General features: G+C 51.7%; 4 protein-coding genes and 1 long non-coding RNA gene across 17 annotated transcripts; 4 read left to right on the top strand and 1 right to left on the bottom strand.

The window, feature by feature from the left end:
- The first annotated feature begins 1,696 nt into the window (after positions 1–1,696).
- Positions 1,697–5,484, top strand: LOC122378704. Of its 2 annotated transcripts, none has more exons than XR_006256069.1 (3): positions 1,697–1,747; positions 3,522–3,662; positions 4,239–5,484. It is a non-coding gene; the product is annotated as an uncharacterized LOC122378704 (long non-coding RNA). The 2 variants fall into 2 exon arrangements; XR_006256068.1 differs by lacking the exon at positions 1,697–1,747 and adding an exon at positions 1,996–2,469.
- Positions 5,485–6,351: 867 nt separating this feature from the next.
- On the top strand, positions 6,352–30,553 carry LOC122378702 (protein-cysteine N-palmitoyltransferase Rasp-like). 5 transcript variants are annotated; one of them, XM_043360130.1, is made up of 3 exons: positions 6,352–6,408; positions 25,510–25,513; positions 27,839–30,553. In XM_043360130.1, exon 3 carries the CDS (start codon positions 28,071–28,073, stop codon positions 29,718–29,720), a length of 1,650 nt encoding a protein of 549 aa, XP_043216065.1. In that variant the 5' UTR covers positions 6,352–6,408; positions 25,510–25,513; positions 27,839–28,070; the 3' UTR covers positions 29,721–30,553. The 5 variants fall into 5 exon arrangements, with proteins under 5 accessions (XP_043216065.1, XP_043216064.1, XP_043216066.1 ...); XM_043360129.1 differs by lacking the exons at positions 6,352–6,408; positions 25,510–25,513 and adding an exon at positions 6,428–6,456; XM_043360131.1 differs by lacking the exons at positions 6,352–6,408; positions 25,510–25,513 and adding an exon at positions 18,683–18,844.
- On the top strand, positions 12,302–18,444 carry LOC122378716 (uncharacterized protein K02A2.6-like). Its single transcript, XM_043360153.1, has 3 exons — positions 12,302–12,619; positions 12,869–15,222; positions 18,315–18,444. Exons 1-3 carry the CDS (start codon positions 12,302–12,304, stop codon positions 18,442–18,444), a joined length of 2,802 nt encoding a protein of 933 aa, XP_043216088.1.
- A 6,491-nt stretch (positions 30,554–37,044) lies between the features above and the next one.
- On the bottom strand, positions 37,045–87,725 carry LOC122378701 (voltage-dependent calcium channel subunit alpha-2/delta-3-like). 6 transcript variants are annotated; one of them, XM_043360120.1, is made up of 29 exons: positions 87,390–87,698; positions 79,755–79,836; positions 75,478–75,585; positions 73,172–73,403; positions 72,872–73,003; positions 64,908–65,024; positions 61,211–61,362; positions 60,805–60,915; positions 59,830–60,022; positions 59,114–59,286; positions 58,094–58,318; positions 55,372–55,566; positions 53,668–53,757; positions 53,183–53,239; positions 50,864–50,944; positions 50,555–50,629; positions 48,607–48,729; positions 48,200–48,271; positions 47,868–48,024; positions 47,229–47,438; positions 46,403–46,432; positions 44,515–44,596; positions 42,919–43,038; positions 42,382–42,625; positions 41,806–42,057; positions 41,446–41,581; positions 40,976–41,213; positions 40,157–40,349; positions 37,045–39,524 (listed from the first exon to the last, which is right to left on the bottom strand). In XM_043360120.1, exons 1-29 carry the CDS (start codon positions 87,470–87,472, stop codon positions 39,405–39,407), a joined length of 4,083 nt encoding a protein of 1,360 aa, XP_043216055.1. In that variant the 5' UTR covers positions 87,473–87,698; the 3' UTR covers positions 37,045–39,404. The 6 variants fall into 6 exon arrangements, with proteins under 6 accessions (XP_043216055.1, XP_043216058.1, XP_043216060.1 ...); XM_043360123.1 differs by lacking the exon at positions 55,372–55,566 and adding an exon at positions 56,248–56,295 and having other exon boundaries at positions 87,390–87,682; XM_043360125.1 differs by lacking the exons at positions 53,183–53,239; positions 55,372–55,566 and adding an exon at positions 56,248–56,295 and having other exon boundaries at positions 87,390–87,682.
- Positions 87,726–88,951: 1,226 nt separating this feature from the next.
- On the top strand, positions 88,952–109,227 carry LOC122378700 (septin-4-like). 3 transcript variants are annotated; one of them, XM_043360119.1, is made up of 9 exons: positions 88,952–89,038; positions 91,723–91,730; positions 99,267–99,447; positions 104,496–104,588; positions 104,916–105,081; positions 105,834–105,984; positions 106,257–106,496; positions 106,929–107,087; positions 107,789–109,227. In XM_043360119.1, the coding sequence occupies exons 1-9, from the start codon at positions 89,035–89,037 to the stop codon at positions 107,882–107,884; spliced, it is 1,098 nt and encodes a 365-aa protein (XP_043216054.1). In that variant the 5' UTR covers positions 88,952–89,034; the 3' UTR covers positions 107,885–109,227. The 3 variants fall into 3 exon arrangements, with proteins under 3 accessions (XP_043216054.1, XP_043216052.1, XP_043216053.1); XM_043360117.1 differs by lacking the exon at positions 88,952–89,038 and having other exon boundaries at positions 91,490–91,730; XM_043360118.1 differs by lacking the exons at positions 88,952–89,038; positions 91,723–91,730 and adding an exon at positions 96,732–97,818.
- Positions 109,228–109,444: the final 217 nt, after the last annotated feature.

The raw sequence follows: 109,444 nt of genomic DNA, 5'->3' as shown, positions 1-109,444 counted from the left end.
AACATTTCGTCGCGAGGGTACTGAAGTTTCGTCGCGATCAGCCGCTTTTTGCGCGAGACGCGAGTTAGGTTGCTTTTCTTAGTTTTTGCCCTCTGGAGGCTAAACCGTGGAACTGAGGTCCATATTCAGAAAGGGCCTTAAAAGAGCCATCGAATGCGCTTTTCTGCGGCCTTGTAGCTCTATTGGTTCTCGAGTTAGCCGTCGGGTGTTTTGAAAATTGTTGAAATGGGCAAAATTTGACCTTTGATGACCTATGGTGACCTGACCTTTGACCTGACCTGAAGTGAAAATGACCGAGGTTTTCCTTCTGCGATTGCCGCTTACCGCGTGTCGCTACTTGGCCCAGGAACCTAGTTAGCACGCTGCGGGTTAATTAAGACGGCCACTTACGTCGCGAACACAGCAATTCATAAGCTTTGTATGCGCTGGAGTTGGGGTGCACCATGTGAATACCATATCTTTACTGTGCCATCTTTATCTCGTACGACCATTTTCCTTGACGATCTTTTGCTAATACGATCTTTTGTCCATACGAGCATTATACTGTACGATCTTTATCCCATACGATATTTTGGCATACGATCTTTTTCGCTGACGATCTTTTGCGCATACGATCTTTTGTCCATACGATCGACTGCTTTACGATCTTTTGTCCGGTTACCCATCGCACACGGTTAAAATTGGGAATATATAATACTGAACGAGGCCGGTGTAAATAAATTTTCAAGACCGAGGTCCTTACTGAATTTTTGAACGAGGCCGAAGGCCGAGTTCAAAAATCAGTAAGGACTGAGGTCTTGAAAATTTATCACCGGCCGATTTTGGTATATATAATACTGAACGAGGCCGGTGTAAATAAATTTTCAAGACCGAGGTCCTTACTGGATTTTTGAACGAGGCCGAAGGCCGAGTTCAAAAATCAGTAAGGACTGAGGTCTTGAAAATTTATCACCGGCCGAGTTTGGTATGTATTTTACTGTATGCCAACGAAAAATTTATTTTCTGGACTGAAGCTCTTAGCCGACTTAGGAACGAGACCATCCCAAAATGTTGGCTTAAGTGCATTCTGGTAATACATTTTTGACCGTGGTCAATTTGCTTACACCAGTTATTACCACACCCCTCTGGCTAATGTATTTGAATAGGCCAGGCATACAGTAATGTATTTTACTGTATGCCAACGATAAAATAATTGTCTAGACCGAAGCTCTTAGCCGTTTTTTGAACGAGGACATCCCAAAATGTTGACTTGGTAATTCGTTTTTGACCGTGGTCACTTTGCTTACACCAGTTATTACCACACCCCTCAGGCTAATGTATTTGAATAGGCCAGGCATACAGTAAAAGCGACATCTATAAATGGAGCACTGACTCGCACCTTCATCAAAGAGGACGCCACAAACAGGAAAACCTCCAAAAACAGCGACTCTGCATTTGGAAGAAAATATGCGCTTTATGCGCTATTTTCTATTTTATTTTTTATTTATTATGCGCTATTTTCTATACCAAACATTTTGTGCTCTTACATTGATCACTGCCCAAAAGGGCAATTACTGCCAGTGTCTTGGCCAAAAGAAACAGTGATAATTTAATGTAACGGAAGTTAGCAGGGATGTTAGGGATGTTAGGGATGTTACATGATAATTTAACAGCCTCATAGATATAAAAGACTAGATGGGACATTGGCAGTGTTTTAGTGCGTGCGACTGGCCGCCATGTTTGTGAGGGCGGGAATCTGCGGCGCTGTGTAAACACTACGGGAGGAGGGTGGTATTTGAGACTGATTTTGTGGTATTTTTCGACCGAAAAGTGCTAATCTTTTTTGCTCACGGCATTCTTTGGAATGTGTAGATTGTGGAACAAGTGCTGAAATATGCTTATCTATTGTAATTTGGCTACGTTAGCCTTAGACATGTTGCACTGTTGCGCTGATGAAGAATAGGCGGCACCAAAGGTAGATTTACTTGGCATGCCTGTTTTAGGTTTAATTCAGTTCCCATGTTTTTTTTGTGCACACCACAATCCATTAATTATTCTTGCATGGATAGAGCATCAGTCATATGATTTTTCACAAAGAAAGCTTACCTAGATAGGTACCAGAACATTGGCAGCGGAAAGCAGACTCATTACCTACACTTGCTTTGCCTGCTCACTTTCTACTGTTGCCTTCAATGGACAATATTTATGAAGTAAGAAGGTTTTATGATTATAGGTTTTAAATAAGTACTTTACTTAATGTCATCAGTTAGTATTAAATAGTAGTTCAGTGCCAAACGAAAAATCCATGCACTATGCCAGATGCCTCGGGGGCTCTTATCCGCTCTGGGTTCAGAGTGCAGTGGCATACCACGCTCACCCTCAACCAGAGCTGATAGATAGTGAAAATGCCAGACGTTGTGATATCTGCACCAGTGAACCGTGTCGCACATTTGATCCCAATAATGAACAGCACAGGGGTGACGTAAAAATGTGCGTTAGTTGGAGCACCTAAACTCAGATTGTCATTACCTAATTAGTTTTCACATTGTAAAGCTTAAAGGGACCCTCCCACCTTCAAAAAAGTTTATGAATTGGCATGAAAGTGATGTCGCTCGGTTCAGAAAGAGCGAAAACGAATATCTACCAAATTTCACCGAAAAATATTCACCGGTTTTCAAGATATTAGACTTTTACTTTTGTTTACTTTTTTGGGATCTCCGCTGTTTCTAGCGACTTTATTTTAGAAGTGCGGCGTTTGCGGCAGATGTTGCGCGCAAATAGCATATACCACCGCGTGCTACAAAACGTTTTAGTCAAACATTTAAAAATCGTTAGATATCTGCGCTGACGTCACACATTCAGAGGGGTATACCTAAGCATTAGCCCCTCTGAATCAAAATGCTGCAATTTTGAAATTCAATATTTCCGATTTAAGGCATTTCTCGATGTTGTGAGTGCCGAAACCGGTAATTGTGAGCCAGGGACCCCATTTTGGCTATCTCAACTCAAATCTAATGTTAAGGTGGGAGGGTCCCTTTAAACTACACTTCATGCTCTTTTGGCTCACCTGTTATCAGTATCAGTAAATAGGGTATTAGTAAATCTGGCGTTACCATCAATGCTAAGTGCTAACAAGTAAATATGAAGTCCAAGGAAGATAAAAATCATAATCTTACTTGACCTAACCTTACCTACTAACCTAACTAACCTACAACCTACAAACCTCAACCTACATAACCTCCATACCTACAACCTACCCACCTACAACCTACCAACCTTATGTGCCGACGGTGGCACCAGATTTATGGATACCCTTATTTGTTAGGTACTTCACTCCACTTCTCATTTTATTTGAAGCTCATTTAAATTCTTGTATTTAAGTCTGTGTAAACTATTATTTTAAAAACCTGATGCTTTTCCATGACTGTAATCTCACTGTTTGCTATGTGTATTTTGTAGTGTGTACTTTGTGCAAATCCAGTATCCTACACTTGTATGCTACAGGCCTTGTTTTGATCTGACTAACTGTTAATATGTTTCAGCTTTAAAGACTAGTATCTTTTGAAATTGAAATTTGCCTCTCAGTCTCTCAAGAATCAAGATGCCAAATAGATGTGCAGGATTTGATTGCTGACAAACCAGGGATGAGGCTCAAGAGTCAAGAGATCACCCTGCATTGGCAAGTAAAAGCTACAGACTCTTGATTTTTTATATTGTTACAGGTTATCTGTCACCGAGAGCGATTACTGTAGTTCAATTTCTTGCATCAAAATTGGCAGAATATGACTTCACTGATCACTCTGACGTCATTTACGGCCGACCTATGGTAGCTACACAATTTTTATTTCTATAAAATGTTTCAGATTGATGCAGCCGAAGGTACTGCAAGTTTCGTATGGACACGTCTAGTGGTTTAGAAATATTGCAACAAATATATATTTTAATTTTTTCAATATATAAATGTAAATATTTTATTGCAGAAAACGGGAGAGGGGCTCTGTAGAGCCCCACCGTCCAGTCATGCGTGGGTAAAGGCCCATCAGTCACTAAAACCAGAATAAGTGCAAAAAATTATTACCAAATGCCCGGAGACTGCTTTACCATTGCCAACATGTGTGTGTGTGTGTGTGTGTGTGTGTGTGTGCGTGTGCGTGTGTGTCAACAATGTGTTAACAACAAATACAACACAATTGTGCCTGGCGTATGTTAACACTAAACACTATTAGCCATATTTTATTGATACTAATCGAACCTTCCAGGTGGCTGGAACAACCCCAGTGCCGCACAGTTCTGCGGGATATTCCGGCACCTGCTCCACCGCTGCGGCGTCCGGCCCGGCAGCACAGGGAAAGTGGCAGCCCTCGACCCGACCAGCATCCTGGCAGTCGGTCACACGACCAGCGGACGGGGAGCCAGCCTTACTACCTCGGCCTCCACCACCTCAGACAACGGTGCCACGGCACTCCACATCATCACGGAGCACGACTTCCAGCCTGGGCTGTCGTCTGGTGGGCAACATCGTCACCTACATCGCAGGGTTCGTGGTGAAGAAGGCGCTCGACTCTGTCAGCTGTAGCACCTGTCAGGAGGCCCTGGTGAGCGACATCCAGCCGGACGACATGACACAGCTTTACCACCTCTTCATCATCTCTGCCAGATGAGCTAAGGTGGGGACGGGTTACATGCCTGGGATCTGACTGAGACCCGCTCATACCCTGCCGAAGTGTTGGTGATTTCAGCGGTCAGCTGTCTCTAGCCGGTGTCAGTGAGTCGCGGCCAGCTGCCGCTGGAGTGGGTATCTACCGTCGATAGCTGCTGTGTGGCGGATAGCGTGGATTTGGATGGACACTTCATATTAATGAACAGATCAATGTCTGGCCGATAAAAGACGTATTTTGTCGATGATTGCTTAGTGACTGAGTGGGTCCACTGGCGACCAATGCAGTGGGCGCTGGGTTAACGCCTCGCCTCTTGTGACCGTGTCGATATGTAGCACTGTTAATTGCCGATTCGTTGCCGGCCGTCTCTGCTCCGTGGCTGGCTGATCCGGCACAAACTGGTGTTCGTGGCTGAAGGCGCGGCTACAGTTACACTAGCTCGCCACGTGCCTGTGCGACTATCGTCGGTGCTGTCTGCAAGGGCGATGTCGGTGCCTGTAGGGGGCGCGGATTGATTCAAAGTGAGGAATGGGTCATCGGAGCTCGGGTCAGGTCATGTTCGTCTAAAATAAGCGGATTTTGCGATTTGCCGCATCCGGGTGAATTTCCTTGCCTTCTAGTGCATGTTTATGCATTTTACATGCGTTTTTTTTAGTGTTGATGTCTAGATAACGTGCATTTGCCTCGAGGTCAAGGCTGCGCTTCATATGGGCAGTTTTCGGAGCATCTTGCTCATTTCATTCGTAATTCTTAATTATGTTTGCGGATTTGTGCCCGCAAATCATTTTTTAAAGTAAGATTGACACGGGATTCGAGATCGGCGCCCATAAATACACTTCACATGACCCGCCATGTGTCAAGGCCATCCGAGGTCATCTAAGGTCGCTGACCTTGTATGACCTTATGTGACCCGGTTCGCTAGATTTCGAGATGAGGTTGATTGGGAATGATGTAACCCATTTCGCCGACAGTTCACGCGTTTTGGTCGATTTATAGCGAAAGATCTCAAACTCCAGTGACTTTACTGGTTCGATTTCCAGTGTTTGACCTGACCTCTGAGTTCACCCGTTGACCTAGTACCCTGAAATTTGGTATCACTGGTTTACTCACATCGCGGACAGCATACCTATTTTTTCCGTTCTTGCTCCGTCGAGGGGCGAACGGCTGGAGCACTCCGTTCGGCGTTCACCCTGGCTTCCCCTACTCGTAAGACGCTGACAAACTACGAACGGGTGAGGGCTAAAATTGCACTTATTGTCGATCATTGTCCATTGCATACTGCATACATAGATATAAAGTATGGTAGCCATAATGGGAAACGAATTTAATCTTAAATTAGCATGCCAATTGCATCTACCTTCGGTGCCGCATATCCTTTATCAGCGTCTTCAGGGCTATATGTCTAGGGCTGATGTAATTACATTACTATAAATACACATGTTTCTGCCGTTGTTTCACAATCTACTCATTCCAAAGAATGCCATAGGTAAAAAAGATTAACACTTTTCGGTCGAAAAATACCACAAAATCTGTCCCAAACACCCCCGTCTTCCCATAGTGTTTACACAGCGCCGCAGATTCTCGCCCTCACCAACATGGCGGCCGCTGCTACGTATTCGCGAGTCGCTCCCGACATGGGGGTGCCCTATCTAGTCTTTATATCTATGAACAGCCTCATTTCTACGGATCTTGATACATTTGATGCGCATCCGCTACTAAAAAAAAAGCCTCGGTTTTGATGTGTGATGACGGCGGCCGGCCTTGGTGTGATGTGTGAGTTTTTTTGTATAAATTGTCATTTTTGAATTTTATCAGCGCTGTGGGTCTTTATCCGTCTTTATCCAGCATTGCAGTATAATAACACTACCCCCGAGACCTAATCCTTCACTATAGATGGCCTATAGATTTTTTTTTTCGAACTACTCCGCCACCCATGATCAGGTGACCAGGAGTGCCCCCGCCCTCAAACCCAGCGACTAGCAGAACCTTACGTTAACACCAGATAAAATAAACTGATAAGTCGCGGCACTCCCTGCTAAGAAAGGAAATAAAACTAAAAAAAGCAAATGAGAGAAGGGGTAGCGGGTTTAGGCGGAGACAAGAACAGAATGCGAAAGTAGCCACTGCTAAAACCAGACAGATGACTGTTCTCTACTACGATACCGAAAGCAACATTCACTCAGAAGGGCATGCATTCATCTAGCGCCAGTAGTAGACACCCGAGCTTCAGCGAGACACTCTATTGCAGCCGGACGAGCAGACGGATGCGCACAGCACGGCGCCAACACACACAATGCCGGCCCAGCCGGCGGACACTCGAGGCGCTCACGCTCTCGGCAGGTCACCCTAACACTAGTGACTCATGTTACCACCAGGTGGCTAGACCAGCGCACAGCGGGCGCGGGCTGGCGTGACCACTTTTTTTCTTAGTAAATAAAAGAAACCCTTCTCAAAATACAGGTGCAACATTGCACAAGAACATACTGCAAAATGCAAACGCAGACAACGCTAACTAGACACAGGCGCAAATAAGTAACAAAGAAATGCGTGATTGAGTAAATAACAGAATAAACGCAAAACAAGGCATCGGTTCATAGCATTGCAGGGAACTAACGGAGGGACACTACATAATCTTTCAAATGACCCGGTAATCTAGTTTGACGTCGCGGGCGGCCGGCGGCCAGGGACGGCGGAGCAGGGGGAGGGGGTAGCGGAGCAGGTAGAGAGGACGTCGGCACCCCAGAGACAGGCTGACGAGGTGTGGGAACGATGGCGATCTCAGCAGGAATAGGGGACGATGAATCAGCTGCAGGAGGGGTAGTATCGTCATCTGATGACTCGTCACCAGAAACGGGCTCCAGCTCCTCCACAGCACAGGGCACGAGCAGGCACTCACTCAGACGGAACTGGTACTCTTTGGAACGGAGTTGCGAGCAAGCGAACTTACGAACAGAGCACCATTCACCATCAACAGCCGTGACCAGATATCGAGGACGAGCTCTAGTTTTGTCGCGGTCTCCGGCATGGTAAATCAGATCGCCGGGGGCAGGCTGCACAGGGGGCACACGGCGATGAGTACGAGACTTTGACTTGTAATCATATGGATGATTTTGGACTCTAGACGCATAGCGCTGAGCGATAAGCTCACGGTCAGAGATGCTGAGAGCGGAAAGCGTGTACTGATCACGCGCATAGAACATTTCGAATGAGGACATACCACCGAGACGAAGGCGGGAGTTCAGACGCGAAGTGGCGATAGCCAGGGTCGCCAGTGAGATCGCGCCGCCATCAGGATTGATGCGCCTTAACTCACTGCGCAGCTCGCCGATGGCATGTTCAGCGGACGGGTTCTTGTTCTTGTTATGCACACGACCGACCTCCAAGCGGATGCCAACCTTCTTGAGGGCGTCACTGGAGGACAGAGAGACGAAACATGGAGCTGGATCAACGCGCACCGTGACAGGAGGCCCGTCAACAGCTCGCAGACACAAGCAGAGAGAGATTAAAGCTGCTTCAATGGTAGCAGCACGCTCATCACTGACAAAACAAGTGAGTGTGTGCGATGTGACGGTTTCACGAACTACTAAAATCAACTGACGCTCATGGTGCATGATGTCTGCGGCATATGATACTCCCACGGCTGGGGGAGGGGATGTGGAGCTCTCCACGAGCGGCAAAGTGAGCTTTTTCAGCGCGGCACAAGAATGACAGCTGGCATATAACCTTGCCAGATGTGCAACCAAATCGAGCACATAAAAGTAGCGTGAGAACACCTGTTTCAGTTGATGCTGAGTAGGATGTTGGAGTTTTATGTGCAACGCACACAGGAGACCAGCAGCCACCTGACGGGAGACAACTATGAGCTCTCTGGACGGAGAGAAAGGTTCGTCACGTTTGACAACCAGCAGACCATCTCTAGCGATGGAGACGGTCTGCAGATACCGTTTGACGTCACGGATTTTAGTCTGTTTCCGTGAAGGCCGCGTGCCCTGAGATAGGTGAGCCTTGGTGCGACGCAAATCTGCACAATCCTGTTGGATCGTGAGCCATGACTGGCGCCCTGTGAAGGGCAGACGGCACGATCCAGACATGACGTCACTGACAGAAATATGGCGGACTGTGGCCTCCTCCATGCGAGACACAAATGAACAAATCTGGCACGCTGCATCGAGACATGGAGGGGCATTTCTGCTCGAGAAGTCACTGGGAAGGTTCGCAGAGCCTGCGAGGTGGCGCACAGATATGCAATAGCGACTGATGGTCGAAAGGAATGTAGATACACGAGGACTCGCAGAAAATTCCCCGCGGCCCAGCTTATCGAATGCCTGCACGCAAGGCTTGCTGTCGGTTAGCACACAGACGTGAGACGAGGCCTGGCTAATAAAAGGTGCAAAGTGCTTTACCGCCGTGGCGATAGCGAGAGCCTCGATTTCACATGGAAGCCAGTTGATCTGGTGTTTGCGTAGCTGTGCGCTGAAAAAGCCAGCTAGCATGGTACGCCCCTGCCGCGTCACATACAGCGTCGCACCGATACCGTGAAGTTTGCTGGACCCGTCAGTGACAATCCAGAGATCGTCCGAAGGGCGCGGTATAACGACGGCACGGTGATGCTGCAGGGCCGACTGAGCCCGCTGGAAGGTGGATAACAGCTCGTCTGTCCACACGATCACCTCAGATGACTCGCGGCCGGCACAAACTGCGTCCAGCGGAGACATGTAGTGTGCCGTCCCCTTCACGACTCTGCTGAGAACCTTGTAAGCACCGATAAAGCTACGAAGGTTCTTTACCGTGCGAGGGGGTTCCGCGGAGGTCAGTGTCGAAACACGGTGCGGACTGGCAGAAAGCTGACCGTCAGACCAGACCCAGCCGAGAATGGTGACGGAGCGAGGGCAGATGACCGTCTTTGAGGGAGAAAGACGGAGGTCACAGTGGTCGAGTGCCTGTAGAACCAGGCGCCACATCTCGAGCGCCTTCCCAGGTGTGGCACCGCCACAAAAGAGGTCGTCAGCGATTTTGGCGACCTTGCTATCCTGGATGAGGTCACCGAGAACACGGCTCATGAGTTCCTCCAGAGCCGATTCCGAACCAGGCAATCCCATGGCACAGCGGGTGTATACACGAACACCTTTGAATGGTGTAACCACCCCGCAGTACTTCAGACTCGAGCGTGCCAAGGGCACCTGGAAGTATGCCTTCGTCAAGTCGGTCACGATGATGTACTTCCAGCTACCAATAATGCGTAAGGTGGACTCAACGTCCGGGAGCAGCGAGGGCTGAGGCTTACAAAAGCGACCTACAGTGGTGAAATCTGTGACGAGGCGACTTCCGCCGCTAGGCTTTTTTACCAGAAAGGAGGGGTGGACATATTCCACCGCCACGCCAACATCCTCAGGCTTTCTGACGACACCGAGGGCCTCCAGTTCGTCGAACTTCGACTGAAGTTCAGACAGCCGCTGACGGTTATACTGAGGCAAATGGCCTCTGCGCTGAGGAGGTTGGACCGCGCCGATGTTCACAGTTCCGTGAATGTCTCCAACAGCGCCGTTGTAGCCAGGGAAAACAGGCTCAAACACCGAGTCATACTGCGCGATAGTAGCAGCAAACTCGGCCCTTACAGAGTCCGAAAGCAGTCCATGAGGATCAATGGACACCAGAGTGGCTGAGGAGCCCGGCGGAGACTGTGGAGGTGCCGGAGAGCAGGCTGGCGCCGGAGAGATCACGGGTGGTGACGATACGGAAAATATTTTGCAGAAATGAGAGTTTTTCTGCAGCCTAAGAGGTGAGCCGGTGTTGTTTGGCACACGAATTTTGCCGTCAACCACAGCGGTAACAGCTGGACTAGGCCATGGACCGGACCCAGGATCCTGGACGGGAGAGGAGGCCCACGGCTCGACGGACACGGCGACGTCACGGTCTATGTCAGCAACCTCCAGCTCGATGAAGTCACCGGGCCACAGAGTTACTGACCGAGATGGAGAGCGGATCAAACAGCTCGCAGGACGTGGAGAGGGCTGGTTGGAGACATGAGAACGGGCACGGTAGAGGAAGATGACGTCACCTCCGATGGATACCGAGCCATCCGCGGGCCGCACAGACACATCGTTTCGGGACATAAAGGGAGTGCCGGCAAGGACCTCGACGTCAAGGTCCTGAACCACCAGAGCCTGAAGGGTCATCTCAAGGGAGCCACGATGCAATATCAGAGTTGTTTCTCCAATTACGTTGAGCTTAGAGTGACCATCAGCCTGAAAGGCATTCTGAGTCGTCTTTGAGATAGGGGCTCCGACTAAAACGGCTACTGTGGTGTCGCGAGCTGCTCCCCCCCTACCCCGGGGCCTGGCGACGCCAGTTGCTCCCCCCTGCCCGGGGGCCTGGCGACGCCATTGGCGGCGCCGGCGCGCAGACGCGGGGTTCGAGAGCAGTCGGCCGCCGGCCCGCGCGGAGCGCGGTTGTGGTAGTAGCGATCGGTGTTTGGCGCTCTAGGAAGTTTAACGCAATGCGGCTTTGGTTGTGAATAAAGAGCTCACGTTATAACATCCTGGCGACGAGGATGAGATCAAGGTGAAGCCTTGGAGCTGTGATTGCGAGTGATGGCGAAACGGGCCAGTGATCAGTGCGCGGTGGTCAGCGAGGGCGGACAGGCCACGGACGGTGAGGGCGCAAACGTTGCTTAGTACGAATGCTTAGTGCTTAGTATTGCTTAGTATTTTTATTTTCGCGCTGCTGCTGGTAGTGTGCCTGTCGCGCGGCGGCCGTTGTCCTGGCAGGGTTTCCCATGTGATCGCCGAAATTCGTGGCGGCCATGATGCCTCGGCAGTGTGGTGTGCGTGGCGCATGCGTCGGCGTCCTGCACGCTGATTGGTCGGCCGGGGGTGACGCGCAGCTGTGGTAGCGCGTGTGATTGGCCGATCGGTGCGGCGGAGAGGGCCTCAATGCGGTTTGAGGCGCCTGGTCCCCGAAGCGGGTAATTTCGGCGGGAAGCTGGCGCGCGGCCGGGCGGTGTGGGGCGAGTGCGCATGCGCGCGCGGTGACGTGCGTGTGACGTCACTACCACGTGACGCCCCCGTCGAGAAAAGCGCGGGAAACCGCAGCTGCAGCGCCAAGTACAGGCGCAGGGCGGCGCGGTGAGCGGTGACCGGTCGGCGTGAGCGGTGGCCGACCGGCGTGTGCGGTGACCGACCGGCGTGTGCGGTGACCGGCCGGTGTGAGCGGTGACCGGCCGGTGTGAGCGGTGACGCCCGGCTGCGGGCCGACCGGTGGAGCGGCCGCGGGCCGACGGTGGAGCGGCTGCGGGCCGACGGTGGAGCGGCGGCGAGCCGACCGGAGAAACGACGTGCTGGTGAGAGGGCGGCGGCACGATGGATCCAACGGGGATGCAGATAGTGTCTGCGGTGCCGTACCGTCCAGGCACGGACTTTGAAAAGTGGCTCCGGGCATTGGAGCGGTATATGATCGCTGTTGACATTCAAGGGCCTGCGAGACGGTGTGCAGTCCTGTTGCACCTGGTGGGCCCGGACCTCGCCGATGTCAGCGATTCACTGCCTGAGGAGGACGCCGAGAGACAGGGAGAAGACGAGTTTGCTCGCCTGAAAAGGAAGCTAACACGGTATCTGGTGCCGAAGAATAATGTGGTGGCGGAAAGAGGAAAGTTTCAAGGGATGAAAATGGAGCAGGAAGAGAGTCTGGAGGAGTTCCTGGGCAGACTACGGACGCAAATCCTGCGCTGCGGCTACGAGCCGGCGCAGGTGGACCGTGAGTTGAGAGACCGATGCGTCCTGGGCAGCCGAGGTGAGCTACAGAGGAAGCTGGTCCGGGAGGCGGCGCTAAAGGGTGACGACCTCTCTCTGGAGGACGTCCGGCGGACGGCACGGGCGCACAGGGACGTGATGGATCTGACGACGCGGCTGTCAGGGGCGCCGGCGCCGGCCGAGACGGACGGGGAGGCAGTTCACCTGGTGCGACGCCCGCAGCGGACGGAGAGGGTCAGGCCGACCGAGCCCCCGGGGCCAGGCACGTGCTTCCGCTGTGGCGGCCGGGGCCACTGGCGGCGCCACTGTCCCAGCGCGCAGTCGCGGCAGGCCGGCGCGCGGCCCCGGCAGGACGGTGCGCAGCCGCGGCAGGACAGCGGGCAGCCACGGCAGGACAGCGGGCAGCCGCGGCAGGCCGGCGCGCGGCCATGGCGGGCCGGCGCGCCGCGCTGCTATCGGTGCGGAGAGCGTGGGCATCTGCAGCGTGACTGCGGCAAACAGCGAACTGGCGTGAAGCTGGTTCAGGACGGCGACCAGGCTGACTGGCAAGTCAGCGCCGTGCAGCCTGCCGCAGCTGAGTGGGCGACGGTCAGGGTGAACGGCCAGGAGTTCACCATGCTGATCGACACTGGCTCACCGGTGACTATAATCAGCGCGGAGACTCACGTCCCCGGTCTGACGCTGCGGCCGAGTGAGCTGCACCTCACGTCATTCACCGGCCAGCAAATCCGTCTGCGAGGCGAGGCCGACGTCAACGTGGAGACGGACGGCCGAGCGACACGGCTGCGACTCGTCGTGTCCGACATGGGCTCTCACCGACCTCTCATGGGACGAGAGTGGATCAAGGCGCTGAGGACGGCGTCGGGTCTGGAGACGCTGAACGTGTGCCCGGTGGCGACTCAGCCGACGCTGAAGGAGGTGATGGACAAACACCGTGAGGTGTTCAAAGAAGAACTGGGCAGAATCCCGGTGAAGGTGGCGCTCAGACTGAAGGAAGGCGCCAAACCGGTCTATCGACGCGCCAGACCGGTGCCGTTTGCGCTACAGCAAGATATCGAGCGGGAGCTCGACAAGTGGCTGGATCAAGGGATCGCCGAGAAGGTGCCTCCTGGACACTTCTCCGGATGGGGTACGCCGCTCGTACCCATCCCCAAGAAGGACGGCGTGCGGCTGTGCGCGGACTATCGGATCACGGTGAACCCGCAGCTGCAGCCTCTGAAGTATCCGATGCGCACGCCGGAGGAGCTATTCGCCAGCATACGAGGGAAAAAGTTCTGCAAGCTGGACTGCAGGAACGCCTATCTCCAGTGTGAGCTGGACGAAGAGAGCCGAGAGATGACCACCGTGACCACACACCGTGGTGCGATGCGGATGAACCGTCTCCCGTACGGGATCAGCACCTGTGGAGCGCAGTTCCAGGCGATCATGGACCAGGTGCTGGATGGTCTTCCAGGAGTCGTCTGTTACCTGGACGACGTGCTGATCGGCGCCGACAGTGACCGTGAGCTGATGGACAGGCTGGACCGGGTGCTGGAGCGGCTGAAGGACAACGGCGTCCGCCTCAAGAAAGAGAAGTGCCAGTTCGGAGTCCGAGAAGTGGTGTATCTCGGTTGGCGACTGTCTGAGGCGGGTCTGCGCCCGGTGCAAGAGAAGACGGCGGCCGTCACAGCAGCACCTGACCCTCGGAACGTGCAGGAGCTGCGATCTCTGATCGGGTCAGTCAGCTATTATCAGCGGCTGCTGCCCAACCTGTCTACCGTGCTAGCGCCGCTCTACGCGCTACTGAAGACGGGCGTCAAATGGGCATGGACGGCGGAGTGCGCCGCGGCAGTGCGCCGTGTGAAGGACATGCTGTCCACGGCGCCGGTCCTGATGCGGTACGACCCCGTGCTGCCGCTGCGGCTCGTCACGGACGCCAGTGCGACAGGAGTCGGAGCGGCTCTGATGCAAGTGACGCCCGAGGGGCTCGAGAGGCCGGTACAGTACGCCTCCCGAACGCTCACTCCGACGGAGAGGAAGTACGCCCAAGTGGAGAGGGAAGCCGCAGCCGTCTCGTTCGGAGTGCGGCGGTTCCACCAGTTCCTGTTTGGTCGGCCGTTCACCCTGGTGGTCGACAACAGGACGCTCTCCAGGATCCTAAACCCGGACCGTGAGCTGCCATCTCTGGCGGCGGCTCGCATGCAAAGGTATGCGCTGCAGCTCGCGGCGTATCAGTACAAGATCGAGCTGCGCCGGACGGAGGACATGAGGCTGGCGGACACGATGTCCCGTCTGTCGGTGCCGGACGAGGCGGAGAACCGGCTGTCGGCAGAAGAGGAGGCGGCGTACGGCGGAGGCGGCGTAATGTTCATCGCCGAGCAGGGGCCGTGTCTGACCGCGCAGCAGATAGCAGTGGCCACGCGCCGAGACCCGGCGCTCGCCCGCGCTCTGGCGGCGGTGCGATCGGGCTGGCCGGCGGTGGTGGACCCGGACCTGGCTCCCTTCAAGAATCGCCGAGAGGAGCTGACGACTGAGGCCGACTGTCTGCTCTGGGGCGGCCGAGTCGTCATCCCGAGCAACCTGCGCGACACCGTCAAGCGGGAGCTGCATGAGGGTCACTTCGGCTGCACTCGCATGAAGCAGCTGGCGAGGCGCTTTGTGTGGTGGCCGGGACTCGATGCTGAGCTGGAGGCGCTGGCTCGCGGGTGTCAGGCGTGCGTCTCAAAGCGAGCTGAGCCGCCGCAGGCGACACGGCACCCGTGGGAGCCGACGGACGGCCCGTGGCAGCGGGTGCATGCCGATTTTGCCGGACCTCTGAAGGGCACCTGGTTCCTGGTGATGGTGGATAGTTTCTCCAAGTGGGCTGAAATGATCCCAATGAAGACGACCACGTCCGAGCGGACCGTAGCGGTGATGAGGACGGTTTTTGCTCGTCTCGGACTACCACGGGTGCTGGTAACGGACAATGGCCCACAGTTCACGAGCCAGGAATTCGCCCAGTTCGCCAGCTCTAACGGGATCCGACATGTCAGAGTGGCGCCCCATCACCCATCGTCTAATGGGATGGCGGAGCGAGCGGTCGGCTCGCTAAAAAACTCACTGAAGGCGACTCTGGCAGCAGACGACAGCGGCGGCATGGAACTGGCGCTCGCCCGAGTTCTGATGGCGTACAGAGTGACGCCCCACGCCGCGACCGCACGGACTCCCGCTGAGATGCTGTTCGGGCGGAACCTCCGCACTCGTATGAACCTCATGGTTCCGAGCGCCGAGACAGCTCTGCAGGCGGCTCGGGACCGGCAGCGTGAGACGGCCGGCGGACGGAGCAGGGAATTCGCCGTGGGAGCTACAGTGTGGGCCCGCTCGTATGACGGTCGTCAGAAGTGGGTCCGCGGCACGGTGGTCGCCCGCCCCGGTCCCGTGTCGTATGAAGTGGACGTGGGACACGTGATCTGGTCGCGCCACGTTGACCAGCTGTTGGCGGCGGCGGCGGACCCAGGGAACAGCGCCGGCGGTGACGTCAGAGCGGCCACCGGCGGTAGTGTCCGAGCGGCGACCAGTGGTGACGTCAGAGCGACGACCGGCGGTGACGTCAGAGCGACGACCGGCGGTGACGTCAGAGCGACGACCGGCGGTGACGTCAGAGCGACGACCGGCGGTGACGTCAGAGCGACGACCGGCGGTGACGTCAGAGCGACGACCGGCGGTGACGTCAGAGCGACGACCGGCGGTGACCGGGCTGGTGGCGCCGGCGGCAGCGCCGGGCGCCCTGTCGGAGACGATCGCGCCAATGGCCTCGGTGACGGCAGCCGCGCCGGCGTCGCCGGTCAGGCCTGTGACCGGGGAGCAGTCGGCCTCGGCCGTGCCGGTGATCTCGGCGGCGGCGGGGATGCCGGTGACCCCGGTGGCTACGGCCGTGCTGGTGACCCCGGCGGCGGCGGTAGTGCCGGTGACCTCAGCGGCGGCGGTGATGCCGTCAGCAGCGGCGGTAGTGCCGGTGACCTCGGCGGCGGCGGTGATACCGGTGACCTCAGCGGCTACAGTCACACCGGCGGTGGCGGTGACGGCGGCGGCAGGGGCGGCGGGGACACTGAGGGCCCCTCGCAACGCCGTTCCGCTCGGCGCCGGAGGTGCCCGAGGCGACTGATCGCCGAGGTTTAAAATGTGTTTGTTTCCACGTTCCGACGCGTAATGTGTTTGTTTCCACGTTCCGACGCGTAATGTGTTTGTTTCCACGTTCCGACGCGTAATGTGTTTGTTTCCACGTTCCGGTTTAAAATGTGTTCCGTTTTAAGGGCGGCAGGTTAAAGTGAATGTGTTCCGTTTTAAGGGCGGCAGGGTGTGGTGTCGCGAGCTGCTCCCCCCCTACCCCGGGGCCTGGCGACGCCAGTTGCTCCCCCCTGCCCGGGGGCCTGGCGACGCCATTGGCGGCGCCGGCGCGCAGACGCGGGGTTCGAGAGCAGTCGGCCGCCGGCCCGCGCGGAGCGCGGTTGTGGTAGTAGCGATCGGTGTTTGGCGCTCTAGGAAGTTTAACGCAATGCGGCTTTGGTTGTGAATAAAGAGCTCACGTTATAACAGCTACTGTGTCACGAATCAAGTTAATTTCCGCGCCCGAGTCGAGAGTCAGGCGGAGAGGGACCGACCCACAGTGCACGGGTAAAAACGGCGAAGGCTCGGGCTGGATGCGACGCGCGGGAACATCGGACGAATCATTGATATTGTCACGAACACACTCATTGACCTCATTGACAGCTGAATCATGACCATAGTCAATCACACCAGTAGATGAAGACTCGGGTTTAGTGCAACTGCCCATCTCAAGCTCTGAATACGTATCTACCTCATCACTAGAGGCAACACATACCTGGTTGTCAGAGTCCGTCTGTGGGAGGCGAGATGCACCCTCAGAGTCCAAGTCCTCACAGAGGTCGTCGCATCCGGCGATGAGACGTACGCCAGCCATGAAGCGACGATCCTCGATGGGCAAGAAGCGGCAGCGACTCAAAAAGTGCGAGTCGGCACCTGGACGACCGGCCGCCACGCAGAGTGCACATGTACGCGAACGCTGACCGCGGCCGCCGCGCCGCTCACTCCCAGACAGGTCAGCCGAACCGGACCGGCCGCCGCCGAGCGCAGGGGCGGAGCGGCCGGCAGCCGGCGCGGGCCGACCGCCGGCGGGCACGGCCGCTGGCCGGCCCGCAGAGGCGGATCCAGCCAGCTGATTGCGGGGGCGAACTTGCTGGAAACTGGCGATTGCAGAACGCAAAACTTGCGCGTGTTCTCCAGACTGCAGCTCAGCGAGAAGAGAGTCGATAGACTGACTGATTTCCGGCTTCAGAGATGCCAGGGTACGGGTTCGCAACTCCGGGCCGTAACGCTGCTTGACGAGGGCCGGAAGGCGCGGATGCAGTAGCGAGAGCCAGTGTAGGACGATGAAGTTCTCCAGAGATGGCGACATGTCCTCATCCGACGACGGCAGGAGGCCGTGATGAGTGACGTCATGGTCGGACTTCAGCAAATTGTCCTCGGCGAACGCCATAAGCCGCTGGAACAGATCCTCCGGTCGTTCGTCAGATTGCAGCTGAATTGCAGCGAAATCAAGCAAATGAGAGCCTGATGACTGGAATCCAAAGTGAAGCCGGATTGACTGCCAGATCTGCTGCAGCGACGTGGAGTTTTTCACAATGGAGTTGCGAGCGATGATCGGGCAGAAATTGGCAATCTGCCCTAACATGAGCTCGAGCTGGACTGTCTTCTGAGCGGCGGTGAGACGACTGGAGGCGGGGACGTTCGAGCTGTCGTCGGAGAAGCCACGTGTCGGACAGTCAGCCGTCTTCTTTTGCCACACGACTCCCTGCTCGAGAAACTTTGCGAAAATACTATCGAGCGACAGGGTATAGAGCAGGTTTTGGCGCCAACTCTCGAATGACGTAATTGTCTCGTCTTTCGTCAGTGACCACTGCTTCGGGGCACGAACGCCCGCCATCTTGGCTCCAAGTCCGGTGCGTAGAGCGCTGGCGATGCAGATTGAGCAAAGCTCGCTGATCCTTGCAGAGGAGAAGCAATGTCTTGCGTGGCACTAGGAGAGGTGGGCAAAGGCGCTGCCACCACGCCAGTAGTAGACACCCGAGCTTCAGCGAGACACTCTATTGCAGCCGGACGAGCAGACGGATGCGCACAGCACGGCGCCAACACACACAATGCCGGCCCAGCCGGCGGACACTCGAGGCGCTCACGCTCTCGGCAGGTCACCCTAACACTAGTGACTCATGTTACCACCAGGTGGCTAGACCAGCGCACAGCGGGCGCGGGCTGGCGTAGAGTAGAAAAAACAATCGCTCATTCACACGTCATGCAAACATACGTGGGGATTCGCTCTGGTCAAAAATTCGGCCGGTCAATGCTGAGGGCAGAAAAGCCTTTCCAGCTAAGCGAAGCTTGTTGCTGGTCAGGCTCCTTGCTCCAGCGCCAGAGTTATTCATGGTGACGATGATGAAAATAATTTCGATGAAACGTGATTTACTTGCAATTAGTGCAGTTTTGAGGCAAGTACATTTGAAATTAAGTTGCAATGAAAGGATAGCGAGAATTCAAGAGGAAATTCTCGAGAAAGCTTACATATTTTGTATGAAGTATGCTTTGACGTGTCTTTTTAGCTGAGATTTAGACATCTGATTAATGGTTGTTATAGAGAATTGGGATGCAACGACATTATTCCAGACACGCGGTCCTATCCATGATGCTATTTGTGCACGATAACGTTTTGCCGAGAAGGGTTCGTGAAAATGTTGTCTATTTCTTGTTCTTATATTATCCTGATCTACTGTAGCAAACAATTGGTTAAGTTGTGATGGTAAATGTGAAGCGAATTTTCGATACATGAACATGATAAGTTGTTGTCTAGCTAGTGCGTTTACTTTAAGAACATTGAGCTTACGAAATATGGGCATAGTATGTGCAAGACGATGTTCATTTACTATAATTCGAACTGCTCGTTTTTGTAATACTTCGATTTTGTGGAGATAAGTTGGATATGTGAAACCCCAGATTAGGCAGCAATAGTTTAAGTAAGGAAGAATCAGTGAGTTGTAGAGCAAGAGTAATGATTTTTCAGGAAGAAAGTACTTCGCTCTACTCAAGATTCCAATATTTCTACTGATAATGATTGCTATGTTATCGATGTGGTATTTCCACTTCAAGGCAGGGTCAATAGTGATGCCTAGATATTTTACTTTTTCTGCTATTTCAATTTTTTTACCATGTATCATAATGTTCAAATTAATGATATTACCCATTTGGTTGTATACTTGGTAAATGGTTTTTTGTACGTTGAGTGTGAGTTTGTTTGCTTGAAGCCAAATGGATACAGCTTCAAGTTCTTTATTCATATTTTCTTGTAGTTCCTGTGTATTTTCACCTTCAAAAAGTAAGGCTGTGTCATCAGCATATAGAAGGCATTCTGATTTTTTGCATACATTTTTTAAGTCATTTATGTATATAAGGAAGAGTAAGGGGCCTAGGATAGAGCCTTGGGGCACTCCTAGCTTAATACTTTGAAAAGAGGATCTAGTACTTTTAAATTCTACACATTGTTGTCTGTTTGTGAGATATGACTTGATAAAGTGAAGAGCACGACCAGTAAATCCGTATTTACGACATTTGCTGATGAGTATGTTGTGGTTCACTGTATCAAATGCTTTTTTAAGGTCAATGAATACCGCTGAGGACATTTTCCCATTTTCCATGCTTTTTGTTATTCGTTCTTGCAGGAGTACTATAGGCATGTATGTTGATAAGGATTTTTGAAAGCCAAATTGATCCTTACATAATATGTCATTCTGTATGAGGTATGCATTGATTCTCTGGTGTACAATCTTTTCTAGAAGTTTGGAAAGATAGGGAAGGATACTAATGGGTCTATAGTTGCTAAATATATTTTTACTTCCAGATTTGTATAATGGCTTCACCACAGCCATCTTCATACTTTCAGGAAATGTTCCAGTACTCAACGATATGTTTATTAAATGAACCAATTGACTGAGTATTGCTGAATATGTATTTTTGAATATTTTTGAATTGATGTTGTCAATACCAGCACCAACATTTTTCATATTTCTTATCATGGAGTCTAATTCTGCAGAATTTGTTGGGTGAAAATGATCAAATGTGTTTTCACTGGAAGTGACACTATCCAGGGGATCAGTTCTGGTATTTGGGATTTCTTTTTCAAGCTTCTCACCAATTGATATGAAAAAATTGTTAAATAAGTGAGCTACTTGCTTGGTGTCTTCAATGGGATTTCCATGCGCATCACTGAAAGCAGTAGATACTTCAGATTTTCTAGGATTCTTATTTATACAACTGTTGAGTAGTTCCCACATTTTCTTTGAATTTGTCTTATGAAGCAATAATTGTTCCTGAAAGTACTTTTTCTTCGCTTCCCTTATCAAGCCATTGAGGCAGTTTCTATGTCTTTGATAGGCAAGTTTGTTTCTATTTGTAGGATTCTTTGTTTTTTCTCTATATAGAGTGCTACGGGTATTTATTGAGGTGAGAATTGCTGAAGATATCCAAGGTTTTATGGCTGTTGTTTTCCTAGTACACTTCCTCTTAATGCTAAACAATGCTATGCCTGAAGAGTATGCATTGATAAGTGTATCAGCTGCAGTATTTGCATCAGGGATGGTATGGAATGTTGAGAGCTGTTGGGATAGGTATTCTTGTAGTTCAGTGACTTTGTTATAATTGAAGGTGGTAATCCAATTGTCTTCAGGTGGGTTGATTTTTTTAGTACAGCATGTGAATATAGGGAAGTGGTCAGAAAAGTCATCATATATGATGCCAGAATAGGACAAGAGCTCAAGGTTATTGCAAAAAATATTATCAATCAGTGACCATCTGTCCTCCGAGACTCTTGTTGATTTTGAAATTGTTGGCCAGTAGCTGTGAGAAGTCATGATGTTGAAGAATTCTAGACATGCACTGTCCTGTTCAATATTGTGTAAGTCAAAATTGAAGTCACCAGCAATAAATGTTGATTTATTCTTTTTCTCAATCTGTTCAAGAGAGGCTGTGAGTTCATCTAGAAACAAGTTGTTTACCAAATCAGGAGGTTTGTATATAATGCCAACAATCACTCCAGTTATGCTTGTTATTTGACATTCAATAAAAAGGGATTGGGTGCATGACATTGTGCTTAATTTTATATCACATGAGGATTTAACATATTTATCATTGACATAAATTGCAACTCCTCCTCCACTCCTTCCGACCCTGTTGTTGAAGTATCCTGTGAAACCAGGAAGCTGATGACTATTTACTGATTCATTTGATAACCATGTTTCCGAGACACATATGAAATGCCATGTACATTGTGTTCTTTGTAGGAAAAGCTGGAATTCATCAAATCTGTCATTAGATGAAATAGATCTGGCATTAACATGCAGGATACTGAGTTGGTTGAGGTCAGGAGTAGTTTTCAAATTTTGTGTTTGGGGAAGGGAGAAATATAGATCTATAGATGGCCTTGACCTAATCAACTTTGTGGCTTGTGTTGCCTAATTGTAATGCTTTAGATCTTTGCCTACTGATACCCTTTGCCTTAGGTTAGGTCTCTAAACGGCCTTGCCTTGGGTTTTTCAGACACTTCAAAAATTATCAGAAAAGAAGATAATGAATGTTAGCCAAAAAATTAAAATAGGTACTCTGAAAATATTCAGGAAGAACTTCTGCTATTAGTAGAGCAGACGTCACATGAGAAGGTTTTCCAACCAAGGAGAGGCACTATTCCCAGAGGCCAGAGGTGCTTCTTTCTAACAAAACCTAAACAAACCTAACCTGACCTCACCGAACTTAACCTAACCTACAACCTACAAACCTACAACCTCCAAACCTGCAGCGTCTCTCCTCGGTTGGAAAACCTTCGTATGACATTGGGATTCAGATTTACCCCAATTTGTGTTGCGGTCTCTAGATATGGGCCTTCTATTTACCTCCTCTGAATGTCCACCCTTCTTTCCAACGACTTTGGCACTTGGCAGAGCCAATCATATTAGGTACCTGGTAGTTCAAATCAATTGCATGCTGAGATTGGCTGAGATAATTGGCCTCTGCCAGCTACTGCAGAATCAGAATAAGAATAATAATGTACTAAAAGCTCATCCAGATAAGATAATTACTCATCACTGGGTTCACAACCTTCATGTGCTTGCATCATTAATATGGGCAAACAACACTGTTGTTTGCCCATATTGTTGTTTGTTGTTTGTTGCTGTTGTTACAACAGTAAACCAGTAAGAGACACAATATGGGTAATAGACACTTGGTCACTTGGACCATGTAAAACAATTAATGGATGTACTATGATCAAGTTACTTGTAAAGGGGGAAAAGAGGGAATTCCCCCCTTCAAAAATTCTGCTCCCCCTTTCAAATTTGAAATTTGAATTGTGTCAGAATGTCTAGGGAGGAAAGGGGGAATTTCCCCCTTCAGAGTTATTTTGAGCCCATTTTCAATTAATTCGCAATTCAGATGTTATATTCATCGTAATTCAGATTCTACTCAACTTAAAATATCTGGAACTCCAGATTTGACCTGATACCGATCAGATGGTAGTGGGACTGTCTCTTGTCTTGTCTTTTCGCACTCACTCAGGGGCGGATCCAGGAAAACTCCAAGGAGAGGGTCATGAATCGAAGTGGTGCCCCTCGCTATACCCAAAATTGAAAACTCAGCGGATTTCGGCCACTTAATTTTTGTGTTGCCCTAAATTCAGTTTTTGGGGGGCTCTGGTGTCCCTGCTAGGTCTCAGGTCAGGTGCCACTGACAGGTTCGTGTTGCCACTGGAAGGAACATGATGCCCCTGACAAGCCCATGGTGCCCCTGACAGGCCCAAGGTGCCCATACGAGGCCGGTGGTGCCCCTGCGAGGCCGATAGTGCCCCTGCGGGGCCAGTGGTGCCCCTGGCAGACCTGTCGGGCTCTTGTTAGGACGATGGTGCTTCTGACAGGACTGTGGTGCCCCTGACAAGCCTAAACTACCCCTGGCTGGCCCGTGGTTCCCCTGACAGGCCCGAAATGCCCCTGCGAGGCTGTTGGTGCCCCTGGCAGGCCTCTGGTGCCCCTGGCATGTCTGTGGTGGCCCTGGCAGACATGTGGTGCTCTTGCTAGGCCGATGGTGCTCCTGACAGGCCTGTGGTGCCCCTGCCTGACAAGCCTTTGGGGCCCTGACAGGCCCAACGTGCCTCTGCTAGGCCTGTAGTGCCCCTGACAGGCCCGTGGTGCCCCTGGCAGACCTTTGGTGCCCCAGGGCCCCAGGAGGGGGGGGGATCATGAGCATGACCCATGTGACCCCCTTCCCCCTTGGATCCGCCACTGCACTCACTGGCATATCGGTACAGGCGTCGGCGCAGAAACCGGCGGGGGACGCCGGGCGGGGGTCATGGACTCATGACCTCCCCGAATTGTATTCCCCCTCTCAACTTTTCCTGTAAAAGTAACCCTGACTACGATGCATATGTGCGTTCATCGCCGCACCATGCTTAAGTAGGTACCACTTGAAGGTCCTTCTGAACGCTGATATGCAGTCTCCCTAATGGCAAAGCTTTGAATGTGCTGGTGGCTCAGTAGGTAGACTTTCGCTTGCCTGACTCAGTTTTGACAAGTGGCAAAACAAGCAGGTCATCCTATCTGGTCAATCTTGATCTTACATTCAGCACAGTACAAAACTGGCTAGCAGTGCTGACTGCTGCTCGCCTGTCCATGGGTCAGGACGGCTGTGATCAGACACAATGTGCGGTACATTACGAGGTCCTGGGCAGGTAGCAAGCTCAACTCAGCCAGTACATCGCTTACGTGCTCACGTCTCCGCCGCCCCGAGACCACTCGCACAAAAGTTGAGTAGTTAATGCACACACAGCAATGAGTGAGCGGTGGAGTTCCCGTATACAAAGATTCAATGGCGAAGCAGAGAAAACTCACTAGTCCACCCACAAGCTCTGGTAGTACATTATGGTGGATATGATGCCTCGCATGACTGAGGCCGACCAATAAACCCAGTGCACTTCGCTAACAACTGGTAGCACTTCGCTAACAAGTGGTATTGAAGTGCAAAAAAAAAAAACTAGAAACGCGCGATACACGTAATGTGAGCTGACATACGCCGAATCGCAATGCCGGCCAAACATGGTCTCGAGAAAGAGATAACAGGTCAAAGGTCATTTGGTTCAGGGTCATGAAATTTTCGGGTTAGGTGTGACATTGATCAATCATCAATTTCTAGGGTACTGAAAGTTTAGTCGCGTTCGGCCGCTTTTTTGCGCGAGTTATTCGCGAAAAGCGCAGGGGGGAAGGGGGGGGTCCATCCGACCCCTCTGCAATTGCGAGGGTTAAAGTTGAAATTTTCAGGTCAACTTGTGATTCATTTAATGTGCCTCATCTCAGCAAGAGGCAAACGATGGTGCCTAGTTAACTGTCGCTGCGGAGTCGGAGTTGGAGTCAGAGTTGGAGTCGGTTTGAGTCGACAGTTCTGCCCGGAGTCGGAGTCGGAGTCGGAGTCGCCAAAATTATGCCGACTCCGACTCCGGAGTCGGAGTTAACCCGCGCCGGGCCGGGGGGGGGGGTGTTTGAACACCCCCCCCCCCACCCTGCGGTTTTTCGTAGATGCCGTTTTTGGCACACCTGTTTGTGCATCTTTTCCGCACATGTTGTGAAAATGTCAGACCCAGGTCGCCTTAGGTCAGGTCACCAGGTCATGCCAAGTGACCTCACCTCAGAAAAAAATAAGAATGCTCGTCATAGCTACACCGATTGATCGATTGCCTTGAAAGTTTCAGCGATTGATTAGAGCAACATTATCTATAAAATGTTTATCTCGGAATTTTGATATCGGTGACCTAAGGTCAGATCAATTTTGCGGCCTCTCCATTATAAGTCAATGGGAGAAAATTGAAAAGCGTCTGTTTTGCACGAACGCTATTATAGACACTCTCAAACATCGAGATGTAGGTACAATTGACACACTGAACCGGAAAATGGCAACTGTGACCCCTCGTTATGTCTCCGAGGTCATCTCAGGTCACGAACAGAATCTAACAGTTTTTCGCTAATAACGTCTGATAGAGGCCTGCTAGATCGCTGAAAACGCCTTAGATGTGTTCGGCTCGACGTTGCCGATCGACTGATATGCAACATGACCTTTTCCGGTCAGGTCATGACCTTGACCTGAGGTCAAATTTTCAAATTGACCTTTCAAGGTCAAATTATAGTTCATTCGACGCGTCTCGACGAGAGGAACACGATGCTGGCAAAAGTAATGTCATGTCTCTTTTGAGTCAAAAGTTATTGCCGAAAAACCGTTTTTCGTAAAAACGGCTATTTTTGGAGTTTTTGCCCTCTGGAGGCTAAACCGTTGACCTGAGGTCAAATCTGAAAGCATTACTCAGAAAGGTCTGTAAAAGGGCTATCGAATGCGCTTTTCCGCGGCGCTGTAGCTCTATCGGTTCCCGAGATAGCCGTTGGCAGTTTCCAAAATGTTGAAATAGTGAACGTTTTACCTTTGGTGACCTCTGGTGACCTGACCTTTGACCTGACCCAAAAAATGATCGAAGTGTTTTTTTCTTTTTTTGACGTTCTTTCGATTGCCGCTTACCGCGTGTCGCTACGTGGCCCAGGAGCCGAGTTAGAAGGGAGGGGGGGGGGGGTTGTTCAGACAACTCCCTGGTCCGGCGCGGAATCTCAGAGCACCGGCCCGGCGCGGGCTACCGCCGCATGGGTCGACGTCATGTACTGCACCTATTTGGTTGACGATACAGCTCTCGAAATTAGATTTTGTCGAAAAAGGCAATTTTGCTGTATTGGACGAACGTTTTCAGCGAAAGAAGTAGAAGAGGGTGAATACCCCAGAACCTGCTTGGAACGCACAAGGGATCGTTTCAGGCAAGATAAAAGCATCCCCATTATGAACTTCAATACCATGATATGGATAGATATAGATAGAACCGTCCGGAGTCGAAGTCGGAGTCGGAGTCACCGTAAAATCCATCGACTCCGCAGCCTTGGGTCACTCATACAACTACTGAAATTCGCCTCACCAAAATAAATCTATTTTGGTGTTTTTTCCTTTCTGTGGGTCAAGCCTGCGGCCAAATCTGAAGACATGTGAGCGAAGCAGCTTTGAAAGTCAGCTACCTATCAAATGCGTTTTCCGTGGCTCTTTTGGTTCATGAATTATATGCCGTTTTGTGAAAATATTAAGATTATGATTTTTTCATGAAATCTTTGGTGGTATCTTTGGTGACGTCCTGTGACCTCATCGCTGACCTGATCGAAAAATGACCATTATAGGTATTGCTAAAAGATACGAAAGATACGAAGATACGATACTTTTTTATAAATTTAGTCCGAACCTTTTGATGGGAAGGATTCACAAGGACAGAGCCACCGCTAAGCAAAGCTTGTTGCGATGACCCTGCCCTCTACCCTCCGATCGCACAATTCCAGTTCTATGGCAGAATTTAGCATCCAAAGTTTAACGTGCGCACAAAGCCGCGCACGGCCGGTCCCCTCGCTGACTTCGCCTGGCTACGGCCTGCCACCAACCGCAACCATACCTGTCAGGAGGCCCATTAATGTCGAGCGCCCGTCGCGCTTCGAACCCGGACTGTCATAACCGGGAACGCGTGCTCTCACCACGCGGAGTCCAACGCTCTAACCAACTGAGCTACGGGACCGGCGATACGAAGATAAAGATAGTATAGCGGGCTAACTATCGCTTTTTCACGCCTTTCCAGCTTTCTGACTTGCCGAGATAATCGGGTGTTCCCAAGTACGCCGGACTCCCCCCAGCATGGCGACGTTAGCTGAGACCTCATCAGGGTGCAGTAAGCTGTTTAAAATGCACTAGGTACCTAACAAGTCAGTTGTATGGCTTGAAATTGGATGCAAATTAGGGAAGACGGCCTCTTATTACCAAAACTAATATACTATATGAATGATTTAGCCAATTTGACTTGTGCTGGCGACAACAGTCAAAGTCCAATTTCGTAATAGTGATAACGTTTCGAGCGTCCGTGACTGGCTGAGTTTGGGCAATCAAGCTGGGCCAGCTGAACTTGGCCACCGATTGGCTGTCAGTGGTGGGGTCTCGCCGGCCGGGGTCGAGCGAGACCGTCACGACCAGTGCAGTCTGTGGCACGCCGCCGCGCCGGTGGGACGCGGAGACGGGTGACTACCGATCCCCCGGTAGGACGACAGACGGTGCAGGTGTACGTGCCGCATTTTGGCGACATCTTACGCACTTCAGTACCTACTGTGCAGAGTGATCAGAATTGTCCGCAGGCTTTTCCATACCGAAGTTCGAACAATTATCACATGTGTCATTAGCTCGCTCGCCTCTTTTTTTATGTGCATTCGTTACATTCAATTATTAATAATAGCATACGTACCAACTACCAAACATCGCTGACGGATTTTTTTTCAGATTGCTTAATTTGAAGAAAGCTGTTTGATTTAAATCCCATGGCCGCGTAGAGACAAAGAAGCTGGCTGTGCTGCCATCCACTCGGAGTGGGCCGGAACTACTGGTACGTGAACAGCCTCCAATGGTTTCAGTGTGCGCTGTGCTCCGTCCTGTGACTCTGCCGGCTGTCCTGGACGGATGACCTGTGTGTGATACGAGTCGCTGTGCTGCTCCGCCCCCGACCGGTGCTGTGATGTCGGAGCCGGCCCGGCTGCAGTGCCCGGCGGCTGGCGAGCTGCCGTCGGCCGCGCCGGGTGATGAGCGGCAGCCGGCCGGCCGGCGCACGGCCAGCCCGCCGCTGGCCGGCCCGTCGCCGATCGGGCGCGTCTCGCTGCCGGAGACGGTGCTGCACTGGTTCGGCTGGACGTTCGGCTGCTTCTACTCCACCTACCGGCTGTATGACGTCATCCGGCGTCACCCGGACGCGCTGGACGCGCACAGCAGCCCCGGCTGGGTGGCCGGCCTCTCGGTCGACCACTGCGACGACGAGTTCGAGGTGCTCATCAAGGGCCAGCTGGCCACCTACGCCGTCTTTATGACCATCCACCTGGTGGTGGGCCAGTTCCTGCACGGCATGGCGCTGAACAAGGTGGTGCCGCTGTTCCACGCGCTACTGGCCGCCGCCTACCTGTGCTTCACGGTGGGTGTGCGGCGCTACGCGCTGCTGCTGGCCGTGGCGCTGGCCATGTTCGGCTCGTCGCGGCTGCGCAGCCGGCCGCTGAGCTGGCTGCTGGTGGCCGTGCTGCTGCTCGGGCACCAGCAGCTCATGCTGGCCGTGGTCGGCCCGGACCTGACGCACGACGCTGAGAACCGCACCTACCTGGCGACCGTGGTGCAGATGTGGAACCTGTGCCGCGCCGTCATGTTCTGCTGCGACCAGGCCGACCGACCGCCGGCGCTGGTCACGCACGACAACGTGGTCACCTTCCTGGGGTTCGTGTTCTACGGCCCGACGCTGCAGGGCCCTCTTCTGGCGCACACCGACTACCTGTCATCGCTGACGGCCGGTGGCGTGGCGGCCGGGCCCGGCTGGCCCCGCCTGCGCCGCCTGCTACTCTCACTGGCCCGTCTCGGTGGCTGGCTGCTCTTTCTGGAGGTGTCCAACCACGTGCTCCACTACCACGCGCTCATCTACTCTCCCGAGGACATGCACCGGCTGTTCGGCCGCTGGGAGATCGCCGGACTCAACTACTGGGCCGGACAGTACTTCCACGTCAAGTACGTGGTCTGCTACGGCATACCGTGCGCGCTGGCCAGCTTTGAGGGCGTGCCGACACCGCTGCCGCCGCGCTGCGTCAGCTGGATCGCCTCCTACTCGGATATGTGGAAGTATTTCGACCACGGCTTGTACAGATTCATGCAGAGGCACATCTACCGGCCGCTGTGCGGCGCGCAGCCCTCTGCTGGACGCCGCATGGCCGCCTCGGCCGCCGTGTTCGCGTTCGTGTTCGCCTGGCACGGCCTGCTGCCGCACATTCTGGTCTGGTCGGTGGCCAACTTTGTGTGTGTGACTGTGGAGCGCGCCGGCGGTCGGGTGGCCAGCAGTCGACGCGGCCGTGAGTGGCGCCGCGTGCTGGGCGCCAGTCTGCGCCGCCGCTGCCAGGCGCTGCTGCTAGCGCCGCTCTTCCTGGTCTCGCTCGTCTCGCAGGCCGGCTTTCTGACCAACAGCATCGCGGTCAGCTGGCTGGCAATGGGCGAGGGCCTTGCGCCGGCCAGCGCGCGCGATATGCTGGTCACGCTCGGCTTTATGTACTGTGGCTGCCAGGTGTCGTACGACGTCAAACGCTGGCGTCAGCAGCGCGCGCGCCTGCAGAGGGCCGACAGCAAGCTGAAGCAGCCGTGATGGGCGTCCGAGTGACTCGCAGAGGGGAAGGGTGATAGGCAGGCGGCCACCGTCCTGTGACCGGCCGCGGGCGCCGCTGTCCGCGCACGGACGGCAGTGTTGTGACATGATACTGCGGTCTGGTATCTCCCCCGCTGTTCGCCGCTTCCCCTCCAGATCCGGACGGTTGTGAGATAAACGAACTGCCTTGTGTGTCTGCGCTGTAATAACAGGCTGTTATCGGAACTGAGCTTTCCAATGTCGCCACAGGATGCCCCGTGTGTGCGCGTCGGGGTCGTCTGCCGAACATCTTATGCCGAGGTTTGTCCGCTGGGCTCCCTCCGTTTGCCGGGCTGACTTGGAATGTCGAGCTGTGACCGGTGTGTTCATGATGACAGTCAGACTAAAGCGGCTTGCCTTGCTGTATCAGCTATTAAGCGATTAACTAGCGGGCTGATTGTTCTGACAATCGTGCTGTCTGTCTTCCGTCTGCCGTTGCGTTGTTATGTATTCGCCCGTTATCACTGTTGACATTACGGGGAGTCTGGGTGCCGTAGCGGTCGCTACTCTGTATGTCTATAAGAATCGTGCATGGTGTCTTATGATAACTGATAAATGTGACGACGGTTATGACATTAGATTGCCTTTAATTCTGTCGAGACTTGATCATTGAGTTTTATTGACATCTGAGTTTCATAACTCGTCTGCTACTGCGCCCCTACTGCCAAATGCCAGATTGTTTTCCTTCGTCTTAATTGTCCCCTCACTCAGGAGTTGTATTTTCCCGAATGTTACTTATAAGTTACGATAATGCTGACATTCATTATGTTCAATAAATGTCAATCAACATGGGTGGTTTGTGTGTTTTTGTAGGCGGCGCGATGGAGGAGCAGAGCTCTCGTATCTTCTTCAGTCCGGCGGGAGGCGGGCTGCGCACGTGTACGGTCGTCCAGTCTGCCGGCGCGGACCGCTTCACCCGCGATCGGCCGGCCTCAGACGGTACGTGGCGACTGCGCCGGGGATCGGGTGCCTCCTCTCAGCGAGTGGCACTCGTAATCGATTTGCTCACCGTTTGGATGATAGGACGTGTTGGACAATTGACATATTCGATCACTTTAGCCCTCAAGCATCCCGCTCCTACCTGAAATATCTTGCAACAACATACCACAATGGATGACTTCGTCGCTATTTTTTTCTAGAATGTCTTGTCGTCTGGCTATAGCCACGATCGCAAAACTCTGGTGAAATATCGGATGTCTGGGTGCTTGTTACATGACGTGTCAAAGTACGTGCATGTGCATTGAACGCATTGTGCACCGTATGTATGCTGTGGGACGTGTCTGTTCTGTACCTAGCGCTGTGCACTGTGGAATCGAATGACATGTGTAGGTCACGGTGCGAGGTCCAGGGCCATTGCTAGGGCTGCTAGACCGGCTGCTAGACCCGATACTCCGAAAACAGTCCACGCGTATGCAGGTGTGTCTCGTACCAGGTTGAGCTCCCAAATCGCTCAGGTTTGTTGTAGTATCGTGAGGAGCACCGTATGTCTCGTTCAGCAATCTTGAACTCACAAACGAGTGTGTTGCGACTTGCGAACCTCATCTACTGAAACTGTTTTTGTTTCAGCGCGCCTGTATACGCCTAGCATTGTGTGCGTTTTGTATTTTGATCTAATTGATGTTAGGTTCATGAGCTACATTTGAAGGAGCACAGATCTTCAAAACGAGTGTCCCGAGACAAGTTTTACATAAATCTAATAAGTAAAATGAGAAAACTGGCGAAGGCTTCCCGCAGGAAGGGAATTCGGTTATATTCGTCATAAAGCAGAATGCTTCTATAAGCCTTCTGCTACAGCCACCCACAGACCTACTGGTGTCGTCCACGCTATGTTTTTCAATTGGTACTGCTGAGTGCTGGTTCGATGCAGCGGGTTCCGGGTCGCGCCGGGCGGCAGGGTCTGGGCTCTGGCAGCCGCCGGTCGGTCGGTGACGTGTCGGCCGGTGGGACAGGGCACAGGGCGCTCAGCAGCTGCGGGCGGCCAGCCGGCAGAAGAAGGGCAGCTCAGTGGCGCAGCTGACGCCGCCCTCGCCGGAGGCCGAGAAGGCGGCGCAGCTGGCGCTGCCGTCAGCCGGCCGCACGTGCAGGCTCCACTGCTGGACGCCGGCGGCGAACTGCGTCTGCAGAATGTGCCAGAGGTGGGTCTCCAGGACGGCCAGCTCGGCGCCGGGCAGCAGCTCCTGGCAGAGGCGCGCGGCGGCCGTCCAGTCGGCGGCGGTGGACTGGTAGCTGTAGCAGTTGCCGAGCACGGCCGTGAAGCCGCTGGGACAGGGCCGACGGAACCAGCACCGCTCCTGCAGCTGGCACACGTAGCCAGAAAGGGTTTCAGAGCACCTTTGGGCGCCAAAGTTTGCCGTACGGAAGCTCCCCCGGAGGTGGACGCAGCCGGGATTGTCGGCGGTGGCCACCAGCTCTGGCGCCAGGTGGCTGACGCTGCCGTCCAGCCGGGTGAACGTGCTGCCGTCCACCGCCAGGCCGATGTAGGCCGTACCGCTGCGGCGCGCCGGGTTGTGCTGCAGGAAGGTCAGCTCGCCCTGATTCTCCGGCACGGCGAGCTGTGCGCCGGCGGCGCGCTCCTGACAGGCCGCCTGGGCGTCCGTCCAGCTCAGGTGGGCACTCCCCACGTACTGGTAGCAGAGTCTCCTGAAGTGGCTCCAGCCGGAGGGGCACGGCCACAGCGCGCGCCGGTACTCGGCCGTGTCGGCGTCCGCCAGCTTCAGCAGCCGGCAGCCGCGCGCGGCCGAGGCGTTGAAGCCGCCGCAGCCGGCCTGGCGGTCGCAGGCGGCGGCGCACGCCACTCGGGAGACGGCCGGCGGCTCGGCGGTCGGCTCGGACGCCTGGCGGATGTAAGTGCCGGCGACCAGCAGCGTGCAGCAGCAGACCACGGCGGCGGCCACCCGGAGCGCGGACATCCTCGGAGCTCAGCCGCGCACACTGGAACCGGTCCTCAACTGGGCACACCGGACCTGGTGTGGTCTGATCTGGCTCGACCGACTGCAGAACGGCCCGAGGGTTCAACCGACTTTGACCGACTGCGCCGACTGGAGCACAACTTTCCCTGTCCCCTGAGGAATGCTGGAGCCGTTGTCAGAGTAATGATGAGACGCATAGATCGTTGGTAACGACAATGCGTTAAGGCGTACCTGATGGCCTGTATGGCATAACGTTCCATTTATGTGCCGATGAATATTTGAGTGCTTGTGCGCCATAACGTCAGTGTAATCGGTTGCGCGTTTCGATGACCCTCGCACGGGTTTCAAAGCATCGTTAGAGTTGCGTGATGATGGTGTGTGCTTCGTATTACTTGCGAGTGATAATCGCCAGCGCTGAATGTTTCGTGCTGAGGTAGCCCTGCTTAATTCAGCTGAGCACGCCACTTCGCCAGCAGCCCGAGCCCTCGGAAAACATGTCATCGAAGAAACGATACATTTCCATGCTGGTTGTGTTGTGTGTATGCCTCAATAATCGTGTGTTTTATGTCGTGTGGAGTTTACTCGTACCTACCTGACATGCAATTACATCCAGACCTCTTAGCGATTGCAGTGTTCGTGACTGGGTCTTCTCTGCCCTGCCTTTTCAAATACTGCTCCGGCTGTAGTCGGTTTGTTTGCTGTTACCGTATCTACGCAGTTATGTGGCAACCTTTTCAGAAGTGAGGCTGACAATAATAGTTGTGACATTCTTATCAGCTAATATACTGCCGTCCTCCCCGTGACTCGCCACGCCGATTTCCCAATGGAAATAGGGATTTTATCTCCCGCGTCTCTCCCTCTCATGATTACCCAGTGATTGCGAAATGGCATTCCCGCCTAAGCTGAGCTGTTTTAACATTGATAAAATTGGATTGGTGCGTGACACTGGTGTCTATGTATTTCAAACACATTTTAACTCCCTTTGTTTTGATGTCCGATGTAAGCAGTAGAACTCATCTCGAGCTCGCCCAGCTCTGACCGTTTTTCGTTATATCGCCAGGTCTGAGCTGCACCGCCGCTCCGGCGCCGGAGCCGTCCACCGGTCCCGACCTGCCGCCGCGGCCCGCCCGGTCCGACGACGACCTCTCGCTGGCGCCGGCCGCCGGTGTGCCGTGGTCGGCCGGCAGTCGGGTGGCGCCGCTGTTTGAGCTCTGTCTCCAGCTGGCCGCCGGCTGGCTGGACCGGCTCGAGAGTCTGGTCGGCTTCCCCGAGCTGGTGGGTGAGCTGCTGGTGCGGCGCGCGCTGCGGCTGAAGGTGTTCGACCGCGGCGACCAGCGGTGTCGGCGGGCGCTGGCGCTCTGCGTGGCTGCCTACCCAGACCAGGTGAGACGGGAGTGGAAATGGATCAACTGTGCGACTGGAGTCACAGCTCAGACGCCAATCTAAACAGAGTGTCAGTGTAAGGACTTTGAGATCTCCTATTCCCCTACGGGAGCGTTGAGCAATGCAATCTTACATTTTCAGGGGATATTTTTACCTACTCATAAGAGCGAGCTAAAACAGCTCCTCATCATGTGTTTGATCCAACCGCCTGATCGTAATACCTTAGCATTAATCGCCATTTCACGATTGACGTGCCTGTCGCGCTGGTCGGCATGCTCAGGTACTGCCCAGTGTCCGTATCCCGGACCTTCTGACACTCTCCGAGTACGAGGAGCCTCTGGAGACGGTGTGGTCCAGTCTGACGCGTCTGGACCTCTCGGGGTGTCGGCTGGGCGACCGGCATCCCGCGCTCTCACATATCGCTAACGCCGCCGGGTACGTACTGCGAGAACGGTGTTTCGGCAAATGGCTTAACTGCTGTTCTTTTGGGAGAGTTTCTTGAAGAGGAATTAACATTTTTTGTTCATATGTGGTAAATTGTGTAGATTTACAGCATTGATTACGTGTTGTCGCTGCTTTATCAGCTAATTGTTGTGCTGGGGATTTAGAAAGATGTAGGTAAATTTATGATTGTATAGAAATAAGTTTGAATCAAGCTTTATGTGGAGATACTAGCAATCGTTATAGTTTCTGTCTGGTCTGTGCTTGTGAGATCGAAGTGGCGGACACTTCTGCGGGTCTTACGTTTCGTGGTCGAATTTACACCTCGAAACTTCGCCTCAGCTCCGTTTGTCATGAGTTTCTAACTAGGCTACCGGCTGTGATTGTCTCAGACAAACACACTTATGCACCTACACCATAGTTCGACCAGACGCAGATTGTGGTCTCCACGACAGGCTGGCCCACCTGTATCTGCGGGACTGTACGTTTATCTATCACGCAGTGCATATTTTCCAGACTGACGCACCTCTATTTGCGGGACTGTGCGCTGACCGACGCCGGCCTGAGGAACCTCACCCTGCCGGCCAGGATGTCAGGGAGCGGACCCCATGCGCTGCGCCGCGTGGATGTCAGAGGTGTGGGGGCTGAATGTGAGGAGGGCTGGAACGGCTGCCAGAGGCCGGAGATGCAACTGAGAGATATTGACCGATTGTGAAGTGCATTTGATCCTTGAATATGTCAAATGATCGCTCAGAATCCACGGATGGCCGACTTGAAGTATCAGAAAAAAGGAAGACAAAATATGCAGTGGCATCGGTGATGAGATGTGTGCGAACTGCGAATCGGCCGGCGTTGAGATGATCTTGGGATCCAGGACGCCTATAACCCCGACTCTCGTGTGTGTACGACTGACTCGGCTCCGGCCCGGCCCTCTCCTTCTCCTCCGCAGATAACCAGCTGAGCTGCCGCTCCCTGCTGATGCTCTGTAGGCTAAAGCCGCACCAGATAGCCGCCTCTTTGACAGTCAATGTAAGTTAGAATTTAGGCCGGTTTTTGCCGCTGTCAGTTACTTATCTTATACTTAGCCTTTAGCCGTTTCACTTCATTAAGTGTTCGCCTTTTTTCTGATTTGGCTAGCTCTGTGTTTTTATGCACTGCTACTTTGAACAGAAACAAGTGTTTGTTGTATTTGATTCCATGGACAACAACCACATAAAGATAGATGTTTCTAAACTCTCGGAACCTCCCGGTCTGGGTAAGAAGATCGCCCCACTGTGCGCTCTCCCCCAGTAGTAAGCACTAAACCCTCCAGTCCCTCACTACCGACATCCATCCACCGCAGGCAGAGGACAAGGCCGCCCTGCAGAGCCGCGGGTACAGCCTGGTCGAGCCGTTCGCCGCCGAAGAAGTCACCAACCACGGCTGGCTGGCCGGCCTGGTGGACACTTGGAGCGAGTTAGCCGTCCGACCGCCAACCAAACGGGCCAGGACAGGCAGCGCCGGCGCCTCTCGCTTCTGTAAGGCTCTGACATTTGAAGGTTTTAATTAAAGGAAGTACGAGCATGTTGGCAATGTAGTCATTTATATTCACCGTTGCCGTGACTGGTGTTTTTATTGAATATGAGCGGTTATCGATGACCTGACAGTGATGCTACCCGGAACAGCCCGCTTTGACCGGATCCGTGCTTCCCCGGCAGACGGCCGTTCAAACGCTGCCCGGCCGCCGATGGCACACGGTGCCAGGCCGCGCTGGCCGGCGGCCGTCTTCCTCCAGAGGTGTTCCGGTGCGGACTGAGCCGGGGACTCTGCCGGCTGGCCGTCCACCCACCAGGTGGGTCCGACCACACATACAGGGGTCCGACCAGCTGTGATCAGGCGGGCGCAGTGGCGTGGATTTACACATGCGTACTCTACAGTGAAACACACACTCACTGTTGACTGTTCGAGGCGGTGTTATTTGTATTTACATACATACAAGTACAAACGAATAAAATGTCGTCCCTTTGTAGATGATCTTTTCTCAATGGGTTTGAAGAGTGTTATCATGAGCTTTTATTCATTCCTTACTCCCAACAGCCTATGGCCCAATTACGGGAGGTTCCCTATCGCCAAAGCCTACCTCTCTCTTCAGCGGCCAACTGCGGGGGACGAGCAGTCCGCGGGACGGACGGCCCTGGTTATCAAGTCTAGGTCCTCTCAAAGAGCAACGCTTTTCCAGCTGCGCCATTTCCAGCCTGCAAATTAATTTAATATACAATGAATATTTTCACATGTTCAAGTTTTTAGTGGCACTTTGGGTCTCCATCCTTCAGGCAACCCCCTCCTTCGTTTGTCTTTTGTTCGTTCGTTCGTTCGTTCGTTCGTTCGTTCGTTCGTTCGTTCGTTCGTTCGTTCGTTCGTTTGCTTGGTTTCAACATTCGCTCGTTGGTTGTCCACCTTCGTTGGATTAGTTTCCACGTTCGTTCGCCCGTTCTGGTCCTCCATTTCCGTTCGTTCTCGCTTTCCGCTTCCTTTCGATCGGTCGCGTATCCCTCCATCCCAAACAGGCCAGCTGTAGCCGCAGCTCGGTATATGTATATTGCGTCAACCGGCGGTCGCGCAGCCGCGCGGACACAGACTGCAGCGTGCACATGAAGAGAAGGAGAGATGGACGACAAAGTCGGGACTAGAGGAGACGCCGACACACCGTCGGCACCCCCGGCTGGAAAGGAACCACTACACCACACCGGCCCGCCCCGCCGCGCACAGGCTGGGCGGCCTATGAAGCACGTCTAGCAAAAGGGACCACATACATGGCGCCCCAAAGCAACCGAATACAAAAGACATATAAAATTGACTTTCCTATATCGCTATGAGTAGAAATTACACACCTGGTTTGCTTGACGCCCTCCAACACGTATCACATTCAAAACAAACCCGCCTCCGAGACAAACAAAACGGACGCGTCACGGGCGGCACACGGGACGCTGCGGCGCGGTGCGCCGACCACGGAGCCAGTCTCGGCTAGCTACAGTGCCGCGGTACCACAGGCGGGAGCGCGGCGGAGCGCCAGGGCTCGCCGGAGCAGCGTATCCGGCCGGCCCGGGCCGCTGCGAACGGCGCCATATCACTGAAAGGGCCGCTCGGGGGCCCGGCAGCAGCGCCACCGCCGCACACGAGGCACTAAGTTGGAAGACAGAACCCAGACTACGCCGGCGGCCGCGCTCGCTGTGATCTCGTTCTAGGCTCTACCGCGGGCTATTGCACTGGGGGCCGCCAGTGGCCGCGGGGCTGAGGCGGGAGCAGCCCCGTCGAGCGGCCGCTCCGGCCCACGCCGGGTCACACGGGTTACACGTCACTCTCCCACACACAAACACAAACACAGGGCAACGTGAGATTACACGGAAGCCTGCACATTGACGACCAGCTCCACACGGGTCCAACTCCACTCACGCTGGGTCATGCACCACATCTACAGGGTTTTGAGTCATGTCACGCAGGAAAGTTTGGGCCAGATTACGGCTCACTTCTCAATCAAATCTCACCGCACCGTATCAGATTCATTCTCTTGACAGGGGTCTGACCGGGCCGGGGCCATATTGCTTCTAGACTGGGCTCTGAAGGGCACCTGTGGGTCGCCTAAAGACGGAACTGCAAGTCTGTATCTGCCGCTTCGCATAAGTGACAGCTTGGTGCCGGCATTCAGTGCTCTTGACATGGGCATTGGAAGTTTCCTATCATTCAAAGCTGGCTCGACTCCTATGAAGATAGAGTTACCCAGTAAAAGATATCGATGGTCAAGCTGGAAGTCACCCAAGAGGTGTTTATGGTCCGATTACGAGTTGCATGTTATACGTCCCCTCCACAGTCGCTGACTAATGACGGGGTCACTGACCTACGGTGCCCGACTATAGTGATTGATATGGAAGGCGGACAAAACAGCAGGTATTACCTACATAACCTAGTGATATTTGGTTACCTAGAAACCTCTACTCAACATGATTAACGTCGTTCTTTTCTCCACCCGTCAAAAAGAACCCTTACTTCTTCAATGCCGGTACTGGCTCTTTACCTGACTGGTTCCATTTGGCCGGACCTAATGGACCTAATAACGGCAATGCCTCTAACAGACGCGCCTTTTACGTCGGGTTGAGTGATATGACACGAGTCTCTACGGGCAGCGACCCACAGGACATGACACTAACGTACACGGCAAACTGGTCCAACCGCAACGGCTGGGAGCACAGGTAACAGCTAACAGAAAACAGTCGCGTCAACAAAACGGCATCAGCGATCAGCTGACAGCCAGTGCGCCCCCGTCGAACACTGACCGGGAGATGTGTGCCTACTGCCTACTGCCTACACACACACTCGCGCACACACGCACACACAAAGGTAATATCACCGCAGCATGATATAGCTTATCATCGTAACGCATCCAACAGCGCTACTGCAAGGTGGGCTGCAACGATTAGCTGGGAAAGCATTAGCAAACGGTACAATTTTCGGCGTGCCAAAATCTGTACACAAATGAGTACAGCGTATCTATCGCGATATTTACACGCATGCGGCCGTGCGGTTCACCGTTCACTGGCACGCCTGAAAGTCCCTCCGTCCATGGGCTAATTAATAGCGGCGGCTTGGTAGCGTCCAATCTGCCCGCCTGACTGCGCTAGCTCGGGACAGTGACAGACCAAAAGTCGACCCTAGGGTCGGACTGGTCGAGTCCGCTCTGTTCAGAGATTTCCTAGACGGGTTGGAAGAGCTTCACATCACCACCTCAAAGCCGAGTGCCGGGCTCAGTCCGTCCCGTTTGTCCGGTGAGCGCTGTGCTGTCCGGCCGCCGCGATACTGTCAGACACCGCAGCGCCCCGCCGGGCGGCCGTGGCTCGGTCACCAGCCCGCACCGTGGGCGGTGTGTCGGTGCGCTGCTCTACACAATCACCCGGCTGGTGGTGAGCAGAGCGATCCCCGCCAGCAGCCAGCTGGAGAGGAGAGAGACGGCCAGCGGGGCGGCGCTGCTCCTCCCGCACATCTCGTCCAGACTCTCCTCCTGGGAGACAGACGAGCGGCGATCAGAACCGGCGGCATGCCACTCCACAGGTCACAGACTGTCAGAGCGGGTGATACGCCTCCCCACAGGTCAGCAAACTGTCAGCCAGAACAGGAGACACGGCTCCACACAGGCCATGGTCTGTCAGCAGGCGAAACTCCTCCGAGTGGGTGTGACCGGTCAGACAGTGACACGGGGTCAGAAGGTCGGCTCGTCCGCTGGGCGTGGCGTTCACCCCTCGTTCACTCTAACCAGCGTGGTAATGTGTGAACTTTCTTACTTACCCTGACGTGGTAGTGTATTTACCCCCCGCGCCCACTCATCCCGGCATAGTAGTGGGTTTACTTATCCCTACGTCGTAGTTTATTTACCCCCCCCCCCCCTCCCCAAACACACACATACAACTCACCCCGACGAAGTAGCAGGTTTACTCACCCCGACGTGGTAGTGTACCTATTTACTCCCCCACTCACCCTGGTGTAGCATAGCGGTCTTACTCACCTTGACGTGGTAGTGTATTTACTGCCCCCACTCACCCTGGTGTAGTAGAGGGTTTCAACTCACCTTGACGTGGTAGTGTATTTACTCCCCCCCCCCCACTCACCCTGGTGTAGTAGCGGGTTTCAACTCACCTTGACGTGGTAGTGCGTGCAGTTGGCGGGCCGCCGCCGGTACGGCTCGAGCAGCAGCCGTTCGCAGACCGCCTCGGGCGGGTAGTCCACCTCCTGCGGCTCGATGGAGATGCGCTGGTTCTCGCAGGGACAGAGCGCGTTCACCACCAGCAGTAACATGTTGGTGAGTGGCACACGCTCCAGGACAAATCCCCTGCCGAGCGAGGGAGGTCAGGGAGCATGGTCAGTGGTCACACAGTCATAGGCCATAGCCGATGCGGAGCACATGCCACTTACCCTCTGACGTAAGGATGAGAAGTCAGGAGATGCTCGATCAATCAGTTTGTGGCAGAGGGGCAATCGCTACATGCATTCAGTCGCGGGCTCACTCAACCTTCAACTTAACTCACTTTCTTTTTATTCCACTTGCATTTTTCCTCGTCCCTTTATCTCATCCCACATAATTTTACCTCGCCTTGTCTCATTTTCTGATATACGTGTAATCACGCACTCACTCACTCACTTACCTACTAACGTTTTCACTCACTCGCTCACTCACTCACTCACTCACTCACCCACTCACTCACTCTCACTCACTCACGCACTCACTCACTCACTCACTCACTCATTCATTCATTCATTCATGCATTCATTCATTCATTCATTCTTTCATCCATTCTCTCATTCGCTCAGTCCCCCATTCACACTAATCATTTCATTTTTTGTTCATTCATTCATGATTAGACCTCTCAATACCTCTATCAGTTCCACCAGGTTGTTCCAGTCTGAGCAGTTGCCCGTTCCCCTCCCCTCCTATATGGTACGGTCGGATCCACTGACCTGCTGCAGGACGTGTTACCAATGCCGTGGCAGTAGCCCATCGACGCCTTCACCGGCCTGGCGTCCTGACTGAGCGTGTACAGATAGACGCGCTTGTCGCACGGCCGCGGCTTGGTCTTGGCGATGTGCGCCATCTTGAAGAGCTGCTCGTTGGAGACCCGGTAGCAGTGGTCCACCTCCTCACCGTTTTCGTCCGTGACCACCGGCGGCACGTTCTGTACACCGGGCATCTCTGGGTCTGCGAGAGACGTGAGAGAGGCGGGGCGGGACTCAGGTGCTGCGCAGGAGACAGGGGATGCTCACTGTTCAGTGATCAGTGATCAGTGCTCAGTCGTAATGACTGATTAACCTATAGACTACATACAGAGGGATGTGGCTCTGATGATGATCACCATTATCCGCTAACTGACGTTTCCAGTCTCGTGTTCGCCTCCCGTTGCCTGTTATCGGCCCGTTCGCCTGGTGCTTACCGGTGTAGTCGCCGAAGGACCTCTCGGCGGCCCAGGCCAGGTTGATATCGTAGAGGTGCAGCAGGCTGGACTGCACCAGCAGCCAGAGCAGCTTGCTGCCAACCCAGCTGACCAGGTACTGCAGGTACTTGAGCGGCTGGCGGCGGCAGGGTCAGCGCTCTCAGATGTGACACCAGTGGCCTCAGCGTCGTCTCAAACAGTACATCGGCAGGAGGCCACCCAATGTTGCTCGTTTAGTCTTTATTATCATATTATCATATTACTACAGTAGAAAAGGGTTAGTTGATGGATCTTTCTGGGTTTATTGCAAGACATGCAGATTTTGTGGTTACTGGAATTTCCAGGCGCTCCGTCACTCACCGTGAGCAGGGTCCAGGCGCTGCTGCCAGTCGGTATGACGTCCAGGCAGACGCCCTGGTAGTCGAACATCAGCACCTTGTGGTAGACGTTGTGGTGCAGCAGCGCGTCCATCACGGTGCCGTCCACGTCGCCGAAGAACTTGCCGGTCTCCTCGTGCCGCTTGGAGACGAGCACGAAGCCGGAGTCGTCGAGCAGGTAGCAGTCGAGGCTGTCCGAGGCGCACGTCTGTTCGCAGTCCTCCAGAGAGGGGCACTGTCGGGGAGGCAGGAGGGTAGCGGGCGTGACTACCACGGCACAGCGCCAAGGAAACGGCAGGGATGACACAGATCCGTACTCAGAGCTACTTAAACCTAATTTGTTTCAGTTTTTTTACGATAGAATCGCGGCTTAGCGACTTCATCATCGGTACCTGGGGTAACGGTCGCCACGTGTCAGGAAATAAAGTGTCAAGGTGCCATTCATGCAGCAGCTACACACTCTTATTCCGTTAAGCATCGCTTTTATCCCAATCGGTCAAAAGCTGAATTTCCATGTTTCTCCTCCTCTGGTATATCGCCACCCCGGGTGACCACTCACGCTGGCCGTGGAGAGGAACTTCTCGCGGAACTTGGAGTGCAGGAACTGCATGCCGACCACGGCGGCCGGCGAGCTGCCCAGCTCGCTGTTGACAAACACGGCCTGCGCCACCGTCACCAGCGAGTCGTTGCGCAGGCCGGCGTCGAACGGCACCGAATAGACGAACGCGTTGGAGTCGTTCCGGTAGTAGTCGACGGCTCGCTTGTACCAGATCTCGTCAGTGGCGCGCACCGCCGTGAACCGTCTGAGGGAGCGCAGAGGGGAGGGGTGAGACGCCAGCGTGCTGTTCGACAAAGTGGCTGGCAAAATACGGATTCCATCGCTGACTCTCTGCTTGTTTTATACGTTTATGGTTTTATTGGTGGTAGCATGTGTCAAAATCTTTATGGCTGTGAAAGCTTCACATTCCGAATGACACGTCTTTTGATATTACAATTATCAACCACTATACATAGAAGACGACGCATCAGAAGTTTCACATCCACCATCAAGAGTGGCCATCGTATCTGGCATCTGCGTGAGTTTACAGTCGCTCACAGATTGTCGGGTTCGATGGTCATCTGGGCGTCGTCGGGCAAGTAGGTTTTCCAGCGCGTGAAGCCGGACCTGGTGGCCACGAAGCTGTGCAGGGCGCCGAACGTGCGGAACTGCTCGGCCCTGAAACGGACACGCTGGTGACGAGCGGCACTCGTGCGACTTCTGACGGCGATCGCGTCAAGGCTGGAACGCGACCACTACTCGGGGATGCTATATCATACTTACATACATAGTTTACATGAAACGAACTAGTTAACCTTATAATTATTTCACCGTCTAACATGTTTTTGATAAAGGCAAGACCTACCTGTCGGCTGTTGCAAGCCCTCAGCGTCGTGTGTGATAATAAGGTAATCCTGCCGGCTGGCCACACGACGTTGCGACCCATAGCTCTACGATAGTACTTCGCTTAGATTTGATTCTTATATTACGCCTTTTACCTTAAAAAAAAACCTGAAAACACTTCTTTGTAGAGACGCCAGCCAGTCGCCATAACTTGTCTCTGTGGACTGTGGAGCCTATCTATAAGATCTATAAGATCTGTAGAATATCTTGTCAGTCGTATGCAACTATTGTCAAAAATAACCCCTCACAAAGGATCCGTCTTTCAAGTATTGACTAAAATCCATTAAGAAATGCATTTGCATCGTATTCTCATTCACCGTTTCGATATCACTGAGAATAGCGACTCACGTCGTTGAGTATACACGGTTGCATCTTGGATCAAAGCAGATGGGCAATGATCGACCGGCTTAGAAGCTGAGGTGGGTGCACGGCTTTTGCGGGTTCGCTTGATCGAAAACGTCAGCATTTTGACAAAGCTACGCTATACCAATATGTGTTAGTTAAACATCTATCCTTTCGATGGAGCCAAGTCATTGTCGTAGGATTTCAAGCTACCTGTCTTGAACACTCGATCATTTTCGCTCAGAATCCGCCAACGATTTTCCGCATTATTTGACTGAAATAAACACTGCACATACATTGCATACACAGCGAACAGGGCCGAACACACACTGTACCTGTCCATTTGTGCGATGTATGAGGCCAGTGGGTGCTTGCTAAGAGTGGATGCACGGTACGGTCAGAGTGCGTCAACGTCACAGGCACAGTGCAGAGCCGACCAGCGAAGGCGTCATTAGCGGAAACACCTCAGGTCAACCAAACTGCCTGGTTCAGTGTCTTCTTATTTGCGAGGGCAGTCAAAATCTTTGACTGAGATTTCCATCGACAGATACGCCATCGACCATTGCACATTTATTGCAATGCACAATGCTAATACCGTTCAATTGAATAATAATGTAGGTACAATTGAAAATCAATTCCTTGACCATTGAGGCATTTTTATCAATCACCTTCATTTATTTCGTAAAGGTGCCCATTTGTTTAGCTGCCTAATTTTTCCTCTTCAACTAGCGTGAACCGATAATGACGCTTTCAATGTAGCTAAATCGAAACGAATAAATTTGCGCATATTGCTTCATTAGGCTTGAAGTGCATAGTTGCATGCTGAGATGAACAAACATGTTGAAATGCAGCTTTAGAGAATGATATGGTGCTTAGGACGTCAGTGCCATTTCATGGGAATTCACTTACGAGTCGTACTGTCCCCGTCCAAATTTGAACTGCATCGTGACCTTGGCGTCGAAGACCACAGACTGGAAGAGCTCTCGGTCACCTGCGAACATAACACGGGGTCGTTTTATGTAAATCTCGTCATGCAATAGAGGTGAACAAAGGAAAGCGTTTATCATCAGCGTCAAGCGCTCTTACACAGCGTGAAGTGCTAGCGAATATAGAGTCGAATCAGAAGTTGGGATGATTAATGATTATGCAGGCGCATATATAATCTAACGTGTAAGGGCCAAGATAACATAGGAGTAAGAATACATTAGAATTTGCCTAATTTCCTGTTACCGGTAGGCAGGCTCTACCCAATTAGTCACGGATATTAACCCTCGCATATGTATTGTGTAGGGGGGTCGGATGGCCCCCCCCCCATGGTTTTCGCAAATAACTCGCGCAAAAAGCGGCCGATCGCGACGAAACTTTCAGTACCCTTGAGTTGATCAATTTTACACCTACTCTGAAAATTGCATGACCCTGACTCAAGTGACCTTTGACCTGTGACCTATTTCTCGAGGCCATGTTTGGCCGGAATCGCGATTCGGCGTATGTCGGCTCGCATTAGCCGCGCGTTTGCAAGCTTTTCATGGTTTCAAACATTCAAACATGTGATTCGATGTTGCTCCCATGCATTAGGGTGAATGTCAAGGTCACCTGAAGGTCAGGTCGGGTCATTGACCTTTGGTGACCTCGGTTCACTTTTTTGAGTTTTACATGTTTCTAGGCTAGTTTTGGAGCTGAATTCGAATTTAGAAACCATTTGAGCATTTACGAAGTAGTTTTGGTGCCTTCGTAACATGTTACGTCACGAAGCTGTCAGAGGCGGTTGACACCTACTACGAATACCCATCACGACCCCTACTGGTTGACCTGACCTGACCTGATCCAACCTGATCTGAATGCTTAAAGACATCATCTGTGATCAAAACTAACACGATATTTGTGGTCAGCACCCCGAAAAAACCATAGTAGCCAGTAGCCACACTTTACGACTTTCTAACAGGCCCCGATTTTCTCGACTTTTGGGTCATTGACCTGACCTGGAAGGTCAACCAATGACCTAGGACCTTAAAATTAGGTATAATCGGTTTCGTCTCGTGACGGGCAGCACGTCCTTTTTTCCGCTATGCTCTAGCTCGATCAGGGGCCAAACGGCAGGGGGGCCAACCGACCCCCCCCCCCCCCCCTACATTTGGAAGCTGGCAAACGCCGCACACATGCGAGGGTTAACGAGCATTTACGTTACAAATCGTCACATTTTTAACATTTATCGACGTAGTGCGCAGCTCCTTTATTCATGTACCAATATCGACTATAGTTCGTTTTTTTTTTTTCAAAAGGACGCTGGCTCCAAGTATGTTTTTCGAACAAGCACGTGTTTTAGCCGCCAAAACGAGCAAAAACTGAACCTGAGAAAATCGAACATCGACTAATTTTAACATGTGATTTCTTCCCGATAATTTCCATATGTGCGTTTTGGAACCAGATATGGGAACAGTGGTGACGTCATGCTGTCGAACATGTATTGCAATGTATCGTATAACTATCATGGACCGAACCGCTTACTCGATTATGATCGGCAACAGTGAAAAACTAAGTTTCACCCAAATTCGTTGACACTTGTCCCATTGCACGGACATTTGGGTGCCTGCTGCCACCAGTGACGTCATCATAGTAGGTATGTTCATATTTAAGAAACAATTTCCAGCTACTTACCGTGCAAAATTTGAAATCGATTATTTTTTCGGTAAGAAATTCTTGGCCAGACACTGAAGCTGCCAAAACTCACGTGAGAGCTTCGATATTGCACTTTGAGCCAGCGTCCTTTTGAAAAAAAAACGAACTATAAGATACTTACAGAAATACGTTTTTTCCTCTCTTTGGCCGGCTGAAACAGATGAACTTCGTCAAAGATCTAGCCCCAAAACTGCATAATTATTTTTTAGACTTTAATCCTAAAGTCTGCGGTAAATATATATCTGCATTCAGACCCTTACAATTAATAGTCAACCATATCTATCGAACCACGGGTCCTAGTTTTGTGCAACACCACTTTCAACAAAAAGTCAAATTACATTTAAAGGCACCATCCCACCTTAACATTAGTTTTGAGTTGAGATAGCCAAGTTTGCGGCCAGGCTCAGAAACCACCATTTATCCTGGTCGCAACCCCCGCAGCTTTATGGTGTTCAAGAAATTTCTTTCCTTTACTTGCAGGGTGGGACCAGCGTGGTCCCTATCTCTTAACCATTACGGGAATCTGATGACGTCATTAGGCTTTCGAACGTCCGTTAAATGTTTGACTAAAACGTTTTGTAGCACGCGGTGGTATACGCTGCTTTGCGCGCAACAAATGCCGCACTTTCAAATAAAGTCGCTAGGAACAGCGGAGATCCCAAAAAGTAAACAAAAGTAAAAGTCTAATATCTTGAAAACCGGTGAATATTTTTCGATGAAATTTGGTAGATATTCGTTTTTGCTCTTTCTGAACCGAGCGACATCACTTTCATGCCAATTCATTAACTTTTTTGAAGGTGGGAGGGTCCCTTTAACATTCTAAAGACCACGACCTACTCGCACAAACAGATCTCACTATAGCACAAACAAACATGTTTCTAAGACACGTCGCTCAAGCTTAAACGGGGCAATCCAGGCTGGCTGTCACCGTTGTGTGACGAACTCACTGCGATACTGTGACTGTCCGGCTTCCTTGAGCTTTTCCACCGGGTACAGTCGCTGAGAGCGCCACTCGAAACCGGGCGTGCTCATCGCCTTTTCGAGGAAGTGCAGATACTGGGACCTCGGGGTGTCTAACGAATGAGCGTCGTTGTCGTATTCACAGTACACCCACTCAGGGTGGACGCTCCAATTCGGACCCGCAAAGTACTCCAGTACTGAAAACACGAGCGAAATCATCAGTAAACGGTACCTCGTAGCCATAACGATACAAAGGATACGGATGTAAGTCGTTCACAGGTGAAATAGGTACTGGTAAGTGGAATTGTGGCCTCAGATCAGCGCTGCTACAATTTCCTTTAAAATCCCAAAAAAATTACAATTTGCTTCTACGCTCGAGATGGTTCAAGTTTACACGGTGTTTTCACTTTGCCTTATGTGTAAGAACGGTTGCAGCGTTCGCTCGTCACTCACTCAGCCTGTCTGCTCGCTCTCGTCACTCTATCCCTGTTCTCTCTCTGTCTCTCTCTCCCTCTCCCTCCCTCCCTCCCTCCCTCCCTCCCTCCCTCCCTCCCCTCTCTCTCTCTCTCTCTCTCTCTCTCTCTCTCTCTCTCTCTCTCTCTCTCTCTCTCTCTCTCGTCACTCACTCTGCCTGCGCTCTCCGTGTTTGGCCGCCTGTGTCAGTTCCACCTCGCCGCGGATCCTCTTCTTGCCGTAGCCCTCCGGCAGCACGATCGCCAGCGAGAACGGCGTCGGCCGTAGCGGCGTGTAAAAGTACTTCTGGCGCCGCTTGATCACCCGTTTCTGTGGCACAAACACAGACACACTCAGCTAAAAACGGGCTCAGTGTGTTGTGTTGATGGATCTGAGACGGAGTTCGAGGTGAATTTGACCTTTGAGACGATTAAAGTATGAAGAAGTGCGGCTTATAGTAAACCTTACGGGCCTAATTGGGATTTATTTTGCGCGGCACTATTACCATATTGTCCAGATGTTGTCGGACTTGGATCGAATGTTGTGCCTTCGAGCCGTCGATCATGCCCTTTCGGAGCTGAAAACGAACAGTTGTTGATGGTCAAATGCAGGTTACATAATGTGCTCTCAAAAGGAATAAAATTGGGTTAGTAGAGCATAAGTACTCAAATGGTAGGCAGTGCGCTTTCATTAGGATAAGATGTTATGCCTTTCAAAGATAGATTGTAGAATTGTCCATTTAGGCTCCCCCTATCTTAACCTAGAAGGCCCCTCCCACTACCTCGCACAGTTTGCTGTGGTTGAAACCTGAAGGCCCCTATCTCGAACAGCTGTGGTTGAAGTGTATTACCTCGCTCAGTTTTCTGTGGTTGAAGGCCCCTAGCTCGAGCAGCTATGGTTGAAGTTTCTTACCTCGAACAGTTTGCTGTGGTTGAAGCGCGGCTGGTCTACGTCTACAATCTCCACCTCAGCCAAGTCGACGGTCTTGTAGGTGGGCTTCAGGATCTCCTGAAACTGCTTGGTGGCCTCCCGGTGCTGCAGACGCAGGTCACAGGGCGGTCACACTTACTGGATATATACAGGACGTATAGCTCGACTCATAACTGACGAGCCCGAAACATAATTGATCTGTTGGATATCGTGCATTCAGCAGCAGACTCAGCCTGAGGTGGAAGGTTAGTCAACCGACAAAATTGTTGAATTTTCATATGTATTACTGTGGGCAGGTTCTCGGTGTTATAGTTCCAAATCCATTTGAAAGTGCGCCATGGTCTGATTTCCCTTTCTGCACCTTAAATTTTTTTCGTGAAGGAATTATTCTATGGGTGAGATAATTGTGAAGTGATTCAAAAATATTGTTTTCAGTTTATTGTCGAATAAGTGTACATGTATTTATCGTCAATGATGTCAGCACCTTAAGTTACTCTTGTTTTCTTTGGCGTTTAATAGTCATGCCTAAGTTAGAATATAATTAGGTATCTACCAAATGAAATGGTTAATATTCATTGCATTCCATACAAACTAGGCTAACTACCTGTTTAAATGCATGCGCCATGACCGTCTGCACTCTAATGCAAAATGTATAATGCACTGAACCCCTTTGTTAAATATTTTGATATTTTGCAGATTATTTCATGTCATATAGGTTTATAGGCAGGGTGATAAACGGTTACCTTCTAGCTACTACCTAATCATCAGAAACTCACTTGCGACTGGTCATTTTGCGGAGCTATACATTCCAGCTTAGCTTAAAGTGACCATCCCACCTTAACATTAGTTTTGAGTTTAGATAACCAAATTAGGGTCCCTTGCTTGAAATTAACGGTTTGGACACTCACAACATCGAGTACTGCTTTAATTCGGAGACATTGAATTTCAAACTTGCAATTTTCAGATTCTAAAGGGCTAGTCAATGCATTTGAATACCCCCTTAGAATTTGTGATGTCAGCGGAAGTCTAACGATTTTTAAAAAATTTTATACTAAAACCATCGGTAAAACGTGGTGGTATATGACGCTTTGCACGCAACCTCTACCGCACTTTTAGGATGCCAAATTATTGCTTCCAAATGACGTAGGAACAGCGGAGGTTCCAAAAAGTAAACAAAAGTTAAAGTCAAATATCTTGAAAATCAGTGAATATTTTTTCGGTGAAATTTAGTAGATATTCATTTTTGATCTTTCTGAACCACGGGACATCTTTTCATTCCATTTCATTAACTTCTCTGAATGTAGGAGCCAGAGGAGGGTCCGTTTAAGGTGGAAATGGCCATTGGCCAACAACATTCATGGTGTGTCATCATTTCCATCTGGTCATGTTACTTTTGAGTTGCATGGATGATGGTTTCATGCATTTTATTGTGAGGGCTACGCGGGCAGTTGTATGGTCAGTCTCACTAGCCATAAGGTTCCGAATCAGTGGCGACCCAAGTGCTACGCTATTAGGTACCTTCTGCATAGAGTGATCCATGTGAGGAAGAATAAGCTTTTCCCATTCGATGAACGCCAGAGCTAACTAGAACACATATAACACATTTCACTGCTGAAATAGTTGGCAAATGAAAATACTGAACATAATTAGATCTCTGCATATCTCTGTACTAACTATGTATACACATGAATAACGTAAAATTACAAAAAAAAAACAGAAGTGTTAACACATCAACAATTCACAAGGTGGAACCAAAAGCACCACAGGAAGTTATACATGTAACTATCAACACGTCAGAAGCATTGGTATACGAAGCAGCTAATGCAAGAGCTAGGTAACTGTTCATAGAATAGAATAACACTGAAAGGCAAACAGGAAGCGTTTTCCAAGCGGTAACTGCTGTCTTTGGGCTCGAAGTCGGAGGACTCACCACTGGTCGCATGTCGGGGTGGTACAAAATGTAGCCGTTGTTGTCGATGATGAAGGAATAACCGTTCACACCGAGCTGAAATGTCGGGAGTCGTACATCACCTTCATGTGCTTGATATATGTTGCATAACTACATCAGTAGTACGGTTATGCATATATTCCCTATGCAAATTGCAATACCTAACAAGACATCGCGCCAATGTTTGCTTTATGCGATATGATGTTCTTAAAATTATAAGTAATGCCGTAGATATCCTTCGATTAAGCTGTTCACAGTGCTGATTTGGTACGTTTGAGTCGTTCATCTTACCCTGTAGGGCGGCGCGTGTTTCTGGATGTCGCTGAGGGGCACGTCGGTGCCTGCCACGCCCAGCAGACGGGCCACCTTTTTCTGTAACAGGCGACGGCCAGGGAACCGGAGGGCGTCAGACTGGGCGGTGGGACGGCTGCAGCGTATGGCCACTCATCGCTCACATGCGGCCAGCTCGGTAATCGCTCTGTTCCTTTCTGCTCACGAATTATTCAGGCATGGTCCCTTTCTCACTGCAGAAGACGTCAGTGTGTCGACTGAGTTGTCGCACTTTACGTCCGGGTGGTATGGACATTGGATGACTTTTGCGACACCACATTCCAGTGTCAGAACTGTGCTGTTTTCTCATAGTTCCCCATGCTAATTACTGTCTTGACACATACCTGTCGGGAGAAAGTTTTAAAGAAGAAATCTATATGTCTGCCATTACTGGACATTGCATTGATTCGATGCAACTTAGTGCTGCAACTTCGGTGAAAAAGTGTAATGATAAACGTTGACAGTGACACTTAATTTCCCTGCTTTGATTCGCTGTATCAAAGCGGGACCGTGATCTCGTTTGAGGGCTTATATCACATCGGGCCATTTATATATTACCACACTAGGTCTGGTGCCGTGGTGACCCGGATCGCGTCCGATTGTTATGCCTGTTTTAAAGAAACATAATCCAGCGGCATAATGTGAGACAAGTTATTTTCTTTTAAAACGCTTCCAACTGACTCGTATTCATTCTTGTTTTCGCTAATTTCTGTTAATCGAAAACAATTTGGCGAATGTCTTTTGAGGTATCCAAGTCTGAATGACAAACAAAGGTCGTTCTCTCCCTTAAATCGTCTTAGCGTCTTTTCGGTTTAGCTTATCTCATCCCCAATATGCATCTCCCGGTGAAAAGCTACATGCACATCGCGCCATGGATATCTTTGTACAGTTGCAAACGGCATACATACGCATGGAAAGCGAGATCCACTGAGCTGTCAAATAATGATGTAATTACAGATGAAAGAGATATAAAAATCATTGGTTTTCAAAATGTAAGCGTGGTTATATATAGAAATAGATGAACTGTGGTCCAAAAGAATTGATAAGCTACTTTAGGTATAAGCAAGATTTTATTCAAGCAGCTTCAGCTGGTAGCGCAAAATCACGGTCTTGATAAAAAATCATGGTGACTCGTCGCTGATAAAAGCGTGCACACTAGCAGGCAATGTACAATATCCTTCTCGTACATCGCGCTCTTAATTTTGCTCAGCCATATTGGTTATAGGATCTATGGGCAGTTATACTTATTCGTAGTTTCCATTCACCTCATAAAGTTGTGGAGTTTAAACGAATTTTATCCAATCAGTGTCGAAAACAAATTGGTATCGAGCGACTCTTGGTTGAGAGAGGTTCAGTTATATAATTCGTTTGAGCTTCATAGAATATAATATGCTTGAGGATGTAATATAGAATATCATATGCATATATGCGAAGCGTTGCATGAAAATGAAATAAATAATGTTTTGCAACATGAATCGAAACCTAATTAAACTTGTGGATAAACAGTAAACACATCATCATCATTGCTGACAAAAATAAGGACTTTTTAGTGAATGCTCAGTCGAAACTTCAAGCACAGCACTGACCCTACACAATATATTCCTTTAGTTTAGTACTATTGGTATGCTGAGAGCTAGCATGAAGGAAGGCTGTTGTCACTGCACATTGTACAATTCTACCTCGAGTTTCTACTAACAAGTAGCTGTTTCAGACGCTAATGAGCCGAACAACATATGTCCGACTAACGTATGTCCGGTCCGGCTATGTCGCCGCTACGGACTCCTAGATATACGCTCTAAGCTAGCTCCATTTGCGCCGACTGGCGAACTAACGGCTTCTCCCCTAGGCCTGGAACTACGTCCCGAGGTGGCCAACTTGCGCCGCCTGTTGGGACCGACTGGTCTGCCGTCTATGGACTGTCATCTATGTACTGTCGTCTATTTACTGCCGTCTCTATGAATGGAGGGCCGACTCTCCGTCTCTGCAGTCGGGCCCGGAGGCCGCGGCCAAACATGCACAAACACTCGCGCTCGGCAGTCACGCAGCTACAAAAACGGGTCTGTCGCCCGCGGGGGCCGCTGGGGGCCGCGCTGAGCCAGAACAATCTGAGCTAGCTCACAGGAAATGAGCCGGAGTGTGAAACGGCAGCCAGCGCGGCCGTGTTCCGTCCCCTGCGAGCGGCACCCGGGGCACAGGCTGGCACCCGTCCGAACTATCGCTCAGCGACTCGAAAGCTGATCTAAAACTCGAGCTGAAACGCATTCCTGAATCGGTGGATACCTCTTGGGTACGGTAAACCCATTGCGTATTATTGACGAAAACCTTTTCCGTCACGTTCTGTGGAGTAACGACATCGGTCAGGGGCCGGGAAAGGTAAAATGAGACATGGTGCACAAGCATGGCGTTAAAAACGGTTATGTTGAAAAAAGTAAAAATGGGCAGTGACAAAGGGTTATGAAAGCAATCAATTCAACTGAAAATGAAATCATTATAGAGCCATGACTTGAACTAGCTAATTACCCATCTCTCATTTGTCGATCCTTTCCTCGGTAGATAATACGCAACGAAACGAATAGTGCATCAGCCCATGAGTTGAAAACTACCCATACAGTATCTGTAAGCGCCTTTGGCGTCAGAGGCAGCCGGAATATCTGTCCCAGATCGGGCTTTGTGGGGTAGGCATCCGACTGAGTGTAGGCGCGGGTGGCGGTGTGCCCAGGACAGGGGCCGCGCAGGGTCAGGGCCCGGTGGCACTGCGCTCTCACCCTGGGCTCCTTGAGTCGGTCGAAAACGGGCATGGCGATGGAGGTGACCAGTCGGTAGCCGCGCTGCGTGGTCTCGCTGTCCGTCATGCCCTGAGAGTGGCGAAGAGGCCGGTCAGTGGGGAGCTCCAGTGCAGACTGTCGGTGGGGCCTGACTGTCAGGTCCAGCAAAGACGCTGTGTCTGTTGGTGGGACCAGCGGCATGGCTCCTCCAGATCAGGGAGATAAGGCTCACTACTGGAGGCAGGGTTCCAGGGATTGGGTACTCCTCCGGTATGCATCGTCCTGTGTACAGAAAGGTGATATGTAATGTTAAGTGCGGTCTTTTTTTCACTGGGGATAGGACCGACTTCAATCGAAATGGTTTACTTGTTCTGCTGGGCCTGTCGGGGCAAGATTTGTTCGAGGCTGACGAAGGCTGAGGTTCGAACAAGATGAACAAGTTGCTGTCTTGTATCAGCCGGGGTTTCTAATAAAAACGAAATGAGAATTGAGAAACGGTATACACGCGTATTTCTCCTTTTTCCGTATTTTTTTTCGTACACCATTTTTGTAATTTGTATGATTTCGTAATTTTTGTAACATTGACACATTTTAATCCCGCATATGTAGGTGCATTAGTTGGTATGAACGATTTAAGCAAAGTCGGTATTTAAGATTTGCAACTATGTCTTCAATAAATCATACTGCTACAAGTGCACACGGTAGGTCTAAAAGGATAAAAGTGCAAACTGGAACGACGATTTCTTGAACATACCGCCATGGACTTACCGCACCTAAATAACTGCAGACTAATGGCGCCAGCGCAGTGAAGCGAATCGCACAGTTATTACTAGTTAAATCCCAAAGATACACATCAAACAAAAGCATTTCCGACAAGTCCTACGGGAATGTAAAACAAATTTATCTGGGCAAAACGAATTTTGTCTGCAAGTAATGCAAGTCCTTTGTGTCTGCATCTTAGGTATCTCAATGGCAGAGGGCTCTAGGCTGAATGGAACATCGTTTGTCCCGCGTTGCCATATTGAACCAGCTGAGAACTTGTAAGAGCTAGGCACGTTCAAACCATGATCTCACTCACTTGCGGAACATTTATCATTTCAGTTTCGTTTTAAATTACCGTGCCTACACGATGAGTCCCAGTAATGCGCTCTTGGTGTCCATCACAACAAGCCTCGCTTAGCGCGACACCCGGTCGCGCAGCCACCTACCCGCCAAACGTGATTGCATGATTTCCGCATAAATGCCTAGCTAAGTTTAAGTTGGTGTTTTGAAACCAAAAGTGCGTCAAACAATTTTACCGACCTGCATAGTGCATACGAGGAGACGTCACATGTGCCGCTCTAGATCCAAGCCAAACACACCAACACTGACGGACTGCCACAACAGCAAATTGAACTGCGTCTTCGTAAGGCGGCGGCCCGGGAACCAGATGGGACATCTGATCGACAGCACAAGTCACGTACGAGAGCAACGGCTGCAGCTGCGACCAACCGAGCGCTCTGACTTCATACAGCGCTACAAAGCTCAGCAGATGAGGCGGGGAGGAGAGGAGTGACCTCAGAGGTGATCCGACCGACCACGGCAGCACTCTGTCCGACCGGGCGGCTAGCGACGTGCACCAGCGACTGGACGAACGAACGAACGACGCGTCCGCTGCAGCGGCTCCATGCACATGCCAGACGACCGACTGCGGTGTCTACAAACCTGGTGGTGATGTCTCAGAAACTCCTCATACAACCGCCTGTCAGCGACACTCGAGCTAGTAAGCGCGTCAAGGTGGTGCGCTCCCGGCAGTCGACTGCGCCCGCCCGACTGGAGGCCGGCGGCGTGGACGGCGCGGTGGCGCGCGTGGCGCACCCGGTGCCGAGTCGCCCTCGCCCTCCTCCGGCGGCGAGCATGCTTCGGTGCAGGACACACAGGGTGAGCAGAGCGCGTGCGCCGCTAGCATGTCAGACGTGGAGCACGGCCCGCCACCAGCCCGGCCACCGGGACAGCACGCCCGACCCCACAGCGGACACGGGGCCCCGGCGGTGGCCGGCACAGGTCATCGCCACACACACAGAGACGAGCTGCAGAGCGTCCGACGTGCACCCACTCCGGCCAGAGCACCTGCAGGGCTGTGCTGTAGTGGCGGGAAGCTGTGCTGTGTGCATCACATCGCTGCAGGATGTCCAGAGTTTTTGGATTGGTGTTTATATATCAACTAGTACCATTATGTATAATTCAGTTTACATTGAGATTAGGTATATTCCAAGGTAACAGTCAACGGACCAATTACAATATAACCTACACAGTTTTTGTAGCTAACATTTGAAATGAGTTGGCATAAGGACTCCGAGCTGTGTTGGACTGAATCAGGGGGTGAGATATTACTGTTCGGGTGGTGTTTGTGCAGTTGTACACGGGGTTGGCGAGTGCGACCCATCACCTGCAGTGCTGTGTCACGGTCAAAGGCACACGTGGTGACATCCAGGCAGCAGTCATTCACAAGCAACGAAGAAACGGAGAGGTGGGTGCAAACAGGCGAGTCAAATTTGGAGAATAAATGGCAAAATCCAAAGTAGCGTCTGTGGGACTTACAATGTGCAATGTCCACTTATCGCTGAGGTCCCTCTCACGTAGGTCTAGCTACAAAGAACGAGGACAAAGTCTCAGGTACATTGCCGAACGTTGGTGCAGCGGTGCTACCGCGGGACATTGGACAACAGCCCGGCACAACCAGCTGGGACCAGGCGGGACGGCGGCCCATCACAACCAGGGGACCAGGCGGGACGGCGGCCCATCACAACCAGCTGGGACCAGGCAGGACACTGTTGAGGCAGCCACCAATGGTAGGCTGACTCGACTTAAAGGGACCCTCCCACCTTAACATTAGTTTTGAGTTGAGATAGCCAAGTTTGCGGCCAGGCTCAGAAACCACCATTTATCCTGGTCGCAACCCCCGCAGCTTTATGGTGTTCAAGAAATTTCTTCCCTTTACTTGCAGGGTGGGACCAGCGTGGTCCCTATCTCTTAACCATTACGGGAGTCTGATGACGTCATCAGGCTTTCGAACGTCCGTTAAATGTTTGACTAAAACGTTTTGTAGCACGCGGTGGTATATGCTGCTTTGCGCGCAACAAATGCCGCACTTTCAAATAAAGTCGCTAGGAATAGCGTAGATCCCGAAAAGTAAACAAAAGTAAAAGTCTAATATCTTGAAAACCGGTGAATATTTTTCGATGAAATTTGGTAGATATTCGTTTTTGCTCTTTCTGAACCGAGCGACATCACTTTCATGCCAATTCATTAACTTTTTTGAAGGTGGGAGCCGGGAGGGTCCCTTTAACGACTAACGGCTATGCCACAAACTTGCGCGGGAACAGACCCAGACTTTCACAGACCCTTTCATACGGCTCACACAGCGCACCAAGTACAAAGCACGCACGCGCGTCTCGCATGTACACGTGACTGGAAAGTATCCTTGACCAGGGACAGATCCATAGGTACTTACATGAGAAAATAGTTGACCTCTTTTGCGTTAGCTTACCTACTTAACAGGTCTACAGTCTATCCATACTTTTTTGAAATATTTTCTTTTGGTGCTCATCTCATGTGAATATGGCTACCGACTCAAAACTATGCCCAATGTACATTGCAATGAACTTGCCCGTATCTTTTATGCTTCCGGAGATTTTTGCGCTCACTCATACCTATATACCATGCGTCGATGCACATTTTCACACATATGCAGTGTACAGTGCACGCATTGCATACCTACACTTGTCTCACACAAGTATGCACGCGAGAACACACGTTTATAGGTCATTTATACACAGATACGTAGATCACGCTAGCAGCTCCCTCACCGACACACACGAACATACAACACAAATATACACAAACATCACAGCATGGATACGAGTACATGGCCAACAGTGACTACAAGCCGCCTCTGTAGCCAGGCGCGGTCAGTGTGGCTCGCTCCATGCCCAAAGTATAGGCTAACCAGTCTTTTAGTCAGCATGCTTAAATTGCATTAGGGTTTGGAGGGTGCAACTAACAAGCGGTTACTTACAGCTAGTTTTTTTTTCAAATAAGTTAAAACTCTAAATTTACTGTTATCTTTAGATGAAAGGCGCAAAAACATTTCTCGCCTTCGCAATATATTAGTACGAGACCTTATTTTTCTGACGTTACATTTACCGTCACATAAATGCGTAGCATTTTTACGTTATATCGATACGTTATAGGTATCGATTGAATAATTGTTCGCCCTTTTTGCTGAGTTGATTCAAAGTACCTACTCGTATGTATGATGATTCCCCTTTTACTGCTACTGAAGAATAAGAAGTATTCCGTCGTGCCGTTTGTTCGATATAAAGGGTAGTATACGTTATAATGACAGCAATTGCAATATCATATTGTATTGCGAATGACACCTCACCTTGGTTTCGCGATACATCTCGGCCTCCTTCATTTCGCGCTCCGACTTGTTGAGTTTCTCGACGCCGTACGTGAGGAAGTTCTGCATGTCCTCATAGCACTGGGCACCGGCTGAGCTCTCACCAGGCCCGGTGGACCTTCTCAGCAGCTCCTGGTAGTTTTTGCTGCGGCGGTACTGGCGCTCCCGCTCCCGGATCTCCCACAGCCAGTCGGTCAGCTTCGGGTCCTGGTGGCAGGGTGTCGGTTAGAGTACAGTCCTGGTGGCAGGGTGTCGGTTAGAGTACAGTCCTGGTGGCAGGGTGTCGGTTAGAGTACAATCCTGGTGGCAGGGTGTCGACTAGAGTACAGTCCTGGTGGCAGGGTGTCGGTTAGAGTACAGTCCTGGTGGCAGGGTGTCGACTAGAGTACAGTCCTGGTGGCAGGGTGTCGGTTAGAGTACAGTCCTGGTGGCAGGGTGTCGGTTAGAGTACAGTCCTGGTGGCAGGGTGTCGGTTAGAGTACAGTCCTGGTGGCAGGGTGTCGGCTAGAGTACAGTCCTGGTGGCAGGGTGACGGTTAGAGTACAGTCCTGGTGGCAGGGTGTCGGCTAGAGTCCAGTCCTGGTGGCAGGGTGTCGGTTAGAGTACAGTCGTGATGGCAGGGTTTCGGTTAGAGTACAGCCCTGATGGCAGGGTGTCGGTTAGAGTACAGTCCTGAATTGATGGCAGGGTGTCGGTCAGAGTACAGTCCTGATGGCAGGGTGTCGGTTAGAGTCCGGTCTTGACGACGTTATGCCGGTTAGAGTCTGATTTTGACAGAATACCTATCAATAAGAGTCTAGTCCTGACGACAGAATATTGGTTAGAGTCTGGTCCTGACGACAGCCTGTCAGCAGTCTGCTCCTATAAGCGCCATGCTTGCTATTTTTTCCAACCGGATTGCCGGTATCTACATAAGACGGGATCAGGAACCAGCATCCACAATGGGATCGGAAGTATCAGGAGCGGGTCAGAGTACGGCGATTGACGCCGTGCGTTCCTTACGGCGATGTCAGCGTAGACGCCCGTCCAGATGACCGGGTGTTGCGAGCTGAAGTGGCCGCCCTGCTGCGACTCGTTCACCACCGAGGAGAGCACCAGCGGCCGCGCCAGCACCGGGATGTACTTCTGCACCTGCTCACGCACCTCGGCCATCGCCGTCACGTGCGTGAAGTAGCCTGCCGGTGAGCAGGGGTGCCTCCAGTACCAATAGTGTCAAGGGACTCCTAGCTGACCTGGCGGCCAGAGGTGCCTCGTTTGACGTCATCAGTACCGCTAGACCACCCGGCGGCTGGAGCTGGCGGCCAGGGTCGCAGGTCGATACATGGGTCAGGCAGTTATAAGTAGCCGAGCCCGAGTCTCAGCAGTGCGGTCTCTATAAATGGGTGTCGCGCGGTTTGCTTCACATGGACGTCCAGTCAGTATAGAGCATTGACGTCACATCATCTGCTAACCGCTCAATATCCAGCTACAACCGACTTAGATGAAGTTATCACTCTAAGCACGTGAAATGAAAAGCCAACTGAAAGGCCGATGCATTGACCTATGTGGCTCCCGTTTACTTTATGTCGAAGTGCAAATCATTTGCACAAATTTTTGCAAAGCATTCATTTTATATGACAAAAACCAATATGACAAAACAGCTGTTTGTCCTAGTCTCGGGTGTCGTCTGTCCCTCCTATAGAGTTCAGTGGTGCCGTGTCCGCCGGTGCCGGCCGCACCTTTGTTTGTACAGGCCATCCACTCGACGGCCTCCCGGTCGGCCACGTCGCGGCCGATCAGGTAGGTGAAGACGCGCACGCGGATGTTGGGCCGGTTGTACGTATTGAACACCTCCTGGAACTTGTCGGGCGCGCCGTCCGTCACCAGCATTATGACCTGGTTGCACTGGCTGCTCTCGTTGTTCTCGCGCGCCTGCCGACAGGGAACGGGTCGTGAGCGGGTCCCTACTAGTTAGACTGCCGGTGACCCAACCGGACTGCCTGGGTCTCAGGCGCACTGCCCGGGTCTCCAGCCGCGGCCGCTCTGAGTTTACGACACACGCGGCGCGCCCCAGCCGTGACCATGTTTTATGCATGACCCCAGATCAAAGCGCTATGCATTTAGAATAGGAAGGTCGAGAGCTGGCTTACGATGATGTCAATGAGGTGAAGTTGTTCATGATAGACTATATACATGTGACTGGGATGTGCAGTCGTTATTGCTCTAGTCTGATTTTAGAAAATGAACGCGATGGGTCTGACTTCTGCTTATCAATTAAATTGAAATGGATTGGCAATGAATTTAAATAATTAGCCAATGAGTGTGATGTCATTTTTGCATTGCCGAGTGAAACAAATTGATCCCTGTTTTTTTTTTAAATAATTACCATAAGAAAGCGACTAAGCTTATTCGTATATTTCCCGATATGGAGTCGCATGTGCTAGAACTATGAGATTCAAATATTGGCGCTTGCACCAAGAACTAAATTGATATAGGTACTCGTATATCACTTTTGAAAGTTAATTAATTAGGGAAGTACTATGGATGAGGTAGATCGAATGTCTACATCAGTGATACATATGTGCCTGGTTGACCGCTTTTAATTTGCAACTGCACGTCTGGCGTAATATATAGGTAGGTATAGTTTTCATACTAATAAACCAAGCCTTCTAATCGTTAAAACTTAAGTGATTTACTTGTTATTTTCCACTCACCTTAGTTAAAACTTCAAACGCCTCGGTGAGGGCCAGTGTGAAGTTCGCCAGTCCGTGTGTAGTAATATTCTCCAGACGGTCTTTGAAGATTCGAATGTTCTCTAAATTGGCCTGTGAAACGTATCATAGACTATTCATTAATTGCACAGCTCAAAATATTGACCGATTAACAATCATTCGTTGCTGTATTGCGTCAGAAATGCCGGTTATAAATATAATCGATGGTTTTAGATTTGCAGCTGTATACAGCATCACACAGACCTGTCCTACGAAACAGTATTCACTGCAAGAGGTCAGGGGCTTTTGTCGTGTACCGTTGCATCATCTCCCGTGTTGTTATCGTTAGAGGACGCCGGCGAGATCAACAGAGTGGTGTGTTTGGGTCGGCCGTGCCATGTGGGCTCACCTGGACCAGTGTGTTGTTGAAGCAGGGCACCAGCGGAGGCTGGGCCGCCTGGGAGAAGTTGTAAATGTTGACATAGTCGTTTGTGTTGAGCGTGTCCAGAATGTTGAGCACCACGTGCTTGGCAATTTCCACTCGGAGGCCGGTCATGGATCCTGGAATATGGCCGAGAATATCAGCGCCAAAAAACGTAACTTTTCTGTAAATGTGAGGGACCCATAGATTTATAACGTGCTCAATTATAGGTATGCCGTCCTTCGTCGGTTAAAATTACTTAAAGGGACCCTCCCACCTGCACATTAGATTTGAGTTGAGATAGCCAAAATGGGGTCCCTGGCTCACAATTACCGGTTTCGGCACTCACAACATCGAGAAATGCCTTAAAGGAAATAGTTCACTTTCACGAAATTATTTTTTTTTGCAACGATTTATGATTTATTATGTTCAAAATAATCAGCAAAGAAAATAAAACCTTTTTATAACAAAAGATTTTTTTCTATATTTTGATATAGGAAGAACTTTTCAGTTTCTGTAAGGCACACGCGATCCAGTATGAAAAGAGCATGGGTCCCGAAAATTCTTCAGAAACAGAGAAATTATCGCAGCCACCGGCATTTGGGCGATCTGCTCGATCTGATAATGTTCCCCTGAATGTCCTAATTGATCAGTACGAGAATTTCTCTAGAGTTCTCGTAGATAATTTCTCTAGTTTCTGAAGAATTTTCGGGACCCATGCTCTTTTCATACTGGATGGAAATATATGCAAGGCACACATCCTCAACGCAAGACACCTTTTTCGGGACGAGAAATAGAATATCTTTGCCTAGGGTGATCGTTGGGCTGTAAAAGCTCCTGATTTATGCTCGTCTCAGCCCAAGCTACGGAACTGCTATTCCAGTTCAAAACCCATGTTAAAAAGTGAACTATTTCCTTTAACCCTCGCCCTGGCAGGGGGGGGGGTCGATGCGACCCCCCCTAAGGTTTTTCAAAGATAGCGTAAAAACGGCGGCGCGCAGCGCCGCCAAATTTGGCACAGCCTATGGGGCAACCTTTTTACATATGACCTGAAAATTTCAGGTCCGGGTGACCTTGGGTCAGGTCACCAGGTCAGAAAAACCGGTACAAGGTCATGGTCAAATTTCAATTTTCTTTTTGCACCTGTCCAACTCACAGTTTTGCACTGATTTCCTTCAAACTTTCAGGATGTGCTAAGTTCACCGAGTTGTATAACATATAGTTCGGGTTTTTTGAGGTCACTGACCTGAGGTCAGTTAGAGGTCATTACGTCGTAATGTTAAGCCTATGGGAAAATACTAAATTCGGAAAATAATGGAGATATCCGCTTCGTTCTATCACTTTTGTGCTTTGAAACCACAGTACTTAACAGCAGGTCACTTGGTGCTTCTTTGTTTGGTGTACTTATACATGGGTCAGGTCAAATGAGGTCAACTGAGGTCAAATGACGTTTTTGCCAATAACTTGGCACATAATGACGCTAGAGCTTAAAAAATGGTATCATTGTGTTCCTGGTGATCAGCCGAATCGAATGATATGCGATATGATGCAATTTGGTTAACTTTAACTTAATTTATTAATTTAAGTTTACTTAAAATTTAAGAAAAAACTTTAAGTACACTTAAGCAAGCTAAAAAGTACATCATTCGACGCGCCTTGACGTGCTGAGTTCACTGGTGCTTTTCGTTTTGCTCTATCTTAATTAGATCAAAAGTTATAAGCGAAAAACTTTTGACCTGTTTTTAGCGAAATTTTTGCATTTATACCCCCCAAAACCCCCCTAAATATTGACCTAGAGCAACCAAATTTGCACAGGGGCGAGAACTCCAGGGGGCCCACCTACCTACCAAATTTGGTGTTTCTAGGTGCCATAGGAGCCAATCGCGAGGGGGGAGGGTCGCATCGACCCCCCCCCCCCTGCCAGGCCGTGTTATGAAAAATGCCCTGCCAGGGCGAGGGTTAACTCGAAAATATTGAACTTCAAAATTGCAGCATTTTGATTCAGAGGGGCTAATGCAAAGGAATATCCCTCTGAATGTGTGACGTCAGCGCAGATATCTAACGATTTTTAAATGTTTGACTAAAACGTTTTGTAACACGCGGTGGTATATCCCGCGCCCTGCTGGGGGGGGGTGTTTGAACACCCCCCCCCCCTTGTGGTTTTTCGCGAATATCTCAAAAACGGCGGCGCGGAGCGCCGCCGTTTTTGGTACACCTTATCATACATCAATTCTACACAGGTTGTGAAAATTTCAGACCAAGGCCATTCAAGGTCAGGTCACCAGGTCACTTAATGTGACCTCACCTCATAAAAACTTTCAATGTCTGTCATAGCTACACCGAGTAACCGATCGCTTTGAAACTTTCAGCGATTGCTAAGAGCAATAGCATGTACAAAATGTATATCTCAGAATTTTGATATCGATGACCTAAGGTCAGGTCAATTTTGCGACCTCCCCATTATAAGTCAATGGGAGAAAATTGAAATGCGCCTCTTTTGGATGAAAGACATTATAAACACTCCCAAACACCGAATTACAAGTAGTTTAGACACACTGAACTTGAAAATGGTGTCCGTGACCCTTGTTTATGCCCTGAGGTCATCTTAGGTCACGAATAGTATCTAACAGTTTTTCGCAAATAACTTTTGATAGAGGCATGCTAGAGCGATGAAAACGCCTTAGATGTGTTCAGCTCGACGATACGGATCGACTGATATGCAACATGACCCTGTCCGGTCAGGTCATGACCTTGACCTGAGGTCAAATTTTCAAGTTGACCTTTCAAGGTCAAGTTATAGTTCATTCGATGCGTCTTGACGAGAGGAACACGATGCCGGTAAAAGTAAGCTCGTACAAGGCTTGGGTCAAAAGTTATTGCAGAAAAACTGTTTTCGAAAATATCGGCTATTTTTGCAGTTTTTGCCCCCTGCAGGCAAAACCGTTGACGTTAGGTCAAATCTGAGAAAATTACTCAGAAAGGGCGTTAATAGGGCTATCGAATGCGCTTTTCCGCGGCGCTGTAGCTCTATTGGTTCCCGAGTTATGCGTTGGCTTCTTGGAAGTTTTCGACATTCGACCTGGAAATCGGCGAAATTTTGCCTTCAATGACCTCTGGTGACCTGACCTTTGACCTGACCAAAAAATTGACCGAAGTGATTTCGTCATTATTTTTGAAGCTCTTTCGAACGCCGCCTTCCGCGTATCGCTACGTGGCCCAGGAGCCGAGTTACAAGGGGGGGGGGTGTTCAAACACCCCCCCCCCCCCCCAGCAGGGCGTGGAAATCCAGGACCCCCAGCAGGGCGCGGGATATGCTGCTTTGCGCGCAACAAATGCCGCACTTTCAAATAAAGTCGCTATAGGAACAGCGGAGATCCCAAAAAGCAAACAAAAGTAAGAGTCTAATATCTTGAAAACCGGTGAATATTTTGCGATGAAATTTGGTAGATATTCGTTTTTGCTCTTTCTGAACCGAGCGACATCACTTTCATGCCAATTCATTAACTTTTTTGAAGGCGGGAGGGTCCCTTTAATTGGTGAGTAAGCTGACGGCGGTAATATTGAATTTGCGGGTAATGTCCATACCAAACCGGGTAATATCCATACTAAACAGTGCATGAAGCGTAATTTATCCACACGAACAGTGTGAAGTGCCAGTGCGCTCAGCAGCTCTGCCGGCTCTCACCTGAGAGGTCGAGCAGAATGATGACGTCCTTAGGGCTGCTGGCGGCGCGGATGTACCACTCCCTCATCCTGCAGTCGAACATGTCCGGCTCGTTGGGGTCCACCAGCCATTTCACGCCTGCCAAAACGCGATTCAGGCCGTGACTGATCCGGGTCGTCTCAGACTAATCGGTTCTGTCACAGTGGCGCCGGTGAGTTAACCCTATTAGTGGCAGGCTCCTGGCTACCCCTATTAGTGGCAGGGGGGGGGGCTGTTTACGACCCCCCCCCCCTTCATATCTCGAGATCTAACGGGCCGATTTTCAAAATTCAAACGGCATTCGATTTCGCTCAACGTGATCTACATTTCTAAAAAATAAAAATTAAGAAAATGTCAATAGGGGGGTAGAGGGGGGTAAAAGCTGGCAAATTGCAGATACATTTTATACTGTTTATCACGGCCAGGTTTCTGAACCAATCTTAACGCAACTTTTGCCGATCGATAGAGAATGAACCAGGAATTCACATGGATCCTAAAAATATGCATTTTCAAAAATCATAGGCGGATACAGATCATTGAGATTGGGGGTAGGGGAGAGTGGGGCACATTCGTGCATGGGGCACATTCGCTTTCAGCAGTTTATGGGAACACGAGTGACTGCACGAGCTCAAGGTAAATTATGGCAATATGTCTATCATTGCCGCCCTTCGTTCACCGTAGAAGACAACACTGTACCTGCTGTCATGCTTGATAAAAACGCAAATTTGTAATATTCGTGAGCTTTCCAAACTTTTCTCATATCATCCATTTTCGTGATCCTGACTCGGAAATGTGGTTCAGCTTTTCAAAATTGGGGATGAAGAAGCCCACTCTATTCACGGAACTGCTGCAAACTTGTTTGTTGAAAAAGTGTCATTTTTCAAAAAGAAATTTTGAAATATATTACTAATAACGTTGTGGGGCATGTTCGTGTACGCACTGCCTGGGGGCACATTCGTGCATATTTTTTTAAAAGTTTTTGCGATTTATGACTTTATTACGGAGCGAGCGAAGCGAGCGTAGTCTTTCCTTAGATTAACGGAAATTTCTGAGTATGAGCGGCCGGCCGGCCGGCCGGCCGGCCGTGGTCACGCTTTTGCGAGGCTTATATCTCAGCAACCACTTGACCGATTTACACGCGGTAATTTTTGTAGGGTAGCTTCATTCCTTCTACCAAGTATTGGACTATTCCCGATGCATGTGGGTGACCCCTTATGCACGTGCCACGTGCAAAACGAAGAGGTGTCCGTTTTGTAATTGTTGCAATATCTCGGTAACTACTTGGCCGATTGCGCTGAAAGTTGGCATGTAGGTAGGCACCCACTAGGCACTGCATATACATGTGCCAGAGTTGGGGTGCTGCTGCACGTGCGCACGTGCAGGGGTCGTTTCCAGATCTCGGGAACGGCTGGACCGATTGCGCTCAAATTTGGTACACGGTTAGGGACCGGTTAGTAGGGTGCCGTGCACAAGTCAGTTGGGACCCATTTTGCACGTGCGCACGTGCAGGGTGCCGCTTCCAGATCTCGAGAACGGCTGGGCCGATTGTGCCCAAATTTGGCACATCGCTAGAGACCAGTCAGTAGGGTGCCCTGCACAAGTCAGTTGGAGGTACCCCCTCGAAATTTCGCACGTGCAAGACTCACCCCCTCGCTCGCTCCGTTAGTCGCCCCAAAAGGCGCTATACTGGTCTGTAGTAGGTTTCTCTAATGACGCTCGCCTGACTCAGTCTCGACTGCTTGCGACGTCGTGACGAGCAATTCACGCGAACTTGGCGAGGTCACGGAGGCCGGCAGTTGGCACATTCTTGTTGGCCAGCCCATTCTTTCTACATTTGTTGTGCAATGCATTCTTGTCGAAAGGAATCAAGTGAAATGGCCCCCTGCCAATTTCCTTTGGTAAATTTCTGGTAATGCCCGGTAATTTCTCGAATTTTGCCGGGTGAACGGAAGTGCCCCATCTCTTGAACGAATGTGCCCCATAGGTGGGGCAGTTTCGTGCAAATGTTCAGAGTTAATAAAAGTCATTTTTTCTAATGGAAGCAATAATTTTATAGGATAACTTTTAAAGAGGAAAACTATCTGCAATAGTTCCTTTCCATACTACAATCAACAATTTTGCCATTGCACTAACCAAAGAACAGATATATGGGTTTATCCATTTTTTGCACGAATGTGCCCCACTCTCCCCTACACAAAAAGTATAGTAAATAAGGTTTTTGTTGGTACTGTTTCTAAAAAGGGTGGTAATGGTCTTGTTATGTTACAATTGTATTGGTCATGCATAGGCGGTGTCAGGCACCTATGCTGGGAGGTAAAACATAACCCCCTTTTTTGGACGCCTGGATCCGCCTATTATAGCAAAAACGTGTCAAAAGAGGATGCACAACAACTTTGTATATGTTATCACGTGATACCTTTCATTCACTGTTCGTAAAACTGGTGCATACAGTTATAATACATCAGCATCGTGGTTTTCGCCCAAATGACTCGCTTCACGAATAGGACCCCCCAATTCCCAGTGCTCTGGAGCCGCCCCTGGTAAAGTTATGAACTTGAAATTTTCAGGGAATGTGCCCAATTTAGTTTTAGGAAAAGTCAGAAAATTTCAGCATCGTAGCTTCAGCGGTTTCGGAGATATTCCCGAAAAACCTGAGGGGTGGATGAAAACAACCCCCCCCCCCTGCCACTAATAGGGTTAATGTGCTGAACTACCTCTGGACACCGTGAAGCTGTCGAATTTATGTCAATAAATGATGGTAGAGACTATCAGAGTCACTATCAATGCGTGCGCTTTCCTCGCGACGTCAGCTCGCGCTGTCGTGTACTGCGGCACAGCATGACACCAGGCGCCTTACACTGCTGCCATCTAGGGACAAAACTGTACAGCTCGTGGCCCGTGGGAACTGTAAGGAGCGCGAAGGATACCAGTGACGTCACAGTGTGCCACATATACGGTCGGGTAGACTTACCTGGAAAGGAGACGCGGATTGAGCGTGGAGTCGCGTGGGCGCGCGGGAGGTGTTCGCTGGTTGTGCAGCATGTAGTGATTAATACAGAAATAGTTTCCAAACTCCTATCATCAGCGGTGGGATCTCGAATTGAAAGGTTGCTACCTGTGTTTCTGGGGTTGGAGCCCTGTCTGAAGCAGTGGATCGGGACGATCCGGGGAAACGTGTGCTGCAGATCGACTGTACGGTGTGGTACAGGGAGCAATGACCGACCAGCAGGAGGCTGGGGGTGAGAACGGTGGTGTGTTGCAAACAAACCAAGGAGGTGGTGCTGTCATGGCTTATGCACCGAGAACTCGGAGCTGGGGTGGGAGTTTGGGCCTCCCAAGCTTCAACCAGAAGGATTTCAGAAGTTTCTTTCGACAGATGAGGCGGCGAGTGGCCGTGGACCAGATGTCTGAGTCTGAAGTGTACGACTTGTGCATTTATGCAGTCGGGATGGAGTCGAAGTCTGAATGGCTAGCGACAAGGGTGGAAGAGAAACTTCCCAAAACAGACGAGTCTGTACCGAGTCTGAAGGACATAGAAGAATGCATCACCGAGTGTCTGGAGCCACAGCATGTAAAAGCATTCATCCTGAGGGATCTGGACCGCATGCAGCTGAGTCACGACCAAGATCCGAGAGAGTACGTCAACGACGTGTACGAGAAGGTGCAACAAGCTGTACCTGAAGGGAAAGCGGATCCTTGGAAAATCATGGCGATTAACTACGCTGTGAAGGGTGCACCGGCGTCATGGCAGGTCAGGCTCCACGAAGCGAATTGTCAGTCGTTGGACACACTGGTGAGGAAGATGACCACGATACGACTGTCAGAGAAGTACCGCGATGACTCGAGAAACGCAGAAGCACGGGTGATGAAGGTCAACCGGTCAGGTTTGAAGTGCTTCGGATGCGGTCAGACTGGACATTTTGCCAGTAAGTGTCCAAAGAAGAGAGCAGAGAACAAGCATTGGAACCGTAAGTGCTACGGGTGTGGCAAAGAAGGTCACCTGAAGGCGCAGTGTCCGGAAGGAAAGGGCAAGACGCCGGATAGAGATGGCAGCGGATGCAAGAGGATTCAAACGAGTGAAGTCCAAATGACCGTCACGATAGAGGGTCAGCAGATCCAAGCTGTGGTTGACACAGGAACGAAGTTCAACCTGATGAACGACAAGATGGTCAGTCAACTAGGGCTAGAACTGTCAAAGGCGGTGATTCCGTCGCTCACCACAGCCGACGGGTCGGAGCTCGCCACAAGAGGCTGTGCGTGGGTGGAGATGGCGGTGAACGATGGACCAGGGAAAGCCACCATGTTTGTCGTGGTAAAGGACCTGACAGATGACGTGCTGATTGGGCTTGACACGTTGAAGAAGCTGAAGGCATCTATTCAGTGTGGTGAGATGCAGGTCACGGTGAAGAGAGTTCCAGAAGCCGTCCTGGATCAGTATCCGTCGCTGTTTGCTAGAGATGGTGAGGATATCGGGCGGGTGAAGAACTTCCAGTATAAGGTGCGCACGAGTGGTCCGCCAGTCGTATCAAAGCCATACAAGATTCCCCTGCACTACCAGGAAGAGGTAGACCGCCAGCTTTCTGAAATGGAAGCACGAGGAACCATCTGCAAGAGCTCGTCGGAGTACGCGAGCCCAGTGGTGGTCGTGAAGAAAGGAGGGAACGAGCTGAGAATCTGCTGCGACTACTCGAAGTTGAACAAGCAGGTCTCGAAGGAGGCATACCCAATGCCAGCCTTGGGTGACGTCCTGTTGAAGCTGAGGGGTGGCAAGATTTTTAGTCACCTGGACGTAAAGAGTGCCTACCACAACGTGCCTCTAGATCCGGAGACGAAGCACAAGACGGCGTTTGCAGTTGGAGGCAGACTGTGGGAGTGGAACGTTCTTCCATTTGGCCTCTGCACGAGCGGACAGGTGTTCCAGCGTATTCTGGATGAGATCTTGGAGGGTCTAGACTTCGTAACGGCGTATGTAGACGACATCTGCATCTTCACAAAGGAAGACGACGAAGGACTGCACATGAAGCAGGTCCACGAAGTGTTGAAGCGGTTGGAAGCCGCTGGGCTCAAGCTTCGCCCAGACAAGTGCGAGTTCGCGCAGAAGAGCATCGTCTGCTTGGGGCACAGAGTGGCCCACGATGCAGTGAGTGCGCTGGAAGACAAGACGGGGGACATCAAGAGCTGGCCAGAGCCTGAAAACGTGACAGAGCTGCGTCAGTTCCTGGGCCTGTGTGGTTTTTATCGCATGTTTGTCCCGAACTTAAGTGCGATCGCGGCACCGCTCACTGACCTGCTGCGGAAAGAGAGAACCTTCAAGTGGGAGAAGGCTCAGAGGGTGGCGTTCAACAGACTGAAGGAAGAGCTGTCGTCACCTCGGACCTTGGCGGAAGCCGACCCAAACCAAAGGTTCGTCCTGACATGTGACGCAAGTGAACTGGGATGCGGAGCAGTTCTCGAGAACGGGGGAAGGCCGGTCGCGTTCGCGTCAAAGCGATGGACACCATCAGAAGCCAAGAAAAGCACGACGGAGCGAGAGCTAAACGGCGTGATCTTCGGCATCAAGAAGTTCGCCTACTTCTTGAAGGGCGCCAAGTTTCAGGTGATCACGGATCACCAGCCCCTGACGTACATCAGAGACAAGCGCAATGCTGAAGAGCACCTGAAGGAGAAGTTGCTTCTGCTGGGAGACTACGACTTCGAGATAGAGTATCGCCCTGGGAAGGACATCCCACATGCAGACGCACTGTCGCGGAAGCCGGCGCGACGGGTCGCGGTGACGGAAACGGACGTGGCAGAAGCCGTGGAAACCGACCAGCGTTTGAAGGTCGTTCGGGACGGATTGCTGACTGGAGGTCGGTGGAACACAGACGATCCGGAGTTGAAGTTCTACCAGAAGGACAGAGGAAATCTGACGGTGGAAGATGGAGTCATCTGGAGGTCCTCCAGGAACGGAGAAGAAAAGCAGATCGTGGTACCGACTCGACTCCGGAGAACGGTACTCAAGCTCGCCCATGATCATCCTGGAGCGGGACACATGGGGGTGCGACGCACCTTGGCAAGGATAACCGCGCACTACTACTGGTTTGACGTCAAGAAGGATGTCAGAAGCTGGATCGGGAACTGCCTGGTCTGTGCAAAGAGCAAGATCCATCGGGCGAAGCAGCAAGAGGGAATCGGAACCGTTCCTGTTTTGGGACAACCGGGGACGCAGTGGGGTGCCGACATACTAGGTCCTCTGCCGAGAACGGATCGCGGCAACAGGTATGTCCTCGTAGTGACGGACCTATTCACCAAGTGGGTCGAGCTGTTTGCTCTGAAGGATGTAACTGCAAGGACGGTCGCAAGGAAGGTGTCAAAGGCGTTCAGACGTTTCCCAAACAGTCGAGAGATCCTGACGGACCAAGGGAAGAACTTTGAGTGCGACCTGATGCGGTCCCTGTGCGAACTGCTGCAGATTAACAAGCTGCGCACGACTGCGTATCACCCGCAAGGGAATGGCCAGACGGAGCGCTACAACGCGACCCTGTGCGACCTGCTCCGGTCGTACGCGGAGACGAAGGAGTGGGACGAGATGTTGCCATGGGCGGCATCGGCGTTCAACACATCAGTGCACACCAGTTCGGGGTATGCACCGCATGAGCTGGTGTACGGAAGCACGCCAGCGGGAGCCGTAGTGCACGAAGTGCAAGGTGCTCCTGTACCAGACGTCGTGAAGACGTATGCTGAGTACGACAAGGACTTGCGCTCGGGCGTCCAGAAGAAGACGAAGGAGGCGCTGGAAAACATCAAGAAGGGGTGCGTGGTCGAACGGAAGAGCCGAGGGGAGACGGATTCGCTGAAGGAAGTTTCGTAATGATGAAGAAACAACGACGCAGGCAAAAGCTACAACCTCTCTGGGAGGGACCATATGAGGTACTGAAAAGAGAACGCCCGGACTATATCATCCTACGGAGAGGCGCGCAGTACAGAGTCCATGGGGCACATCTGAAGGGCTGGAAAGGAGACTATACGGGTGACCCTGAAGATGAAACAGACACGGAAGAAGAGCCGGGGTCGACCTCCGCTGGTGAGGGTGAAGTGATCTTCGGAGAGAGCGAGGCGGAAGACGTCGACGAGCGCAGTGTCGCCGAGGAGACGCATGATCCGTCCGAAGCAGATGCTGGACACTCAGCGCCGGGCAAGATGGAGGAACCGGAGGACGAGCATGATAGCCTAGGATTTCTTCCAAAGACGAGTCGCTTTGGTCGAAAGGTGACACGCAATAGGCGTTACATGTGAGTGTATGTGTCCCAGCGCTCCTGTCAATTGTTTTAAGGATAGGGGGATGTAAGGAGCGCGAAGGATACCAGTGACGTCACAGTGTGCCACATATACGGTCGGGTAGACTTACCTGGAAAGGAGACGCGGATTGAGCGTGGAGTCGCGTGGGCGCGCGGGAGGTGTTCGCTGGTTGTGCAGCATGTAGTGATTAATACAGAAATACGTTTCCAAACTCCTATCAGGAACAACAGCTGCGTTGGAGTCACATTACGTCCTAGTTTACCGTGGCATTTCCGCTGAAGCTCAATAAATAAAAATGATTAATAACATATATTGTTAAATATATTATTTGTATTTACTAGTAGTCATACCCGCTATATCACGGATTAGCGGTGTCGCGGTCCTTCAATGCCAGGACAGCGCCAGCCTTACTAACCATTGGGAACCAACTTTGCCTGGCACATAAATGCTACATCGGAGTGCGCTCTGTCGATGCATTGACTATTGATTATGTGGCCTATCAATGCCGTAACTACTGAATACGAAACCATGGCAACGCCACCCCCGTAGGTAGATGTATTTCCATGGCCTTACAAAAGTCAGCAAGCATTGTGAACGCAGCGAAGTGCCATAAATGCCCGCCTACGTTCATTATGTGCAGTCACGTGTTATTTGCGAGTAACACTGACCTGGGTATTGACGCATGATGCCGGTGGACGAGCCAAAGTACTGCCACGACAGTGACGGGTCCAGCTTGAAGTTGGAGGTAAAGGCCATGTTCAGAGCCTCGGACCACGCGATTGTGTTGTTCACCTCCATGGCTGTGAGAAGATGCATCAGTTAGCAACATCGTATGATTGAAGGACAGCCTCGCCATAGGCTGGAATAAAAAAAAATGTGCATTGTGCAACTTTCTTGACAGTTGCTGCGATTTGAGACGATTTAAACGAAGCATCTCGGAAAAGTGTCTCCTGAAGCGCAGCACTCACATTTGTCGAATACGTTTGTGGGCACGTGCACCGTGCTGTGCGTCAGGTTCACCGGGATGCCGTTAAAGTGTTTGGACGCGTTGCCGAGCACGAACTGGTTGTAGCCCTCCCTGAGCGTGGACAGGTTCTTGCCGTCGAACTCGTTCAGCTTCTTAGCGTTGTAGTAGAAGACGTCCAGCTGGGCTTTCTCGCGGTGCGACATGGCAGCGATCTCGGCCGTGTCGACGATCCTCTGTGGGCCGAGCGGACGGTCAGGGTGGTGGGGGAACTGTCAGTGGTCTGCAGGGCGGCCGGACGATCCTCTGTCGGCCGAGCCGCCGCACACTGGTCGGAAACGCTCTAGCGAGAGGCCAGCGGCCTTTCCTCAAAAGTTTTTTGCTTGTTATTCCACAACTAGTGAAGCAAACTTCATAAAACTTTGCATACCTTCTCTGTCATATGTAAGCTATCATTTGGATGTCAAGCACTAAATATATGACGTGAATCTGTTAAGTTATGACGTCATAATTGAGTATAATACAGGATCTAGCACCACTTTAAGTGAACAAGGGAAATTGGAAGCTGCTATTCGGGCACCGGGAATGGTTTCATGCACTCCTTGCAAGGTCCGGTGCTTCACTTTAGCATTGTTGACTTTGCGTGACGTCATTTATGACGTCACTAAGGCCATATAAGTTTTTCGTCAATAACTCCTGATCAGATGGAGCTAGAGAGTCGGGAAAGCCACCATTGGACTCGGGAAGACCTGCCGAATCGAGTGATATGCGATATGTCCTCCTTCAACCATTTTCGTGACCTGAGGGGCTCCGACCTGACCTTGACCCGAGGTTAACGCCTTAAGTTGACTTCACCCGAACACCAAGTATACCTAGCATTCGACGCTCCTGAGCTAGACAAGCACGATGATGCCAAAATCGCGGCAGTGCGACCATTTTTGGCAAAGTAATTACCCAAAAACCGAGCCCGTGCCTTGTGGCACTTACCTGACCTAAGAGGTCACTGGCTGACCTAAGACCTTAAATCGGGTAGTACTTGCTGCGTCTTATAACGGCACACAAGCTCGTTTTTTTCCGCGAGGCTCTAGCTCAATTAGAGGCGAAACGGCGAGGGAGTTGTATCAACCCTCCCCGGTCAATATAGAAAACCAATCGGTCCGGCCAGGGCTAAATACCGGAATTGTGATCTAATGTAAAAAGACGGCCCAAGGTAACCTGACGCCAGTGACAGGTGTCCTGTATTCGCAGCGTCTTATATTCACGAAGGTCTCAATTTCCACTTTCTTCAGCCGAGTGATGGTTACTAATAGCAAGGCTCTCTAAATGCAAGCCGTAATCGCCACGCAATATGTGGAAGGCTTTTGATGTCAATACATACATAAATGCAATAATAAAACCATATTGTATGCGCTTTCCACAAAATTCATAAACTCAAGCGCGTCTGTTTTTAATGACCAGTCAACTACGCATGGATGCGTGCAGGCCACACAGGTCAGCGTAAGCCGGGCGCGGCGGCCGGGCCGAAACTGGGGCGGGGCGGGCGGTAGTTGGGTAGGAATAGCGGCTCCTGCAAATTTTGCGCAAATATGCGCAGTTAGCTTTTATGTTGCCCTGGTGTAAATTTAAATCCTGCTTCATCTCACAAAAAATCAGAGTGGGACTAGATGGGACTACCTGTTGTTTCCTTACCTAAACTTTGCAGTTATATTCCAGAATCACTCTAGGAGAGCCCTCATAAAAAAGCTACAGTAGATCTTAGTTGGGGAAAAAGTATACCAAAAAATTTGCACTGACCAGTCGGCAACTTCATAACAAACATTTTGATGCATAATATGTGGGATTTCAATTTGGTGTCTATCAGCAATAAGACTCTGAATATCCGGCTCAAGAAACCTCTTGCTCCGCGTCAGTTTCCGAGTTCTGGGATACCCCATCTTGGGGGGCTGATTACAGTTATTTTTGGTCACTCGGATTAGTTTTTTTGGCCTAATTATAATAATTTGATCAATTTCAAATCGATCTATATAAAAAATAATCCGAAACTCCGGAATCGCCCGTGGCCTCTCGTGAGGGCGTTTCCGACCAGTGTGCGCCGGTCAGGGGGGCGGGTGGGGGAACTGTCAGTGGTCCGGGGCGGCCGGACGATCCTCTGTGGGCCGAGCCGCCGGTCAGGGGGGGGGGGGACTGTCAGTGGTCCGGGGCGGCCGGACGCACACACGTGAGCTGCTCGATGACGAACGGTACCGTAAATCGGTGTGGATATGCTGCATGCATGTAACTAAGAAACACTTTATTCGTCTGTCTGGTTACCTTGACGGCGTCCGTTTTGGCGTTCATCATGTTGATCATGTCGTTGGCCATCTTTGTGAGTACCACCATGCCGTCCACCTCCACGACCCTGGCGCCTCGCTGGTACGCCTGGAATACGGCGCGGCCGGAGCGGGCATCAGATAACGCCCTCTGATAGTATGTAGATTGGATATTGTTAGCGGCGACTGGGGTGAAAGACGTTGCCCTTGTTACCACGGCGTACGCTGCCGTGAAGTTCTGCGGAACTTTCACACCGCAATATTGTTCATAGCAAGTGCGTTATGTAATGGTCCGGATGGCGATGGCAGCTCTTCAAACTTTAAAGAGGCAAATGACAGCGATTTCGGTAATTATAGAACTATCGGTAATAAGCATTGGGCATTATGGAGTATGAGTCAGAAACTGAAAGCGTGGACATGTGATTGCTCGGGCTGGGTCTCCGATAACATAAGGTTTGTGTTCAATAACTTTTAACACTATTCGTTAGAAATGTGTTTTTTTATTGAATACGAACCTGAGTTATCGGACGGTAAGAAGAAAAACTAGCATATACCCAACTGCATAGACGCGGCTATGATTGTCTTAATTACACGAGATGTTAAACTTGAATCCACCGGCCCCCACGAGTGGTAGGGTCCGCCGATAGCCCTACGGGGCGCGGGTTAAGCAATGGACAATTCAACATATTTCAGTCTTCAGTTGAAAAAAAATACCTTCCTTCGCATAGTTCCTAGCAATAAAAAATTAGGTTCGGCCTGCATGCAGATGGCTGCGTGAGCACACTCGGGCCACTCTGTATTTTCGACTGTTGTATCCCGTTCCACAGCATTGTCGCCGTCGCCGTCTCGTCGCATCTTCGCCGTCGCAATCCTACCCGTGGCCCTTCCCATCCCAGCAATCAGCTCCATCTATTGCATACCCTTCTGTCGCAGCCCACCCGTCGCAGCCCTTACTAGGTCGCAGCTCAGCCCTGTTCATCGCAGCTCTACCCGTCGCCGTCGCAGCTCAAACTATCGTTTCTTAGATCGTCGCGGTCTACTCGTCGCAGTCCAGACGGTCGCAGTCCAGACGGTCGCAGTCCAGACGGTTGCAGCCCTTTCTTCACCCCGCCCGGCTCGGCTGCGGCCGTTAATTGGCGGCCGCTGTTCCTCACACGAGCCGGGCGTCTCCAGCCGATGACGGCTCAGCGGGTGGCCACGCCGCCGCCGCCGGGTTGAGGATCGATGCCGATGCCGGCCGACACCGCCACAATCGACCGGCCGACGGCACATTTATCTTGGTCTCAGCATAACCGGGTCGTGTTCCGTGCCGGCGGCGGGTCGCTGCGGGGCAGTGGCCGGGGCCGGAGCGGCCGAGGGCCGTCTCTGGGACGGCGGAGGTCCGCTGTAGAGCGGCGGAGGTCCCACCTAAAGCGGCGGGAGAAGGCTCCTTCTAGAGCGGACAGGATGTCCGCTTCGGGGCGGCTGCGTTTGATTTAGAGCGGTGTACGGGAGAGGGCAAATAAGACGAGACAGGACAGCGTCCGGTGAACTTCAGAGCATGCCGCTTTTTGGAAGACTTTGTTCTCCAGTTTTTGTGTTGTTACAGCTAAGATCATTCGTTAGATTACTGCTAATACTATAAGGAATCGGCATGGATTTCATTGCTCTACGGAGGCCAATAAATGTTTTAACTTTTTTATTGCTGCATGCTTAGCTTTTAGTTGTGCATCAATGTGATACGTATCCTTTCAGAAGATTGATTGTCCTTATTCATAACCCTTTTGCAGCGAGCTACAGACATAACTACAAATTACTCCGGCTGTTGTTAGACCGATGCAATTTAATACTGTCTCAGCGTCTCAGGTTTTATGCGTATGTCGCCACAGCAGACTTCCCCACTGCTCGTGGTCAGCAATGAGCTGCTGCTGCTGCTGCTGGGTGGTTGTTGCGCTGCTCTTTACGCCGGTAGCGCCTCCGCAGCCGGTCAGCGTCTGGCTCCACCCCGGGGTCACGTGAGTGGGCCGTGCCGCGGCGTCTGGCGCAGACAGCGGCCGGACGGCGCCGTCGGCGGCGGCCCCGGCCTCGCCGCCCAGAACACCGCTCAGCGGCGGCTGACCACTCGGAACCGGCTCGGAGTTTTCAACAAGAGCTATCTTGATTCACAATCACATCAATAGAAAATAAAACTGAAAAAATCGCAAGATGAAATGAGAGTGAGTCTATTGACTCGCATACTTTATTGAATATGCTTTATCGTTTGAGTTGAATTTTTAGTCTACATTCGGTTGAGTGTTTGAAGTTTTTACCGTAGTTTTAATTGCTGGATGCATGCGAGTATATCGCAATTCAGCGTCGCCTCGATAAACTTGGTCTAGTGAGTACAACTGTATGTACAAGAGATGCGTAGATTTTCTTCTTCACTTTGAAAATTAGTTTGTAATCGGCGGATGGTGACAACTGACAAGATAGGTATTCGTCAATCTGAATCATATCAAATTTGCCAGCCGATGTCTGTTGATTGGCTGAACGGTCGCTTTTGGTTAATCCGCCTGCATTCCAGGGCAAGTGTAGCAAATTCCTGGCCAAGATTTCGGAACTAAAACTCATCTTTTTTGGCTAACTTGACTGATAGATTGTGAATGCTGCTCAGTAAAACGACTTCTTAAAAGTTGTGTATTCCTGTTAATTTTGACTAATTATATTTGGTACCTACTTACATTTTCTTACCAAAAAAAAAAATCAGATACCAGTAGTGTAAATCATCACGAGTCGCTGTCCTTGTAATTGTTAAATCCGGTGTTCAAATCAGTCACGCTAGTTTTCAATTCGGGTCTTACGTAACACTCGGCTTTAGGAGGTTCCGCAAGTTCCCTTTGGACTGTTCTTATATAACATTCATTTTTCGAAATTTCACGCTTAATATTGCTCCCATCTTTCCGAGCATCTCGCGAAAATGAAATATGGGATGGTTTATTGTCATCTCAGCAAATATCATTTTGGCTGAATTCAGCCGCTCGCCTAGGGACTGGTACACTAATCTCACAGAGAGGCTCGGCTGTCGCCAAAGGAGCCGCCGGCGGGCGCGCTAGGCCAATTCCGTCGAATAATCAGAGCAGATTTCTAAAGCATTGCAGAAGAAACGTCGTTTCCTCATCTCTGAGTTCGAAAGCAATACCTAACTACCTGGTTTGGTCTCTTACTGCACCTTAGGGTCTACATAAATACGTAATTTATCCGGAACATGAACTTATGGTGCAACCATTCGCTCGTTCACGGGGAGAGATTAACCACCTGTTCATGCTTTCCAAGGCTGCGATGAGCATGGCGTAACAATTCTTTGGCAACTTTTGATAGTTATTTCAACAGCCGTCGATGAAGTTTTTATGGTTGTTCTCGCTTCATAGGTCAGATCCGACTCCCTGGTCAAGTATCCAGACAGGTTTTTCCACTTCTCTCTTTCGTTTTTTTTTCTGTCTCTATCTCTGTCTGTCTGTCTGTCTGTCTGTCTGTCTGTCTGTCTGTCTGTCTGTCTGTCTGTCTGTCTGTCTGTCTGTCTGTCTGTCTGTCTGTCTGTCTGTCTGTCTGTCTGTCTGTCTGTCTGTCTGTCTGTCTGTCTGTCTGTCTGTCTGTCTGTCTGTCTGTCTCTGTCTGTCTGTCTCTGTCTGTCTGTCTGTCTGCCTGTCTGCCTGGCTGCCTGGCTGCCTGGCTGCCTGTCTGCCTGGCTGCCTGTCTGCCTGTCTGCCTGCCTGTCTGCCTGCCTGCCTGCCTGTCTGCCTGTCTGCCTCTCTCTCTCCCTCTCCCTCTCTCTCTCTCTCTCTCTCTCTCTCTCTCTCTTTTTCTTACATCAGGAGGGATGGGTGACTGAACTGTGGAGCTGATAAAGTGACTGAAGCGAATACGTTTTCTTACGCCAGCGCTGTTACGCGAGAGACACAATCGGGGGTGGATTGCACAATGGCATGCAGATTGCAAAATTCGTGAAAAAAAAATTATTAACACTCAGAAATGCGTGTTGGCTTCTAAACGGATGATGGGATTTAACAATTACTTAGCGATAAGCCTCGAAGCATATAATGCCTAAGCATTCGTCCATTAAGGTTGGTCGTTGGGCGCTAACAAAACATAAGGTATTCCCGTATAGGGCGCCTCATTAAAATTTGAATACCTTAGCTCTTTACTACCGTATGTTCACATGCACTGCACCACAATACACTACACTGCACTGCACACGCAATGTACAATGCACACGCAATGTACAGTACACCTCCACACATTCATGCCAGTGCTGTAACTCACGTTTGATATGTTTTTGTGCGTCGTATGCAGCTCACACACTGTTGAGATCATGTTCCCAAAGCTTCTCGCCCAGTTTTGTACCCTGTGGAAGAAAACCAACATTTTAGCGAGCAAACTTGACACTCAATCCACTGTCACAAAGTGATGGGTCGGTTTCCACGGTCCGATCCTGCAAAATGTCAGTGCCTAGCCGCTACGCATTTTAAGATATTCGTTCTTTCCATGCTTTGTGATGTGCTCTTGTGTTGGAATATTGGCTTTCGATGAACGTTCTAAATAGAATGATAGATTGATGTGAGGAAGATATTATGGCCTTATTTGATCAACTACAACAGTCTTCGCTCACATCGTGCCTTTTTGACTAAATTATTCAGTATCCAGACCTGTTCCTCCTCTAAAGTTTGGCTTTATTGTCGAAAAGTGAATTATGTACAATTACGCACATAGCATCCATGAATGTAATTCACAGGAGCCTCATTGGATAGGGAACAGGCTCACCCCCCCCCCCCCCTTGCATGTGCCGGGTCAGCGGGCCGCTGTGTCAGACTCTGCGGCACAGCGCGGTATCGCACGTGCGCGCAGGGGGGGGGGGGGGATGGGCGCGGCGCGGGGAGAGGAGCGCTCAGCGCAGGAGCTGGCAGGGCGGGAGGGTTCAGGGTGCCGGCGGCTGCGGCGCCCGCCTGCCGGCCGTCTCTGGGGCCCCGGGCCGCTGGCCCCAGCTATTGATTGGAGGGTGGCGGCGGCAGCCTCCGCTCTCAGGGGCCGTCCCAGCCGGCAGAGCGACGGTCTGGCACCTCCTCCCCCCCCCCCCTGCTCGGCAGTCGGGTCAGTCGGCCGGGGGGGGGGGCGGGTCACGGGGTGCGGGGGGTCAGGCCACTCGACTCAACGACCGCAGCGTGCGGCTGATTGACCAACATTGGCTCAGAAGACATAGTTGGGTGTGGAGGGTTGTAGTATGTATAGTCGACCACAGAATGATGTTCCACTCCTCAGAAGCTATCAGTTGACCGGGGCGCTAAGTTGTGCCGTTTATCACGCAATTAAGCGTGTCGATTGTGAGCATTGGGACAAAGCTATAATTTGTGAACTCAGCCCGTGTGATGCGGCACAGCCTACCACTCCAGGCAAATTATTGCCTGTGAAAAGTGGAACATCATTCTGTAGTCGACTATACATACCAGGCCGCTGAGCCATGTGCGTTGATTATGGGTGTGGCTAGTCGGTATCGGTCAAAATGGATCCGCGACAGAGGAAGCATCTGGTCAAAGAAGGATGAGTCTGCCTCTATAACCTCATACTGGTCCGTACCACTTTCTCATGTGATATTTTTGTGGTTTCTATCAAAGCTGAATAATTCATGTAGTTTAACTTGAATCCATCCTTTCTGCTCTGTTCCGAAATAATAGACTACTGATTACAAAACATGTCATGGACAGAGGCGTTTATGTTTCCCCGTGTAAGCAACCGCCGTGATTGTCATACCGTGGAGGGTGTGGTCTGTTGACGGTTCATCGGAGTCCGAAAAGACTGTTCAGTGTTCAGGGCAGCACAGAAATAACCCTGCATCGGAAGGCCAAAGGGTTCTGTCATATGCTCACTGACAGCAGAGCTCCTTTAATCGCCTCATTTCAGAGGAACAGCGGGCTCTGTGTGCCAGTGTCTTTGCATTCCTGGCACAGCCCGAAATATACCAGTTTTGGCGGGCCGACAGCGGCCACGGGCACACGTCCTGTCGCCAGCCTTGCGGACCTCATTATTGCGACCGGGGCATGTGGCCACTGGTCAGTGTTGTGGTTCAGCCCAGCCCCTGCCACTTCGGTATCAACAAACCGTCTAGGTCCTGGATAATGATGCTGCTCAGTGCTCAATGCTCATGTTACACATGGTGAATCATTTATTGCACTCACAGGAAATTAATTAAATTTAATTCATGACATACCTAATATCACAATACGAAAATTGCCCTTTAGATGCAATTTTTACCTGCCTAATTAATACCTCTATTTCACTTTCAGTCATTATTTTATTACTGCGGAATGCGTCTGCCTGCATGTTGGAACTATGGAAATTGTTATATTTATCATAGGCGACGACGGTAGACGCTATGGCATTTTGGTGAGTGATAGATAATAACTACCTTTTCATTTAGGTACCTACCTTTCAAGCCGCAACACAAAAACATCCAGATATCAGTATCTGATTTCATTAGATTCAGCCGCACTACACACCTCGTACTCAAACCACCTGCAGCCAGCACTATCATAAATCAGGCCATGTTTTGTGGAGGTCACTCGAACATGGAACGAGCCACGGGTTGTCAGAGCCGAGAGGTATCTACGGGCGGCGCGCCGGTGCGCGGAGGGATGCTGCCAACCCCACTGTCTCAAGCTTCTCTGTGGAAAGCTGCAGCGTAACTGACGCTCTCTCTCTCTCTCTCTCTCTCTCTCTCTCTCTCTCTCTCTCTCTCTCTCTCTCTCTCTCTCTCTCTCTCTCTCTCTCTCTCTCTCTCTCTCTCTCCCTCTCGCTTTCTTTCCCCCTCTCGCTTTCTCTTTCTCGTTCCTCTTTTCAATCTTGCTCCTCTTTCCCTCACTCTTCCTTTTCGTCTCTCCCGGTCATTAGCCCGCTCTGCCCCGCTCAGGTCTCCAACTTAGCCTGTGACAGTTGTTGGTTCCCGGCCAGCGCAGACTCCGGCTCGGTCTACGGAACATGAAGTAATGCGGCGCCCAGAATCCTCTGCCACTCCTCCAGTAGGTCACATAACCTTGGGTCACGCTTTGCCCTGCCGTATTGGCTCGTGTCGTGGCAGGTCACGCCGCACTGTGTCGTAGCATGCTACGTCGGAACTCGAATCGCGGTGTGTTTTGTTCCGCAACTTGCGATGTTATTTCGCATGAAGGAGTTTGACCGAAGTCAGCCCACTGCCCATCCAAAAATATAGGTAGCCATGCCATGTCGATGCCCATGCTATACCCTGCTGCATTATACCATACTGCGGGCGGCGGCATGACCGGCCGGCCGGCCGCCGACGGCCCGGTGACAGATCTGCCGCCTTCTACTGTCACCCGCAGAGCGGTGCCGCCCGTGTCCGGCGCGCGGCGGCTGCGTGCCAGCCAGCGCCGCCCCTGCCCTTCCTCCCCCGCCGTACGGCACGATGTCGCTGCACCGCCCTGATGGCATTCTCCGGCGCTCCGGTCGCCATGGCAACCACCAAGTCGGAGCAGCGGCTCGGCAGGTTGCCGCCGCCGCCGGCCAGAGAGTGTCCAGGGGCTGACAGGTCGATGAACAGTGGACACCCGGAGTGTATCCCAAGTCCCGACCAATCAGCGTCGCTGTACCACGTCCAGATTGCCAAGTTGTGGGAGCCCAGCCAGGGTCCAAATGTACCGGTCCCAAACACGAGCTTTTAATCCCGTGTCATGCCCTGAATCTCGTGTCCACTGTCCAAGTCCCGTGTTCTCAGTTCAGCGTCCCGAGTCCGGAGTCCCGTGTACCGTGTTCCGTGTCCCCAGTCCCAGAGTGCCGCGCCCCCAGTCCCGAGCCCCAGTCCCGTGTCACGAGTAATGTCACGAATAGAATCCCGTGTCCCGAGTCCTGTGTTGGTGTGACGAGTCCCGTGTCCCCAGTCCCGAGACCCCAGTCTCCAGTCCCGTGTCCCATGTCCCGCTTCCTGTGCCCAGAGCCCCACAAGTCCCGAGTCCCCAGTCCCGTGCCTCGTTTCGCGAATCCCGTGTCGGTGAGACGAGTCCCGGCGGGGTTCGCGCTCGATCCGAGTCTGAGCCGGGTACCGAGTCACCGGCTAATGACTCGAGTCGCTGGGAGCGCAGCGCACCGCCGAGCTATTGCAGGGTCACCGTCGGAGCGGCTGCTGATCAATTCAGCCGCTTCCTCATGGAATATTCATCCGGGTCAGTGTTAGAAGCGTTGAGGAAATTATACATGTGCATAACCGACGGGATCTAGCAATTCAGCGACTAAATAATAAATGCATTTAAACGAGCAGAAGGTCGCATAAAGTACAACTTATAAATAAGATTTCAACGAAATGTGAAAATAATGCACATTGAGTCAAAAGACGATAAGCGTGCTGCCCCGAGGGCTTCCCTTCCGTTCGTCGGAACATTCAGCATCACCATGAATAGGTATTTGATAATTCATGGTGGTCTCGATGCAAACGTACATTTTTTAACAAAGATACACGATAAGCACCTATTCAGATTGCAAGCAAACCAACTTGTTTGCATTAAAATATTGTACAAACGTAGCTCTGTAGTTAATTTATTATGGACAGTACATAACCCCGTTGTTGTTCAACTTACACGATCATGACAACCTACAAAGCGATGGAATTTCAGAACGTTAGCCAAATTACAATCCATGTATGCACTGCCTTATTTTAAATAAGGCAGTGAAGCAAGGGGAGAGTCTGAGTTACCATTATGCGCCCGCTTAAGCAGAAACTCAACCTGTGCTTAAGCAATGTGTCTGGTGAATGCGGTCTCTGCTTAATAACGATCGATGAACATTTTTCTAGCTAAATCTACCTCCACTCTTATAATTAAAGTACATTTTATTGGAACAAATTACGTTTTTCCTAACCGCTGCAAAAGGTGCATGTAGGCACAGCATGCCCTAATTGCGCCATGTGAAATAATGCATTAAAGAACCATGCAAAGTTACACCTTTTACTGGCAAGGGCGATAATGTTCCCCTGAATGTCCTTATTGGCCAGTACGGGCCCCTCAGACCTTCTGGGGTCAAACTCCGGCTTCTGACACCAATTATTGAAAGACCACTTTTATAACATTATACGATAACATTGAAAGCCTCAATGTCTTGACATAGCCCTAAATGCTCCCATGCCCGCGCGTTTTGTGATGGGTGCAATTCGGAATGTGTCATATGGCAGCAAAATATTGATAATGCTGCACAATAGGCATGCACCGTCTTGTTTTTTGTCTCTCCATACCCGGCACATATACCATAATACAGGGTGACACAAAAAAAACGGTCATCACCAAATTTCGAATACCTAACTTCGGAAGTTTTATTCAGATCATCACCAAACTTCGGCCAATTAAGGTCACACCTATGTAGCATACATCCACCAAGTTTCAATTCTTCACTACGATTACTTTTAGTACAGTGTGTGTTTTACTGACGCTCCACAATGTGCTCCATCCAGGTGAGCGCCACGGCGTTGCAGGGCGTAGGCACACTTGCATCCGGCGGGCAAAGTTGTCGATAACCCGATGGCTGTGCACTTTACAGAGTGCAATGGCCTCTGGAGACAGTGCTCAGGGGGTGTGCTACCCCTGAAACGTTATTCTTATCGGGTTATCGACAACTTTGCCCGCCGGATGCAGGTGTGCCTACGCCCTGCAGCGCCGGGGCGCTCACCTGGAGCACATTGTGGAGCGTCCGTAAAACACACACTGTACTAAAAGTATTCGTAATGAAGACTTGAAACTTGGTGGATGTCTGCTACATAGGTGTGACCTAAAGTGGCCGAAGTTTGGTGATGATCTGAATAAAACTTCCGAAGTTATTCGAATTTTGGTGATGACCGTTTTTTTTGTGTCACCCTGTACTACTAAAATCACTTTAACCACCCTTCCTCACGAACAGCAGTAACAGTTCAATAAGTAAGCAGGCTCAGGATAAGAAAACACTACATTTTACACAACCACTTCAAGCACGCGGCTTTAAGCCTTACGCTGGTGGTGGTAGGTCGAAAAATATTGTTTTGATTATTGTTATTAATAAATTGTTTTCTAAACACCAATCGACCTATTGGGTTCACAGAAAATGACGCGGGCGCAATTAGGAGACCGGGCGCAGATTGGACACTCTCCCCTAACAGCAAACTATTTTAAATAGATTAACAGCAGACTGAGTCAGTTTTTGTTTAGCGTGGAGTGTTCTCCCCTTTAACTTAACCCTCGCCGGCACAGGGGGGGTTGATGCAACCCCCCCTAAGGTTTTTCGCTAATAACTCGTGTAAAAAGCGGCCGATTGCGACGAAACTTTCAGTACCCTCGCATTGATCAATTTTACTCCTACCCTGAAAATTTCATGACCCTGACCCAAATGACCTTTGACCTGTGACCTCTTTTCCGAGACCATGTTTGGCCGGATTCGCGATTCGGCGTACGTCGGCTCGCATTAGCCGCGCGTTTGCAAGCTTTTCGTGGTTTCAAACGTTCAAACATGTGATTTGATGTTGCTCCCATACATAAGGGTGGGTGTCAAGGTCACCTGAAGGTCAGGTCAGGTCATTGACCTTTGGTGACCTCGGGTGACCTCGGTTCACTTTTTCGAGTTTTACATGTTTCTAGGCTAGTTTTTGGAGCTGAATTCGAATTTAGCAACCATTTGAACATTTACGAAGTAGTTTTGGTGCCTCCGTAACATGTTACGAAGCTGTCAGAGACGGTTGACACGTATAACGAATACCCGTCACAACCCCTACCGGTTGACCTGACCTGACCTGACCCGACCTGGTCTAAATGCTTGAAGACATCATCTCTGATCAAAACTAATACGATATTCGTGATCAGCACCCCAGAAAACCGCATAACAGCCACACTTTACGACTTTCTAACAGGTCCCGATTTTCCCGGTTTTCGGGTCATTGACCTGACCTGGAAGTTCACCCGATGACCTAGGACCTTAAAATTGGGTATCATCGGCTTCGTCTCGTGACGGGCAACACGCTCGTTTTTTCCGCGAAGCTCTAGCTCGATCAGGGGCCAAACGCGAGGGGGGGTCGTACCAACCCCCCCCCCCTTGTGCCGTCGAAGGACGCAAAATGGCCTGTGCCGGCGAGGGTTAATATGTACCTATTTTAGCAATTTGGCACATACCTAAGTCGCTGTGAGGCTTAGTTTTGTCATTTTCATCTTATTCACCATGAGCCTAAGGAAGCGATTATAATCGTCTGTGTCGATTATCACTCAATACTTTTCACTTACCCATAGGTATAAGTCATTGCTGCAGGGTAGCAGCACAAAACATTGCTATATGGCATGTGGTATGCATAATTGCATCACGCACATAGCGTAAATATAGTGTTGTACTTGACCGTGGCGGTGATTGACCTTTCTATCCGTTTCTCCCTGACCGCAGGCATCGAAACCCTGCCACACGTTTTACCTATGGCTTCTCATTCGGAGGTCATCAGGGGCAGTGCTCACTTTATCAGTGTGGTATTTGTAGTTGCATGGAACCATAGGTCAAGAAATTGTTAATCATAGAAAATCGCTGTGGACATGTATATTTTTTCTTCGTTTATCGCTCTAGACACTAAATAGGTCCGATTGTGTCGTGACCCCCGGAGTGTTGTCCTTGTTGGCCTGTGCCGGTCCTCAAAACTGGACCCGAGCCGCTGTCGCCACCGTCAGACTCCCAGTCGTTAGAGCCCGACAGCAGACGGGCGTCTAACAGACGGAGCTCGGAATTCGGACCGCGACGCGACGTCCCCGACAGCCAATAAATTGATTAGTCAGTGTGACGTGACCAGTCTCAGAGTGACATATTCACGTCAGGCCTGTCCATTGAACCGTCTCGGCCTGTCCGCGACACGTCAGACTGGCTGGGACGTGGCCGTGTGCGAGGGACGCTATGGTGGTTACTCACATGATCTGCGGCACGTCACTGGTTCGGGTCGACTCGAGGGCGAGGAGCGCGAGCAGCGCCACTGGCGCCGGCACCCGCCACATCGTGTCACCAGCAGGTCACCAGCAGGTCACCAGCAGGTCACCGGCAGTCGGACGGGTCACTGGAGCGGCCCGGGTCAGCTGCAGCCGGCTCGGGTCGCCCGCTGATCGGCACGTCACTGAGCCCGCGTCCGTCACTGGCGAAGAGGAGGTGGTCACATGCCCGGGGCGCCGGCTGCGCCGTGTCGGCCGGTCGCGCGCAGCTGTGCCACTGGCCCGCTATTGATCTGATGCCGTGCGCAGCGCGAGGTCGCCAGTGCTCCGACGGGACGGGACGGCAGGACACCGGTGCTGCCGCCTACTGGGAGGTGTAGAAACCACCAGTTGGCTGCTTGGACGTCAGACGGGGCTGAGGCCTTTGAGGTTTGGGAGGAGTTGGGTGTGACACTGACACCTCCTGTCGTTCCAGTACTGAAGAGTTTCGTTTACCGTGGACTTTGCTTCCTTTGTTGTGAGCAGGCAGCAAGCTATTTCTGTCTGACAAGACCATTGCAGATCTATGGGAATGAACCGTGGACTGTGCGTGCCACTGACGCGACGATGCGCTGGCAATGGCAGAAACCGTCCCGGTGGGACGGAAATGTCCCTTTGGGACAGCTCGCCCAATCACTGGACTTGCCCTCACCACCAGCTGCCTGGCGGGGTTGGTCACCAGCCCGGATAAGGTACCTACCTAAAGTGTGGGGAGGGCTGCCGATTGACTGGTCCCGAGAGAAGCCAGGACAGATGTCCGTTTGATAAAAAGGAACCCTAAAAAAGGACGTCACAGGACTTTTTTGACGTCCAAAAAAGGACGTCAAAAAACACGTTCCTATTGAATGAAATAATTACCCAAACCCTCTCCATAGCCCGAAAGATTCCGATCGGCTGGTAGCCGTTTATGAAATAATTAATAGGTATCGCTTTATCCGTTCAAAACAAAGAAACTACGCATGCGAAAAGTTCCCATTGTGAAGACTCAGAGTCACTATTCAGTGTCATTTATTGCCGCTTCTGGCCAGCTCTATCTTTTCCACCCAGATCAATGAACATTGCTCTGACCTTCTAAATGTATTTGACTCATGAATAAAAATTATGCGCATAAATTGAAAAGCGTAATTCAAGGAAGGTAATTAAGTGGTTTCTGTACAAGTGTACCTATAAGCCTGCCAGGTTTGCGGCTATCAAAGGGCAAAGCTTTCCGATTTAGCACAGTCGTGGAACTGGGGCTTCACCGGGATTAGCAGCATGACGTGTCGTCCCAGGGTGGCGACTATCGATATAGGAGCCAGCAGGTGCGGGCCTCACCCCGGAGACCGGAAGTCCTGACTGGGACCGGGCAGGTCCGGTCGGCGCGCCGGCCTGTTCAGCGGCCGGCCGGCACCATGGGGTGTGAGCTGCTCGATAGCGGGCTGAACTGCCGACAGCGGCGGCGGCGGCGATGGGCCGGCGGCGCGCGGCTGGACCGCTATCGATCCGGGGAGCGCCGCCGCCATCGCCCGGCCCGAACTCACACACTCACACACTGAGTGAGTCGCCGCGCCGTGAGCCGCCCGCCGCTCCGTGAGCCGCGTCAACCCGACACCATGGGTGAGTGGGGAGAGCTGGGGTCGGACCCGTGCGTGATGCCGGGTCACGGTCAGGTCGTGCGGTCGGGCTGTGTGTGTGTGTTAACTTTTAATCAAGTCCGAGCGAGGCTGTGCTATTGTTCCAATTGTTTTGTTTGTGAACGTGATTTGGTTTGTTGATTACTAGTAGCAGCGGCGTATTTAGAAAATCGCGAAGGGGGGGGCCAAGGGTTTGGAGGGCGCCACCTCACCCAAGGAGGGCGCCACCTCACCCAAGGAGGGCGCCATACGGTCGCGAGATAAAAAATCGCTCAGTGGGGGTTGGGGGGTTGGGAGGCGTTTTTTACCATGCCACCAGTTTTTTTTTTGCGTAACCTCGTATAGGTCGTGCTGCATTGATTTTGCATCGTGTGTATTCATTATACTCCAGGTCACAAAAGGTCAAGTGTTCTTGAAATGCTGCGCCGAAGGCGCGCGAAATTTTTGAAAACAACCTTTTCCTCCGCTTTTTAGGCACGCCTTTTATACGATCACTGTTCAAAGCTCCTCTCGCTCTTTTACCAAATTTGAAGGTGTAAAAAATACCTAAGGTTTGGTCGGGCCGCTGCCACACAAACTGTACAGAAAGCTTGGCTCATGGGTGTCGATGTATAAAAGTTTATTGGCGGTGGCATATCTACGCACCAGATCACCGTATCGGATTGATACCGGAGCGCGAGATGCGTAAACATCATCCAAATTACCTCAGACCAGCCTTCATAGCCTTCTCACAGATGCATACAGTGTACCCACATAACCAGTTTCAATCACCGAAACTTCAGATGCCTGCTGTTGCGCCCGAACCTGTTGACAATACTTAATCGTAATCCATATAGATGCCATGATGCACGTAAAGTAGGATCAATCCGTTAAGACCAAAGACGTGTTTTGTGCATCGTAGAGCGTAGATAGTTTTGGTAGGTATAGATACTTCATTCATTGTGCTGAATGCACGTTCATTTGTGGCAGTTTTCACAGGCAAGACATCAACTATGTGCAATAGAACGACTAAGTTGAAAAACATGCCAAAGGAGTAAATAAATGATAGGAGGGCAGCGATCAACGGATGTTGCCAATAGGTAGAAGGGCTGCGATCCACAGGAGGGCACTAATAGGTAGAAGAGCCCCGATCAACATCCCGAGTTTCGACAGTAGGGCACCGATAGGTAGGAAGTTGGCGAGCAGCAGGAGGGCGCCAATGGATAGAAGGGCAGCGATCAACAGGAGGGCACCAATAGGTAGGAGGGCGCCGATCAACAATCAACAGGAGGGCGCCACCAGGTAAGAGGGTGGCGAGGAACAGGAGAGCACCAATAGGAGGGTGGCGATCAACAAGAGGTCGCCAATAGGTGGGAGGGCGGTCATCAACTGGAAGTCGCCAATGAGCGGAAGGGTGACGATTAAAATGGGGGTGGCAATGGTGAGGAGGGCGCCTTTGCTCAAGAGGATGACACGAACAGGAGGGCGTCTGTGCGGAGGGCGCTGGTCAACAGGAAGGTGCCAGTGTATAGGAGGGCGGTGATCAACAGGAGGGTGCCAGTGGTTAGGAGGGCGGCGATCTACACGAGGGCGCCAATAGGAGAAGGGCCCCGATTAACATTCAACAGGAAGGACTAGGGAACCAATAGGTAGGAGGGCGGCACTGAGCAAGAGGGTGCCAAAAGGGAGAAAGGCGACCTTCAAAATTTCACATGAGGGCTCAATAGGTAGGAGAGCGCCAATAATTATGAGGACGCCGATCAGCAGAAGGGCGGCAATGTGTAGCAGGGTGGCGACCTACAGGAGGGCGCCTTCGGGTGAGAGGGCGCTTATTTACAGGACAGCGGCTTACATAGGCGACCACCGTTACGCTTAGAGAGCTACTCAGCCTACAAATGTGGTTGGAGGGCGCCCGAGGGAGCCCTCCAACCGTATTTGGAGGGCGTATTTGGAATGGGCGTCCTCCGAGGGCGCCCTCCATCCGTATTTTCCCTGTAAACACATTCGCGATTGGAGGGCGCCCTCCAGTCGCGATTGTTTTTCGATTCGATTATATCACAATTGCATTTGCGATTGGAGGGCGCCTTCGGCGCCCTCCAATCGCAAAGGGCGCCTTCGGCGCCCAAGGGGGGGGCCATGGCCCAGTGGCCCCCCCCCTGCCTACGCCCCTGACTAGTAGGTATTATGAATACGATCTAGTAGCAAATCATAGCATTCACTGATCGATGTGCTAAACGTGTGCTTAATATTGGAGGCTTCGCCTTGTTACGCTATATTTCTTTGTTTTAGTGTGGCTTGGCTGGTGTTTTCTGATCTCGTTTTTGCGCTGCCGCTGCAGCTGTTGCGTCCCGGTGTACGCTCACCCGTCCCGCATCTCCCGTGTGTAACTGAGCTGGGGGCGTGCGCGAGGCGGTGGGTGTCAGGTTCGGGGCTCCGGTTCGGTCGCGTTCAGTCACCACCGGCGGGCTCCGGTGCCGTCACCGTGCCAGAGTCGTTTCTGGGAGCCGCTGTAAGGCCGCCGTGTGGTCGTGGACAGCATGTCGGGCCTGCCGCCGCTGCCGCCGGCCCCCGGGCGCAGACAGCGACCCAAGCTTCGCTCGTCAGTGACACCGCCGCCCATCTGTCTTTCATGTGACCCGCTGCAATTGGACCTGACCTCGGCTGCGTTCGTCAAATGTGGACCATCAGGTGACCAGGTGAGTTTGCTGCCTCTGTGGGACGTCGGTGTCTCACTCTCCCTTGTCGTGAGGCTTTGTTAGTTCCCTTTGCTTTTCAATAGGTAAGCCATCTGCTTCTCGCAATAAGAACTCGGGGCAGGAGACACTGGGCCGAGACGTTCATTCGCCATCTCAGCCCTCCCCAATCTGGAAGGCAGATACATACCTACCACTTGGCCCACGCTTACATGGTCGCCTCGGGGAAAGGCTATTACTTCTCATGTTGAAGCTGCTCCACTTCTGTTCTGTTAACCATTGCCGGTAACCGTCCAGTTCTTAGAACGGAAATGATAAGAGAAAAAAAGACGGGATAAGCCTGAGGCTTCTAAAGAGCAGTTATCAGACTGTATGATTGTGCTTGAATGAATGACTGGTTATTGTGAATAGGAGCTATCGTGTCATTCTATACCCAGAAGTATGACGTTGATCACTTGGAATGTGCGGCGCTCCTTTTTATCGTTATTTGTACAGCACACGTGCTCTCTCACTTCGTACCTATCTGGGGCGTTTTTATCATCTGTCGAACACTAATAAACAGTGATACTGCATACTGGCGATCAACTGTGACTGACTACACGTATGTCTGCACGTCGGGTGGCTGCCAAATGTGTCTCCAATCTGTGTGCAAACGTGATAGAGCAACGCAGCTTGTGCGCCTCGAGCGTCACTGTTTGCAACATGCAGCAGCTCTTATCACAGTACACGGAGATGCTACTTCTCAGTCATCGACGGTGGCTGAGAGCAAACAGACGGTAACCTTACTCAGATGCTCTCAGGAATGGTGTAGGCGTAAGGCATAGTCTATACCTAGGGTCTTGGGGCAAATCGATCATCACAGTGGTACACTTTCAACAAAGGCGTTCCTCTACATCTGAACCGATATTCGCTGCTTGAAGCGATCATCTATTTATTCTTGATATTGCTCGGCGTCTGTGCAAGATTGTTTAAGATGCTTTATTTTTCAATGACCTTATTCATCAATCATCGGACTCTATTTCTATTTTTGTTACATAAGACGGGGAGACATTATTGAGCTTGTTTGCGGCATGTTTGCGATGAGCTAACCGCAAGCATACTCGTATGTTTATTTATGATGACATTTATTTGCACGCCATAAACGACCTACGATATGGGCATATGTACATAGTTCACCCGAAATTGACCGAAGTTTACTGTATTTTACATCAGTTTGTTTTTGTTTTGCATTTTATGAACCCTTATTGAGACTCAGCGATGTTTTAACTTTTCTATGTTCGGACTAATGCTTTTCAGCTTCTTTGATGTGGCACTGCGAGCTCAGTCATGATTTATTAGTTCAACATTTGATACGCTCGTTAGCGAAGCTAGACCTTTTTCTGTTAGGTATAGAGGTTTTCTTTTATTCTTCAGACCATAAAGCCAAGTTTAAAGTTATATCAGATATACATTCGTGTCCTTCACTCTTCAGCCCCGCAGTCAGTCTGCTGGTTAATCACTGAGTGATCACCGTCTGTATAGGTGCGTTACCACTCTGTCTCGGCCGGAGGTCAGGCCTTTCAGCAGCGCTGCGCGGTCTAGCATAACGGTCTGCAGCTGTCATCAGTGCGACAGCACGGTCGGCTGTCCGCGTCATCTGCCGCTGGGCTGGGCGCTGCTCTGGCCGTGCCGGTCAGAGACGACAGGTGACGCGGCCAGTGCGCCACAAACGCCGTAACACCAGCCGGCCAGTGCGCCACAACCGCCGTGATACCAGCGGACCAACTGGCTCACTTTCCATCGGGTGTGCGTGAGTGGCGGAGCCGTGCACTGCCGACGCTCCGCTCTGACCTGCGCCGAGCCGCTCTGTGCAGCCTCAGAGGGGCAATGGAGGAGAGAGGCCGGAGAAAGTCCACTCCCAGCTCGCTCTCCGCCGTGCCGCTGCCGGCTCCGGCGCTATCAGAGGAGACATTCAGTCGAGATGGGCCGTCTTGTTGCACGCGCGGTGGCGGAGACGCCTTTCGGACTGAATTAGTGTCAAGAGTTGTCGGTGACACAGTGGCAGGAGTTGTTGGTGACACACACTGACGCTTCCAGTCCGTGTGGGAAGTCTGTCCGGCTGGGAAGCGCCGACGGCCAAAGACGCCGCCTCGGGCGGGCGGGCGGCTAGGGCGTGCGGTACCGCGGAAATGAACGGTTTCCATGGAGCTGTGGTGGCGAGCAGTTTACACGGCTTTTAGATGGATTTGTTATCCACAGTCCCAGTTTGCTCACTGAGAGAATAGCGGAACAATGTGAGACCTGTTGAGTTACCTTGGTCGATGATGTCATTGTTTTGTCCCGGTCAGTGGTGATCGGACGATATATCAGCGGTGTCGGCGGCGGCGGCTGCACGCGGAGCGGCTCGGCTCTCGGCAGCACCCTCCATTAGCAGCCCGTCTCAGGCGCCGACAGCGGCGCGGCCGGCGCTGCTCGCTCCGGTGCTGCCTGCACCCTGCACCTCGCCTGTGTACCCTTCCACTCAGGCATTCAGACGCAGTGACGCCCCGCCGACCCGTGCCCTTATACGGCGAACCTCGGTCTGTCGCCACCGGCCGCTGCTGGGACATCGGCAACAGAGCTGGGTCAGATGTGATAGTCGCTCTCTGCTACTCAAGCGACCTTTCTCTCTACCGTGGTCCGCTCTGTGGCAAGCACTGCCGCTACCCGTACCCACTGCCTGCAGTGCCGAGGTTGACAAGTCTTGTCGTCCACTGGATATGATTCAGTAGCGGCGGAACGCCTTCAATTAAGGGGGAGGGGGCACTGCCGACTTTTGGTCCCATTCTTTCCATGCAACGCCCAGGGCTAATGTTAAAATGGCCAAATCAAGGGGGGGCACGGTGCCCCGGTGACCCCCCCCCCCCGTTCCGCCGCCTATGATACGATCCTCGAATGGGTTATCAGTTTACTCTAAACCATATGGTGACTGCGTCACTCGCGCAACACTGCGTCAGGCTCGCTTTGATTGTAGCTGACGATCAGCATATTCATTTATTAAACAGCGCCCGTATCCGCATTACGCAACCTGTCGGATCCAAATGCAAGTCAGTTTCATATCAGCGCTCGTGTGTGGCTGATTTTTATTTAGATGTTATATAGAGTACAGATTTAAGATGTTATTGGAAACGTCGATATTCATACAGGTTTGGTACTTCTATAGTGCGTTATGTATCCATTCAAACCATGAAGACCCCAAATTATCCCAATGGGCCAGCCAACTCAATTTGTCACCAGACTCTTTGCAAGTTCGTCTTGAAGCCCTGCTGGTTCTAATAAGCGGATGCAGTTACAACTCATAATCGTAATTAATTTTTGAGGCCATAATTGCCCGCGGGCCGTGTCACTGGCTGACGGCTCGGCGGTCGTTTGGCAGTGCGCTGCTGGCGGTTCCGGTCCCGTGTTCTGCTCGGTCCCGGCTGTAGGCCGACCGTCCCCTGCGCGGTCCTCGCTGAGCCCGCCAGCACAAACACATAGCGGCGATACGGAGCGGACCGGCGCGCGCGGCGACCGCCGCAGTCTCCGGTCGTCTCCAGCCGAGTCAGCCAGCAACGCGGGCGGCACACGGGGACACTGCACCCGGCCTCACATGGCGACGGCGCAGGGTTCACAAAGGACTCACGGTGGTCCAACGCAGACGGCGAGAGCTAACGCGTGTACAGTTTGGGCCATGTGTGCAATGTGCACAGAACCTCTGTTTTTAGCTGGCGTTGAGGCGCGCTGGAGCTTCCCTCGACTGTCCGAGCGTCCGGTGCCTTAACTAGACGGTCATTATTGCTAAGGTCTTTCTTAGCTGAGGTTCTTACCATTTTAAGCTGAGTTGACGTAGTTTGGAGGATTGCTGCTTTTCATGCACGACTCATTTGGAAATGACCCGAGTGCCCCTATCGGCAGTGATGCCGTGCCACTCCGAACGTCAAGGCTCGACTTTCTAAATGTATAGTATACGTCGGCTCCAGGCTTCTGCAACAAAGGAATTATGACAATTTGCTTCATATAATCATAGTGTAATAAATAATTAAAATAATAATAAAGAATAATAGGTATAAATAATATAAATATAAATATAAATAATATTATAAATAATAATATAAATAATAATAAATAATAAATAATTACCTACACTGTGATATAATATGACAGGAAACGCGTCAGATTCACTCCAATGCACTGTGAGTTGTCTGTTGTTGCGGAAACACATATTGGGTAAAACTGCTTCTTTAGTCAGCCATTTTAAAATCAAACGGATCCTAAATGCATAGAAGCAAAGTAAATAGGCATCTGATAGGCATCAGTCACGAAAGGCTTTAACTAAATGCACTGTTTCCGCTTTGATATCCATTGATTAAGAAAAAAATGTCTAAGCGAAACATTGGAGCGGAATTACCCGAGTACCTATCTAAGCCTGGTTTATTTTGCAGCGTCCTCACGGCAAATTACAATGCATATGCTATATTCCTTGAACCCTGATTTGCGTATTGATGTGTGTCAAAATCGCCATCTATGCGTCTGCTGTATAATGTATTGCCTCGTAATTCCTTGTCACTCATTGACCCATTCACTTAAAAGTCTGCCGTACGGAGGACTGCCGGCTCCTAGGCCGTGTGGCTCTGATACAGTGGGTCTCCGCCGCTGACGAGACAGGTCACGGAGCGGACCGCCTGTCTCGGGCGTGGGTCGGGGCGTGCTGCTCCCCGGGCCGCGGCGGGCCGCCTGACAGCGTCTGACCGGCCGTATTGGTCGCTCATCGGTCTGTCATCCGGCGCGTGACGGACGACCCGGACCGTGTTTGTGGCACGCGGACGGCATGCGGAAACTCGCCGCGCCCCGCCGGCTCCCCATAGATGCAGGGCAACTCAAACAAACAGCTCCGCCGGAGGGGCGGCTCGGTGGGCGGCAGGGGGCGCCGCCGCCGCCGCCGCCGCCGCCGCCGCCGCCGCCGCCGCCGCCGCCGCCGCCGCCGCCGCCACTGGAGGAGACCGCAGCAGTCAGTACCGTGCCGGTGGGCGGCGGCGGCGGCGGCGGCAGGTAGAAGGCGGGCCCGGGACGGCGGCGGCGCGTGGGGTGACTCCGGTGTTCGATGACGCCAGGTGCGGTGTCCGGTGACGCCCGGTGAAGCTCCACCGGACGTCGGTGACGCACTCCCACCCCGCGCGGACGCAGGGCCGGTGCCGCGGTGCGATTCAATCCCGTCTGTGATCTGGTGCCAATCGGAGTGAGGAGGTAAACCGCCGCGGGTCGGAGAGATCGCGTCTGTGTGAGTCGCTCGACACCTGTGGCTGTGACACCTGGCGTGCGACCACCGGCTGCCGTCGGCGCAGCCCAGTCGCTCGGCCCGCTCGCCGGGTGTGAACGTGTGAAGCGGAGCTGTTCGCTGTGCGGGCGGTGATAACGAGTGTCGGCCGTGCGGTGAGAGTCGCCCGCCCACCGTCCGCCGGGCGCGCCCACTCGCAGGAGCTCCAGCAGTGCTCGGAATGTGCGCGCCGCCTCAGTAATCATACCCGGTCAGTGGTCAGAGAACCCTGAGAGCGGTGGCCGGAGAACCCGGAGGGCGGCTGCCGGAGAACCCTGAGTGTGACAGTCAGAGGATCCGGAGAGAGGCGGCCAGAGAACCCTGAGGGCGGCGGCTGGAGAACCCTGAGAGAGGCGGCCAGAGAACCCTGAGAGAGGCGGCCAGAGAACCCTGAGGGCGGCGGCTGGAGAACCCTGAGAGAGGCGGCCAGAGAACCCTGAGGGCGGCGGCTGGAGAACCCTGAGAGAGGCGGCCAGAGAACCCTGAGGGCGGCGGCTGGAAAACCCTGAGGGCGACTGCCGGAGAACCCTGAGGGCGGTGTTCGGAGAACCCTGAGGGTGGCGGTCGCAGAACCCTGAGAGAAGCAAAAGAGCTCTAAGAGCGCCAGAGAATCCCGAGGGCGCGGAGGCAATGGCGCTCCTGCGACCGAGCGATTTCGAGAGCGACTACATGAAGAGAAAGATTGATGAGGTGTTGGCCAAGGAGGCGCGCGCCAGGAATCGGAAGAGCATCTTCCAGAATGGCATCAAGCAGCGCAGCTACCCTGCCGTGGTTCGGGGGGTGAGTGTCGGCTCGCGCGTGTTCCTCGACCTCGCGTGACCGCCCGCTGTCACGGTTATCTTATCATCGACCTTGTTAAGCAATATTTAATTCTGTGTTGAATGGGCCAGGCCAGCGATATATTCTATCCGGCAGCTCATCGCACTCAAACGGTACAGGAAACTTCCTCTCATGCCGCGCTGGTCATTTAACCTTGTCCTATGTTGCTAGCCACTCCAGGAATAATATGCTTCATTGTAAATGCTGCGGAAATGTTTCGGTATGAAGCACAATTAGTGCGGCAAAATTGATTTTTTGTTCGTTTTTACTTAAAATTTAATTTAATTAAAATTAAATATAATTTTAATGGAAACGTTTTTAATATGATGAACACCGAAACAACGTTGTTATAACCATTTGCTTCATTCGCCCTCCCACACACGTATAGATTGTGGACACTGACGGAAACTCCGATCATTTGACCTTCGCAATGTGAGCTACAATTGAGGTATTTGAGGTAATTGAGGCCGTTGCGAGAACTCCATCGTACCAAGCTACCACCACATCACTGAAATGCTCCTTATCTTCTCTGTCAACACGGTGCAAACTGCGACGTGCGACGTGCTTTTGTGTGCGTTTGTGCGCGTGTTTGTCGAACATTTCAATATCAACATTTAAGGAGACTTAGATATATAAAAGCGTATGTCCGTTTTTATGTGCTTAAGCTGGTGCATTATGCAATGCAATTCATACACATAGTAAATACGTTGTACATACAAATATGAATAGGTAGGGTACATCCTACATAACATCCACGTATACACACATGAGTGATGCTTTGTTGACGCAATTGCGAAAAGTGTCAATTAACATGACATTGACATTACATTGTATGTAGTTCACCAGTGCGAGCTGCGGTCTACTCTCGCACCCGAGGAAGTACGAGGAGGCTTACGGGCCAAGAAGTAACAGACGGGCTATGCTATAGGGCTGAGGAAGCTGACTGAATGCGTTCGGGCTTGTAGACTGTGTTGTGGCTGACAGGCCGTGTTTAGGCTGAGGAGGCAGAAGGATTGTGTTCAGCTGACGTACAGTCCACAGCAGAAGTAATGTGTGGTTTCAGTCATGGGTATGTTCTGCTTCTGAAGCTTAGGAACGATTAGCCAGACTACAATGAAACTTTGAATGTAGCTTATATGTATCGTCACCCTTGCAGCTGCAACTTTAGCTATTGGCATCTTCTTTTCGATCACTCCGCATTAAACAATCGCCAGTCAAAGCCAACCGTTGAGATTGGTAAAACCCTACATTACTTTAGCGGTGGGCTGTACTTCTTTGAGGCTGAGGCTATAGGCCGAATCGCCGTGATAAGACTGATGGACTGGGTTTACGGCTGAGGAGAATGACGAACCAATAGGCCGTGTTGAGGCTGGGGCTATAAGCTGACTCGTGGTGTTTACTGCACGCAGGACGAGAAGGAGTACATCGGGTTCGCCACGCTGCCGGAGCAGGTGCACAGAAAGTCGGTGAAGCGAGGCTTCGACTTCACACTGATGGTGGTCGGCGAGACGGGCCTGGGCAAGTCGACCCTCATCAACAGTCTGTTCCTGACGGACCTCTACAAGGACCGGCAGCCCACCGATCCGACAGGTAAGCACGGAACATCAGCTGATCCGACAGGTAGGCACGGGCCTCTACCGAAACCGACCAACCTCCACCGAGTTCGACAGTAGGCTGGGAGCATCAAGCGACCCAACCGGTATGTTCGGACCTCTGCGATGACCGACAGACCTCTACCTGTCTGATAACCAGACTCAGACGGACGAGTGGTCTCTCTCTCTCTCCCTCTCTCTCTCTCTCTCTCTCTCTCTCTCTCTCTCTCTCTCTCTCTCCCTCTCTCTCTCTCTCTCTCTCTCTCTTTCTCTTTCTCTTTCTCTTTCTCTTTCTCTTTCTCTTTCTCTTTATATATAGTTACCGATTAACGTCTATGATTGAAGCCCAAGGTGTGCTTTAAGTGAATAAGTTGGGCAGTCGTCGACTCTATCCTGGGTAGCCGTCATGGGAACATCGAATGGCTGCATTGCAATGATGCACTTTACGTTCTTGGAAATGACGTGCACATTGCACACGTCGCAGAAAACTGATCACTGAGACGCATTTTCCTGACCGAGTTGACTGGCAGTGATGCAAGGTCTTGCGTCAGCTCCTGACGAGGCCTCTCTACAAAAGGATGTGATTTTTATTAATGATCGCTCTCGTATGGGGCCCGGCGACTGGGGCACATTCCGCGATGAAGCCCCGGCCACGCCCGTTGGTTACTATGCGGTGTGCCGCTGTCGCCCCTGCGCTGCCAGTGGAATCTCACCACTGTGTCATGAGACAGGGAGCGTGCGGTAGGTACACTGTTGTCCGTCGGTCAGCGCGGGGCCCGCCCAGTCGTAACTACCCCAGCAGGCGAGCTCTGTCGCCGCCCCGCCGCCGGGAAAGTGGAGCGCCGGGCCGACCTGCAGACCGCGCCGCTGAGGGGTCGGCCGAGACGGTCGGCCGGGGCCGGGCGCGGGTCACTCCGGCACTGCGTCACGGTGGTGCCGTGACGCCAAACATCAGCCTTCTGATACGGGCACCAGCCGAGTCAGCAGAGCCATCCGATCCTCGATATTTCAGGAATGCGCTCACGCTTCAGAGCTCTCCGGTGTATAAACACGTGCACCGGCAGCTGAGGCGCACCTCAGCTGGGTCGCCTGCTGCTCCCTTGAGCCACAGCGCACCCGGCCGACAGGGCACGGGACCCGAGTCCGACAGATCTGTAATGCGTGCGTCCCCCCGCGGGGCGCCCACCCAGATTCGACAGTTCGGCCGATAACTCCGGTGGCGGATCCAGGGGGGGGGGGGCTGCGGGGACTGGCAGCCCCCACCCAAGGAAAACTGGCGCCACTGCGCCGAAGGCGCAGTGGCGCCAATTTTCAATTCGCAACTCATCGGAGTGCCGCATACTAGGACTAGGATGCAAAAATCAGTCGAATAACGTCGTTTCAGTACGCTCCGCACCGATATTTCCAATCGTGTGGTGTCACTGTATGTACATACTGATCCTGGGCGCCTCTTGTCAGGGCCACTGGGCGCCAATATTTCAGCGCCAATACGATGCGACTATGGCGCCCATCCGGGGCGTGGCGCCCAATTATGACCTGCAGCCCCTCCCCAGTGAAAATCCTGGATCCGCCACTGGTCATAACTCCGAGTTATGCCGGGATACTCAGTCGGTTTATCGTCGCCGGAACGGTAACTCACCCTCCATCCTGCAGTGCCAGCCTTGTATCACCCTCCGCGCTACACCCTCAGAGCGCGGCGGGGCCTCACCGGCTGCCACTGAGTCCGGCGGCAGTCCCCGGTGACCCGGCCCCGCCCCTGGCCTCGGTGAGTGTAGCAGCGACGGGTCACTGGCTCAGGGCCGTGTCTTTGCGCCACATCGAGCCACCACCAGCTACCTCGCACTGCGTGCACAGGTCATATTCTCTGCACTGGTGAACAGTGCGTAATGAGCTGACAATCACGAATAGCCGACGGTCAAGGATACTTTACATGATAAATGATCGTTTGTCTGCCAACATTGTTCGCGAGGGATATAAGTCATGCAGATGCATGTTTCCGCTTCGCTCTAGCTGCGCCGCGCCTTAGATTTACGACTATCGCTCTAACACACGAGCTCTGACGAGAGTGTCAGCATTTTATTCCATTGTCCGAAATCTAATCGCCTATTCTCCACTGGTCGGCGGTCGCCTAATGGTGAATGTCGATCACCGGTTAGACAGTGATGTGATCGCCAATCGCCGATCGTTGTCCGTTATCAATGACGACTTATATAGCGGTAACAGTCGATCAGTGGTTGCCAGAGTGGTCTCAGAGCACCGATCATCGGTCCGCTAAATAGGTTCCCTCTGCTCCGCTCTCTCCGACCTGACGTGCTGTCAGTTCAGCTGCTGAATGGGTCTCGGCCTTCAGTGAATATCGGTGCAGGCCGATCAGTATCGATGGATACCGGTGCAGTAGATATCTCTGCAGGCCGACTGCCGATCGCCAGGCGCCGGTTTCTGGGGACGCCACTGTGTCATCACTCCTGTCTCCCTCGACATGCCGCCCACGTGCTGCGGTCGGACAGGGGGAGGGGTGATCAGTGGTCACTCCGAGAGACGGGACGGCGGCCTCTCTCCTCTCCGACAAGGCCGCCGCGGCACCGTGCCACCTGAGCCCGGCGATACTGCTGCACGGGCGGGGCGGGGCGGGGCGGCGTGCAGGGTGGGGGCGGACGGAGCAGCACGGAGTGCCCGCCCCGCAGTTTCACCGTCGGTCACACGCGTCGTTCGGCGCTCCGTGCCATCGTTCTCAGCCAGTTTACGAGCTGGGCTGGTCACGTCTGTCGCCGGAGTCGGTCGGTCCGTCCGTCTCGGGGAGGATCTGTCCGCCCCGGCGCTGCGTCAGACTGACAGGCAGTCGCGACTCGCGGCCGGCCAGCGCCACTCCGCGGCCCAGCCCCGACCTTGGCTGGAATGGGCCGGCTGCCGTGTTTTAATATCGCCAACAGCCGGCGGCGGCTGATACTGCTGTCACGGCCCGGGTGGCTGGTCGGGGCTCGGCTGACTGACAAGGCGCTCCGAGTGACCGCTGCGTGCCGACCGTGTCGGTCTGCACGCCGTGTCCTCTCCCACGGCGGCGGCGGGCTGCACCGTGGACACGCACCATATACGGAGTCGGTCACCGCACACGGCGGCCGTATGTGTGTAAAATCGGCGGCCGGCTGCGGTCGCCGATTGTCCGCAGAGACGGGGGTGTGTCGTGCAGAGAAGAGCTCTGCCACGGCTACTGCAGGTGGAGTGGGGTTCGCTGCCGACCGGTTGACGCTCCTGCAACTTTATTTCACCTTATTAGTGGGAAAGTGATTTCAATTTCGATGGGAAGTAACGATTATTCTAACATGACTCGCAAGTAAGCATTTGCGGGTATAGGAACGTTTTACGTATTCGCTGATCCGATTCTATCTCGAGAAAACCAGTGAATATTGTGGCTACTGAAAGCGCCTGCAGTGAAACGATGGCTGATCCGTAAACTGTGTGGTTTCAAGCTGCCTGTGATGCAGTGTTTTGAAAGTTAATTGGGATGTGGTTGACCATCAATGGAAGGTTTCTATGCATTCACCACTCTCGCTAGTAACAGTTTGGCCATGGAGACCTCGACCTTTAGTGGGAGACAAGCGAGCTTTAGAATGTGCTGCCTTTAGCACGCTGTGTTTGCTTTGTTATTTACTTTCGCAGCGTCTGGAAATGGCTCGTAGCATTTGGTTTAGGACCGGTGCTAAATATTTGGCTCGTCAGCTCCGGATGTGGCGCTGGCCGCACTGACCTGGGTTGAGCCGGTCGCGGACGGGTGGCTCGACACGGCTGGGTCGGCAGGGTCGGGTCACGGCGCTGGGGCTGACGGCGCGGTGGGGTGCAGTCGGAGCTGGGGCGGACGGCCGGGGTGTGGTCGGGGCTCTGCAGGACATGGACAGGTGCACTGCGCTAAGGTCCGGCCCACGAGGAAGCCGTTTCGCCGCATTCCTCGGCACCGGAGCGGTGCTGCAGGCAGCGGGCTGCTGTAACAGGCGTACCGGGCGCCGGGCGGACGGGCGGCTCCCGCGCAGCGCTCCCCTCCCCGGTACACGAGGCTCAGCGGACGGAAATAGGCGGCAGAGACTCGAGACGCAAGACGTACGAGACGCGACGGGATGACAGCTGCGCTTGGACCTCTGAGGGGCTGCCCGCCGGCAGGACAGCCCGACACGCCGCCGGGATGACAGGCGGTCCGCGGGGGTGTTTGCGCTGCTAATGGGATGAGAAGTGGGCTAGTTTGTCACTGCGGCGGCCCGTCGAGATGCCGTGCATGAAGTGGCCGGTAACGAATGTAGATCATGATTAGCTCACATCGTTCAACCAAAAATAACCCGCTAAAACTGCGGTCTTATGTCACCACTTCTTACTTCAAAGCTCTGTCTCGAAGTTGAGCTCTGGTGACAGGTGTGCTGTCGGGCAGACTCGCTGGCCGTTCCTCACCGGGATCTGCCCCGGTGACCGATGGCCGTGTTGTGCCGTGTGCTCCAGTAGCCCGCTGTCGTTAATTCATCTCGCAGACAGCGATCGGCCCCTCGCCGATCCATCACGGACCCGTCTCAGCCGCCGTATCGGGTAATTACTTTAGCGTATCGGCGCCGCGCGCCGGCCTGTGGGCTGTCGGTCGCTCGTCAGTCGATCGCCGCTGTGTTTATGTTGAGGCTTGTTATGGCTGAATCAGTGATGTGCATCGGGGCAGGGCGCAGGTGATGTCAAAGACGGATAGCACGGCGCCGATCCAATAAATAAACACGGCGAACGCTGTATAAGGCACGCATAGTCCGTCACGGTCCATTAGTGGCGGCTCATCACAGACGCTATCACGACCGATTGCCGTCTCGTCATCGTGCTTATTGCCCGTCGGTATTGTAATGTCGGCCTTCAGAATTCGGACTTCGGAGGCTACTCGTTGTCCTCCCTTCTTTCTTCGAAAGAGAACGGGTTTGACGCAAAATAGCTCGTTGATAAGTTTTGTGTGTTTTATCCATATTTTCTGCTGGCAATGGGCCGCGCTGTGCCTCATTTTCATAACATTTGGCTTATTGTCCTTTTCAGAGAAGATTAACAAAACGACGAAGATCGAGAAGCGGACGATGGAGATCGAGGAGAAGGGCGTCCGACTGCGCCTCACGGTGGTGGACACGCCAGGTGAGCTTTGAGCGCTGAGCGGTGATCAGGGAAACCGTCAGTACCGGCGGCCCAGTTCGACACAAGGAAAGGAAAACAACGCCGCAGCGGTACGACAGTGAATGGGACTGGTGGTGCTGGGTAACATAGAAATACGACACTCATTGATGACCTGCCAAGGCAGAAGACAGCAGAACGCTTTACTCACATATTGAGTTTCGTCCTTTTACCTTAACACGAGTATTGCTTGTGCTGCCAGAAGCTCGAACATTGTCCAGACTGAGGGTCACACGTGTGAAGGCTTATCGTGCTAAGGATCTAAATTGACCGCCGGCTTCAATGTCGCAGGTTTCGGAGATGCGCTCAATTGCGAGGAGAGCTACCGAGTCTGTGAAAAGTACATCGACGATCAGTTCAACAAGTACTTCCAGGACGAGAGTGGTCTGAACCGGCGCAATATCCAGGACAACCGGGTGCACTGCTGCCTCTACTTCATCCCTCCGTACGGCCACGGGTGAGTGCCGATCGCCGATGGCACTGTCACCCTCCGTCCTGTAGCCCCGACGAGACATTCAAACCACCTCCCATCGCATGCGGCTGAATTGGTAACGGTTTGTTTGTTTATTTGTTTGTTTGTTTTGTTGGGTTAGGCCCTTTCGGTCCAATGAGACCATTTCAGAGCCGGGAGGATGATAGGATGTAGGGGGAGACATTGGTCTGGGCAGGCACCCTAGTGAGTCGCCGGGGCTGAGCCCGTCCAGAGGACAGGCCACCCAGCCCCAAGGCACTCACTGCACCCGGCTACGGGTGCGCTCCCTCGGGAGCAGCGGTGCCGCTCCAAGGGAGCAGCCCGCATGAGATAAAGTTGCCTGTCCAGCCCGGAGGGGGGTTGCGGCGTGGAGGAGAAGGATTTCCGTATCTTGAGGATAGAAGCATGGAACGGTCGTAACGGTTTGGGATGGGTCAAATTTGCGTTTATGTTCGTTAAGAGTTCATAGCACGTTTCGTTCACTGGAGTCAATTGAACTCCGGGTGCTGTGGGCGGGACGTGAGTCATTGGTTGTAGATCTCCAGTCTTTAATTAATGAGTTCTAGTTGGTTTTCTAAAGACTATACTGAACTGAGCAAATATGTCGTTCTAAACCCTGAGGTGTTAAATAGTTGAAGTAGCCACGCTGATATATCCGGCTGTTTGGGCTGTAATTGCCGATTGTTCTTACTTATTTCCTGCAGTATGAGGAAACTGGCTTCACGTGTTTGTTTCAGCCTGCGCCAACTGGACATAGAGTTCATGAGGCGACTTCATAAAAAGGTGAACCTTGTTCCCGTGATAGCTAAAGCCGACGTATTAACACAAAAAGAGAAGAAACGATTGAAGGAAAATATGATGAAAGACATCGCAGCTAACCAGATTGAAGTAAGTGATCATCTTTCTTTGATGTTTTTAAAGAACCGCTTAGTCCGTTAGAAAGTTGGGACGAATAATACGAGCTATAGCAGACGCTAGCGACTTTCGGAATGCTGCCCTATTTGTACTTCGAGAAAAACAGTTCCATATTTCTTTTGCCACCCATTCGTGTTCGTGTTCATGAACGTGTGCTGAACAGTGAAGTGAACATGCTCTGAACTGAACCTGTGTAGTGGTACGCACGGAGTGTGTTGGTAACTCACACCCCGGCCGGCCGTCAGATATACGAGTTTCCCGAGTGTGACCCAGAGGAGGACGACGAGTTCAAGCGGCAGGACGCCGAGCTCAAGGCCAGCTTCCCGTTCGCCGTGATCGGCTCCAACACGGTGCTGGAGGTGGCCGGCCGCCGGGTGCGCGGCCGCCAGTACCCCTGGGGCGTGGTCGAGGTCGAAAACCAGCAGCACTGCGACTTCGTCAAACTGCGCACCATGCTCATATCGACACACATGCACGACCTGAAGGTGAGTGCAGCTGCAGAGTCCGTCAGACAGTCACGCAATGTACGACGATTACATGCGTATCCTTATAGATAGATCTGTAGGGATGCTTGCCCGTATGGCTGGTGGCATTGTTTGTAAATCGCTGTATCAAAGCCTAACATGTTTTATTTTGAGGCGAACTTTTCTTTTCAATCAAATTTTACCGGTCCTCGCCCTAGCTCGGCTTAAATGCATATTTTATCTCAAACAACAGAAAGTATATGCAGATGCGTACAATCAAATGTACAATTCAGTCTATGCGTAATGCGGCACAGTCTAAATCCCGGCGCGTGTATTGCGGTGCAGCCTACGTTTCTGCATGACTGCGGAACCGTCTATCTATGTAGAAGCAGCGTTTCCAGACCGTTTAGCTGCCGTCCGTAGATGCTACTGATGTGCGTCTGCCCCTTCCAGGACATGACTCAGGAAGTACAGTACGAGAATTTCCGCACGCAGTGCATATCTCAGATCTCTCAGATGGCGATGAAGTCACGGACGAAGCTGAAGCGGGAGTCGCAGACGTTCGGCGACACGGGACAGGCGGACAAGCTGCTGCAGCAGAAGGACGAGGAGGTGGGTGAGAAAGTGGCGTGCCTTCGCCGTTGGTGCATACAAATTTCGCTTTACGCAAATATGTGTGTGCCTATACGTATATATTAGGTATTCACTTATCGTTGCATAATGCATAATAACTATAAAACGTATCGTTCATTTAATAAAACATGTCAAATGATTTAACATGTTTAACTTAAATCTGTGCAAAACCGTTTCCCGAGGCGTTTACTCCCAAACGGTTGTAGACAAGCGGTTTGCTCAACTATTTCGATGTAAAATATTTCATGCATGCATACTTTTGCTGTGCGTTTGTAATTAACCTAAAGTAACTGGGAGCCAATAGTAGGGCCTTCAGATCACCTTTTCACTTTAACTGTCACTTAAATGCACTTATCATGTGACATCGTATGCCTGTTCTCGCCTGAACATAATGTATCGGATTCAGGGGAATAAATTATCGAAGTCATATGTGGCACCAGCCTTTTGCATTTCTGCCTTCGATTCCTTGCCCAATACAACTTGCAAATTACGAGCGAGTTACGAAAGCGGAGTGGTTTCTGAAGTGAGCTGCGTCTGATATCTTGTTGTTCTGAGAAACCGACATTATAGTTTAGCTGGTTGCACAATCAGGCATTGTGTGCTGCCTTTGTCACTTCCAATGCATGCTTTGAGTCGTTATCGGCGCTAGTTCTCATTGTCCATGCCGGTGCTGCCGACAGATCCGCCGAATGCAGGACATGCTGCACCAGATGGAGGAGAAGCTTCGAACACAGCAGTCCATCGACCAGGGACACGACAGCGTCATCAACGTCTGAGTCAGTTCCATCGGCCTGTCTCGGACCATGACTATGACGTCTGCCAGTGGCATTGCAATGCATGAGGTCCTGCTGAGAGCTGTATCTTCATACCGACGCCATCGCGCTAAGCGCGTGTCTCAGTGTTGCATTCTCGCAGACCAGACCAAGGCAGTCCAACAGTGGCTCTGTGTCGGAAACTCTGTCGATGGTGCGGTAAGGTCCCAGAGCGTCGCGGGACTCCGAGGAGCGCAGTGCCACTTGGCGAGGATCGGGACCAAAGTCGGCGCTTTGTGACGCTGCTGGCGGCGCTGAACACAGACGCGCGACTGGTATGTGTCGAGCTTCCCCAGTGCGCCGCTATAAACGCCGTGATGAATGTCATGCCCGTCATAGATTGATCCGCTTGCTGAGTCTCGGGGGTCGTGTCGACATTAGTAGTTGATCTGACTGGCTCAGACTGCTACGGTAGTACTATGATAACAAACCAGGCAGCAACATGGACGGCCGAAAGTCATGAGGGTGTGTCATTGTCACGAGAAATCCGAACCTCTCGCTCGCGTGTGACTGGTCACTGACCATGGTAACTCTGTCGATCTACCTACTCTGCCAGCTTGAATGAGGCCGAAGCGGGTCGGCCTTTCCGACGAGTGTGTTATAAACAGCGGCGTCAAGTCATGCCTCATCAACTGTATTGTGTGATCATTTATTTGTTTATGGCTGTACCTACACGGACGAAGTATTTAATTATGTGTCGACGTCGCTGTATGTAGAGTCTCATGAATCACATCGCTAATGCCCTCAGCAAGCAGATAGTCATCCTTTTATTTTATATGCACGGTGCACCTTAGTATGCCCCGGTTTGCTTTTCTTGGCGTAAAACAGTATAAGTTATCGGGATGTTCGATGCGTTTGACATTATGTTGGCATGCATATGTATATGCGCATAAGTGAGCGTAAGATATTTCCTGAGCAGACGCAGACCTAGAAACTTCGTACCGGTTTTACATATGAATATGTGACAAAGTTATATCATTTGCTGCGCTGTACGAATGACTCAACGTCGTGCCGCTTACGGTTTTTGTATGTGTACCACATCGTGGAATGCGAAGCTCTAGCGCACACGCGACTGGTGAGTGACGCCACTGCCGCTGTGGTGACTGGCGCTGCAGCCGGGCTGCCACATTTCGGCACTCCCAGTGGGCTCCCCATAACTGATGGCAGTAGAGACGCCGGGAGCGGCATCCGCCCTCAGTGAAACTCACAGCCAGACTGCGACCCATTATCAACACAGTGGCGTGTTTAGTACAGTGTGCTTCGTGGCTTCTTATATCAGTACAAAATAATAAAACGAATACTGCTTATTGCTTATCAAACTTCTTAGTTCTTCCCCACACCGAGTAAGTAAACGAGCAATCCACTGCGATGGCTGATAACCAGAGTAGCACCACTTGAGGAAAAAATAACCATTGGCTGAACAAAACCAAAGAAGAGAGGGAGTATCGTGAGATGGATCATGAAACGCTTCGATGCTAGTGCAGCTTGTTTCCTAAATCAAAATCGTCAAAATACTCTTCTCGG

Source organism: Amphibalanus amphitrite, unplaced genomic scaffold, assembly GCF_019059575.1.
Source record: "Amphibalanus amphitrite isolate SeventyFive unplaced genomic scaffold, NRLGWU_Aamphi_draft 000063F_arrow, whole genome shotgun sequence".
Classification (NCBI taxonomy): Eukaryota; Metazoa; Arthropoda; class Thecostraca; order Balanomorpha; family Balanidae; genus Amphibalanus; species Amphibalanus amphitrite.
Note: the sequence above shows the minus strand (reverse complement) of the source record. Positions and strands in the feature narration are given on the sequence as shown.

Bases quoted from the DNA above. Each gene is read 5' to 3' on its own strand.
- LOC122378700 (XM_043360117.1), top strand. From the start codon at position 91,572: ATGTCGGGCCTGCCGCCGCTGCCGCCGGCCCCCGGGCGCAGACAGCGA. The intron at 104,589-104,915 runs GTGAGCTTTGAG...TCAATGTCGCAG, and splicing joins CACGGTGGTGGACACGCCAG to GTTTCGGAGATGCGCTCAAT. The intron at 106,497-106,928 runs GTGAGTGCAGCT...TGCCCCTTCCAG, and splicing joins CACACATGCACGACCTGAAG to GACATGACTCAGGAAGTACA.
- LOC122378701 (XM_043360120.1), bottom strand. From the start codon at position 87,472: ATGTGGCGGGTGCCGGCGCCAGTGGCGCTGCTCGCGCTCCTCGCCCTC. The intron at 73,404-75,477 runs GTAACCAGACAG...CTCGGCCCACAG, and splicing joins CCAAAACGGACGCCGTCAAG to AGGATCGTCGACACGGCCGA. The intron at 41,214-41,445 runs GTAAGCACCAGG...CGTCTCTCGCAG, and splicing joins GTCCTTCGGCGACTACACCG to ACCCAGAGATGCCCGGTGTA.
- LOC122378702 (XM_043360130.1), top strand. From the start codon at position 28,071: ATGTCGGAGCCGGCCCGGCTGCAGTGCCCGGCGGCTGGCGAGCTGCCG.
- LOC122378716 (XM_043360153.1), top strand. From the start codon at position 12,302: ATGGAGCAGGAAGAGAGTCTGGAGGAGTTCCTGGGCAGACTACGGACG. The intron at 12,620-12,868 runs GTCAGGCCGACC...GGGCATCTGCAG, and splicing joins GCCCGCAGCGGACGGAGAGG to CGTGACTGCGGCAAACAGCG. The intron at 15,223-18,314 runs GTGGGCTGAAAT...GTCTTTCGTCAG, and splicing joins ATGGTGGATAGTTTCTCCAA to TGACCACTGCTTCGGGGCAC.